Source organism: Acomys minous, assembly GCF_964271855.1.
Source record: "Acomys minous genome assembly, chromosome: 14".
Lineage (NCBI taxonomy): Eukaryota > Metazoa > Chordata > Mammalia > Rodentia > Muridae > Acomys > Acomys minous.
Window position 1 is genome coordinate 26,269,614 of NC_140496.1, and position 144,179 is coordinate 26,413,792.

Consider the following 144,179-nt stretch of genomic DNA (forward strand, 5'->3'; position numbering starts at 1 on the left):
GCTTTCAGTTGTCTACAGAGGGCAGAATCAGGCGTCAGATCTCCTAGAGTTTGAGAATAGGGACCGTTGAGCTGCCTTGTGCAGGTTCTGGTCCTCTGACACAACAGCACAGGCTCTTTGCCACATAGAACTTGCTCTAACTCCATGATGTAGTCCAGGCTGGCATCAAATTTGTGATCACCCTGTTTCCATTTCTTCAGTAAATCCTACTGTGATCCTCAACCCCAACTTCCCAATTTAGAATTCTTTACCCATAAAAAAACATATACACACACACTATGTGACATTTTAATTGCTCTGCCTTGTTTACAGTTATTTTTGATTACATTGTTTCCACTGATTAAATGTTTACTGTGTAATTATGAGGTATATTAAGCCATCTGCAGTCTCACAAAATTGTGAAAATTGTGGTGTTTGGAACAATCAGCCATTACAGAGAGAGAGGGGGGGGCCCTAATATATGCATATGACTTAATAGGCTGGGTGTTTATATTTGTTATGTAAATGTGCATATAGTACTAGATATAATTCACAGTAATTTTTAGACCATGTTTTTGAGTGACTTAAGTGATTAAAAAGATGTGTGTGTGGTCAATTACAAGTTTTGTCATATAATGTTCTTTGTTTTATTGATTGAATTCAGCAGGAGTAAACACTGTATGATGCTGACATAGACCCAGACTGGTTGACCAATGAAACTGAATCAAAGACCCAAAAATAAACCCACACATCTAAGGACACTTTGTTTTTGACAAAGAAGCCAATGGGATAAAAACAGCATCTTCAAAAAGTGGTACTGGTCTAACTGGATGTCTACAATTAGAAAAATGCAAATAGATCGATATTTATCACCCTGAATAAAACTCAAGTCCAAGTGGATCAAAGGCCCTACATAAAACCAGACACACCAAATCCATTAGAACAGAAAGTGGGGAAGAGCCTTGAACTCAGTGGTACAGGAGACAACTTTCTGAACAGAACACTAACCATTCATGCACTAAGATCAATATTTAATAAATAGGCCTTCTTGAAACTAAAAAGCTTCTGTTAAGCAAAGGACACTGCGAATAGAATGAAACTACAGTACACAGATTAGAAAAAGATCTTCATCAAAGGACTAATATGCAACATATGTAAAGAATACAAAAAGATAGCATCTCAATTATTCTTAAAAAGAAAAGATATTTTACAATTTTAGGGCTGACAGCTACTAAGCAAGGCAGCTCTCCTGGGAAATAACTTTTCTCCCATTCCTAGTATTCCATGGATGTTTGTAGTTCTATGTCTAGGTCTAGAATCCAATGAGATTTCCCTCTGCCATGCTAACAGGTCTATTGTTGTTTTCCTATTGCTGGCCTTGTTTAAGCAGCCATATTTCATGAGGCTTCATGAGTATAGCTTTCCTGAAATTTTTAAGAAATGCAATCTTAGAGTAGATTTCCTATTCCTCTGGCTTTTACAATCCTTTGCCCTCTCTCTCCTATTTCCTCTTATGATGTTCCCTGTTCCTATAACATTATATGGATTTAACTGACTTTATCTGTATATATATATATAGGAGTGTGTGTGTATGCGTGTGTGTGTGTGTGTGTGTGTGTGTGTGTGTGTGTGTGTGTGTGAAAATAAAGGAAAAGAGTACAGAGGCCATAAATTTGAGAGAAAGCAAGAAGGAGGTGATAAATAAGAGAGGCTAGGAGGTTAAGAAAAATAATAATATAATTATATTTTAATTTTGAAAAACCAAATATTTAATATATATGACAATTCTATGTGTTCTGAGAGAGATTAATTTGCTAGAAGTTGGGCACTCAGGAGGCCTGCTGAGGTGCCTTGTAATGTCAATTGGTCACGTGAGATATCTGTGATGAAGTGATTATGTTTCCACTGTTCTTAAGGTAAATGCTCAAATTCTTTTCATATCTGCAAAGTTAACCTTCTTCAAACTTATTACTGTTTCTTTTATACACAAATATATATATATAATAAATGTAATAAAAACTCCTTTCTTTTAAAAATATTCATTGCAATTTTCTTTAAGTGTCTTATCTCACTGATGAGGAGCAGACTCATCTCACTCACACTTATGATCTTTGTGCCTCAGCCATCTGAATGCTAGGATAAGATATGTATGCCAGGGTACCCAGCTTGGTACTCTGTTAATTGTTACTTTTATTTGATGAACCTTGCACAGCTCCTGATTAGGAACTGGACTAATCGGTACTTACCTATAAATCACAGTGCTAGACATATATTGAATTCTCAGGAAGCAACTGTAGAATTAGAGATGAATTCACGAAGAAAATAGACGAGTCTTCATATCTTATTTTCCTTCCTGGATATTTTATATTGAGACATATGGAAAAATCTGTAAATTTTGCTTAGGTGGAGGATTCTCACTATGATGTAGGAGCTTAGGAGCTTTGGTATTTACTACATAAAAGAAAAGGAATATGAGAAAAAAAAGTGGTTTCACAAGGTCATATAAGCCTTTATAAGAATACCAAAGGATAAATTGATGTGGACAATTGTCCCTAACACCTGTAGAAAATAAAGATATGAATTTCCTTCCTCCAGTGTCAAATTGCTGACCATATTTTTGCTGGGCCACCACCCTGTTGTTTGTTGAGACATGAGGGAACTACATGTCATTCCACTTTGTATTTTGGACTTTTTCTCCACAGACATCAACTCTCTTTATCTATCTCTTTTCTGAAGAGAATTGTCTGTAAGTCCCCACTGTTCTATAACAAAAAAATAAAGTTATTTTTCCATTCACTCCTCCCATGTATTCTCCACCCTCACCCTGATTTTAAGTATTTAATTTTGCATTGTACTCATTACTATTTTAAAGCATGCTGCTTATTTATTAGTTTGCCTTACATTCTTAATGTTTTCAAAAATGTCACCATGAGACTTAATGGCTTCCCTGTTGTTTCTGGCACAGTTTCCATGACACAGCCAGGAGTGTCAAGGACTTAGAAAACACACTGATAAACTTTGACTGAATATGTGAATGGAGAATCAATGATTTAACATCAGAGAAGAATAAAGGTTCTATCTATAGCCTGTATTTCAGTTTTATCTTACAAGCTTAAAAAAGTTTCTCATTCTCAAAGTGGAAGCAGGAAGCAGCATAAGCAGTGTCACTGAAGCATAAGGTAATGGCTGTGTATGGGTTGGAGCCAAGTCAATAGAAGTAGAAATGTGAAGGTTGAGAGAATTATGAAAGGATGAAGGACATCAAAACTAATGAATTGATGGTCTTTTCCTGAGCAGTAGGAAGCACAGAAATCATTTACATCAGTGAATAAAATGATGTATTTTGTATCTTAGGGGAATCAGTTCAGTAGTTGGAAGTGAATTGGAAGAGAAAAATGGCTGCTGGCCAAGAATCCAGATAGAATATTGGTGCCCAAGTCTATGGAGCATTTCTGAAATATTCACTGAAAGAAAGTTTTGTTTCCTTCAAAATATGGACCTTGCAGTATTTAGTGCTACAAACAGACTTAAAGAAATTGATTTCTCTTGTATAAGTTTACCCATTTAAAATGTTAAAATGGTCCTAGAACATTTGTTTATATTTACAATTTATTATTTTTCAAAACTGTGCATTGTAAAGTAATATTATATTTTATTTCAAGTTTATAGATATGAAGAAATAAAAAAATAAAGAAACTACTAAATATAGTAAAAATTTGTTTCTATTTAATATACAGGTTAACAAATGTCAAGCTAACTATCTGCATTTGTACATAAGTGGATAAAAATAAGACCAATGAAATATGCATAGAAAAAGTAAGAGCAAAGGATAAGAAGCCTAACAGAAGGTCAGTATTATCATAGAAGATCTGAGTAGGGATTATAGGATACTATATATAAAAAAAAAAAACAGAAATTAAAATTCTAAGAAATGCCAGAGTGGCAAATAGGATCATGAGAGCAAAGGCATTGGTGTACACACAGCAGCAGACTTGAGCCAGAGGACTTTGTGCTGGGTGGAATCAGCTAAACATGGAAAGACAAACACTGCATGATCTCTCTTCTGATTAAAAAAAAAAACTCACAAAATAAAATGCCAAGCAAGCGCATAACTTAAAGAGTAGATAGTAAGTAATACCATTAAATGCCAAAGGAAAATTGAGGAACTAGTGATCAAATGTACAAATTTGCAGTGTATAAGCTGTACAAGTCCTAGAGGGCAAGCCTATGCACCACATTTTGGTTATTAATATTGTAAAACTGTTTTTGCTGAAACTTAAATTTTCTGCTCTCCTCTGTCTCTCTGTCTCTTCTCTCTTCTCTCTTCTCTCTTCTCTCTTCTCTCTTCTCTCTTCTCTCTTCTCTCTTCTCTCTTCTCTCTTCTCTCTCTCTCTCTCTCTCTCTCTCTCTCTCTCTCTCTCTCTCTCTCTCACACACACACACACACACACACACACACACACCACACGGAGTATATAGATCAAATGAAGATTGTGTCAGTTAACATGATCATATTAATATTTTCTCTGTGAACACCTGAATGATGTACACTCAATAATATATCAGTATAAAGCCACTTTGTATATTTAAAAATATTTTTGTTTAATTTTATATGTGTATGTATATGAGTGCACATACACATGTACCATGGGTCACATATGGAAGTCAGAAGGCAACTGTTGAGAGTTGGCTCTCTGCTTTAATTGTGGATTATGCTACTTAAATTTAGGTGTCAGATTTGTACAATAAATTGTTTTATCCCCCATTGAGCAGTTGCTGTAGCCCTTAAGTAAAACTGGGGAAAGTAATCATAATGAACCAAGGTGTCAGCTTGACCCAGCCCCCATGTACTTATGTTCCTCACAGACAGAATGGTACTGTGTTAGATTTTACTTCCCACTTAGAATCGGCTATTATATCCTTAAAGAAGCCATTGATCTCCATCTGAAACTAAAAGCAGAGATCAGTCGCTTCTTAAAGTACTTCAAAGAAGTGATGAGTGTATTAAAATGTCTTCAGTGTTGCTGAATTCACAAAAGCATTCTACATTTTGTTGAAGGAAACACTACAGCAGGTATCCACAAGGACACTCTTCTGGCTTCTGTAAATAGGGTCCATTGTAGTAATTTTGCATTGTAAATGGCTCCTTTTTGTGATCATGTATTCTACTTATAACAATGGAGACAACATGCTGCTTTGAGTTGATTTATTTTGATAACAACAGTTGGCCAAACACATTCCAAGGAGTAAACAGATATAAACAAAATGATGCCTTAGAAACAGGCTCCGACTTTGGTTCCAAATGATTATTGATCACTCAGCTCCTCTGTTTGTGTCCTCCTTGGAATTTTAAAGATCAAAAGATATGCAAGTCCATTTCTTATTTGATAGCCTGAAGTAGCACCTGTCAGATTCTTCTGGCAAATGAAAGTAAAGGATTAATGTCACTCTATGTTCATTTTTGTGAAAAGACAAAAATAACCCTTGGGATGGTTTTCTCACCAATTCCAAGAGGGTTTACTAATGATGATGAGACACTGGCAGTGGGATAACTCTTACACTGAGTTCTAATATGCCTTTGCAGCTAAGCTGTTGACTATATATGAGAAAAATAGTCTATTTCTGAAACTTCTCTTTTTCTGCAGAGACAAAAGCAGGAACCAGGAATGCTTTCTCATCCTGGTTACTAATCAAGAAACACCATACTCATTTCCATAGAAAAAAATTTAGAGTATGAAGTAATGTTAGTCTTCAGAGAGGAAACATTTACATGTTTAGCTAGGACTGTAAACGACAGATAAGGCAGAATGTGAGAAATAATGATCAGGCTTCAAAAATAACTGATGATGCAAAAAGGCAGTCTGGTATTACATATAGTGAACAAATTCAGATTGTACTTTAATGAAATGGTTTTGGCTTATTCCTTCTCTATGTATAATTGTTCTTTATGCCTTTTTCTCGTTTACAAGGGTCCGAATGTGGAGGATAAACTGTTAATCTACTCTAACTGAGCTAGGAAACATCCAGTAACACAATTATAGTGAACTTTCTGCTACGCATCTATCTGAGGCCATCTTCCCTTAGCTTGTGATGATCATCATGGTATCCATGGCCCTGTTTTCCCTGATAGGATTCTCATTTTTCAAGCATGAGGATTGGATTTGTTCTACCTACACATAGGGAAAAAGAATTCTACCCTTTGGGTCTCTTCATTATTCCAAATACATAATCTTTGACCAATTACCATTATACTTGCTAGAATTCGGTATTAAATCTACTTATTTGAACTCAACAAATTCTTTCTAATGGAAAGAGAAACCAAACTTTGATATCAATTCAGATACTGATTTATTTCACAGATGGCTATCTATACTGGCAATTCTAAGTAGCTTTTCCATTTTGTCCACTTATAAAAGGAAATGGTGAGATGCAATTTTGTTGAGAGGGAGAGAGGGAGGGAGAGACAGAGAGAGAGAGAGAGAGAGAATAAACAATAAACAAAGCCAATAGCTCTCTGTATGACATTGACTATATGCTATGTAGTAGATATTGGCTAAATGTTAGTTTTCATCTTCTTTAGTAAAACGTGTAAAATAATGAATAATATACAGTGAGCTGGTATGTGACTGTTTTGAGAATTTGACCTCCTCTACTTAAATATGTGTTTGAATGAAAATTCCAGCTATTAAATGATCCCTTTGGCCTCAATATTTTGAATAGCATAGTGTCAAAAAAAAAAAAAAAACACAAATGTTACTTATTTGAGAGGCTTGGATTATAAATAAAAGCCCATACCTTCTTCCATCGTCATTTGTTGCTTTGTCTATTGGTTAAAAATAAAAGTTTTAATGGGTCACTAGTGACAAAGCACTTGTAGGAAATAACAATTTTCATTTTACTTCCTTTATTTAAAAAGACACTTTTATTAAGAATGAGTACGATTGGGCCAGGTGTGGGGTACATGCCTTGAAGCCCAGCACTCTAGAGGTAGAGGCAGGCAGATTGCTGTGAGTGAGAGGCCAGCCTGGTCTCAAAGTGAGTCTAGGACAGCCAGGCTACACAGAGAAACCCTGTCTCGAACCCACTCCCTCAAAAAAGTGTACTCTTGTGATTTATAAATGAAAACAAGATTGTGCATGTGCCAACTTTCAGTGCTCTTTGACTCTGGAAAGCATCATTAGACATGAAATAAAATATCTATTTTAAAGAAAGTATACAGTAATTTTAAATGGAGATTGTCCACAAAAGGAAGTTGTGATCTAACAGCAAGTGCAAGCCTTTTGTGTATGTGTAGGTACTTCGAAAGCCATGTGGAGTTCAGAGGTCAACATCAAGATCATTCTCCAATTCTTTCTCTATCTTATTTTTGAGACATATTGTATCAACATGGAAATCAAGAATTTGGCTATCATGTCTGGTGAACAAATCCTTGAACTAGGATGACTGTTGCCTGCCAGTATGCCAGCTGCAGGGTGCTAGGTGCAGGATGCTGGGTATCTTAGCTGAGTTTCTCTTGCTTTCATATAAAGCACTTTATCCATTTCACATATCTATACTCTTCAAAGATTTTTGGAAACAAGAAGGCAAAATCAATCACAGGAATTGACACAATTCTCTACCATGCCCCACAACAGCCCTGCCCAAGTGGCCATGTTCCTGCCCCCTGCTCAAGTGCAGGCAACACCATACAGTAGAACAGGTAAATGAACTCAGACAGACATCCTGCTGGACCAGAGACCATCCCAGTTACCAAACTTGACAGAGGCCTCCTCTGCTCTCTCAGTGACTACCCCCATTATTTCCAGTTCTCCCTCTCCTTCCCCTTGCCATGCCCCATGACAGCCACACCAAGTTTGGCAAATAACTCATTTTTAACCAAAGGCCACAAAGGCAGAAGACCACAGAGGAAACAAAAAAATCAAGAGGGAAAAAGTGCTCATCAAATAAAGACAATTCAGAAAACGTCATCTAGACTTATAAGCACCCCAAACATGGATTCCTAGATACCACTGGAATAACACAACCAACACAGCCAGAGCCCAGAAATCCTACTACAGCAAACATTGAACATTCTGAAGATACTGAAGATGCAATATGTACATCTATCAAAGAAAGTGATAACCTAAAAGTTTGTCACATAAGACTGCCATAAACTTTGATACTCTGTGAAAAGTCCAAATGTAAAAATAATAAAAATAGAAGAAGAATAAGAAGCCCAGATCAAAGGTCCAAAAAGTATCTTTCTTGTAGTTGACAATGTTTTTATTGTGATTATTTTATAACATATACATTTATATTATTACACATGAGTAAAGTAAACTATATAGAGCAGGAAGAACCATGAGACAATCAGGAATTATATTAATGTTACATTCAGAGTGATTTGGCTATTTGTATTTGGCAAACTTGAAGTAAGCATCTTTCCTATCTTGTTGGGTCTAAATTTCTGAATGGAGATGAATATCTATCACATCTCATCTCTATTAACTTAAAATATCTATCTTTACCTAAAAATATCTGAACCTCTAACGCAGTAAACTTAATTTAAAGACTACACTACTGGGTCTTCAAACCAATCAGAGACTTGAGAAGTGATAAAACTTAAATACCTGAGCTTCCAAAATGAAAAAATGACCGAGACAGTTTACTACCTGAACAGTCACCCCAAACTCTCTATAACATTGGAGCATCATATTCAGCCTTCTGGTCAAATATATCTGACAGACATATTTGCGAGGCAGGAACTATTGAGGACTTGCTTACCTTGTCAGCTTTAAATGCTCTGTACATCATGCACACCTCATACCACCACAATGTTAATGTGTAATGTGTAATGCTTGTGAGAAATTATGTTTTCAAAACAAAAGAACTGGACACTGATGCTGGATCAGACCTAACAGGATTCATTCCTCTCAGCAAGCTGGATGCTGACATCCTGCATCCTCCATGTTCCAGCCCCAGGTGCCTCAGTTGCTGTTACCCATCAGAACAGGACAGTCTCCAGGACAGCATTATAGAAAGCTTCTGATCCCGATTGGTCCACCAGTTCAGACTGTCCCACATAGGACTCCTATTAAGCTTAGAATTTCATAACTTTTGAAAATTTGATCACAAATGCTATTCCTGGCTTAGTTGACCATTTTCCCAAGGGGGGGGGGAGGAGTAGCCCTTCAAAGGAATTACTTGCCCTAAATCAACCTGAAGAAATCTTAAGAGAATGATGTCCCTTTCCTCTAAGGGGCGTTGGATAGGTTTCTCTTTACTCTCTTGGTCTCCAGATGCTTATTTTCATTCGGAGTTGGTTTTAAATATTATTGGTATTGGTATTTAAGTATTTTACAGAGAGGAAACTAGGTTTGACTGAGGGACATATCTCTTTTCTGAAAAATATCTTAATGAAAATCATGGAAGAAAATTTTCATAACCTAAAGAAGGACATGCCTATAATTAATTGTACAAGAAGAATACAGAACACAAAATAGGTTAGACAAGAAAAGAAATGTCTGCTCACCATATAATAATAAAAACACTAAACATACAGAACAAACAAACAGCACACTAAAAGCTGCAAGAATAAAAGGTCAAGTAACATATAAAGTCAGATCTATGGTCCACAGATTCAATTAAGTAGGGCTCCTAAAGGCTCAGAGACTGAAGCGGCAATCACAGAGCCTATATGTGTCTGAGCTAAGTCCTCGGCATTCATATATGTTATGACTGTGTAGCTTAGTGTTTTGTGGAATTCCAGTGGTGGGGGAGGGAGATTTGTTTGGGACTTTTTTTCCTGCTCTTGGGACCTTTTCCTCCTACTGGACTTCCTTGTTCAGCTTTGATATGAAGCTTTGTTTCTAGTCTTATTGTACCCTGTTATGCTATGTTCAGTTGATACCCCTGGGAGGCTTGCTCTTTTCTGAGTTCCGGAAACAAGGGAAGAGTGGATCTGGGGGAGAGGGGAGAGAGGAGGAGGGCTGGGAAGCTTCAGTGAGGATGTAGTGTAACAGAGAATAACAATAATAAAGTAATACTAAAAGCAAACAAATTCAAAAAGTAAGAATGAAATCATAATAAATTACTTCTTATCTGGAAAAAGAAATCTCAACACAAGCCATCCACAATCTTACTGTAATTTCTTGTTACCTACTCCAAATACAAATCGGATATTCCAGTTGGTTTTACTCCCGTATTTCAGTTTTTCTGAAGTCACAAACTGATAGATGAACATCTCAAAGCCTCATACGGTGTTTATATCTCCACTTAGTGTCTAAGAAACCACTGATGTACTGTTATTGAAGACAACAAAGAATTTACAAACTTACATCAAGAAGATTTTTACTGAGCTGGGGAACAGAAGCACAACTGTTTCTAAAACAATGTTTTGCTCTGAATACCTTTCTATTTTACTGTGTGTGCTATATATCATGTATGCATGCATGTGCACATAAGTGTGTGGGTACACATATCCCGAACTGCATGGGCAAAAGTTAAAGAAGCATATCTTGTATCTTCTTCTACCAATCACCACTTTGCTTCTCTCTGAGAAAGTCTCTCAGTAAACCTGAATGAAGCTGGCCATTGCAGGTAGTGTGGCTGGCCATTAAAGCTACCATAATTTATTATTCTCAACACTGGCCTTGTAGAGACAAAAGGTCATGCCAGCTTCATTTGAATATTGGAGATTCAAACTCAGGTCCTCAAGCTTTCACAGTGAATGTTCTTAGTCATTGTGTCATGTCTCCATGCTTTCCTGACTATGACATAAATCGTATCTTATATATACATACTCTATGCTTAATAATGCAATACTACATGTTATCCAATGTCTAATCTTCTATAATCATTAATTGCAGTGTGAATTCATTCTCCTTACATCGGCCTTCTGAGTTTCTTACCTATGTATTAATAAAACAAGACAAGAGACACAATATGGCACCACAAAATTGAGACATATTACAAAAATGTGTATGTGGGTCTATGTCAATGGCAAACAAGTACTCTTTGAAGGATAGGCTATGATCAAAGAATAAATATTCTCTCCTCTCCATAGATAAAATTGAGGGAAAGAACAAATCAATGATGCTAAAAGACCAACTTCATTATGCAGTCTTAAGTTACACATACATACATACACACACACACACACACACACACACACACAGTTTTGTCTCTCATTAGAATTTGAGCACTTCAGTGTCTCAGTGATATTTGAGTGTGTCTGGTCCTTTGTTCATATCCTACTGAGACTATACAAACAACACCTCATTAGATTGGGATTGAATCATATCACCAAGTATTGATAATGTCACTATGATCTTTGACTATTACGTTCTAAATAGTTTAGTTTGAGAACTAAAACAACTGGTTTTTAAAATAAGTTTAATGAAGTTATGTAGTATAATTTTTGTTATTTTCATTTGGTAATTTTGGGGTTCTCTATTAGTGAGTTTTGGGGAACCTAATCTATATCTGAAAAAAAAAACATCAAAGTATACACACAATAGTACTGTTTCTATCTCTCAAGCACATTACCACATAAAGAACTTATAAGGTAAATTTCTTTGAAAATGTATAGCTTTTAAATCAATAAAATTCTCTCTGGAGTGATTGTATACATGCCTAAGCGTATAATTTCATCTCTTTATTATAAGCCATAAGGTTTTCACAGGGAATTGACAGGCTGGTGGAAATGCTCTGGTCTTACCTCCATCCTTCCTCTCACCAGAATTCTCTCAGACTCCCATAATTCTGTTCACTTTGTTACCACTCTTTCTGACATTTCTGCCCTTGTATCCTCTGTGGCTCTATAAGTGTGCTGCTTCTTTCAGTTATGTAACTCAAATTCTAAACATATTGCTCCTACATTGGCTTAACAGATCTCTAAAATTAACCCAACTGTCCACCTATGGAAGATGGTGGACTGGTGCACTTTACATAAATAGCATAATGTAAAACAAATCCCTCATTATTTCCTCTTTCCTATTTCAGGACTGTCTCTCTATAGCTTTTTATGTTTTCTCAATAGAAAAATTTAAGCATATGCACATTAGAGATTTTTTAATCAAATTAAATTGTCCAATTTGTTTCTCTGTATATCCTTTTTTACTTAAGGACACATACTGGATATTGTCCATACCACACAGTATTTTACCAGTCAATTATATTTCTCTCAAAACACTCATGTTATTGCTTATATATTTGCTTTGTACCAGGCAATTTCTTTTCTTTGAATACAGAGATTAACATATGTAACTATGTAAATGGAATGTAAAGAAGGGTGGCTGACAGAGGAATACCCAACTTTCAGTTATTGAATAAATGCAGTGGATTTCATTTTGACTTGTTAATGTGTGGTTATCTCATTAAAATGCTTATAACATTCACACCAATATTCCTATTCGTAATTTTTAAGCTTTATATGAAACACATCATTCACAATAGACTGTGAGACAAAGTATATTTTACACACTATAGAGAACCTTGAGCACTGCAACATTAAGGGAGAAGGAAAATGAGAAAGCCATCTCTAACATCCTGTTGCAGAGGACTCACATGCATGACACCAGCTTTGCCCTTTTGAAAATTTCTAGCTGACCTTTAGAGAGGATGAGCTTCTGGAGCCCAGCAGGAAGAAAAGAAAGTCTTTCCAATACCGTGACCAATTTTGAACAAAGGAAAACTCATCTAACACTAAAAAATATGTCCTTGGCTTGCTTAACAACTGTTAATTTTAAGCTTATGAATAGGAATGACATTTTAAAAACTACTTATTCAAATGAATGTGTGTAATCACTTTAGCTGTCTCAATCTGCTATTTAGTAGTTATAGTTTGATCAAGCCTCTGTTTTCTTGTCTGTAATCTGACCGTAGTCTTAGGGAGCCACGTAGCACAGAATCAATGCCAGGATGGAATAGAGAATGAAATAGAAAAGTTAACAAGTACACACTCTGCCAGATAGTACAGCGCAAGGGGAGGCACTAGCTGCATAATCCAGGGGCAGGAGTTTGGCTGGCTGCTGCTGACACCTCCTTTTTTTTTTTTATCAGTTGCTCTCTTATTTACAAATGGGATGTGAGGAATGATGCTTGCAGAAGCTTCGTTTCTTCAGGTTTCTGAAGTTCTTGGCAGCAACCCCACCATGGTTTAGACCCTCTTAACCTCTTGGCTGTATGATGCCTCTTTGAACTTCATTGCAACTTTTCATAGCACATTCCCTACTATGACATGCACAGTTTTTCAACAACTAATCAAAAATTCCATTCCTCTCAAAATAGAAATTTCTTAACAACAACTAAGACAACGATGGAGCGTCTGGCAAGAAAGCCAACGCTATAAAGATAAGAGGTGAGTTACGAGATGGCAGGAACACTGTGGTCCAGGCAGAGAGAAACAAAGAAAAGCAGTATAAGTAAAAGCAGGGAACTGAAGAATTTAAATTGTTAAATCAAATGGAAGCCTTCAGCACAGAACGAATTACTAATAACATGTCTGACTTTTTAATATAAGATAAAGTATGTTAAGAAGGATTTTAAAGGATTTATGATAGATTAGACCGTACTATGTTGCTGTAATAGATTACCTGAAAGTAATTATGAAAAGATGTTCATATTTGTTTCTTTATAGAGAGTAGGAAGTCTGAACAAGGCACAACAATCTACTGAGATCTTAGTAAAGACTGTGTGTTGCTTGAACATAGGGTAAATAGCAGACAGACAGGCAAGGATCTGAATGAAGAAGAGAAAGATCATGTTATTTGTATTGACTGTATAATGAGCTACTTTTCTTCTCGGAGAACCAAAACCCACTCACAGTAGCTTCTACACTGACTCAGCCTGTGGGTGGCAAACCCTTTGGTGGTTGGGTGACCCTCCTACAGGGGTCCCCATCAGAAAACCATCATAAAATGCATATATTTACATTGTGATCAACAATGTCATTTTTGTAGAAAAAATTAATAATTTTATGGGTGTGGATCACGGCAAACTCTTTGGTGGTTGAATGGCCCTACTACAGGGGTCCCCATCAGAAAACCATCATAATAACAGTAGCAAAATTACAGTTATTTTGTAGAAAAAAAGTAATAATTTTATGGGTGTGGATCAGGATAGCATGAGGAACTGTATTGAATTGTCACAGCCATAGAAAGGTTAAGAGGCACTGTTGGGCTACCAAGAAGAGACTTGATACCCTATGAGCATATAAAGGGGGAGGAAGTCCCCCTCAGGCACCATCATAGGAGAGGGGAGTAAGGGGAAAATGGGAGGGAGGGAAGAATGGGAGGATACAAGGGATGGGATAACCATTGAGATGTAACAAGAATAAATTAATTTATAAAATATATAAAAAAAAAAAGAGGCACTGCTGTAGAAGGACATAGATCTATTCCTGAGGTCTGTTCCCATGATCCTTGAATCTCTAAGTGAACTCCAATTTTCAGCCCTAACATCTTAGGGACTGACTTCTGCCATGGTATTGGTGTCATGTTCAAACTATGACATATTATGAATTATTTAGAGTGTACTAAGAAAATAAAAGCAAGACATTACAAATAAGCTGATGTTAGAGCTCATTATGCAAGTTTAACTAGGGAAATGACACAATCAGCTTCGAGTTTCTTTTGAACGCCACCTTTCGAGAGTTTCAGTGCATAAAGAGTTTTGTTGAGTTGAACTTCTCCTGAGGAGGTGTAGCATAGCAGTAATGTAGAGTGGATCTAAGCATTGACTCATGACTAAGAAGCAAAGTCAGGTCATGAGAAGGCTAGGGTTCTAAAAGGCACCCAAGATGAACACTTCCAACAACTCAAAGATCTTCTGTCTGGTCCCACTTCTTAAAAGCTTTATTCTCTCCCGTGTTTACGCAGAAGGTAAACCATTCAACATCTAGGCCTTTGATTGACAGTAAGGGTCCAAATGACAGGAAAGCAAACAAAAGCACAAACCGTCCTTCTAAATGAGGCTTAAACCACAATGCATTTCTTCCCCCCCACACCCCCACTTTCTCCCTTTGAAGCATGGAAACACCTTTTTAAGGTCTGAGAGAATAACAACAGCAGAAGCAGACTGGAAATCACAGCTGCTGATGAGGAAGAGAATTGCAAAGAAAAATAGAGAAAGACAAACATTGCACTTTGCTCTGGGAGTCCACCGGCAGCCACACCCTAGAAACTGAGATAGGAGAGGAGAGACAAGTTTGTTTGTTTGTTTGTTTGTTTTTAAATGATAAAACCTGGTATCTAGGAAAGCATATCCCAAAGAAAACGAGAAATAAAGAAACAGAGAGACTTGTGCTTTTGTGATGAGGAACTCAGAAAGCAAAATAGGTCCCACAGTGTTGTCTGATGGAAGCACTGGCTGTGGAGGTGCTTTTAGTTAAGACAAGGTCATTCATTATTTCTTAAAGGGATATTTAGACTTCCAACTTCCTTAGCATATTTTCAAGAGACTCAGGTTTCTTCAGGGTGGTCCCTGGACAGTTAAGTTACAAGGTTCTTATAAGGAGGGGACAATAGTAATACTCTAATCTTCAGGACAGATCAGAGTGATACATCTACATCCAGAGTCAGAAGTAGAACTTAGAGTATTCTCTCTCTCTCCTCTCTCCTCTCCTCTCTCTCTCTCTCTCTCTCTCTCTCTCTCTCTCTCTCTCTCTCTCTCTCTCTCTCTCTCTCTCTCTCCCCCCTCTCTCTTCTCTCCTCTCTCCTCTCTCCTCTCTCCTCTCTCCCTCTCTCTCTCCCTCTCCCTCCCTCTCTCTCTCTCTCTCTCTCTGTTTTTACTTATGCAGTTCTCATCCATGCATGCAAGGATTCTTTATCATGCCCACCCATCACTTCTACCACCCATGAATCCACAGGAAGCCCCTTTAAATCTCCTACCCAACTTCATGCCACCTTATTTATTACTCAGTTATGTATCTCTCTTAGTCTGGTTAGTGCTGACCATATGTACATGCATGGGAAATTGACTGGGTTATGGTGAATCTACCACCAGCCACCTTCTTCAGGAAAAGCACTCCCCCTACCCTTGTAGCAGCCAACTACCAATAGCTCTTTCAAATATTAATATCAACTATCAATAGTCTTTCAAAAGGGACTCAATAGCACCTCTTCCCTCAATGACAGAACTTTGCACAGGTGTATATTTTTTCTTCTGCAGGTAATCACAGCAGCTGTGGTTTCATGTATGCACCAGCCAGTAGGGCATGATTTCAGAAAGTTTCTCCGCATACTCCAGACTGTATTACTTCTGCCTCCTCTTCCATGGGATTACCTAGGCCTGAGGTCAAGAACTTATCAATACAATTTAAATTCTAAATATGATTACTCTACATGTCACCTAGGTGCACAGAACTACTTATCAAACAAAAAGCTAAGTGAATTCAGGTATCTTTTTCTTATTCCCAAATGGCAACAGCTGAATTGTTTCTTTTAGAATGAACAGAAAGAGTTAGGACACAGGCCTGTAGATTATGAACATTTTGTTACTAAACACATTTGTGCTAATCAGTGATACTTTTGTTATTAAGTATTTATGATGTACCTGCTTAAGAACACAGGGAAAATTCCTAATGAATGACACATATCGAATGATATTTCAGTAGCACTTGTTAGTGGTGATACTAGATATATTGTTATAGGTGATTCTTATAGACAAGGGGAAATTATTATTATTATAGTATAAAGGAAGAAAGAGAAGGCTTGGGCATAATGACATTAAGCAATGGTCATGAGAAGGACCTGGCTTGAATTCCAGTTGCCTCTGAGGATCTATCTGAATGGTTACTACCTCTTGCTTCCTCCAGATCTAAGATACAGTATTGCTTGCCTATTCTTGCCTATTCTACAACTCAGTCAAGACACTGGATCACATAGACACCAGCACTGTACTAGTTGTCAGCATAATCTGTGGTGAAGAATACACATTTTTTGAACTTCTGGTCACTTAATATGGTGGCAAGATCCTGGTAGTATAAAAAAAAAAGTTCAAGGGAAATAAAACCAAGAAGAATAGTTGTAGTGATTCCATTGTAGCAAAATGGATTTGCTGTCCATTGGGAAAAATAAAAATAATTAAAAGTAATGTGAATTAAACTGACCTGAAAAGTAATGAGATAATAATTTTTCTAGCTGTGTGTTTGAACACTGGGTTTGTAATTTTATCCTCCAATGCTTCTGAGTATTCACTCACATTTATCGATTGCTGGCAACAGTCATCATTAACAACAACAACAAAAATAATCTGGAAGCTAGAAAACTTAGTACTTCTGGAAAAAAGAGGGAATTATATAGCCAGGCCCTTTCTGTTTTCATCATAGATAAATCTCATTTTCTATATTTTTAGTACTTACTGTACAAATAATTAATGTAAGATAGTATGATGATGTGCTTTCTATTGACTATAAGCATATTTAGAACTTCATAATATGCCCTTATTTTTGTCCAATGTGATAGACAACTTTTACTGGACATGATGTTGTCTTTGAATATTAACATGTAGAGATCTACATAAGTTGACTATAACCTACTTTTGTTAATTCAAATCTTCTAAATGACACTATTTATTCACCCATGCATGGATGGCTGCATACATCGGTTCAGATATTTGATAAATGCTTTCCAGGTTTCTGACCCATTTCTGACCTGGTTCTATGCCCAAAGGATATAGAAATGCCAAGCACAGTCCACAACATCTCTATGAGGAGACAGAACACAAAAGCATGGTTTCAATTCAACATGACAGATTGGGTAAGTAAACAGGAGGAAGTTGCCACGTTGAGACTGGAAAAAACTCAGTTCAGGCTGTAGCCACAGATCCCCTGTAAGCCAGCTTTTGCTGGACTCTCTTTTTTATGGTGAAGGACAGAAAGAAGGTTGATGTGATCCTACGTATCCTTGCTCATACCTCAACACATCCATATGTGCCAGAATGCCAACATGAGTGGTGACACTAAAACATTTAAGAACTATAAAATTACTAGATCACTATTAATTTGAAGCACATGCTTTCTGGTGAGTTATCTCACCACATGTGACATGAGACAGAGGTGAGGGTCAAAGTGAGAAATGAGCAAAAATCAAACCATGATTTTGCACCAATACACCCTCTACAAGGTAGCAACTCCCAAATTGGTATCAATTGTCATCATGGGTACAATGACATATTATACTCTGAAATGTGTATATATATATAAATACTCTGAGTTATGGAAAAGGAACATGAAATAATGGGAAGACCATTTTTTCTTTTTAGCTCTGGCAAAATTTTTTTATTTGAAAAGGAGAACAAATAAGACATTAAATGAGAATACGAGAACATATGAGACATATTTTGGCTCGGCTTGCCCTCAATTTAGAATATTATATCTTCTCAAATACAGCTTATTACCTTACAGACTCTTGCTGTTAATTTTGTAGCAGGGACTGAAGAATTAGGAATATGTCACTTCAATATATTTAAGTCAAAGGAAACCTGTGCTCTTTGTTTCAACAGCTGTTAAAGAGTAAAAATTTTATGTAAGGAGGATTACACACTTAGAGTGCAGAAGAAAATACCATTTCAGAGGTCTGGAGTATTTTTAACTTAAGCAAATTTCAACACATCTTCAAATATTTATGACAAGAGGCTAGTATTTTTATTCTCCTAAGACAAAGAGAAAAGGTGTTGATTTTTTCTTTTCTTTTCTTTCTTTCTTTGTTTTTTTTTTTTTTTAATTTATTTTTGCCTTACTGTGTATTTTCTCTTGACAAAAGTTTCTTTTCATTGGCTTAATAAGCTGAACAAATGGTGCTTTCAATCTTGGGTAATTTAGTCTAAGTATCTGTCATTTCCTAGGATTAGTGCCAGATGGACCCTTGGAACGTCAGTAGGAATTCACTTCTGTAAGAGACGGTACAAATCCAGGCTTGGTCACAGGTGGAAGAAACCTGGTGGATAAGAGAGGCTCCTGCTCAGCAAGAGTCCGACTGGCGTGGCTTTCTTCTGAGCATACAGGATCAGAGCTGTCCTCTCTAATCAAGTGCAGCAAGACAGGAGCCAGATGCTGGTCTGTGTCTCCAGTAGAGTGACTGCACCATACCATGAGTGAGCTCTGACTGTCCCTAGTGCTGTCCCTAATTAGATCCTTCACAAGAAGGCTCCTTATGCATGACCATTTTGAAGATGAAGGAAGGGCTCTAAAGGCAATGAACCGAGATAGCCACCTTTTAAAAAGTAGAAACATTAAATTTAATCCAAATCCCTCTGAGGTCGAACCAGTGCAGCCTCCCCTGAATTTAGGAGATGACAATAATTTACAAATTTAGGGCTTTACCTTTCACAAAAAAAATTTTTTTGAGACAAGGTCTCTCTGTGTTAGTCTTGGCCATCCCGGACTCCTCAAACTCATAGCTATCTGCCTGCCTTTGCCTCCTGATGGCACAAGCAGATGGTCATTGAAGCTGCCTAAGTCACTGTGCTGCACTTGCATATGGAAATTTCTGAGACACAGCCATTAGAATTTTACTACCATCACCTTGCTCATTTTATCACCAGTGCTTAGAACTGATATGCAGACCGCCCCCCCCCGCCACCACTCTCCAGTGCCTAAAGAATAAATCAAGGAATATCTCATAATTTGCCATCTGATTCTCCAGCCCAATTTGTTTCCGCAGCCTGGAAGCAATAGTGAATAACATTAAGAGTGCAGTGTCTAAATCCTATGGAGTATTGTCTTCTTATACCCTAAGTTAAAGTAAATTTCCTGCTTGATGTTCTGTGCTATTGATTTGACCACCTGTGGAAAGCCCAGCTATAGGTCAAGACCTATTCTCAGGTTCAACTTAACAGAGAAGTCTTATCTTATTTTCCAATCGAAACTGTCCTCACACAACACTGCAGATTCCTCTCCTCGCGTCTTGCTTCAGTTTTTTGGGACAGGCTTTCTTTGTGTAGGCTTGGCTGTCCTGAGCTGGTTTTATAGAGCAGGCTGGCCTTGAACTCACAGTGATCTGCCCACCTCTGCCCCCCTGAGTGCTGGGATTACAGGCCCGTGACACTGCATCCGGAGACATTGCACATCCTTATTCTTTCCTTTTCTTTTTCCCCTTTCTTTATTTCTTCCTTCATTTCTCTCTTTCTTATTTTCCTTATTTGTTTGTTTGTGTGTTTTCATGAAGTCTAGCTTTGTTTCCTGAGATGCTATCAAACTCATGGGCCCAAGTAATTCACATGCATTGGATATACTAGTTGTGGGTTTGAAGTTCTGTTCCAGTGCCATTCCTGGTGTCTATGTATATTTTGATTTTGCCATTCAGTTAATAAAATCATATTCTGATTAGTTTCAACATGTTTTCTTTCTGCATGCATCAGCAATACCTTGAGAACAGTATTCTCGTTGTCTTCTTCATGTTCCTCTATGATTTTATGTACCAGTAACACAGCATATGTTTAGCAGATATTCGACATGTCAGTTTTCCTGGAGTACAAGGCAGCAGAGATTACTCTACCCTCACTGCGCATCTGCCTTCTATCCTTTTAGAGGTCTGTTTTATCATCTCAGATCCACCTTTCCACACACAAGGTTTTCAATTCTATGATTTACAAGGCTTGGTAATCACGTTGTTATTTTCTTTTACATAACTCTGAAACACATAGTAAAGTCACAGACCAGCAACCCTATGACAGTTTATGAAGACTGCAAAGGAAGAGGAAGAAAATATCTAATCCAAAAATTCACAATAGAAGCAGTTTAAAGTTTTTAATTAAAAATATTATTTTATATTATGTCAGAAATCTACAAATTTATATAAAAAACTTTTGCCTGTATTTTTGACTTTCACTTAACAGATCATTTTACATGCTTGAAGAAATTTGTTTCAATAAAATGTTTAAATGTTTGAAAAGGGCCAAAGGATTACATTTTCTATGAATATAAATAAATAGTGAGACACGCAGTGTAATTAAGAACTATGAGAAACAACATGACTGACATAACTAAAATCATATTACTAATCAGCTATGTTCTGCGTGGCAGAGACATGAGGAGTGCATGTGTCTAATATGGACAGTTGCAATGAACACAGTACAGGTGGGTTCTAAACACAAATGAATGCTCTGAATTTCTTATACTCCCATGTGAAAATAATTTTTAAAAAGTTTCCTATTTTAAAAAAGAGCTCTGGGAGTTTTGTGGAAGAGTGGGAGGAAGGAGAGAGGGAGTTGGGGGGGGTCAAGGACACCACAAGAATGCCTACAGAGTAAACTAAGTTGGGCACATGGGGGCTCACATAGACTGAGCCACCAACCAAAGAGCATGCTTGGGCCAGACCTAGACCAAATGCTATAATCACAGGTTTGTGCCACAATATCTGAATAGATACTTATAATATTAGCAGGAGTTATTTATGTGTGGGGCTCAATGTGAGCATGCTCTCTGTTAGGACTACTAAATGTTGAGACTTGGTGACGACGTGTGAATACTTGATTTGATGGCACCTGCAGATGGTGGAGGTTGTTGACAGAAATGCCACAGCCTCATCCATTGGTGTTGCCCTGGTGACCGGAACCGGCCACACGGCATGTGCTTGACTGTATAGGCCAAGGGCAATAGCCAGCTCACCTAACCAACAGGGGTCAGTGTTTAGGCTTGGCTGGAACATGCCAAGTACTACTGAGGCCTCAGGAGGGCCTGGGATTGGTGGCATGAACAACCGTGGCAGGAGCGACTGATGTGAAGGTTCAAGTAGCCCTGTATTTTAGCTGAGACGATTGGTGGATTAGTAGGTGCATCTGGACCTGGATGCTGACATGTTTCCACTCAGAGGTGTCTCTAGGAAAATTTAAAAGAAAAAAAAAGAAGGAAAAGAAGAAAAAATGGAGAGGGAGAAAGGGGGATGGGGAGAGAGAGGGAGAGGGAGGGAAGAAAAACTGTAGGCAATCAAGCAATACACACCGGGTTCGCTGACTGCTCTTTTCTTACTGTTAGAAGTGGCTGTAGTAGCCCTACCCCAAACACTGTGGCATCCTCAGTGATGATACCTGAAGATGATGCCCGTTGACCATCAGAGCTTCTGTAGCCCTCCTGGTAGACAACGCAGGGAATGACATTCTGCCCCCATGTGACTCACACTGACAGTTCTCACCACTGCCTCTGAGACTAGCCATATCCAGATGTCACAGCTATGAGAGCATCCCTGACAATCTATGTGCCATAAATGTAAACTAGATGCTTAGGGTTCTTGTGTAGTTCCCCAAAATATGGTGAGCGGGGGGCAGGAGGTACTAGCTTACCTCCTGATTGTCTCAATTGGCAGAGAACTTGCATGATTGGCTTCCCCGTAAACTCGGAACAGAGTCAGCCTGGCTGAAGGAAGGTGGTTCTCATGTGAGACTGCCCTTGTAGGATATTCTGTATTATTCTTCTTTCTTAGCTGTCTGTTCTCTCCACAGCATTACTAAATATCTAAAGTGGACTCTGAGTTCTCCGGAAACTCTTCCCTTTATGATTAGCAGTCTGTGATGGCTTCTGACTACCCTCAAGTAAAAGCTTTTCTTTTGCAGCAAAGAAGGCTGGGATATCCTCCCTGCTATCTTAAAAATGTCTTACTGCTTATTTTATGATACTTTTTATTTTAAAAGTCAATAAAATCCTCAGTAGCTGGTTTTTATGGATGAGTTGATGGTTCTTTTTGCTACCTGTGAAATATTTTCCTTTTCTCTTTTTTCTTGCTTGCTTGCTTCCTTTGTTCCTTCCATCATTCCTTCCTTCCTTCCTTTTTTTTCCCTTCCTTTATAAAAATCAGTATACTGTGGCCTGAACCCAGGTTCTCATCCATGCAAGCCAAGAGCTGTACACCAAACCGTATCTTCAGCCCTACCTGACCTATGTTTTGTGAAAAAGTCTAAGTTCCTAAATTGTCCTGATACTGGTAAGCCTCCTGTCTCAGCTTTGCAAGTAATTTGGGTCATATGTCTGGGATACTAGGCTTGTTTATATACACGTTTTTCTTTTTGAGTCTAGGTAACTTCACAACAATCACGAAACAGATACCTAAGTCCGCAATGGTTTATATTCTATAAAGATAACACAAATAAAAATAGGTCTATAATTATGTCTATAACAGACATAAAAACAAACAAACATAGAACTAGAGTAAAATTTTGAAGTGGGTTTACTGATCTATCAACAAAATCTCACAATCTGCAAACTTTATAAGAATTGGTTAGTGACAACCCAAAAACTATCCAGCCATTGGAAAGAGCAAGCAATGATACATTATATCATAATTACATATATGACTATGGCAATGAGATGGTAGGGCAGTTATCTGTCTGGGTATGTCAATGAAGGTGTTTTCACATGTGGATAACTGTTAGGAGAGACTAAAATAAAGGTGTTATCCTAAAACCTCGGGACAGCCTTCATCAAGTACTTGGAAGTTCTTAGAAGAAGAATTGTATCCGAAGGGAGAAACCCTTTTACCTCCACAATTCTCCAGCTTCACGACTCAGTGTTAGTTCTTCACTGAGTTTCCAGCCTGACAGCCTTCTTGGCCAGGGAAAGATCCATATGTATTAGAGCTAATTTCCTGAAGTTGTTCTTTCTTATATGTACATCATATATAATTCTTTGTGGTGTAGAAGGGTATCTATAGATAGATAACACATATACTTTTGGTTTTCTCTTTTAGATTATCATTATCCTTCTAGAGAAAAAATTTTTAAAGAATTTTAGAAATGGAAAATAGAAACTATTGTTTTGATGTATTAACTCTGTTGTACAACCTTCAGCTTATTCTATTTTGATTATTATACTTACGCAAACGGAGACAGTTTGTATGTGCGCATATATGTGCAGGTGTATACACACATGTATGTATGTTTTAATTTTAGAATTTTATTTCAAATTTATAGAAGCAATCCTTTGTTTTAAAAACAACAAACAACTAAAAAAAATCCAATTCCTTCATGATGCACTGTCAGTGGCCATCAGCAATCAATTTTCAGATAATCTGCTTAAGGATTAGAAGGATTAGTCAGTCCTTCTTATTAATCACCCCTTCAGCTTTAAATCACTTAAATGTAAAATGTAGTTCAGTAAAAATCTGCTCTAGTGGACTAGAGATGGGTTTTTTGTATCATTTTAAAAAATAAGCAAGAAAGCATTTTAAATTGAAGTCGGATTTTGATTTGTGTCTGTAACTGTTATTACTTATGATTGCATTTTAAAAATTGAATTGTACTTGGCACAAATGTTAATACAAATTTGATCTGATTTTAAAAGGTTGATCATATTGTAACATTCAGTGACTTTTTGGGTTGTGACTTATATTGCTGCAATAAATTATTTCTAAGAAAAGGTTACTGTATTTTAACACTTCCTCTCTCTTCCTACAGTCACGACAAAAGTTTATTATTCCTGTTCCAAAGACCACACTAAGGAGTGGTTTTCCTTTCAGGGAACAGCTATGTAGAGTCTATCACTCACAGACTGTTGCAAATGGCCTGCTTTCAAATTCTTGATGCTAACTCGACATTTCCAAAGGGAAAAAAGAGATGTTTCTGAGTACATGATCACATGTCAGTCAGTGGTCTGTACACCTAAGCTCTGGCCTTCACATTGCTCATGACACAAGCAGGAGCATCTGCCACACAGGGAAGCAGTGTCTCAGGAAAAGGGCTAGGGCAAAGTATATGGCACTTTATTCTAGCCGTCTCTCCTATGACACGGAAGCACAACATTCCCACAAAGAGCTAAGAGAAGCACTGTAGTAATTTTCTCTTGGGAAAGAGGTTTCTGATGCACCAGAAATGTACATGTTGCCACTCAAGTGGCAATCACACAGTAGAACAGACAATAACTAATTGCATAATAATCATCTCATTAACAATTTAGGAGATTGAGCAACCTTTCTGATTAAAGCATCGACTTTGATAGATGAACTTTCAGAAAACTGTGCAATTAAATATAAGCAGAATATGAAGCATAGTGATAGTATTTTCTAAGTCCCCACCTCTTCCACTGTGAGGAAGCATAAGTCATTCAGAGTGGTTGAAGGTTGAAATGAGAGACCAAATCCTTGGAGCTGAGACTTTACTGCTTTGAAGCACTGACTGACTCTCTCCAAAGAAGGCACAGAGCAAATGCGGGAGCAAGGACAAGAAAGCTCCTCTGCACACGGAACTCTATGCTCCGAAGATAACAACCTCTTTCTCTCTCAACAACACGTTCATGCTTATCAGACAAAGACACAGACTGCATGGGTGGTAGGATTATGTCTCTGAACTTTCACGCATATTTTTTACTGGAGCTAAATAAACTCCCCAAAGATGCAAAGAATTCATTTTATAAATTGATGCTAAACAAACACAGGAGAAGTTCACAATGATCACAGAACCCAATGGGTCTGAGTAAAGGCAGGAAAAAGTTTACCGATTCTGTTTTGCTCTGCAACTTCCTTTACCTCATTTAACTTTTCAGGAAAAAAAAACTTTAAAATTATACTATCTTTATTATGTAAATAAAACTGATAAATCTTTGAGACTTGAAATATTCTGCTTCTAATTACAAAATACGTCCAAAATTCAAATCACTGCCTATTTTATCTAATATCCCTGATACTTCCCATGCATAATAAGGACTTTCTGTATAATCACCAATTAATCATATGATACAAATAGAAGGATGATATTTCCCTAACCTTCTCACAGTGGTTGTTTCTCTGTATCTATAATTATTTCAACAAAATGTACAAGATGCCTTGACCTACAGCTTGCAGAACATAGAATGCAATTCTCAATACTTGATTTTGGCTTTCTCTTTTATGCCACTGTGAATCAGACAGCATTCTCAAGGGATTATAGCATGGCATAGCATGAATGAATGACTATATATATATATATATATGTATATATACACACACATACATACACACACACACACACACTGAGGTTATATATGTACACGGATAAGAAAAAGAAAAAGAAATTCAATTGAATTAAAACACAAAGTTGCTTGATACTGTCACTGCAATAGTAATTAACTAATGTCAATATAAAATTAATAGTTACATTTATCAAAAATTTGGAGGCTCGCAAAATATACAAGTTCATTAAACATCACAGAAAAGTAAATTCATCATGCATAAGTGATGTTTAATATTCATTATTTAATTCCATTTTTTTTAAAACCTGATTTTATTATCTTATTTGAGGAGAAGAGGGTGTGCGGATTCATGGACTGTGGGGTAAAAAGCTATCAGATGACTGAGTATGTATGTATATTTCTAAGTTTCAGTTCTGTTTTTTTTCCTTGTCCCTGGCAACCTCAGTTTTCAGTGCCAAATCTAATAACTGTGTTTCAGATCTAAATGGACACCTTTTTCCAGCTTCTCAACTGCATTTGATGCTATTGATGCTGCCTTTCTTAAAGGTCTACATTCCTTTGACTTCAATGATACCATTTTTCTTTACTTGCCCTTTCATCTTTCTGTGCCTCATTCATAGACTGGGCTTCCCCTGTCTATTCCATAAATAGTCACAGCTATAAGGGCTTTCAGGTAATTTCTTTCCTATTTCAAACATCTCCAAATGGATGATCTCATCCACTTCCTTAGTTGTAACTGTCACTTAAATGCAAATGACTCAAATTTATAGACATGTAAAAACTCATTCTAAAAATCAAAACTTTGTGTCTATAGCACAGAGGTCCCAAGAATAGCAAGAGGATGCACAACAATCATATTGAAAATGCATCATGTTTCTTCCTATTCATAAATTGCATGGTTCCCTGTATTCCAGATAAATCTCAGTATCATTTGCCTAGTCACTTAATCCAGAAACTTGGGTATCTACTCATTCCTCGTCTTCATTAAAACAAAACAAAGAAACATCAATATTTGTCGATTACAAACAGACATTTCTTTTGCCTGCCTACAATCCAGAGGAGATTGTGTTCAATTTTCCTTTCCTTGCTGATTTCAAATTAATTTATGTAAAGACTGTAACTAGGCATTTTTCCTGCCCAAATCAGCCACATCTTCCTTTGACTTACATGGGTAGCATAGTGCTACCACTATTACGCATTTTAAGAAAATTTAATGAAGTATAATTTCTACATAATAAAGTGTGTGTTTTAATATGCAGATATTGATACCCCTAAAACATAGTCTTTCCTGTTTTAGGCATCTCAGGATGCCTTAGCCAACTATTGATGATCCTGTGACTAGCCAACAGAAGTGTATTTTCCCATATTCACACGTAATGGAAGGGGAGAGAGAGATGGATGGAACATGGATGGTAGATAGATGGTAGATAGATAGATAGATAGATAGATAGATAGATAGATAGATAGAAAGATAGATAGACAGACAGACACACAGACTGTTGGTAATGATGAGATGGTGGAGATGGATAGTTTTCATGCATCCTGTATCTCTTTTTACATAAACACCAATTTTATAAGACCAGGGTCCAAATCTTGTGATACCATTGAAATGTTCAAATATTAGAGATATTATATCCAAATTCAATCCATTTGTTTTCAGTAAGCTCACTACCCTGAATAGCATTCTCTTAACCAAGATGCACAATAGTGTTTTTCCTTGATGTCCACAGATTCACATGTGAATCACAGAAGAAGCAATCCACCAAGACACTCAACTACAGATGTGTTCTCTACACTCCTAGTATTTTGCTCTACCCGCAGTTCCACAGACCTGGGTTATAAGTATTTTTGTTGTTCTTGTGGTTTGTTTTATTTTTTCTATGTTGCAGCAAGTTTCCAACATTTGACCAATTTGTCTTTCGTGTCATTCTTTTATACTTTGAAAATGTAATTTGGTATAATATCTGAGAATATCATGAAGTGAAGATATCTATGTATTTTATTATATAAGTGTTGCCATTTCAACTTTTTCCAAATCTCTCATCTAAAATGTATCCTTTCAAATTTAAGATCTTTCATATTATTGTCTTTGTTTGAGGGGGGGATTTTTGTTCTGTTTTGTTTTAATTTACTGAATCCAGTTAACACTTCAGTGTTTTCACATTTGGAGTACCATCCAAGAGAACACGAGCCACCTACAAAGAGCCACATTTAATGCACATAATTGTAGGTATTCAGAGAGTAGAAGAATCTAGAGCTCTCTCTCTCTCTCCTCCCTCTCTCTCTCTCTCTCTTTAATCGCTGAGTTGTGTTTTGAAAAATGATGTAACATTATTTGTTTATCCAGGCACCTCTTGCAAGATGTTTCAGCTTTGTATAATTAAACACACAGCATCTACAAACACTTATATGCAAGCCTTTGATTATGCATTTGTTTTGGTTTATTTAGGAAACACACCTGGGAATGAAATTATGTGTTTGTTTATTGTCTGGTTGTTTTTAATATTTTATTAGTAAGAATCAGTTGGAAGTCCAAGGTTTTTCAGAACTCCCTTCCTTTTAAAGATTAGAACATCACTAAATCTTTTCTGGGAAAAAAATATCAATATCCAGCTTCAGATTTTCTTTGCCAGGAAACTATGCCTTCCATGTGTGCATAGTCTTGCCCCTTTATCCCCTAAATAGTAAGATGTCTGAGACAAAATTATAAGGAAAATTACCCATTACAGAAGAATTGGTGTTTCAAGTCCTCTTCCCATTATTACTTTTAAAGCATGATTTTATGTCTGGCATTTCTATTTTAATCGCAGGAGGTGGTTAGTGTCTGGTACTTACGGGTACTCTAATTCCTCACATGTACATTCTGTCCCTCATCTTTTGAGACACCATATAGGAAATTTGGTATTTTTCTGTGATGTTGTACTTCTTTGGCCAGTAGACTCCTATCAAAATTGTCATAGTATGGTGACTTTTAAAGAGCAGAAATCATCTTCATAGGTCTATAGGCCACAAATCCCCAGGTCACAGCATCAACATATCAGGATAACTAGAAAGGCATGATCTCCAGGTTATGCAAGACAACCCATGGAGCCCCATGTGGCTGGTGAAACAAGGCTTTACTTGTGCTTCAGTAGTTTGATCAAAGTTAAAGAGACTATGGGATGAGAAAGCTTGTCATAATGAAAAGGAATTGTGCGCATGATGTTTGGGTGGCAAGTCTATTCTTTAACAAGTGTACCATCTTTCCAGACAAGGGGGAATGACATAACATGGCTTCATAAGCTTTTGGTATAATAATAATAACATTTGGCAACTCACTAAAACATAATAACAAATCTCATTTGTGTAAAGATTTTCCTTCAAGTCATTTTAGAATTTATGTGGTTTATACCTTTGATCTATACTGAACAAATCATAGACTCAACTATTTGTATGTATAGAAAACTTTGGATTTTGTTAGTATAGTTGATGTTGTCAGTCTTCCATGTATATAGCTTTAGAAGCTAGTGTGTGTGTGTGTGTGTGTGTGTGTGTGTGTGTGTGTGTGTCTGATTTTTCTACTGTAAAAACTTCTAACACTTATCTGTTGTGTTTTTCTTGCTGCAGGAGCAGATTCCCTCTATAGGACAGGAGAGGACAGTCTCCAGTGCTGTCCATGCCCTCTGATATGCTCCAGCTTTTGCACTGAACATCACTTTCTGGTACATAATATTAATATTTTCAGTGTCTCATACATCTCAGGCGAGACAGACCTCTTCACACACACACACACACACACACACACACACACACACACACACACACGGATTGTTTCTCTTTCACTTATAGCTTTTTCTTTCTTTTCCTATTCTTTCTGGAGTTACCTCCAAAATAAAAAACAAAAACAAAACTAATCAATTCATTACCATAAGCTGTCACAAATTCAGCTACTGAAGAAAACACTTACAAAGGAAAATGAACCCCTGAAATTCACCAGCACATAATGGATTAATAGCTTTAAAATATATCCATTTTAAACACAAACAGTGGAATCCTTAGCCTTAAGAACTGAATTGAAAAAAAGAGTACTATCACGGAATTTTCCTATTCACCCACCCATCTTCTTACCAAATGGCTCGTCATTCATCAAATAATACATTTTTTGAGTCCACTTACTTTGATTCAGTTTAGTTATATTCCCTATTAATATATCTTGTTAAATCATTTTAATTAAACATTTATTAATTGTGCATATGTTTTGTATGTGAGTGTGTCAGGGGGTAGGTAGGTAGAGGATCACCTCTGTGAAGTGTCAATGGACAACTTCCGAGAGCTGTTTCTCACCCCTCTCCTACTGTGTAATTCTTAGGGATGGAAACCAAGTCTTCATGGTTGGCCCGCAGCACTTACAAACACCGAGATAACTTACAGGCTATAAGGTAACTTTTTATGAGAGGTATGAAAATTCACTGAAATTAGAGTGGTTTGCTCCATAGAGAATCTGTTTCTAGCTCATTTTCAACCTCTTTCTTGATGGCTAACTCACATTTCAGTCACGTTTTAAAAACGTAAATACAAATTTAGAACATTAAGATTTAGGACACTGTCTTACAAAGCAAAAATAATCTTAATACATAATAGTAACATCCTAACAATAATATCTTAGTCATAAACTGTGTATGATTGAGGCAACAATACACACAATACGTAAACATGTAAAAATGTCTTTGTTCCCACTGAATATGTGACACCTTTTGTTGTGACAATGATTTCTTCTTTGAGGCTAATAATTTATCATGTCTGTCTAAATCAGTGGCAAATGAACACTTAGATAAAACTCAGCTACTAGAATTACTGGTCACACTGAGAGCATAGACAAACTTGAGAGTCATATAATAGATTCTATTTCAAATATTTTGATGCATAGGTAAAGAAACCCTTTCAGCAGTAATACCTCCACAGGGTTTTGTATATATGGCTGTAAAACTTCATTTTACAGGCCAAAGATACTTCAAGAGTAAATAACCCTATCTATTTCTACCAGGTGGTTCTCTTCCAATATTCTCTGTGGCCCTAGGTGACAACATATGAAAAGTGAGCTTATCTACAAAGTGCCAAATTAGTTTTGTTTACAAAAAAAAAAAAAAAAAAAAAAAAAACAGAATGCTCCTGTGATATTGTTGAGGCAGGATTGTTTGTTCTTAAGAATCCATAATGTGCTTCCAAAATGGCCAAGGCTTATAACCTATGGCAAAGCCAGGAAGATAGTTCTCATGTAGTGGGTGAATTTAAACTGCCAGGTCTTTTTAAATATATATTTTCAGTGTTGTTATAGTATGAATTTTAAAAAGTGACCTTGTTTGCTTTCCTTTCAAGTTCAAGCTGCCAGTGTTTCACATCAAACATTGTTTTAATATAATTCTGTGCTGTGTATAAAATGTGGGTAGATGGAGTATCTGGGAGGAGTTAGTGAAAGAGAAATTGTAATCAGAATATATTTTGTGAAAAAAATACTTTGTAAAAAATAGTATGGAAAGAATTCTTACTTGATTCTGAGATATATTGAAAAATAATTGAATTTTGTTCTGCTAATACAAAACATATTTTTAGTTTGCAATGCCTGACTAGTTAGTATTCTCCTAACTGCTTTATGTGCACAAACTCTACCTTCTCATAGTAAAGGAGCAACCTAAGTGAACAATGTAAGTATTAGCACACTGAGCAAAATAAAACGTAGAAATTGAAGATGTTATCTATTTCACTGCAAGGTCTATATAGCCTGTACAAGAAACATTTGACCCCAGGAAAACTTGCAGCACAGCCACTCTTGGGTGTTAAACCACCTCTTTAAAATGTAATGTGAGTTTATTGGAAGGCAGAAGCAGTAAGGGGAAGGCAGAAATTGGCTTCCAAAGGAAAGGAGCGTCTTGTGCTACTACCAGAGGAGTATCAACCATAAGTGGGGTTGCTTCTGAACCATGTTCTCTTTTGCACTGAGTTAATATGACGAAGGTGGATGAAATGAGTACTTTAAAGGAACTATCCAGTACAGTAAGTTTGTATTGTACATGAAAGCACAATTTGGTTCAGGAGAGATAACACTATCGCTAGAAATCTTGCAGTATACAAGTGTTTTTATTATGTAAGGATATAAAATCATAAAACCAAGCAAAAACTGTATTCCAAAATGGCTACCTTATGCCACCAGAAAACTGATTAAATACAAGTCCCCTTAATCTACAGATGGATTTGTTTCTCAACCTAAGTCTTGGTATCACATACTTAATTTCTTGGTTCCTCTCCCTCTACCCTACCATGAACTGTTTATAAATAAACAGAGCTGTCAAAATACACATTTTAATTTAGCATTTATATGTTCATAGTAGGTTGCTGTCTCTAAGATGCTATTATCTACAACCTGAAAACAAAATTGTAATTTTCCATTACTTGAATTCTGACACTGCATGATAAACTTACCCCGTCTTGACTTCACTGCAATCATAATCTGAAGTACTATCTCTCATCTTATCACCTGTTGTGCATATTTTAGACTTCATGACCCATACTTTTGATTTTACTCAAGTATTTATACCTATGAAATATTTTTCTCAAATTTTAATAGTTTAAACTAAGGCACCAGCCAAGGACAATACAGGCTGTAAACTTTAAACCCCTACCCAGATCTAGCCAATGTTCAGAACATTCTCCACAGTAGAGTGGAAAGTTGGATATGAATTTCTCACGTACTCTGGTGCCTCACATTTGACCATATCCCCTGGAGGGGGAGATCTGGTGGCACTCAGAGGAAGGACAGCAGGTTACCAAGAAGAGACTTGATACCCTATGTGCATATACAAGGGGAGGAAATCCCCCTCAGGAACAGTCATAGGGGAGGGGAATAAGGGGAAAAGAGGAGGGAGGGAAGAATGGGAGGAGACAAGGGATGGGATAACCATTGAGATGTAACAAGAACAAATGAATAAAATAATATATATCTTGGGAAAAAAATAAAAAATAAAAAATCACATTTATTTTTCCTATATCTCATAATTTACAGTTTTATAGAAGAAAATTTCAATAACAGTTCTTAAGATCAGTATGTCATACATACATAAATATAACATAAATGTATGTATATGCATATATTCAGGTATATATAACTACGCACTTGCCATTTATTATGTTGATATATTTTGATTTGAAATAATATATTGTTAAAATAATCATACTGATTATTAGTGATAGTGAAATCAAGTGTAGTACATGTATGCTTATACAAAAATCAAGTATGTGTGTATGCTTACACAAAATTCAAGTACATGTATGAACACTTCCATTCTATAATACTGCATAGAATACCTACATATGTTATGTGAAATGCATAATATATTCTATAAATATTTCTTTCTAACAATTATTTTAAAATATTATTCAAAAAACCAACAAATATTATTCAAATGTACACTTTGTCACATGCAAGATTTGGTACATAAATGTTGCAACAGTAAGTAGGAAAACACTGTATGTAAAGACTGCACACTAAAATTGTAAAATTGACATATAGGTGGTGACTGACAATTAGATCATACTGTAAAGGGATAAAAATGTTATCTGTTATCTCACACACATCATAATTACTTAGTGGATACTTAAATTGTTTGCTCATGAATGGCGGCTCTATTACACAGTAGAATCCTACTTTCTCATTTCCTAATTCATGTCTGCTCCTTGTTTGGTGTCATCACTGAAGGATTTGGCACTATGATCTTCGTCATAGACTTGTGCTCTGTACGTCAATCTCATGACATTTATAGTAACTAAATGCTTAATGAAAATGGAAAACGATTTAGAAATACCCATAGTGCATTTTGGAGGGATAGTCACCTAGCTCATGTCATTTTAGGAAATTAAGTGTATGTGTAGTTCTACATTTGACTACAGCATGAAAGTCAAGAAGCAGCGAGTACAGTTCTATGCAACAAATATTTCAATATCTGTACAGAATTTGGTAGCTAGCATCAAGCCTTTTTTTTTCCATGGAGATATTCACACACTAGTGTACAGAGCTTTTAGATGACTTTTGTCTGACATAAAAAAAAATTGACAGCTTAGGTCATTGTTAGGTCATGAATTAGGATACGGGAAGATTATGCTGGATAGAATCCTTATTTACCTGGGGAGGTGATGGGCGATAGTCAAAGCACATGAATTCTGAATTTTGGAAAACTTATTCATGCTGAGAGATGGGGGTATAAAAACAAAAGAACGGTCAACGACTGCTATGCCACTAACATGAAGAACAGCAATACCGAGAGGTGATAATTTGAAGACGTTCTCCAAAATTTATGTTTAGATTCTTAATCCCCAGAACAACAATGAAGATAGGACCTAGTGAACGGGATTGGGACTGGGGAACTTTTACCACATGGACAGACTAATGACGTCATGGATCCTAGACAGCAAGGTTAATTCTCAGGAGTTAGGGGGGTAGCCTAGCAGTTAGGAGAATGTACTGGTTTTAAAGAGGACCAGAGTTCATTCCCAACATCCATCTCAAGATCCTTACATCCAATGTCTCTGTGGTTTTCAAAGGTTCCTGAACTCATATGCACATACCCAGTATAATATGCACTGCATGCATAATTTAAAATAATGAGTCCTTTTTTTAAAGAAAATAGTGCATTCTAATCCTCCCATTTTGCTAGCCATGATTCAGAAAATAGATCCATTTTAATACAGCCTTTAAAAGTGGGATATTGCAGAGTCTAGAACCAAGACCTCTGGTAATATTGATAATTATAATAAGTCACCCTGTACCAGATTTTCTTGATAGCAGCAGTAGATAGGAACTAAGGAATATGAGTCATCTCTACAAACAGAATAGCCATGGAAGAGACTTTCCCATGAGCGGCTAATGCTAAGAGATAAAGAAAAACTAACAGAGGCTTGTTTAGCACTTTGATTTTAGCCCTAATAAAACTTATGTCTAACTTGTGATCTAAATAACTGTGCTGTAATAAATATATCCTGTTTCAAGCCACTAAGCTTTCAATAATTTGTTATGGCAGCAATGGAAAACTCATCTGCTAGGCATGGGATAAGGGTCACAGAAGGACACACACGCATACCAGACAAAGACTTATGAGCTTCCACTACTCCCCGTAACAGCTCTATGGCACTGAATTGTGTCAGGAGGTCATGTTTTCTTTAGAAGGCTCTCCCTTGTGCATCGAGGACAAATGACACAGCAGTGCACATCATAATTCCTGTAGCTGACATAACAATAGCTTTACGGAGTAACAATATAATATCACGCCATCAGATCTTATGGAAGGTAACCATAAGAAACATCGTTTAAAAAAGTATGTCCGGTTTGGTTTTTTTTAAACTTGTGCTTGAATTTTTTTTTTTTTTTTGTCTCTGAGCCAAGCATACTGGCTCACGGCCTGTAATTCCAGCACGTGGGATGCTGAGGCAGGAGACTGTATTGTCAAGGTCAATGAATTCTGAGTTAGCCCCAGTGAGTGGCTTTTATACTCATGTGGTGCAAAGAAATTCTAATTATATTTATTGGGCATAAAATAAGAAGAAGACGCAAGAGTAAGGGCAACTCTTTGAGAAGAAGTGTTTCAGTGGAAGAGGAAGGGGACGAAGGCCCAAACTCCATAGCATAACCTGAAATTATCAAATAATATAAAACTTTTAAGATATTGAAGAGAATAATATTTTGGGCCTCATGGTTGTCATGTCAGTCATATTTGGTCCTTATTGACAAGTATCATACTGGTGCTTATTAACAGAACACATGAAGTCAATGAAATAAATATTATAACAGTCAATCTATAATTTAATGTTTTCTACACATTTTCATCTGTTTCCAGAAACAAAGAGTATCACTCTTAATGTAACAAAGTAAATCAGATGAAATCTGATAAGTCAATCTTCTTCTAAAAGGTTGAGCAAATTCACAACAGTGTTGTGTATTAGTGGCTTTGCTCTGTTTTACATGCCTTGTTTTCCTTGTGTCTCTCTTAGTATAAGACATGTTATCCCTTCTTTTAATATTGACAGTTTTCATATAATTCTATTATATACATTGTAGCAAAATGATAGCATGCAATAATTAATTGTAGTATTCTTAATGAGAATCAATAACAAATATGCTGTTGAAAATTCAGTTCATCCAGTGTTTATCCCCTGAGTCTTTGCCTTCTCTCCATCGCCTTATGTATGTTCTTACTTAGCTTCTACAATGAACCATACAGTGGATACTGCAGAGCATTTAGGTTTTATTTAGTGGTAACTCTCTGTATTAAGTATCAGGTTTCTCATATGCTTTACTTGGTTGGATTCAGAATTTTCTTATGAGTACCAAGGAAAAGTGGGTTAAAAATGAGCAAGGCGAATTATAGTGTGAGGAAGTTTCTGGAATTACTTCTCCTTTACCAGCTCTAAACATGCACAACATGTGACACATATATGTAATGATTGTGATTCACATACAGGGAGATAAAGTATCTATTCAGATTGCTTTGTATGGGGTGGTCTCAGCTAAGGTGTAAATTCAGTTTTACAACTGACTTTAGGAATTATGAGTGAGGGACTACAAAGGGTATTAGATGGTGGTCAGTGTAAGGGTATATTACCAAAACGATCATAGCTTCGGTTTTTGAAGTCTCAGCGCACCTTAAGGGATCCTTGGACATAGGGATTACTTATCTCTTGGGCTTCTGTACCCTTTTGGTGAAAGGTTTGACCGTGGACTGCTAATTTATGCTGGCTCTTTCAGTGTAATACTATGTGTAAAAACAAGCACTTTCACAAGTCTACTACAATGGCTTCAGCACTTAGACAGAGAAAGGAAATGTGTCTCAGCACGGCAAGCTGTTCCGAATGCCTAGCTGAACAGCAGGCTATGGCTTCAGTGATTGACACAAAGGTGACATGGATTCCGTGGTAGAAACGTGTAGAATAAGTAGCAGGACCTCTTGAATACGCATTCACATGCAGGACCTGTCTATCTCCAAAGAAGATCTGTCAGCTCTCCAAATTTGCATTTTCATTCATTCCTAAAAAAAATGATTCTTGATGTTTTACTATGAGGAAAACAAAGAATGTAGGCAACATGTTAATTTAAAATATGCAGTTATATCCACATTATCTAGTTTCTTCTTGGTATAATAAAATAAAGAAGGCATATAGATAAATTAATAGTAACTAAAGATTCACAAACAGGATCAGCACTTCCAATTATTTTATCAGGAGTCTGTAAAAAGATAATGAGGCTTTAATGCTCTGGGATCACTATTGTAGTAGCTTATCACTCTATTGCAGGACAAAGGATTCTACAGCCAACTATAAGCATATGCTCCATATATACAAGTAGACAACAAATTTTCTTCTTTTGTTTAAATAGTTGAAGAAAAAATTCTATGCAATATGTGACGAGAAAATATCACATAGTTAAGTCTTCCTAAATTTGATAAGTTTGAAAAAAAACAATATAAAAAATCATCAGATCATGTGAAAACAATGTATGTCACTTAAACACAGAATGGTGGCCACACATTGTACTGGTCCCACCAAAATGCTGGGGTCTCAACTACAGCTCGGCTGTACTTGCACCTGCTTTGGCCTCTCACATACTGTAAACAGCCTCAGCTGCTCCCCATCACTTATTTACACCTTCAAAATAAGCACCACGCAGGAAATTCTTAGACCTTACAGAGTTTGGGTGCCAGCACACAGCATGGCCGTAGACCTCTCTGGACCATGACATCTGTGTATGAACCTGAAGAAATTTTCCCTAAAGGTTTACCTCAATGATGCTGGTCTCTATGTAATTGCAGCTGATTTATCAGCTCTTGTTAACCAGTATCAAATGTTCCAGCAAAGCAAAGTAGTCCTGGTCTCTTGCTAATCACATCTGATTCTTCAGACCCAGCTTAAATGAAGCACATACACTTAATTCATACTATTAAATAAATAGTTCTAATAGACTCTTTGCTTTCCTCTGTAAGATCACATGCTAGGTCTTCATCATCTACATTGACCTCATTATAATTATTTTCCAAACTCCAACAGAATAGCCCTCTAAGGTCTGAGCACTCATTGGCTTTTCCAGCCTAATATTCCAAACTTTTCCCCCCCAGTTCTCCAAAATGCATCATATCAGATCTACCACAGCAATATCCCACAAACCTAGTACCAATTTCTGTCTTAGTTAGGAATTCTATTGTTGTGATAAAAAACACCATGATCAAAAGCAACTTGGGAAGGAAATGGCTTATTTTGCATTTCTAGATAACTGTCCATGCCTGAGAGAAGTCTGGGCAAGACCTGAAATGGGATAGCTACATGGAGGCAGGAGGGAAGCAGAGGCCTGGAGGAGTGACATTTACTGGCTTGTTCCCATGCCTGCATCAGTCGTCGTTCCTACATACCCCTGGACCACCACGTACTAATTAAGAAAATGATCCATGGGCTTCCTCTGGGCCAATCTTGTGGAGACATTTTCTCAGTCATGGTCCCCTCTTCTGAGGTAACTCAAGGTTGTGTCAAGTTGGCAAATAGAAAAGAACAAAAAGCCACCATAACCACTATATAAATTATACTCACTCCCTCCCAAATACTTGTTCTTTCCCAGTCAGTTAGCTTGCACACAGTTACCCTGGTCACCAGTAATGACCATTGTACCCTTAGGATCTGCATACAGCTGCAGCTGTTAAGACTCGTTACTTATGAACACACAGCTGTGTGAGAGTAAATCAGATAGTGGCTCATGTCAGAGGTTAGTTGAAAACAGAATCTATATGGAGGAAAATTGGTGCAGGGATTTAAGAACCCATCCATATACCAGGAAGTGATTTCTGAACTCTGCTAAGCTATGAAGTTTTATTCTGTGTCAGACTGGTGTTTGCTCTTTTAGCATCTAATTACCGCTACAAAACTTTCCAGCTCTTCAGCACAGCTGATTTCATGATATAGAATTTGCTTTGAGAATTTTCCAAACCGACATCTTGAGCAAGTAATTTATTTTGACACTTAAGCCCATAATATTTCCCCTCCTCAAAGATAGTGCCTAATGGACCTACTTCTGCAAGAGATAGGTAACTACATGATTCACTCTGAATGAGCTCACATTTACTGGAAAGGCTTTTTCCCAGGAATACATCACTAAAGAATGGGGAGACCTTGTCAAGCTGTTCAATAGAGTCAGCTTAGTGGGGCAGGCTCCGCTTCTCTTAGAGCAGATTTTGCTTCCACGTCGTGGAGTGAGAATTCACAATTGCAACATTCACTTACAAAGGATCAATAAGCTCCATTCTAAAAACTCCTCTATCATCAGCAGGTAGGGTAATCCCTGCAGTGGCTGACTTTCTTGGCTGCGGTTAGGCAGTGCCTACTGCTGCAGGGAGTAGTGTAAGCCCCTGTCAGAAGTGAGTGGAATTCAGCGTGAAATCATTCTCCTAGCAAAAGCACTTCCTTGGAAAGTTATCTCCAAGATCACTTGAGGTTTACTGAGGGCCTCCAAGGAGGATGTTGATATCATACCTGGCAGAGAGATACAGACTTGTGAACTGGAGGAAAGAACAGTTCTCATCTTAATTTATTTAACTGTGTAAAGTATTTCTGTGGAAACTTATGGGCAGTTTCATCATAACTACATCATCTTTTAGTTACTCAAGCAATGTGTTGGTTGCTGTCTGGCAGTAACTGTTCAGTCATCCAGCCAAAATTAACAGGCTCTCATCTAGGCACAGGTCACACATTTAGAGTTAGAATTAACATAATAAATATGTTGTCTGTTCTATTCACAAGGATATTATATTCTAGTTGGTTGAACCATGTAGAAGTAGAATATAAAACACCTTATTATTTTATATTAGAACCATTACCTTATTTCATATACAACTCCCTATAGAGATATTTTGCCCCAAGCCAATTGCCCAGTAATAAAGAAGAGGCGATGGTCATAGTAAATTCTAAATTTTAAGATCAAAAGTTGCTTAAAACCCCTTCTCATTACCTGTTTTTCCTGAGTTATTCTGTTAACATCGGGTTTTCTCTCTTACCACTAATTTTGGTGTTTAATCAAACATCTGTAACTATTATTGTCTCAGCTCCAGGGTTTCGGATATGTGCTCACTGTATGAATACATTTCATGGTGCCAAGCTTTGTGCTGTTTTAAGCAGTTTTCAAAGTATGAATTCCAGAACTGATACCCAAACTTCCCAGAGGACAAACAGTATCACACAATGCCCTTTACTACGACAATCATTCTAAGCAATCTCCAACTCTACCCAAATGTATTTGGATACCCACCGACGTAGTTCAAAGAAAAAGCCCTATGCTAACCCATTAAATATAGTGATCAACATAGAAAACGCAACCACTAGAACCAAGATGCGCACTCATCAGGGTATAGAGATAGAGAGTGCAGGAAAGATATTTTTTGAAAAAGTAGCTTGTGGCTGGAGACGTAGATCAGTTGATAGCATGCTTGGCTAGCATGTAGAAAACCCTGGATTCCCATACCAGTACCACATAAAAATGAAGATGGAAATAGAGTGGTAAAGACCTAGCACTGGAGGTTAGAGTGGAAGGTAATTCAAAAAAAATTGAGTGTAGTCTAGGTCACATGAGATGCTTTCAAAAAAAGGGTGGGCAGGAGAGAGAGAAAAAAGAAAGAAAGTAGAAAAAAAGGATAGAAGAAAAACATATAGCTTGGATCCAGCTACACACAGATTTCACAACTAGGAGAAATTGCAATTTGAAAAACTTTTTTGAAGATCTTCATGAGAATGATAAACAAAGTCAGTCTCAGGGCATAGGCTGAGTAATGAAATTATAAGAGAAGAGAATTTGGGTAGGCAAAAATACAATCTGGATGTTATGATAACCAGTCAATATATTCTTTACAACAGATGTATAATTGGGCCTATTTACTTTGGGCTTTACAATAGTTAGCCACTATCTTCTAGTAAACTGAAGATTGAATGAAAGAAAGACAGTTTGTGAGAAAAAGGGAGAGAAAGCAAAGTAGGAAGGGAAGGAGGGAGACAGGGAACGACAGAGGAAGGGGTGGGGAGAATATTGAAGCATAGAGAGAAGGAAAATGCAAATAGAGAGAGATAGAAACAGAAAGAGAAAAAGATACAATAGATGCTCACATTAAAATTCACTTATGTAAATGAGCACTTATTTCACTTTGTTGGCAGTGTGCCAGACAACTTAGAGTTAGCAGTAGAACATATAGAATCTCATGAAATTGTCTCATTTCCTATTAGTGCATTCTTTTGTGGTGTGATTTCATATGTCAAACCATAATTTTAATCTCTGCTGTATAGTTTTTGCATACAAGTTCATTTAAGGACAAAGAACTTCATGGTGAACTATTAAACAACAATTCTGATTGTGTAACAAATAATATGACAGAAACACATAAACATGAATTACTTCTTCAGTGGCGGGATTCCAGGGCAAAATAATTTTTACAATTAAAACTTACTCTAGCCACGCATGGTAGCATACGCCTTTAATCCCAGCACTCAGGAAGCAGAAGCAGGTGGATCACTGTGAGTTCGAGGCCAGCCTGGTCTTCAAAGCAAGTCCAGGATAGCCAGAGACACACAGAGAAACCCTGTCTTGAAAAACAACAATAACAAATTATTCTATCCTGATAGGTAATGCCCTCCTTGAGATACATCTAAAACAATTTAAAACTAAATGTGAACTTTATTTGTGTCACCCTTTTGTCATCACTTTAGGCCCCACACCGAAACGGTCTTGTGACTCTTAGTCTTCATTATCAACTGGTTAGATCTAATCAAAAAGGGGAACGCCTCTGGATGGAAGTCTAGGGCAGTTCCAAGAATTATTAACTTTGAGTAAAGAACCCTACCCAGACAGACACATTCTCACAATAGCAGAGAAATAAGGAGGTCTCCTGGAAAAGCAGCAGGGCTGCCTTTCCTGCCTTCAATGATTCTTAGTGAGCGCGTTTATCCGGTAGCTGTTGCTACTGCCTGCATCCTTCCATGACAACATTTCCCAGGTGATTTGCCTTTCTGTTGTAGACTGAGACTCAGTGGCTCTTTGAGAACTCTTCCAACCTTCAACACCAGATTAGGCAAGCTGAGTCATCCACTCTCTTTGACTGAGCAGCTACAGGGTTCTCCACCTCTCAAGGAAGGAGATCTCTATTGTTGAACTAGCCACACAGCATGTATCTGTGAAGCAATCTTGAAAAATCTGCTTTTATAACAAATATTTTTCACTTGGTTATATTCTGTAGAGAACTCCAACTAAAACAAACCTGTAGTGCATTCTATAAAGAAATAACGCCCTCTTAATTAATACAGTATATACACCTTAAACACAAGCTATATAGGGTATTTCCAGTTGTTTCTCTTATCACAAAGCTGCCAATTTCACCCTTCAGCACCTCAATTTCTATTTTGAAGATTGATGTCTTGTATAATAGAAGAAAAAAGAGGAATAAGAAAAATATTTCCTAACTACTTTTGCTCAAATGGAAATTGTTAGCAGCTGCAGTTAGCTAAGCTTCTGACATTAGTTAAGGAATATGGTGCAGTAGGGCTTATTGAAATATACATTAAATAGATAAAGAAACGCAGCTTGCAAAGTTGTAAGAGATTTATCTGATCTGATGGACCAACCCAACTTATCAGTGAACCAAAGTACTCTGTCATCGAGAAATCAGGTAATACTTTTGAGGAGAGCCAAGGAGAAGGCAAAAATCTAAATGGTTTAAATGTAAAAAAAAAATAATAATTCAAGAAGATAGATAGTTGAGACCGAAATCAATGTCAGGTAAGAGGAACCACAATATAAGTAAATGGCTTGCAATGTTCAAAATATGTATTTTGCTTCTGTTTATGCAGTTTTATTTTGGTGGTATTGTTTTTGCTTAATATTCCATATGTATATTCTGGATAGGCCATCAAACAGACAGAAAGAGCATGATTATTATATTACTTTTGCTACTATAATGAAATACCTGACTATATTCACTTTGTAATGAAAATAGATTAATGATGTTTAAGAAGAGTCCTCGAAGTCTGAGATCCAGTGAACACAACGTATGATGTTGTCATTGTTACTGTCTTTAAACAACACTGGCTATCATGTAGGTGGCGAGAGACAAAGAGTTCAAGTGTGTGTGTGTGTGTGTGTGTGTGTGTGTGTGTGTGTGTGTGTGTGTGTGTGTGTGTTGCTTCTACTCATGAAGCTGCCATTAGTGGGCTCTCCTCTAATGACTATCTGTCATTCTAATGAGCTTTCTAAGTACTCCTGGTACCTCACAATGGAAACTAAACTTCAAAACAAGAAGCTCTGAGCTTCTTTGCTGAAAAATTGCCTAGTCCAAAGAGACAACTTGGATAATGTTTCTATATGCTACCTTTGTGAATAGCCTACTGCAAATTATTTAAGAATAATTTTGTAATTATAGAATAAAATTTAACTTCTACTCTTTTATATTTGATTAGTAACCTTGAGTTTTATCTAAATGCATGGCTAAGAACGCACTATCAACTAAGAATTTTGGAAATAAAAACCATTTTTTTTCACTCGGGTCTCAAATACGTCTATTTCTTTTTCCTTCTCCCTTTCTTTCCTCTGCTTGCATCACCTCTGTTTTCTTCCTTCTCTTCCTTTTTTTTTTCTTCTTCTTTATGTCTCTCAATATCAGTTTCACCTCAGTCTCTCAGCTTTTGTTATTTCTCTCCTATGCAAGATGTGACAACAATAATCAAATAGGCTTTAGGGCATAATTTATAAAATGATAGAATTTAATATTAATCATAAGATGCTCCTAACTCACATTTGTCACTAAACAAAGCATTTCTCAATAGGATTATACAAAACCAGCACTTAAGGAACTTTTCGAGATGCATCTGCATGTGAACATGCCTTTCTAATCATCATATTACCATTGACTGTCACTGTTGTTATTATTTTTTACTTTACATTTTCATGTAGTAGATTGACAAACCTAAATTCCGCATTGTGTGACACATTGGAAGTTGTATTTCTGAACCTCAGTTTGCAGTCCTATTATTAATTTGAATGTGTGAATAGCACATATATCATATTGAATTTAAAATTATAGCTTTTGGAAAGTCATGTTTAGTTCATTACTATATGTATATGTACCTAAGTTTTTATTTATAAATATATAAAAATGTGTAAATTAATATTTATATGAATACAAATATTTGTAAATAGATTTATTGATAAATTTCCCATCACTTTATCAATGGAGTAATTGTTGTTCAAGAAAATAGGATAAGAACAAAAATTGTATAACAATAGAAAGTCCTTATTTCATTTTTACCTTTAACTTATTTAAGTAATATTTGGTTAAACCAAATGCTGAGCATATGTACTTAATAGATGTCTCCGTTTATGAGAAAAATCTACAGAACCATTGGATATATGCTGCACATTTTCTAGAAAATAATGTTATCAACACCTTTCTCACAAGAAGATATTAGTATCTTCTGTGTGATAATAACTGTACAGAATTCAATGTGTATGTCCACTGTGTATATGGATGGTTTTGAGCATATGTGTAAATATACTTTTCAAAACATACTGTGAAGTTTTAATTTATTACATATCATATGATGACATGAAACTATATTTTATATTATGTATAATTGGGGTAATAAAGAAAGATCATACCATTGTCTCTTGTTTCCTTTCTAGTTAATATTTTTCTCCGTAAAAATATTTACTTTCATTATTAGTTTTTAAACTTTATTTTTAATTTATTCACTTTACATCCCAATTGTAGGCCCTCCTTCTTCTTGCTCCACCCTCCATCTCTCTTGCCCCCTCATTGCTTCCCCTAGTCCTCAGACAGGAGGATCCTGCCTCTCCTACCATCTGGTCTTGCCAGGCTACAGAGGAAGAGGATGCATGCAGTCCAGATGAGACTTGAATAGGCTGGGATAAAAATATTTCTTAAAATCCACATTTCAAGGAAACACTTCAAAACAGATGCTGAGACTCACAGCCAAACAATTGGGCTAGACATAGGGAGCCTGTAGAAAAGTGTGGGTTGGGGGCAGAAAATGACCTAGAGGTGACAAGATCTTCACAAGAAGAACAATAGAGGCAATTAACCAGAGGCACCTTCTGAGCCTGAAGCACCAACCAAGGATCTTGCATGGACTAGACTTATCTACAGCTGACGGGCAACTCTGGCTTCATGTGGATACCCTAGTAAGGGGAGGGGGGGGCTCTCTCTGACAAGGACTCTCTTGCCAGCTTTTCAAATACATCCTTCTGCCAGGACTGCCTTGCCAGGCCACAAAGCAAGAGGACACACTCAGCCCCAATAAGACTTGATGAGCTGGGGTGGATGGGAAGGGATATTCCCTTTCTCTGAGGAATAGGGGAGCATGAAGGAGTAGGACTGGGAGACAAGGAGGGATGGGGCCACGACCATTATGTAATGTTAATTAATTAAAAATAAGTGGTGGTTTGTTTAGAGAAAATACAACCAAGCAACATGTCTAGTTTTGTGTGTTCTATCTCCTTGCTATTTCTATTCCCATTTTCTCACTCTCTGTTATAACTGCTTTCTTTTTATCACTGCACATCTTGTACGTAGGGTGAAATTTGAGTCAAGACTTTTATAGTGGATTGATGTCCCCCTCTCTCTACTAGAAGACATGTCAAACTAGAGGGTGTCCTCTTCAGTCTCTATAACCTCTGCTACTAGGGGTCTTTGCTAGAGTCCTTCTCATAGCTCCCTGGGACGCTGCTCTGACTTAGATCTCCAGCCTGTCACAGAAATGGCTGGTTTTAATGTCAACTTGCCACAAATTAGAATGCCCATGTAATTTTCCTGACCAGCTAATTTAATTCACATGGAAAGACCCTACAGCAAATGTGCGCAGCAGCACTGTGCCAGGTTGAAGCGGACAGGGCAAAAGGCTAGTTATCCACCTATTGCTTGCTTAGCCTTCCCTCTTGCCAGTGATGGGATTTAATCGGTTACTGCTTCTACTGATATTTTGAGGCCATCGAAGCAGCTATTCTTGAGTGCCATCATTAACTGAGGACAGTAGTTCTTCGGGTACTCTGCAAGTTTTCAGCGCCAGATTAAGACTGCTGGGGCACCCGGCTTCCTGGACTGAGCAACTATTAGGTTGTGTTCTTAGCCTTTCCACTGTGAGACAGTTGTTACTATTTCAGTGTAATGTGCCTTAGTATGTGTGTATGTCATCCATACTCCCAAGTCTTCATCTAAAGAACACTGAATAATACAATCTGTCTGTTATATGCAGTAGCAAGGACAACTATGTAGACAACAGCAATGGAGTCTGGTGAAGGCTGGCAAATGGGAAATCAGTGTGAAAAACAGCAAGGAACATGGGATGAAAGAGTATTTTTTAGTTTGTTCCATGAGGAAATTTTGCTATGCTGAGTTCACGGAGGTAACATTAAATTCAGTCAATTTATCCCTCTTGACTTTTGATTCTCTTACCATTCACCTGCTCTACTTTATTTGCGTTCATCTATAACCTCACTAGCACCACCCATTGTTAGTTTTTCTGTTCCCTTTCTACACAATGTAAATGATTCAGTAAATGACCCCCCAATCTAAGAGTTCTTAGATCTTCAGTAAAACAAACATAGGATGCTAAATTATGGAAAACACGTGGGGGCTTTAGAGAAGACTGAATCTGAAATTTAATTCAGACAATTTTAAATGGTGTTGCTCGAGTGCCCTCATGGCTTTCCTATTTGGACAGTAATTGAGCGAATGAAAGTAATACCCCATACTGCAGTGTGAGGAACATCACAGCTACTCAGTAACACCAAGAAGATATGAATGATTTTATGTTGTGCAATGCACTATTCTCAGACTCTACTATGTATATAGAACAACTAGAACTCTAATTAAAGTAATGGAGTTGTTTCAGGAGACATGGGGTGGGTTGTGTGATTCTGCATTTCTGGTGCACATGCAAACCTTACCCACATCACCATTTCTTTATTTTAAGTGAATGGTCATTTTTGTATTAACATATTAATGTGGCTTTATTCATTAATGTAAGGAGTTAGTACTGTGCAAATTCAGTGTTTCAAAATCTTATTTCATCACTAAACAATATCCTAATTTATACTGTGGTCTTCTGATGCTATTTATTCAGTTTATACTCTATGTAATTTTATTAAATATTTTATGAAATGAACATGTTTAGTTATTGCCAACAACATTATAATTTAAGCCACTATGGAGATGAAAAAAAGAATTCTCAGGGAAGTTGGAAAAGTTTTTCAAGCCTGTAGGACCAGGACGTAGAACAACCTCAGGGCACTGGATTTGTGCAAATTTCAAACTTTTAGGAAAGGAGAGAAGAGCATCTAGCCGTGCGCCTCTTGGAAGCATTCAGTATCCCTTCCAGAAAGGATAATGTGTGATGTGGTCATTCCCATGGCATCACTTGATCAAAAGAACATTTTCATAGGGAACAATGCTTTGCTGATGCCATATATTTAAAGGAATCTGTCTCTCCCTCCCCCAGCCCCAGCTCTCTCTCATCATGTGTGTGATTGTGTGTGTGTGTGTGTGTGTGTGTATGTGTGTGTGTGTGTGTGTGTGTGTGTGTGTGTGTGTGTGTGTGTGTAAATGAGGAATGATGGAGCGGATCATTCCTTTTTGTCTACTTTAATTTCTCTGTAACTATAAAGCAGCTCTGGTCCAGAACTGTGGCTGGCATCAATGCTGTTATCTCTATCTATATAGAATAAAGGAACCTGTTTGCAGAGCATTATCTGTCTCTACTCTTTCCAATGCTCAGTCAGGGGTTTGGTAGGCAACGCCAGCTGGAGCTCAGCACAAAGTATTTATACAGTATAAATAAACTTTTTTGCAGGCATTCACTTTATGTGCCACAAAGTACTTGTGCTTTAGTGGCTAAAATGAAATGAAGGGTGGGTTGTGTGTGACTCCCATTTCTTTTTTTTTTATATTTTATTAATTTATTCATATTACATCTCAATTGTTAGCCCACCCCTTGTATCGTCCCATTTCTCCCTCCCTCCCGCTTTCTCCCTACTCCCGTCCCCCATGACTGTGACTAAGGGGGACTTCCCTCCTCTGTATATGTTCATAGGGTATCAAGTCTCTTCTTGGTGACCTGTTATCCTTCCTCTGAGTGCCACCAGGCCTCCCCATGAAGGGGACGTGGTAAAAAATGGGGCACCAGAGTTCACATGAAAGTCATAAGGCACTGGAAAAATTTGAGAAAAGTACAAACAACCAGATGACTTTCATTTTGTATTAAAAAAAAAAGTAAAGTTTGTATCCATTCTTCAAAACTGTGATGTCGCTACATTCGCTGTAATGTCACACCAGTCTGAATCTATTTTCATTGAAATTCTAGTTGATTCTTTTCAGTCACATGAAGTATGCTTTGCCAGTATCTAATGATAGAAATAAATGATTTGCCCTTATAAAGCAGGTTAATAACAGGACAAAGAAAGTATATGAAAGCTACATGAAAAGGTTAAACATGGGATGATGAGCTGAAACTGACATGCCAAGGCCTGGTCTACCTCATCAAGCTACTCAGCCTTTTTACACCTTAAGGTCTTAACTAACTAAGAAGGGGCAGAACAGAATAAGAAGTGTTCTAACGTGGAAGTGTGCACTGCAAAAACAGACCATTTGTCCATGTTTCAAAGAAATACTACAAGACAGTAATTAAAGTACTCCAAAATAAGAAACTACTTGACTTAATTTTTCCTATATTTACTTGATTATATGTGTGTATATGTGTGTGTATGTGTGTTTGTGTGTGTGTTATATGTGTACAAAGCTTAAGTCACTTCAGACTTACATATGTATACATGTTGACAAGCGTTACAGATCAAGAGGTCAGATGACATTTTGCAGGAACCACTTCCTTGCTCTCACAGTGATGATCCTGGAGACTGAGCTTGGTTCACAATACTTGCGAGAGCAACCATCTTTACATTATCACCTGCTGAGTCATCTCACTTACCCCAATTTAACACTGCTTTTGCTCTAATTTTTTGTTAGTTGTTGGTTTCATTTTCCTACCTTATCTTTTGATTCTTCTATTATTTTATTGTCTTAAAATAGTTTTTAAGACAAGTTTGTTTGTGAGTATATATAATAATATAATATTAATCTCCTGATTTTTATTTACTCTAAGCTTGGAGAAACATTTTATCCAATATATAAGAACTGCAGCCCTATCATATTGTATAAACTTATATATGGTCTATTTTTTTTAGTGAAATTTATTTATTTAATTTGAGCAGCATGAAAATCTCCACCCACCCCACTGTGTGTGTGTGTGTGTGTGTGTGTGTGTGTGTGTGTGTTTAAACAAAAAAGCCTGTAGGAGTCTGTTTTCCTATCTACTGTGTTAGTTGTAGAGCATTGAGTGGTCAGGTTTAGCAGCAAGCACCTGGTAAGACTGGTAAGACTATTTGTTGCCCTAATGAAGACAATGACTTCTCCTGTTCATATCTCTAAATGTCTACCAATTGAGTGTCACATTTTATCTACCTCTAATAACTTTGAAAATCTTTCATACCATTGCATGTCAGGAACGCTCTAACAGTCAGCCTTATGCACAGGCTGGCTTAGCATTGCTTCTCTGAATTCTACTGAAGGTGTCAGCATAGGATACCCTTTTTAAAGACTTTGGACAACTTTTGCACTAGCAATTCCATTCTTAAAGTTCTCCTCGCTTGAAACACATGTGAAGAAACGCCAAAGAGCTAGTCAGTAGTCCTCCGTGCAAAGAGGCCTTCAGAGTGGGAACAAATGGGCCTACTTTGGTTGTGGGAGTTATTGTAGTCTTGCAATCATTAAAGTAACCCATTGAATCACTCCCGCTCAGTGTTGATTAGAGCAGGATGATGCAAAGGACCCTTTCGACAAGCGTGACCTTGTTTCTAACTCACCATGTGTCTTTAGACAGAAACACAAACCTTGAACAAAATCATTCTATCATGGATAGCCAGCTCCTTGCACAGGGCTTCTAACTTGTAAAACCCAATAAATGCTTGCTAAATTGATGAAATTGGCAACTCACTCACTTTATTCTAATTAAATTTTCTCTTTCTAGCTGGAAAACAGCTTTTCATTGAGCACATTTCAGGTAAAAAAAAAATAGCTTAAATAAGGAAAATGTAGCCACAAAATGAACCCAGATCTTGCTTGGTTTGATGAGGACATTTTATTATCTACAGTTTGCTAGCAATTCGATGCAAAATAAAAATCTGAGTTTCGTAAACACAAGGGAGATTAAAGTAGGACAAACTCACAAACTCCATGAGGGGCTTCCCTGTTTTGTCACGCGATTCAGATGAACTGCTTTGGTGGTGGTCTGGTTTTATTGTAAGAAGGTTCCAGGGCATATCCTTGTCCCAGGGGAATTTTGTAAGAGTGGTATTTGAAGGCTTAATAAAATATCCTATGAACATATTAATAAACTCTCATTTATCCAGAGAGGATAACCCACCTCAATCATCTTGCCTAAAGATCATTGTATCAGCTTAGTTCCTGCATATTAGAAGCTCATACATGTTTTGTCACAGCTGTGTATGAAATATTATGTAATTAAATTTTATATTACATCAGGCCAACTGCACAATAAAATGTCATCTGGTTAATTTTGGTTTCCAAATGTGTTTTATAGCTAACTCCAAGAAAATACTACATGTGATTCATACCACAAATTGTTATGTAGGCATATACCAGCATATTTATGGTATTATGCGGAATGCCAAATGATGCACTAAATTCAAAGATGAACATGCTAATTTACCTTGTGTTGACAATATGAAGTTCTAAGTATTATTCTTTAATCAGAATACAACCAGTTTTCTAAAGTCATGCATTACCCTTCAAATTTTGCTTGTATTTTTTCAATTTTTTCTAATAATGAGCTCATTAGTTTTTTTTTAAAATATCAGTAGACAATGGCAAGAAATGAAAGATTTTAAGACAGCTATATAAAAGTATGACCCAAGTTCATTTCTCAATTCCACTAGTGACATATATGCAAGCGTTCTGGAACAAATACTACATACCAGAGTGTATGTATCTTTGGTAGTCTTTAATGGCAAAGCAATTAGAAAATTGGCCCAATCGGGGGGCTAGAGAGATGGCTCACAGGTTAAGAGCCCTGTCTGCTCTTCCAGAGGTACTGAGTTCAATTCCCAGCAACCACATGATGGCTCACAACCATCTACAATGAGATATGGTGCCCTCTTCTGGCCTGCAGACGTTACATTCAGACCAAACACTGTATACATAATAAATAAATATATCTTTAAAAAAGAAAAAAAAAAAAGAAAGAAAGAAAACTGGCCCAAGTGAACAAATGACTTAGGTAAAAGTAGGTACTGTAGTGTAAATGGTATTTTAGGGAAAATATTAACCTAGAAAAGGTGCAACTGTTAAAGAGCTGCTTCATCTCATAATGAAAACCAGACATTCTTACAGCCATATGTCCTCAGTGGTAGAGCATATGCTTAGCATACTCAAGGTCTTAGTGTTAAACAACAGAAGGAAAGGACATAAAAAGAAAGTCAAATGCTTTTCATTTATTGTTCCATTGGAATTTTAAAATGATCTGGAAGAGAATAATGGTTTAATCATGTTTTTATTAGGTTGTAGGCATTGAGTTATTTGCTTTATAAATATTTTCTAATTTTAATCTCACCAAATGCATTGTGTCTTGCTATTTTTATATTTCTGTGTTACTGTTTTTTTTTCTTTTTCATTTATTTCTTGTTTCTGTCATTAAATAGGAATTCACAGCAGATATCTACATCATAACATAGATGTGTAACTACTGGGCACGTTTGAAGATAATATATAAATACAAATTAAGTGAACAAAGTCTCAAGGTATCTGAATTAAATATGAGTTATTAGGTGAAAATATTTTCTCATTTATTCATTTAACAAGTATTATCTTGTTAAATTATCTTACATTATCTTACATACTGAAAGCAGTATGTAACATACTACCTGTGGGTAGTAACAGGCAATTCTGTGGGAGATACTTGAAAAGTATGCAAGAAAATCCTTGTCAGCGACAACCTCAGATCCCCTTACTAGGGCACCCACATGAAGACCAAGCTGTTCATTGAGCACATATGTGTAAGAGGCCTAGGTCCAGACCAAACATGGTTCTTAGTAGGTGCTTTAGTCTCCAAAAGGCCCTACTGGGCCCAGGTTGGTTGTCTTTGTTGGTCTTCTTATGGAGCAGGTCCTTCTACCCTTCCTCTCACTCTTCCACAAGACTCTCTGTGCTCTGCCCAATGTTTGGCTGTGAATCTCAGGGAGGGGACAGTATTGGAGAGAGAGTGCTGAGGGGAATGAGGGTGGAGAGGTGGGGAGTATGGAGACAAGGCTGGGCAGGAGGACAGAGAGCTTGCAAAGAGAAAAGAAACCTAGAAACTATGGCCTGGGGCATTTCTGAGACAGGCTGGAGACCCAAGAGTGGGTAGGCTCCTGGGGAGACATGGGGGTGACTCTATCTGAGACCCATACTGACAGCAGACATGAAGACTGAAGAAGCCACCCTCTAACCGGACGGGACTCCTAGTACGGAGAGGGACTACCAATGCACGCACAATAACTCTGACCCAAAATGTACCCTGCCTATAAGAGGTGCATAGATAAAGCAAGCAGAGATGGGGGGAATGTCCAACAAATGCCTGGCCACACCATGCAAGAGACCTAAACCAGGACACTATTAAGGACACTCTGCTATACTTGCAGGTAGGGGCCTAGTATAGCTGTCCTCTGAGAGGTCCCACCCTGCAAAGGGTGGGAACAGATGTGGGTGTGGCTTCTAATATGCCCGTCTCTCCAGCAGTTCAAAGCATCCAGGATAGCGAACCAATCATCAAAACTACTTAATCTAAGTAGAAGCCACAACTTGGAATACATAAAATATAAGGATAAAATATCTATAATATATATTGATCAATTCAGGGGGTGGTCTATAATTTTTTTAGATTTTCAAAGTTTAAATGAAGAAAGGAACATCTAACCTTGTCTTAAAATAGTAGTCCAGGAAATAAAACCAATATTGCAACCGCAAGTAACCAATATGAATTTCAAATATCGTAAAAAACTCAACCTTCAATGCAAGCTATACACACACACACACACACACACACACACACACACACATGCAAACACACACTCACACGGGTGGGGGGACAGGCTCACAAAACATCTCTACAAGTAACAGCAGTAATGTTTTTCCCATTAAATAGTCAATATTCATCTATTTAAGCTCAGAACTTGATAATTTTTCAATGATCCTTTAATGATTTCATTTACTCCCAAACAATTATTGTTTGTCAGTATATTGTTCACCTAGTAGGCATTGCTTAATCAATCAATCAATCAATCAATCAATCAATAATAAAAATGTCCCTGGCATAATCTTAGTCTTTTTGATTGCCAAAACTATGTATGTATATATATATATATTTTCTTTTTTTAAGATAGCACTTTTTACCTTTTCGGAGTGTGTTAAGACAAAGTGAACATTGAAAATGGATATGTTTGTGTACACCTGCTAAGCTATCACAAGGAAGGCTGGGGTTAACAGTAAAAGCTTTGAACACTATGCCTCACATTAATTTCGAGGTTATTCAAATAGAACTAAAGGAATATTCCAGAGAAATATGCTTTCAATATTCAAGTTTGGGCTTTGAGTAACACAAATTCATTCACATATGAAAAGATATCTTTAACAGTCCAATTAAAGCAATTGAATTGGTATATGGTAGCAATTTACACTGCATTGCTATTTTTAATGAAGTCATTACCTACTAAGCATCACCATGCAAATTATTTGATACTATGAACCAGTAATTGTCTTATATTTTTATTTGAGCAAGTTTAAAGAAATCAAGCAACTGTAAAAGGACAGAATAATTTGAGACTTTGCACAGCAGATGAGAAAGCACATGAAGTATCTCCTGACTATATGGCCTCATTTGCGATGCCCAATGAATATGGATTAACAATTAACCATAGTGACACTCGAAGCGAAGACAAATTACCGGAATAAATTTAGAATGGACAGTGTGGTGTGCAGTCAGTATTGATCAGCATGTAGAAAAGTACCTAGAAGATATTTTCAACTTGTTATGGTGAGAGAATTCTTAAACTAATACTTTGTCCAATTATACAATGAGCTGTCATTAGACCTGTTGGAAAATTGCAATTAGGCCTGGGACAGTTTCCAGAAAAGTCATATGCATTTGGAAACTGGAAGAAAATAAAAATCCATCTCTCAGGATTCACAATCTCACAAGATTAAATGTTTATTAATAGTTCAATACCCATACTTTTGGGTTACTCATCAATAACTTCCCTTCTTGGCTAGGGACATTTAAAAGAAATCTGCTATGTTTTACCTCTACACACTCATTCCAGCACATAGCAAGGTGATGTTAAATTGAATAAGGGATTCAGAATGTTTCCAGAATTGTGAAAAAAAAAACCTATAATAATAATAATAATATCATTCGCTCATTTTGTCAATATTATTATGGACTAAAATTTAGTGGATGAGGATGGGCTGAAAATAGGGCTCAGTGGTTAAGAGCACTGACTGCTCTTTTAGAAGATCTGGATTCAAATCCCAGCACCAACACGGCCCCTCACACCTGCCTGTAATTCCATTCCCATGCCTCATGCAGCCACATATGCAGGTAAAACATAAGTGTACATAAAATGAAAATAAACACTGCAAAAATTTAGGTGAGGAAAATTATCTGTATGGCAATTTCTAAGATATAATGTCAAGAATAAGAGATAATTTCTCATATTTTCTACTAGATTATGGGCATCTAGTAACTTTTTCTGAATTGATTGCCAACTAGAAAAACGAATCTGGCCTGAATTTTTGAAAGCAATCTCTGAATGCTTGAGAGCCAAGAGGACCAATGTTTGGGGACAGAAAATGGTGTGTCTTTTCCCATCTCATAATGATAGCAAATTCATTCCTTCATTGTTTTTTTTTTTTTTTGTTGTTGTAATACTCAATTCCTCACAAGATTAGATGACATCTACTCACATTATTTTATGGACATTTTCACTGGGATCTAAGTTGCATCATCTTTCAGGAGACTATCAGATTTTGCAAGCATTATCCAGTAACAATTGTTTACTATTTGGATATCACTAGCTTACTTGCAGTGACATATAAACTAAGGACCATCATAGCCTGTCTTATTATTATTACTATTACTATTATTATTATTATTATTATCATCATCATCATCATCATCATCATCATTATTAGGTACTAGAGTAACACATTGTTTAGGATGGAATTAGAATTATATTTAAACAAATTAATTGACCCATGGCACTATTGCCTTTAAGTAATAATTTCAATGTTTGGATGTAAACTAATAATTAAATCATTTATCAAATCAAGAAGGCTTTGTAAAAATTAGGAATCTCCAAAATAAAAATTTGACATAATTATCAATACTCTAAATATACTGTTTTTCTGTATAAACTTTGAACTTTAAAGTAACCCTAAAATTCGGTTTCTCGATCATTAAAAGTACCCTCTCTACATGATCAATTTTCAAACCTTTTGTCCTACACATCTTACACTGATTTCACTGTTTTGCTCTATTCTTGGGTCTTTAAAGATAAACCTATCCAACGGTTTTGTGAACCAATCTTCATCAAAGTTGTATTCTGTTTATTAACAATACATCAATTACTTCTCATTGTCTGATTGCAGATCATTGGCCAGCCTATGCTCCTACATTCTTATTCATAGGAAACTACATTATGAGGTCAGGAATGATCTTTGTTTTACTAATTACCATGTATCAATTGCCTCCGAGAGTATTTAGCATATCTTAAACTTTAACAAACACTGCTTGGCTTAATGATTAAGAGAACCAATAAATCATTGTCTCATCTATTTAGAAAATACACTGTTAGAAAGATGCCTTAGGGATGGTATGGATCCAGTTCAAGACATGCACAATTACATGTCACTGACAGAAGCATGAAAGCGAGAGTGCATCACCTAACTATCAACCATGTTTTGTTCTTTTACCCAGAGACGGAGCTGGATAACCAAATAAATGTGCATGATTCACAAAAGATAAAGTGTCATTTAATATTCATCTCTCTAGTCCTAATGTAAAGTATTATAATTCTGCTCTGAAAGGAAGAAAGCACTCACTGTATTTGCTTTTATAATTTCTTCCTATGAATGTATGTTACATGCCCTGTGCTCAGACGCATTTATATTAATTGTTGATAAAATAAAGCTATCTCTCCTCAGTTATGCTAAAGTTACTTTATACTCCATTACTGATTGTTGTTTATTCTCTGTGTGTAACATGGCTCCAAGAAATCAGATGCATGCTATTTGTTTGGGGGAAACTGCTTAAGGCAAAGAAATCCTCCTCAAGGGGTTCTCTGAGAACCCATAAAAAATAACCACAAGAGAAACAAGTTTTACAAATGATGAAGGAGCTTTTGGCTAGATACTGAAAGTCCTTCATCATTTCAACAGGAATGAAGAAGAAAAATATGTGTACACCTGTGCCCCAATGTTGAATGCAAGCTAATGTCTGGCACTATTGGTGGAAGAGCGTTAGATTTGAAGAAACCTTGGAAAGAACTATTTCCAAAAACCTCATTTTCTAAAATACTGAGAATGATAAATGACTCAAGGTCTTCGAAGCAAAATAAACACACAGGACTCACATTTAATAAATATTTACTGAATGAATATATCTATATGACCATTTTCACCAAGGTAGTATACTATTTGGTAACCAATCAGCCATTCATCTTTCCACCTACTCTTTTTATATACTAATTAGACCATGTGATATTCATTTGGAAAGCAAGTTTCATCAATGAATTCAACATTATCTTTACTCTTATTAGTAATTTTCTGCTTCCTACTTCCAAGCAACTTATATTTCCTAATAATTTATATTATAAAATACTATATATTAAAATGTGATCAATGAGGCCACGCCAGCCAGGAAAGAAGTTAGGCTTACCACAGGTTTTCACCTCTTCCTTTGCTTCCCCAAATCCAACCCCCTAGTCTGAAACCTTGCTCTGGCACAATCTGCTGCATCCCGCCTCCAGTCTTTCTGTCCCCATCTCAGTGGAGCACATACATCTTCTTCTACAACCTTCTTGGACCTCACTCAATTTCTTTAGCCCACCCAGCAACTCCAGCAGACATTACCTCGAATCTACAAGCTGGGCTGACCAAGGAAGCAGAACTTCATGCAGATTTTCACCTACCCTCCCCCGCTCTCCAAATCCAATCCCCCAGGCGTATTCCAAATCAGACTATCTGCAGCCCTTCTCTTCTCTGGCTCTCGTGGCTCTACTTGATCACTTAGCTCTTCCCTTCCAAATTTCCTCCTGCCATTAGTCTCTCCCAGCCCACAACTCCAGCAGGTATTTTAAAGAAATAAACTACTCAAGCCTGCCAAACAAGCAAATAGCCAGAGAAGCAGGTAGGCAACCTTCAGATCTTCACTCTCCTTCCACCACTTGATGTTCAATCCCCCAGTCTCATCCCCAGCTTTGTAGTAAACTACTTGTTGTGGCTTCTCTTCAAATTCTGCTCCCATTCTAGGAGACTAAGCAGAACCTGGTGGAACACCATGCTTCCCACCCTCCTGTAGGCTTCTGGAGCCCTGCCCATCAAACCTAGGCATGCCCATAGCTAAGTGTCAGCTCCCAACACCTAGAAATGTTTTACCTGAAAGCCCCAGTGGGCACAGCAAGCAAATGTCTTACTACACAACACACACTCTGCTACTAACCAAAGAGGTCAACAGAAATCAAGGAACAAAACACTCATCCAACAAAGACAAGATCTATAGTTATAACCTTCCCAAACCCCGAGGCCTAAATACCAGCATAAAAACCTAACTGATAACATCCAGAAAAATCCATCTCCACTAGAGCCCAGGAAAACTTTCATTCTAGGCTCTGAGTATTGCAGCAACTAAAATGCATGAGAAAGACATTAAATAACCTACATGAGTATGAGAGATGTTGTTAAAGAGGAAACTAGTAAGTTCATTAAAGAAATCTATGTAATACAAACAGTGGAAATAAATGAATGAAGTCAGTCAAGCCATGAAAGAAGAAATAGAGTCAATAAACAAAGTTCAAACTGAGGGAAATCTGAAAATGAAAAATTTAGGAACTGGAACAGGAACCTCAGAGGCAAGCCTCACCAAGTGAATACAGGACAGGAAAGAATGTCAAAATTTAAAGACACAATAGAGGAAATGTATGTATCAGTCAAAATATGTTAAATTAAAATAATTCGAGCACGAGGCAGCCATGAAATTAATGATATTGTGAAAAGATGAATCTAAGGATAATAGGAATAGAGGAATGAGAACAAGCCTAGGTCACAGGTCCAGAACATATTCTCAATAGAATCATAATGGAAAATTTTACTTACCTAAAGAGGGAGATAACTATCAAGGTTCAAGAAGCACATGGAACACCGAAGAGACTAGAATGAAAAAAAAAAAAAAGAGAAACACTTGGTACATAATAATCAAAACATTAAATATACAGAACAAATAAAAATATTAAAAGCTGCAGAAAAAAGACCAAGTAACATACAAAGGCATACATATTACTATTACACGTAAGTTCACAATGGAGACTCTAAAAGACAAATGAGCCTGGACAGTTCTACAGACTCCAGGAGACTACGCCTGGCATCCCAGGTTACTATAAACTTCCATTCAAAATATTGCAATAAAATAAGAAATTCTATAATAAAATCAAATTTAAGCAACATTTATGCAAGAATACAGTCCTACAGCATGTGATAGAAGAAAAACTCAACATAAAGAGCTTATCTATACCCATGAAACACATGAATAAATATTCCCAGAGCAGCAAATCAAAAGAAGAGAAACATTCTCCACCCCCACACACACACTTCACCACCACCACCATAACAAAAGATCAGGAATCAAACACTCTTCATTGATATCTCAACATCAATGGTGTAAGGTCTGCGATAAACAGAAAAAAACTAACAGGTGGATGGAAAAATAGGATCTAGGATCTATCTACAGCATCCAAGAATCACACCATCAAGGATATACATAACCTCATGACATAAGAATGTAAAAATATATTCTATGTAAATGCTGGTACAGCAAATTCAATATTAGACAAGATAGACTTCAAATCATACCTAATCAGTAGAGATAGAGAAGAACAATAAATACTCATTAAAGGAAAAAATTGACCGTGAATATGTTGCCATTCTTAACTTATATGACTGCCGTGAAGAAAAGTTTAACCAAGCTTGTAAAAGAACTACTACTAGACTTGAAATCACATATTGGCCATCACACATTGACGTGGAGAGATGTCGGTACTCCATTCTCACTAATAGCAGGTCCTCTATAAAAAATCTAAACAGAGAAATGCGGGAGAAAACTGAAATTGTAAATCAAGTGACATAAATGTTATTGACAGGACATTTATCCAAATACAAAACTATATGTCCTTTTCTCAGCACCTTATAAAATTTTCTTCAAATATGACCACATACTGGGGTGCAAAGCAAGCTTCAATTGATTTAAATCACATTATATTAAAACTAGATGGCAACAAAAACAGAAAACACCATAAAGCATACAAACTCATGGAAATTGAACAACTCATTACTAAATGAAAAATGGGCCAAGGCAGAATTAAAAGAAACTAAAGTCTTCCCAGAATTCAATGAAAATGAATGCACAACATACCTAAGCTTACAGGAAGCAACGAAAGCAGTTCTAAGAGAGGCAAGTTCACAAACTAAGAGCTTACATTTTTTAAAAAAAAAATGAAGAGATCTAATGCTAGTAACTTGACTGCACACATGAAAGGTCAAAGACAAAAGGAATAGAACACAAAATGTAATCAGACTCAGGAACAAAACAAAATAGAAGCAAGCACAAAAACAGTACCAAAAAGTCAATGAAACAAAGAATTGATTCAAGATGGTGGCGAGTAGCGTGGACCGTGTTTAGAAGCTCCTGTAAACGATTCAGGGAATTGCACGGAATTCTGAACCAGGAACACCAAGCTCCCGACCCCACTACAGCAGGAGTACTCCACAGTTTGAAAGGACCAAAATACAGAAAACCTGCCTACCCTTGCACATGGGAGGAACATGGATTTTCTTGGACCAAAGCGGCAGCTGTGGTGGCTGAGGTTTGCAGCTGGGAAGCCTCTGGCAGAGGCGATTGGCGTGGTGACCGGTGGGAAAGATAGGGAAGGAAGTCCCCTCAATTCTGAGGACCAGAGGAAGTGGGAAGGGAAGAGGGAGGGAGGTTAGGGCCATGAGGAGATGAGGGAAGGGGCTACAATCAGTATGTAAAGTGAATAATTAGAATGGGAGGATACAAGGGATGGGATAACCATTGAGATGTAACAAGAATAAATTAATAAAGGAGGAAAAATAAAAATAAAAATAAATAAAAATAAAAAGAGAATATTAGATGATAACTAACAAACTGAAAATATAATGCTTTATAATACAAAAAATAAAAATAAAAATAAAAATAAACAAACTGCTGAAGGACAGCAGGTTACCAAGAAGAGACTTGATACCCTATGAGCATATACAGGGGGAGGTAATCCCCCTCAGGAACAGTCATAGGGGAGGGGAACAAGGGGAAAATGGGATGGAGGGAAGAATGGGAGGATACAAGGGATGGGATAACCATTGAGATGTAACAAGAATAAATTAATAAAGCAAAAAAATAAAAATAAATAAATAAAAATAAACAAACTTAATGAAAAAAATAGTATCGTCCCTATACAGTTTGGCATACTCATTGACATCATCCTTGTTCAGCTCACATCGAGCTCATGTTGTTGAGACTTTATAGGTCTATTTTCTGATATATTTATTAGACACAATCTCACAGTAAACATTGATCCTGAAACTTTCTGCCTCATCCTCCATGAACTTCCCTGAACATGACATATGGGAATGATTTGTACGAGTATCTATTGCTATTGTGCTCCACAACTCTGCATTTTTTATCTGTGTGTGTGTGTGTGTGTGTGTGTGTGTGTGTGTTTTTAATCATGCTCTTCATCTGGTGGAATAAGAAGTTGTCAGGATGAGGTGTTAACAGTATATTTATGTCTGTGTATATGAAGAGATGCTTATAAATTATTGCTGGGAATATGCTGGATTAGTAAATAATTAGTAAATTTGTAGTTGTAGATAACCACGACTTTATAAATTAGTAGTTTTCTAGGGTTTCAGTACTAGATGTTTTCCCTATTGATGAGCCAGTTTTAAGTCCAGTTAGAGAGCTGTTGTTTACTGTCAAATTATGTGTGCCACTAGTGCACCTCTGGAACTATCATCTCATGCTATCTGTTCATGTGGTACATAGGCATCATAGCTGTGTAGGACTGTTGGCTGCCTGCCTCTTTTGGAAGCATCCCTGGTACCATGAAAGATAACCTTCGGTTAGGAGGTATTCAGGTCAGTTATTTCTCAGTGGTCTCTGGTCCCTGTTTATAATGTGGATACATCTGCAAAATACACCCAACACCTAGTGTCTCCCATATCATTTACTGAGCTGTGTCTAAGGTTTGGCTGTGGTTTTCTGCATCGATTTCCATCAGCTGCTGGGTGCCTCTCAGAGAAGTCAAGCTAGGCTACTGTCTACAAGCAGAGCAGAGTAGTACTAATGTCAGGGATTGGTTTTTTTCCATAGTATGGGTCTCAATCAGGGGAAGTCTTTAGTTCCCCTTCGATCTTTGCCCCATCTTTGTCCCTGTACATCTTGTAGGCAGGACAAATCTTGGGTCAAAGGTTTTGTGAGCAGGCTGATGCCCTTATCCCTCCACCGATGTCCTGCCTAGCTACAGGAGGTGGGCACTTGAGGCTCCTTAGCCCATGTTGCTAGGAGTCTCAGCTAGGGTGACCATAGACTTCTGGGGGCCTCCCCTTCCGAGATCTCTGGCATTTCCCAGAGATGACCAACCACTGATGTTCATTCTCTCACCCAGCCCTGCCTCCCTACATTCTCTGTCCTCTCTGGACTCCTAACTCCTAACTCCTAACTCTGGACTCCTAACCCTGCTTGCTTCCCCATTCTCCCTCCAACCTATTTCCCTCCCTCTATTCACCACCAAAACCTATTTTATTTTCCTTTCTGAGTGACATTCAAGCATCCTCTTATAAAATAAAAGAACTTATGGAGGCATCACCATCTCTGATTTCAAGCTGCATTACAGAAAAGTAGAAATAAAAAGTGCATAGTATTTATAGAAACAGACAGATTGATCAATGGAATCAAATCAAAGACCCAGAAAGAAATCCACAATACCCACACACAATTTTTGACAAAGAAGCCAAAATCATATAATGGGAAAAAAGAAAGAATCTTCAACAAATGGGGCTGGTATAACTGGATGTGTGAATGTAGAAGAATGCAAATAAATCCATATTTAACACCGAGCACAAAACTCAAGTCATCAAGTAACCAAAGACCTTACTACAAAACCAAATACATTATACCTAAGAGAAAAGAAAGTGAGGTATCACCTTGAACTCATTGACACACAGGAGACAACTTCCTTGAACAAAACGCCAACATCTCAGGCACTAAGATCAACAATTAATAAATAGAACCTCACAAAACTGAATGGCTTCTGTAAGGCAGAAAAACAGTGTCAATAGGACAAAAATGCAGCCTACAAATTGGGAAAAGAACTTCACCAACCCTACATCCCACAGATGATTATATTAGTAATTTAAAAATATATTTTAAAAGCTCAAGAAATTAGACACCAATAAACCAAATAATCCAATTTTAAAAAAGGGTACAGAGATAAAAAGAGAACTCTCAACAGAGGAATATAGAATGGCCAAGAAACAGTTAAAGAAATGTTCAGGCTCCTTAGTCATCAGGGAAATGCAAATTAAAAACAACTCTGAGATTCCATCTTACACCTGTCAGGACGGCTATGATCAAAACTCAAGTGACAGCCGGCATGTATTGAGGAGGTTGTAAAGAAAGGGCAACACTCCTGCATTGCTGGTGGGAGTGAAAACATGTACAAACACTGTGGAAATTAATCTAGTGGTTTCTCAGGAAATTGGGAATAGTTCTACCTCAGGACCCAGCTATAACATTCCTGGGTCTATAACCAAATGATGTTCCACCATACAACAAGCACATCTGCTCAACTATATTCACAGCAGCCTTATTTATAAAAGCCAGACTCTGGAAAAAAAAAAAACCTAAATGTCTCTCAACTGAAGAATGGATAAAGAAACTGTGGAACATCTGCACAATGGAATACTATTCAACTACTAAAAAGGAGACCATGTTGAGTGAGATGACACAAGGCCAGAAAGTTATACATGGTATGTATTCACTCAGCCATCAAGTCCAGGATAACCAATCTACAATCAACAGACCCAAAAAACCTAAGTAACAAGGACATCACGAGGGAGCATGTATGAATGATCATCAGAATAGTCTTGACTTGTATGTTCTCTTGTGTTTGTATTATAAGATATTCAGACTCACTACTTTTTGCATATATTATTTTATTAACATATCATAGTTTTATTATCTCTTACAATTTTTATTTGATCTGTTTTTTTCTGATATTGTAGTTGAAACACCTTCTTTTTTATCTTCCTTTTGCTTTGTAGAGTATCTTCCATCCTTGACTCAGACTATGTGTGTCTTTAACATTGTGTTATATCCTTTCTAGAGAGAAAAAAAGAGGTGTAGATTTGATATGCTGGGGAAATTGTGATGATCTGGAAAGTGTTTGGGGAAAAACATAGTAATAATATTTCATATTGAAAATACATTTTCAATCAAAAAGGAAGAACAAGCAACTTCCCCCAAAAGAAGAGTGAATTTTGTTTCTTATATTCAACAGCCAGTTTGATCTTTCAATCCAGTCATTTACTATGCATTTCAACAAAGCAGAGCCATGACTATTTACCTTTAATGTTATTATTAAGAGGTATTTATTAATTCATGTAATTATGAGCATGGTTGTCTAACAGTTTGTTCATTCTTTTCTTTCATAAATGTATTAGGGGTTACCCTGGTTTATATTTTGTATGTGAGGACTCCCTTCCAATCTTTCTGTTTATTTGTCTCAAGATATTTATGTTTCATATGTTCGTGAGATTATCTCTATTCTTCCTGTGTGTATAGCATTTTACAGGTAACCCTTGCAGTATTGGCCTGTTGGTTATAAACTTACTTAGTTTATACTTTTATTGAAATGTTATTATTCCTCTGTCGACTTTAAAAGACCGCCTTGCAGTACATGGCCATCTCACTTGGTAGTTATTTACATTCAAGACCTTAACTACATCATGCCTTAATTTCCTGGTGTCTAGGTTCCTGATAAAGATTTGATGTTATTTTAATGTGTTTGCATTTGTGGATAACTTCAAATTTTCACCTTACAGTTTTTAATATGCTTCTTTGGTTTGTATTTTTAATATCAGGACTATACATGCCATGGAGAAGTTCTGCTCTGGTCATGACTCTGAGATTATAAATGCCTCTTGTACTTGTACTTCTTTTTCTGTAGGCTTTGGGGCTTTTGTCAGATATAATTTCTTTCATAAAATCTGTCATTTTCTAGTCTTTATCTTAGTTCCTTACTCTACTCATTAATTCTTAGCTTTTGTCTCTTGAGCATATCCCAGACTTCTCAGATGTTCTGTTCATGATAATTTCTTTTCATAATTGATGGTTGAATGTAGTGCTTCATCAAATGTGCTTTTCTTCCTTTATATTATTTCTAGTATTTACTGAATCTATTTATGATACTTTTCACCACCTTTTAATTTGAGTTATTTAAATTTTAATTTCTAATACTTCTATTATTTTTTTATAATTTCCAATTCTTTATATAATGGATCTACCAGGTTGCTGACATTTTCATTCATGTGACTAATATTCTCATACAATTTGCTGATTTTTTCTTCTGTGTTGCTGATATCCTAAGTTCATCCTAATTCAGAATTTCTTAGCTCCGTAGCAGTGAGTAGAAAACAGGTATGTTCATGAGTTGGAACCAAACTAGATTCTGTTTCTCTTCCCCATCCTAAGGAGATGGTTGGTGGAAGCTTACTTGCTTCTTATTAGTAGCTCAGCTCTCTTTTTCTTTATACTTTTCAGATGTCTCTTCCTTTACTTTTGTGGGTTTCTGAAACTTTTCATCTTTTTGAGAGAGTCTAATTTTACTTATTACTATTCTTTGTCATATCACATGGAGACTGTCATATAATATATATAAGTGCCCTAGCTATGAAAAGATGAATTAAAATTAATACAAAATAAAGATTGAGAAATACGAACATTCAATTTATGTAATAATAATAATAATAATAATAATAATAATAATAATAATAATGAATAATAATAAACAAGGAAGGAAATTCTGGGTGATAACTTACTTATTGTTTAACTGCACACCAGAAAAAAACATAAAAAGCTTTACAGGTTTAAAAAATCAACAGACAACAAAGACCAAACTGCCTGCATGCCTCCTGTGATACTTAATGCATGTTACATGCTGTCTTCTTCAGCACTTCAATTCCCATACACAGTTACTGTCAACTCTTGTCATTTCTTGTACAATCAATTCCCCAAACACCAGTAAACTGATAAAGATGTTAATCTCTTTTGTACCCAGCTGGTAGATAAATTGATTGAATCAAAAGGGACAAGGCCATAAAAAAAAAAAAAAAAGCCAGAGTTTCACTCTTGGTTACAGAAGCAAATCTAAAGATATTACAACTCACAAATATTCTGAGGGTTGTAACTATGTCAAAACCCATACTATCTTCCATTAAGTCAAATGAGTTGACATCTGATATCTCCTTAATAATATACTTTGTGATTCATGCAATATTCATACTTGCCTCCTATTTTTTATTTCATCCTCCTTTAAGTTAATACCCACAGTGGCAGGAAAATCATTAAAGGGTGGACTCACAACTTTTAAAGATTAAAACTTAAGATCCAGCATAAAGCGAACAATGTAAATACTTTGAAACTTAACAAATGATTTAATGCAAATAGTCATTTGTAAGAACAATATAGATTTATACAGAAATCCTTCCTAGGGTATTTATTGACTAGGAATTTTTCCAGTTCCATGCCAGACAATATTCACAACTGAGATTAAGGTTAGATGAAGTCCAGACAACTGTGGTTTTCATGGAGCGAAGAATAATACTAGTTCTAAGTTCACTGTGTGCTAGCAAAGGATGCTCAGAATATCTCGTGACCATAAGATACAGATGTCAAAAATGAAGTAGCCTGTCCCATTTATGTGTCTGTGGTCCATACTGCTGACCAGGTTATGACAAAGCCTGAGATCCGAGTGGACCTCTATGGTCTGTGCTGCTCAATGAAGCATCTGTGATGTCCTCGGGCTTTGATGTCTAGGGATCATGCTGATTTGAGTAGCCTGTGTTGAAGCCAGTGCTGAGGCAACATGATCTGTGCTACTGTTGAGGACCATGAGCAGATCAGTTGTCCTGATTTGGTGGGGGGGATCATACTGCTATCTGAAGACAATGTGGATGTCTGTGAAAGGTGCTGCCACAAAAAAAAAAAAAAAGAAAACATGTTGAAGCCCATGACCCATGCTCCTCTGACTGTAAAGAGCAAGGAAGCTACTTTGAAAGTGATAACGAAGACTGCAGATGCACAGTGAGTAAGAGAAACATGAAAGGCTTCTGTGACAACTCCTCCGCCCTAACCTTCACAACGTAACTGCCTAAAAAGGAACCCATGGAAAGAACCCTTAAAAAGTATAAGAAGCTGAAGTGTAGCTCTTCATGATTGATGGCTTCCAGCAGATATACTGAAAAAGATGGCTGCAGTTCTATTAAAGTGGCAAGTCACCAAGACTTTGACCATGCATCAGGGAGACTATCAATAGCACAAATTGGTTTTCCTGTTTTGTTTTGCCTTTGTTCTTTTGTTTGTTTGTGTGGTTGGTTGGTTGGCTGTTTTTTGTTGTTGTTGTTGGTGGTGGTTTTTTTTTTGGGGGGGGTGGGGTCACAGGGGCGGGAGGGTGGACATGAAAGAAACAGAAACAGGAAGTAGGTATGATCAGGTTGTATGACATGAAACCAATAATAATATTGTGCTTAAAAACATTCAAACTGATAAATGTATGAAGGGGAAAATTAGTGAATGAAATCAAAATAACAAACTAAGATCAAAACTGTTTAAATATAGCCCTTACCCATAATTTCTGTTTCTACACCAATTCCACTCATGGGTTTTAATATTTTTTTCCTGGAAATATGTCTGTTCTCCAAATAGATGTGACTCCTGTGCAATGATTTCCTTTTCTACTTGTTTTAGAGATGAACTCTCTATAAAGTGCTTAAAGCTCTATTCAAGCAAGTTCCCACTTGCTTGTTCCCACAAGCAAGTTCTCCAAATATACACATCACAGTAAAAGTTACTGACTTTCTATAGAGATTAATAATGCACGTAATTGTCAGCATTTAGAATGCTTCCTAACCCCAATGCTAACCATAGCCCTTAAACTAACCCTAACCCTAGCCACCCCTAATCCTAGCTCAACTTAGTCCCCCAAAATGTCATCATCCTAAATCACCAGTTTTTTCCTTGTTTTGTAATGTCTAGTTGATTAAACAAAATTAGTTCTCCAGACTCACTTGAAGTTTCGGCTAAGTGACTCAAGAGGAACAAATTAAACTGTTGGACATGATCACAATCTGCTCAGAGTTGATTACGCAAAACTGGTGGCATATGGTGTTGCTCACATCTTCAGGCTAAGCGCTTTGCTTTGGTGTTCAGACTCAGGAGGTGTTGAGATTCCAGAAAGGGAACTCTCAAGTTGCTCAAAAGTTCAGTTCAGATTCTGTCAATATGGGGCAGAGACTCTTTTGAGCATATGAAATGTGAAAAGACAGTTAACACTCCTCAATAAATCCTCATATTTCAAAGCTGTCATTTAAAAGGCTGACAAGCACTTGACAATTATTTTTTTCTTCTAAGGATGGTCAGTAATAATATACATACAATGTATATCTATTTTTTAGGGATTTGTAACTATTGTTTGTTTAAAGCTGTGGGTAAATTATTGTATATAGCTTTTAAAAGACAAAGTGAAATAAACTTTAATTATTGAATATTTTTCAAAAATCATGTAAAGACCATTCTAAAAACTACATCTTTTTTCATGAAATGTTTAAAGTAATTTTTATAATTTTAATTTATTTGGTCTTGTTTCAAGATGTCTGGGTTATACCATGTTTTTAATAGGACTCACTGTTATAATATGGTATAGTTGGAAAACTTGGCTTGTCTTTTGAGAATATTGGCTTAAGTATTTATTTAAAATAACATGTGATTTTTAAAAAAAAGTCTGTGAATTATTAAATTATTACACATTTCCAAGTAGTGGTCGAATTGTGGCAGACTCTATGATAGGACTCTTTTGGTCCAGGTATATGTTTTTAAGAAACCATTAACTGTGCTCATCAGAAACTGGTATGATGATCTGTCACCTGCAGTTGGGACATATTTCAGTCACAAATGTTCCAATGAAAAGTCACCAAAAAAAAAAAAAAGCAACCATCACTTTATTCATCACCAAAGAAGATAACGTCTTTTAAATACAACTTCCTCCCTGATATTAAGAAGGGAAGGCAGGTGAACGGCACGGGTGGATGCACAGGAGCAAGGGAAAGCCGAGTACAGGCCTGCCAGCCTAGCTTACACGGCCTCTTCATGCCTGTCAGTTCTAATAGTGTTCTGAGCCTACCGTCAGCACCCAGTGGTAGTGACATAACACTGCTGTTTGCATCACAGGAGGACACCAAGGTACTTATAGCTCAGCCTCACTGCCATTGTCTAGGCAGACGATTTAGAATGCCTCTTGGTGAACAAAGGATTGAAGACAGGATTTCTTCTTAGTCCTGCTAAAGCCAAAGGGTTAGAGAATGAGTTGTCCTGCTGTCAGTTTCTAAAGGGAGATGTGAGAAAGGGTCAGAGACAACTCCCATCTGGACCCAGGGAAAGAATAGGAAAGTGTTTTCTTCCTATTAATTTTCGACCACTCTTTTCCTAAATCTATGCCTATAAGATAAAAAAAAATTTATGTAAAATAATATATGTATATATGCATAGATATATAACTTGCTACGTGCATGCTGGTGGCTCAGTCAGAGTTTACTACTAGTTCCTAAATACAGGGTATGTAGCTAAACATCCACACGCAATCTAAAACCGAGGAAAACCCCTGGACATTTTGTGGTGATGTGCCAAGGCTTCCGCAATCATTAGATGTCTGATATCTTCCACCTTACAGAGTCTCGGTCTACTTATCGGCTCTGTTACTTACATTCCAATTCAGATTTAAGACAGAAAGCCTTGGACAGGGGGATTTATTCCACGTTGAAGTTGAACTTACAGTTTTAGAAAATGTTGCTTAAAATTACTTGTGAAATTATAATGTTAAAAATGACTGTCATTTTTCCTGTATTTGTTCAGCTCCCCAAATATTTTCTGAGCTAGATTGCTGAACTATTTAGGCACACTTTCCACAGTTAACCAACGTGGTAGTCCTTAGATAAAAAAAAAAAACCTATGTATCATCTGATACCCCATCCCATGTCCTTCTGTTTGATGCAATAGTGCCTGATTTTAACAGAAGCGTGGATTAGCTCCCAGGAGCTTCCAAAGACCCTTCTGTCTAGTGGTTGGAAAAGCAAGAGGGATTTCTAGTATCCAAGTTTTCCCACTTTCGTCTCAACTACAGAATAAGAAATACCTATTCTATTTGCACGGCTTCCAAACTGCCTCACAAGAGAATTCATGATGATTGCTCTGTTTACCATCTGATACCAGTAGAAACTATTAGGCTGCAGAAAATGTCTACAGCCAAATTGATTACCATTCATAATATTCACCTAGGTACACATTAAGAACACCATCTACAGTCATAACTCCTTCCTATTCATTTTAAACCCATGCAGGTAAAATTTTACATGAAAACCTCTTACTCCTGTGCTTGATATATATGAGACCCTTAATTGCTAGCTCCTTTTCCAGATAAATAGATTCTGCAGAGGAAGCAGGGAGAGAGTAAACAGTTCTCTTCCTAATTGAATTAGGCTTAACCTGTCAAAGTCTGTTGAACTAGGATAAATCAGGATTTCAAATACATGACTAAATCTATCTGCCCTCTGTTTCCACTTAGAAAGAAGATGTGAGCCTTTAGACAGGAACAGAAATCCAGGTCTCCAACCCTGTACCCTCTAAACAGGATGTAGGCAATCCCTACATCATACTGAAGAGTGTCTTTGCTTGCTTTCTTTGCTTGCTTTCCAGACAACTACCTCCAGTCTAGTTCTTCACAAACATTTCTGCTCCTCTTTAGCCTTTTAAGGAAAAGAAATGAAGAGAAAGTGTGTTTTCAGGTGAAAGAGGTGTTTATCTAGGCTTTCTCCACCTGCTCTTGTTGAGATAAACTTTAGGAATTCCAGCATATCGGAGAAATGAATGCACAAGATGATCTGTAAGCACCCTGTTTTCCACGGTTTTAAAAGCATAGGACACATTAGAGAAGTTATGGTTCTCACTATCTCCCATTTAAAGCAGCCCGATTTGCACTTGGCGATAAGCAGGTGGGTTTTTCTATACGCTGCTTACTGATTGTATGGCACTTTTTAGTACAATCAAAGAAGAGAATGACAGCTATTGTTTCAAGTCTTTGTTTCCCATTTCATTAGACACTATCAAAATGTAGTTATCTTCATCATAAAGAGCCGCAGCTGAAGAAGCATTATTTGTAAAGAATTATCACTATGGATTTTCCGAAGCATGCTGGAGGTGACTGCTCAAACAAAATGGTGATGGCCCCTGAGGGGAATGTGCAGGCCCCTTTTAGAGGCCAGAAAGGGGAGTGAGCTCCAAGGTGGGTTGGAGACTTTTAGCATGACTGGAACATTCAAACTGAAAAAGCAGGGGCTGGCTGAAAAGGTGCTGGCAGCCTTACTTAGAGGTCATAAGCTAGTCATAAGACAAGAGATTTCTAGACCTGCAGGACACTAACCTTGAGCAACCTGATCTTCCTCAGGCCAGATGTCCTGACTGACCCTGACTGGCTGTTTGCTGATTAGAGTAATGCTTGACCATGATCAGAAGTGAGTTAGTTAAATCACCTTCTTGTGCTTTTTGAATCTAGAGTCCATATCCAGGCCACTTTTCCTTAAAAATGGAGTTTCCCTTTCAGAAACGGGGTTGCACAGGCTGCACAACATGTAAAAAATGGAGTACTACTTATTCATTTCAAAAAATGTTATCAAGAAATCCATAGGAAAATGATGGAAACAGTAAAAAAAAAAAAAAAAAAAAAAAAAAAAAAAAAAAAAAACAACCAAGTGGGGCATCCCACTCCTAGAAGTATGATACACATTGACTTACATGTGAATAACAACTGGTAAAGTGCATGATAAGCAAGAGTGGAACTAGGAGGTAACAGTTAGAGATCCCAGGAAAGGGAAATAAAATAGATAGTTATGGATGGATTGGTGGATTAGAAGGACTAAAGCAGGAGGATCAAGCGCAGGGACAGAAGGAAGTGACTGGAGAAGGAATCCAGGGAGAAAGAGCTACAGCTAAGGCACATTTGAGGCAGACTGTGGAAACCTAACACAGTAGAAGCTCCCTAAAATATTTACATATATAAAGTAGACATAAATGAATTTGCCAAATACTAGAGTGAGACAAGTGATCGTCTCTTGTCACCAAATGAAACTTCCAGTACTGTTATTGGGTGACATGTAAATGACTTGTTGGCCTAACGGGTCCCAGAAGAACTCCTAAATAACTCAGGCGGTTGCCAAGACTATAGGTTGCTCATTAGAAGCCTACGTTAAGACCGTATTGGCAATTAAACATGGAGCTACATGGCTGGAGCCCACATAAGCCTCTACCCTGATGTTCCAGTGTCTTTCGTATAGGAAAATAGTCTGCATATTATCAAAGGAAACACATAAACACCAACTCAGCTGCAAATCCCTTGTTATTACTGTGCTGTCCAGACTGCAAGATATGCTAGTGCAACAGGCAACAAAGTTTGTGAGAGGAAGCAAACCATATCTGATTTGACTTAAAACCCACTCCTGATATTCTTTGGGTGACTAAGAACCTGAGATTAGAGTGCCCAGAGACCTTGGGTATAAGCAAACACTACTGTTCTTAAAATTAAATGGATAAATATATAGATACAAAATTAATCCTAACGCAATCTGCTGTCCTCATAGAGCAGTGTCTTGCTCTGTGATCTTCAGAGAAGGTTCCTTCTGCATCAGATGGGAAGGATTACTGAAGCCCACAGCTAGACGTTATGGAAGAGTGAGAATCTTTGGAACCCTTGACCCTAAATGGCATGTTTCCACCATGTCCCTCCCCTCCAAGTTCATGCAATCCTGTGGAAGAGGAGGCAGAGTGAGTGCAGGAGCTAGAAGGGATTCAAGACACAAAGGAATAAAGTCCCTTAAACCAGCAAGATCAGTGCACAGATGAACAAACTGGGACTGAGACAGCATGCGCAGAATCTGCAGGGTTCTGAAGCAGATCAGGTCCTAGGGTTGTCTTTTTTTTTTAATCACAATTTATTCATATTACACACTGATTGTTATCACCTCGCTTGTATCTTCCTGTTTCCACACTCCCTCTCTCTTCTGCCCTATCCTCCTCTCCTAGCTCTCTGTTTTGGGGTGCTGCTCCTCCACCACTGTCTGACCACAGCCTACCAAGTCTCATCCTGATAGGCTGCTTTCCCTTCCTCTGTTTGCATGCATGGTCTCCCTGCCAAGGGGAGGTGAGCAAATTGGGAGCATCTGAGTTCCTCACCTCTATCTCTACTGGGATCTGATGCCCTTTTCTGGCATGCAGGTCTTTTCTTTTTTAATAGGCTTTAGCCAATAGCATGGAATGGGGACACAACAACAAAGACTTGAACAAAGGTGCCTATTTCCTCTCAAGAGAAATCAGCCAGCACCAATATTTATCAGTTAAATGAAAGATTTCCTCAGTGGTGTCCTCAGATTAGGGTAGTTTCTTTTCAGAGTCCTTTGATCTCTTCAGTTTTGTTACTCCTTTGCATGTGAAACAAAGTCACTTGCAGCAGCTAGATTTGAGTTTAGGGCCTTTCTGCACTTTGTGAAAATGGAGTTTTCCTAAGACCCTCTCAAAAGCCTTTAATTCCTGGGTTCAATCTTAGTTATTGTTCTGTGGCTCTCCTAGAGTTTCCTGACAAACGCATCGTCAGGGAGAAAGGACGTGTTTTAACCTACAGTTCCAAAGATGATGAAGTATGTTGTTGTGGGTAAAACATGCATGGCCTCTCAGGATGCTGTGGCACTCATGAAGCTGAGAGAGACAGAAAGTGACCTGGGCTATAAAAGCTCAAAGCCACCTGTTAGTGACATATTTCTTCCAATAAGTCTCCGCCTTCCAAAGGTTAAAAGAGGGACATTAAGTTTAAACACACTTCAGAGACAACCCTTGTTCACTTTACTAGGGAACCCACATGGAGACTGAGATGCCTGTCAGCTACATCTGAGCAAGGGGAAAGAAAAGAGACCACAAAGTCACTTCCCCCTAGTGGGCCAGCCTTGGCAGGCCGTAGAGGAAGAGGATGCAGGCAGTCCTAATGAGACTTGAAAGGCTGGGGTCACTTGGTAGTGACCACCCCTCACCCCATCCCGGTATCTAAGGACTAGGAGAGGGGCATGGGGGGAAGAGGGAAGGAGGGTGGGAACAGAAGGAGACAAGAGAAGGGCTTACAATCTGGATGTAAAGTGAATAAATTATAAACATATATATATATATATAAATGTTTAAAAAGTTTAAACACATTAACCAATGGGGATTCTTCACATTTAAAGAACAGTGCCTGTTTCTTGAAAGGACACTAACATAGATTTAAAATAAAGAATTTTATTATTTCAATACTCACAGGAACTTCTTGTAAATAAATATAAATATTTTATAACAGAATTCATACATATTTTCTACAATAATATACAGGCTCCAATATGGCGGCATGGAGAATTGGTATAAATCCTACAGTTTCATTTAGTAATGGAGCAAGGGTTACCCTAGCTCACAGGACATACTGTAAGGGTGACTTTGCAGTTTCTATGGTGGCTGCTGCTTTTTCTACTATAACTTCATTGTCTGGATATAATTGCTCATGTTTGCACAATTCAGATTCCCATATTTTACTCATGAAACTGTGTCACTGTACTCACTCTATAATCTTTCACAGAAATGTGCTGTATTGAAAAGCACATGAAATCCTTTTTGTTTCAGAACTATTTAATACAGTGTGAGATTGAAGTAAATACTCCCACTTAAAATGTCATTTTTAAAATTACTGTATGTTTGTTCCACTGTGGAAAAATTTAAGTCAGAGCAACAATGGGTTGACTGCAAAGAATATCCAATTTGACAGGTATAAACTCTGAAGCATGAATATATCTTGAGTTTTTTTTAGACATGCCCTGATTCTCTTGAGTGACCAAATGGATTGTCCTTGATAAATTCATCTAGTCAGGTATAAAACGAGTCCAGACTCCTACGATTTTATTTTACTTCAAGTTACAGAGCTGAGCAGGTGTGAACCATCTTTACAGACTGATACAATTGAAATGATACTTACTCATGTGAGTTTGAAAAAAATAGCACTATAAATTATAAAAACATATATATTTGTATAGCTTCCTTTGCTAGTATTTCACAACATTTTATCTATTTCATGCTTTAAAAATCTGCTTTACAAATTTTTATACCTGTGGCAGAGACACTCAGAAATGATGCTATTTGATGCTTGATGTAGGCATTGGACACTGTGTTCTTAGTTGCACCTTGAGTGCTTCCATTTTCTTACGTATTCTTACATGCTCTTCACTGTTCGGGCCTGTGCTATGTGAAGTGAGTCTTAATTACCAGTATTATGACAACAGAACTCTAAATTGAGACCATCCTAACGTACACTGTAGAGAAAGAACATGACAGAGTTCATTATCACCATAACCACATAATTACAATGAAATTAAGTTTTCAATCTTCTTTACTATTGGACAATATCTTTAAAAGCCTGAAATGTGCTCCTGTCTTTATCCATGTATTGTTATCTTTTTTGTGTCCCATAATTTGCTTTTAACATTATGTTAACTGCCCTTATTATGATTAGAATTTTTCTCTCTATCGTTATTTTTAATGTCCCATTTTAAGCAATATTCAATTAACTTAATTCTGTGGATGTTGTTTTGTCAGTTAATGTAGGAAAATGTTTTCCTTTAGCTATTCATTCAGGAAAATGTCCCTTCCTTGCTGTAATTGCTTCATCTTGATGCTGGCTTAACTCACAATGCACTTTGTAACACATTAGAGCAGAGTCTTGCTCTAAGTGCTGTCCAGCTTGAAGGACACATTCCTTATTCAATACCAGCTGTAGGAACAGACTTAGCAGCATTTAACCTGTGATTATCTACTTGTAATTTGCCACATGTGAGAGCTCGTTTCACAATTTCACAATAATAATGATCAGATTTCTGTCTTACATGTGTCTGTGTGTGCATATGCACGCGCGTGCACATGTGTTAGTAGAATGATGTTTTATCCTGTTATGCTATAGTTGAGTGTTTTAGCAGCATTGATGTCATTTCAAAGATGAAAGTCATGTTGTTAAGTAATCTATAACTAACAAGCCTTCAATGTTGAGGTGAATTTCTAAGAACATCCTGGCTACCTTTCTGTACCCGATTTTTTGTTTCAGTTCTGATTTGCGTTTTCCTCAGTTCAAGAGTCCACAATTTAGAAAGAAAGATGATACTTAATCTACTTGACCGCTTAGTTTGCCACTTTTAGCAGGTCTCAGAATCCTCTGAATGCCAAGTTAAATTAACCCCCCATGCACAGATAGACCATCATTCTTTCATTTATGCTACCTTTAGATATCATTCCTTTTCAGAATGAATAACATAATAAAAACAGTATTTTTAAAGGGCAAACATGATATTCTATGTGAATATATGGGCTAACTTCTTCCTAGAACATACTGTGCTGCAACGCTTTGCTTTGCTCCCCTTAGTACTGCTAGAGGATATACTTTCCTTCTCTAAGAGAAGAGAAACAGTAGTGATGCACTACACCATCATGTAATTGTGACCTGAGAATCATTTACATGAAGAAATCGCCATGCCTTATATCATGAGAAGGACTTTGTTCCTTCTTCCAAACCACTCTAGCTCAGAACATCCTGTGTTCTTTTCATAAACAAGCCTTCTGTTAATATTAACAAAGTCAAAAATTAGTTACCTTCTCATTTTAATTTGCATAGGTTTCTAGTAGCATAAAGGATCTGATCTGATTTTCAATACTTGATTTCTCATACCCGTGGAAGTTTTCCTACTTCGTGTTCTCTGAGTTTTGGGTTAGTTGTCCTTATGTTTTGTCCTGCCATCTCCATCTCTACTCTAAAAGGAATTCTAAATGCTGAGTTATTTTAAATTTGGTCCTTTCTAAGGATGTCATAAATGAGAAGGCAACTTATCAGAAATATGCATTATCTTTAATATGTACTAACATGCCAGAGAGAGTGATTTTTCTGAATAATACACTGGAATTAATTCCATGTGAACTTATGATACAACAGCCATCAGATATTAATGTGTAGTCTACGACTACACATTCTGGTTGTTCTAAAAGGTGTTACGAGATCCCACACTGCAAAGACCACTAATCCGGACAATGTTTCTCTCCAGGCCATTGCATATGGAAGGACTTTCCTGAAACAGAAGCCCAGGACTAACAGGATGTGGCAGTAGACTGAGAAACACTGTTGTATGATTTTATATCTTCAAATTGTAAAGGAAGCAATGTGCAGTTAATATTTAGTTGTGTTATCTTGTATCATATGATTCAAAGACACAATAATCACAATGTATTCACTCAACACTTTATTAATTATTTTTGTCAACTAATAATCATAGAACAGAATGAATCTTCTATTTCTTTGATTGATTTCAGATGCATCACCTACTTAAATTGAAATAAATGTGCATAAAATGCAGGAGACAAAACTATTATCCATGAAGAAGTTTGGAATTGGGAATTTCAAGAAACGTAAGGCAAAGTTCAAGGTCTTGTTCTATAAGTGAATATAAGGCTCATATAGCAAATTAGCAAGTGATGTGTTCAATAATCTTTGCTTAGAAAACATGGGCTTCAGAGATATTCAATGCTGAGCCATTGCCAAGATCGAAACTCTTATCTTGACAAACTCAGTCTGATTTTAGTAGTTTATGACACATCATTTCTGTTTGAAGTTGATATAATTTTCTTCTTGAATGAAAGTTTAGAAATCTATTTGGCAGAATTTTGGATATAAAAGGAGGTTAGACTGTGTCTTTACTGCTCTATTGATTAATATCATGACAAATTATTAGATGAGCCGAGATGAAGGTGCTTATCTTTGAAAGTCTGAGCTCTCTATAAGACCAGCAGCAAGACTCAGTAACGTATAAGAAGATTGTTTGAATTTTCACTCAGTATCTGTTAAATAAGTAGACTGTCTGTGACACAGCAGAAGAAATGGAAAACTTAGGAGAAGTTTTGGTGATTAGACCAGAGTGCACTGAAGTCAAGGGTTAATAGAATGATGGTTTTGCTTCCACCCACATATTTAAAAATAGCAAACAAACAAATAAAAACCTTGCTAGATCATCAGCAAACAGCAGACAGTTGCTGTAATAATTTTTTGTAAACTCAATAGCCCTACAAAAGTAACCAGGGAGATATTGCTTTGCAGATTTTTCAATTATTTTTTGAGATATAGTCTCTCTATCCAATTTGCCATCGAAGTCACTCTTGTAGTCTAAGCTGACCTCACACTACTGCCTCAGTTGAGATGGCACAGGTCTGCTTCTCCAGATCTGGAAAAAAAAACTTCCAGGATAAAATTTTTCTGACTTTGATGAATAAATAAGCATATGTTCATATGTGTCTACATATATGTACATGTGTAAGAATAAGTCGGAAGATTAAGCAGATGACAGATACATGCTATCACACATAAATCTTCAGACAAAGATTTGCATTTTTATTATCATAAGTTTCTGTCTGGATTGTGAAGTGCTCCCATGCTTTTTGCAATATTCATTCTAACAACATTTTGTTAACCCTGCTTTAAATTAGACCCTAAGGGAATCACTGAAAATATGCAAAGATGAGTAATACCTTGCCTGTTGCAATAGTAAAGGATATATTATATTGTTGCACATATAACTATGTTTTTAAGACATGACACAAAAGAAAGAGATGGCTTAGTTGGGGATCAGTGACCATAATTGATTGCTCTTTATTTTCATGGCTTCCAGCAAGTAGCATGATAAATGACATATATTTGATTTTTATCAGCCTGAAATCTTGTTTTTGTTGTCAAGATTAGTAGAGACAAATCAGAAGTCAAACAGAACTGACATGGAAGTCGCTCTGTGTTGTACAGACCTTTAAATTAAATGTTCCATGACGGATAGGCAAATAACTCCAGGGCACAATACAAATTTGCCTATCTTTCATTTCTACTGTTAGAGAAAGAGAAATGCATTTACAAACTGAATATTATGTAATATTTTTATTTTGCTTATAAAGCTAGGAATGCAAGTGTTTCAATACATATAGGTAGATGTCATTAATCTTATAAATCATTCAGAGAGGACTGATTTCCCTTTGACATGGTAGTGATGGTGTTGTCACAAGCCATATTTATTTTCTAACCTAATATAAAACAAGCAAGAAGCATAATAGAAAACAGAAATGTGTAACATACACACAAATACACACAATCACACACACCCTAATACCACCACCACCACCACAGCCACTAACAACCATACGGTTCTTTACCGTAAACTGACAGGAAACAAGAATTGTGCCTGACCACCCTTGTATAATCACAAAGTGCAATCAGAAGCTCTTAGCAAAGAGGGACACTGTTTTCAAGACATAATTCACTGACAGAAATAAATACAGATGCTCTTCGAAAAAAGGAAAACTTAGTATAAATACACTGATTTCTATGCTGTCAAATCCTTGAATTACACGGGGATAAAGATCTGTTGGGTCATGGTTCAAGGTGGCCTGATAGTAAAGTCTTAATGTTTTCTTTCTTTCCTTTCGGTAGCTCTAGACTGAAGCAGCAAGCCTTATTTTCAGAGTAGTTAGTAACCTATGCCCCTAAGGAAAAAGAGTTAAATGTATTGTTTAAAAGCCAAACAACTTACTGCTCCTATTGGCTCGATTTGGACATAGTTCATTTCAATACAAGACCAAAAAAAGTAATTCTGACACTACCATGAACTTAAGAGACTAGAATCCTGCGGCATGATTTAACGTAAGTTTCCCTTTTTATAAGTATGTTGCCTAAAGCAAGTGGCTTAAACTTTTTTCCCAACTCCCATATGGAGATTGTGAAAAGTAACACTTATCTCCATCATATTTTTATATTGGCTAGCAAGCCTATGCATCAAGGTCACAAAGAAAGCACATAGGGTTGCTATCAAGTTCAAATCTGACTTACGCAAGCTGAATAGAAGATAGATATGCAAAATGAAATCCAATTATTACTATGTTTTTCATCTGTTTCTGGATATCTGTCTGTCTGTGTCTGTGTCTGTGTCTGTGTCTGTGTCTGTGTCTGTGTGTGTCTGTCTGTCTGTCTGTCTGTCTGTCTCTCTCTCTCTCTCTCTCTCTCTCTCTCTCTCTCTCTCTCTCTCTCTCTCTCTCTCTCTGTGTGTGTGTGTGTGTGTGTGTGTGTGTATGTGCATGCACACACACACACGCACATACACACAGGCACATGTGAGGCAGAGTTCACATGTGGAAGTCAGAATATAATCTCTAGTATTGGTGCTCTCTCACCACAGGAAGTCACCTGTTTGCTCTCTATTTTGCCATAGAAGCACCCAGGATTACAGCAACACCATATTCTGCTTAGCTACCACGTGGTCATAGGGACTTCCGCTCTGCTCCTAGCCTTTGTGCTTTAACATGGAACTATCTTCTTGGCACAAGTTACTAGTTTCCTACGTGGTAGATATTCAGTCATACTAAAGTACTATTGCAGCAGTAATTAGATGTACCTTCTTTTTCTATACTTTATACATATTTTTCAAAGTGACATTTTCTAAATTGAGTCAGTACTCAAAATCTGAGAGGGCATAAGGAGAATACACAGATTGAAAAGCCCTACAGACCTCCCACCTTGTCTGGTCTCCTGGCTCTCTCTGTATCTGCATTCCTTTCTATTACTTGAAAAGCACTTGTCTCTTTTACTTGCCATCAGTTTTGTTTTCATGCAAATAGTTGAAGAATAGCTTAGCAGGCTTTTTTAAGCCTTTAACAGAAATATTCCAAATTGAAAGTTGTCAACACACTTGGGATTTCAACAGTAAATATTGACTGGTTGTATCTTGAGAGTTTAATCAACTGAACATCAGCAAACATTTGCATGGATAACCCAAAACTTTCCATGACTTAATATTGATTTTTCTTCCCAGGAGGTCATTAATGAGCTTCCTGAAGGACAGCATGACATTAGTGAGGAAGGATATATGACAAGGGTAACCATCAGAGAAAATAATTGCTTGACAAATGAGCTTTCTACTCTGTCTTCTTATCGCTTTAAATAATCAGGTGATAAACTCTCATTTGGTCCTAGAACATTATAAGTACACTGAGCAGTTTCCATGTATTTCCAGGACGGTGCAATGACTCATTAAACTATCCTGAAGAGAGTGAGGATAATGACTCTAGGCCCTCATCTCCTGGCTCTGTCTTCTTCCTCAGCATAGGTCCTGGACACATGATTCTGACATTATCTGTTTAATTCTTATTTACTATATTACACACAATGCTATGAAGGATCAAGAAAACCATGTGCCTTCTATAATCATGGTCATTAGTAACTAACACAATTAGAAAAACAAAATAAATGCTCAGTATTAATTTTCTATTCATTAATGGACAGAAATTTCATTAAAATCTTGAAATATTTACATTTACAACATTTGTTGGAGAAGCCTTTTTAAAACATCCAGTTCAGCTAATTGGTCATTAGCTTTAACCTCTACATAATTAATGCCAACAAATTAAACTGTAGTATCACAATGTTTATACTTTTATTGTATAGTAAGTCAAACTCACTCTCTTTGAGAACAGGCTCAGTTTTCTTCTTGATAAATTTTGTGGTCCTAGCATGTGACCATGGAGAAGGTATCGTTATGTGCTAAATAGACTTCTTTGGATTTCATGCTTCAGATTTGTGATTTAAATCATTCGGCAAAATTTTGACATCTGTAAAATATTTGAGCATAAAGTAGGGTAATTGTCTGGCTTGTCCTTTTCTTGTTTTGTTCTAATTAAAACAAGAGGCTGAGATTATTAAACTTTATTATATAATTCATTATCTTGAGTAAAATGAAAAAAAAGAACTCAACTGAGATAAAAAAGTATCTTATTTTTAGTGAGAAAATTATTTGTATCAATATAATTTCAAATTAGCTATTTCTTGAATGTCAAGTCTCTATTCCTGCAAACAAGTTATGTAGTTCTATGATTGAAAATAACATTGTAAAATTACGTAAATGAACACATATACTGCATATATGTATATATAAATGTAAAGTGTATCTAGTGATTTGAATATGAAGAGACTATTAGAGAATGACCAAATATGTTCAGACAGCTTACCTAGGAGTATAATCTTGATTCATCTCAATTTTGTCTTTTGGTACATTTGTTTTGACCAAAATATCACTCTGGGAAATAAAGTTTAGATTTTTCTTTCAAAGACATTAAAGGAGGTGTTTCAACATAAATTGTTCAAGAATTATCTGGGTCACATCACAGCTTTTAACTGGCACAGTGTAAGCCTCCCTTTTCTTCCCGGATGACAGGCTTTATGGAAGTGTGTAGGAAGATGAAAAAGGGATCATGGCTTCCTGGGCTCATTCTCACATTTTGCTTGGTCCCAGAGGTGGGTTTTCAGTTTTTCAGATACTCGAGCTTAATTTCACTTGTTTACAATGTGAGAGGCTCTCCCATGCTGAATCGATTCATGCTGCTCCAAGTCACAAGAGGCTGCTAGAGAAGCTAACCAGGCAGAGGCACTCATTTATATATTTTTTAAAGTACCTAATGGAAGGAACCTTGCTTTCTGATCACCAGAAACACCTGCCCTTAGAGTACAGGAGTCACAGGAATCTATCACTGTGTTGCTCCTCCACTGAACACCGCGTAGTAGGAAGTGCATCTATGGTGCATTTTGACTTTACAGGAGACCCTACGTTCAGAACCAACATTTTGTAATCAGCTTTGCATCACAATTTCCCACTAAATAGTTTCTTTGCCAGCTCACCAAGTTAAATAAAACCTCAGAGTATCAATCCTTGTCTAAAATCACTGTGACTTGACTCTTTGAAATTACCTCTGCTGCAGTTATTAGAGCAAATCAGAATACATTAAGTACATAAGGTTTGCTATCTTGTGTGGATCATAAAGGGCTTTGTTATGATAAACAGGATCCCATAATCCGGTTAACTCAATGGGTACCTTATGGACCTTTTATGACAAATCACTTAGATGCAACAGCTTTAGTTGTGCTCCTATGAATAGAAAGTATATGTTTTGGGATATATTAAAGACAATGAGTAATATAGATCACTGAAATTGATATTCAAGGTACAAAATATTTATTTCTTTGTTGCCAAATACTCTTATCTAGAGTATTTAGATAAACAGAATAGAAGCCCCATGTGTAAAACATTGAAGTTACGATATCATAGCAGTCTTGATTTCTTCTCTTGAACTCCAATAATGAGCATATTTTTTTATTTTGAAACAAATACAATGACTTTGGATCTCTTTTGACTCACATAGGCTCCAGGTGTTTTGTTTGTTTGTTTTTGGTTCATTTTATTGGACCTATTCAAACATTTCCATGGTTCCTGAGATTAACCACTTCATAGAGATCACAAAAGAATAATGATTTCTATGTGTCTTAGGAAAAATATGTAGCTTTCAAACAAAACAAGTTAACTAAAATCATATTAGACACCATCTATATATATGTATGTACATATACACACGTATGTACTTATATACACATATACATATATATGCACATGCATATTACATACAATCAGCAATGTGGAAAAACTTTGTGGCATATGATTGTGTTAAGGGAAGAAACTAAGATTATTGTAAGTAGATTATTGCTTATCTGTAAGCATGTGGCAGACAGTAGATCAAAGAGATCAAGTATGTGGAATGTGAAGATACTAGGTTCAGCACACAGGGCTTCTGAAATATTATTCAAACATGAACTATACAGAAGAATTTAAATAATTCTACACCAAGGCTAAACCTAGGAGACATATCTCTTGACTGGAGATAGTCACATTAGGTCACACATTAAATATTATTACGTAAATGAAATGTTCTGTTTTTATGGACAAACTAAAACCTGAATGTGGGCAGATGAAGGGTATTGTTTCTTTGAAAAGTCTGGTGGTTTGAATAAGAATGGCCAGAACAGGCTCACAGATTTAAATGCTTAGTCAGCAGTAAGTGGCCCTAGCTGGGTGGGCTTTGAAGGTTCAAACAGCCATGCCAGGCCCAGGGTCTTTGTAGGCCAGCAGAACAGGATGCTGCTCTCAGCTGCTTCTCCATCACCATTTCTGCCTGCATGCCACCAAGTTCCTGCCATGACAATAATAGACTAATCCTCTGAAGCTGTAAGCCAATTCTCAATTAAATGCCTTCTCTGATAAGAACTTCCTCGGTCATGGTGTCTCTTCACAGTAATAGAAAACTGGTGAGGAACTATGATGGTGGCCAAAAAATGAAGATTCCATTAAGGGATAACAAAGATACTCTAAACTACATGTCAATGACCCTGTTAAAGAAATGAAATCTAACATTTTCTAGGTGGTAGAATGGTTGATTTACTTAACTATACAATTAATAATGTCAACCCAATTATTGGCAACATATACAAAACCAAGGAGCCAACCCCACTTTTATGTCAAAGCTAGAAAGAGAATTAGATACCAATGCCCAGAATTTCTTAATATAGGTCCCCAGATCTTCTTTACTTGTAAGTGATAGTCACACTATGTCATAAATTTCTTGGTGTAAAAATTACAATGCCTAAATAAATGTTTTTTTTATACTGGTTGTTATTATTGTTGTTGTTGTTAAATGGAAATTCAGTACTAGTTTTAGTTATTGTTTAACTGGTTTGATTTGAGACCATTCCTGCTGCCATTAATTTAACTAATGTAAAAGAATTAACATTGTCTAGAAAAGCTACCAGTGTCTTTATTATAAAACTTCTTATGCAGTCAGATTAAAAACATGTTCTCGGGAATGTTGATCTGGCTACCACAAGGGAAACTCTAAGTATAACCATAAGAAATGAAAGATTTGTGCTACGTTATGCTGCAGTTCATTATGGGAAAAAATCAGGGCAAAAGACAGCTATATTCTAGGTAGAATTCGGATTCTGGGGCATTCCAACTCAGAGCAGTTCCACTAGGAACAGGAGCTTTGCTGGTGTTCTACAATGCATAAAGATGTCTCAGATAGTTTGCAAACTGCCTACCATTTCTGTAAGACACAAATGTCTTGTATACTCTTAACTTAGGCATTACTGTTCAATGTATTTGTGTTTCTGTGAAAGCTGATAAGAATATTGAGCCATATATAAGATTTATAATTCATATTAATAATCACACCCCTAATATTGGACAAAAACATGAATGTACATAAACTGGACCTTGTTCGTAGAATTTTAAAGCAAGTAAGATGTATTTCTATAATACCAATTAAGAGAATTGTGTGGGGAAATATCTTTATAATATGTTCCAGTCACCAGTATTCTGTTAAAATAGGCACTATCATCTGGCATTTGCAGGGATAAAGTTGCCACTAAACTTAACTATATGAGGTTCAAAGAGAATCTGGCTATTTGTTTGAACAGTATTATTACTATTCAAAGGTATATTTATTTACTTAGGCAGTTAGTTAGCATCAACTACTGGCTGCCAAGTTGTGGCTTCTGGCTATAGAAACACAAAGACCAAATCAGGATTATATCATACAACCTCAAGAATATAAATTAAGAGAAAAACACACTAATTCAAGTGCTCATAAAGCAATACTCAATGGCAAAATATTTCATAATTAAAATGCTAATGAATATTGAGTTATTTCTATGTGTAGCATTATGATAACGTCATTAAAATTAACAATGAAGTGCTCTGATTTGTAAGGGCTGGATAAGAATATACTACACAGTGAGAAGTTTTGACACCACATACAATATCCCATAGTTATGATCTTAAAGTTGTAAGGTCAGGGTACTGCTGCTTTGGGTTTTTCTGCGCCCTCCATTCATACATTAAGGATTGCTAACTACTAAATATGATGTTTCATGCCTGATCGGTGTTTATGTGTTTGCTAATTTCTTCATAGAAGGCCATCCTTTACAGTGAAACTTGGAGCAACCCAAATGTTCATGTTAACCTAACTATCTCTTCAAATATGTTCCCTCCAAGGACTTGCTCAGGTCCTGGAATTGAGGCCTTCAGTGGGAGAGCATTGAAGGAACACCATTTACTCTACAATAGTCAGGTTTTGGTCCACTGTCTTTTCTCACCTCTCATAAAACCAAATCAGTGTTCATGTGTTAAAATGTTCCATTTAATAACATTATTCAATTTGAATACATTTGTATGTTTAGGAGTTTGGAAGAAAACTAAAAGTATCTACTTGAAAGAATTAACACCATGGTAAGTATATAAAGATCCTCAGTGTTGGGAGAATACAATACAAATGGGATGTATTTTAGTCTTAATGGCTACATAAAAATATTGTGTTAATATGAAATACTATAAGTAAGTATATAGTGGAACTAGTCTAAACATTTATTATATATGCATATGTATGTATTTAAAATGTGTTAATTATTATATTGTATTTGCATATATAAACACACAGTATATAAATGTATATTAAAATATATAATTTCTCTCATTAAAATGTTTTGAGGATTTAATATTTTAAGGCCTTTCTTCTATCCTCCGAAGATCTGTTCATTTATCATAGGAAGGGACCAGAATCCTCAGAAAAATTCAAAACATCCCTACTAAAGGTAGTTCAGCCTTCTGTAATTTGAAGAAAAGGGGAAAAGTCAAGACAGATGCAGCCCCCTCCATCTAATAGGCAAAGATATAAATGAGCAGGTCACTCAAAGGAAAAGCGCACACTCGAATTTCTGAATTTTCACACTGCCAGGTTGTATCAAGAGTGAGAGCTTCCATCTGGCTGGGGAGGAAGAAATGTGTGACCTCCAGACGAGTAGGAGAGGACTGCTTTAAAGATGAGAAATGAAAATGTCACCAAAATTTTGAGGGAATACTGCTTCCCATGAGCAGATTAATGAGGCGGAAGCCAAGCTCCCACTGTCAGCAGCTGAATTATTAGCAGGAGAAGCAGAACCTGAGGACAGGTGTGGGCTTGTCCAAGAATGGAAGGATCTTACAGCACACCTCCGAGTGAATCACAAAACGCCCCATCTCACTTTCATCTGAACATTTTAATGCCTCATTTGCTGGAGACGTTAACACTTTTAATAGTTCATATTTGTTACATACATCTGTATCCTTCTCCTTCCACAGAGGAATAGTCATAAATTGGAAGTGGGTAAAAACGGGAAAAGAAAGCCGGCTGATATTACCACTTGGTACTCAGCTTAGACCTATTTCCATTTAAACATCGCAAATGTTAAGAGCTGCTTTGAACCCTTTCTTAGCAAGTGAAGCAAAATAGCCGGTTTAATATCTGCGCCTTTGGTCAACGGCACAAAGTTTAAAAACTTGGCTTTGTGAAAATATGTCATGTGCAACCTGGGCAAGCTTATATATAATCTCTAACTAATGTCTCATTTGGAAATAAATCCTGACTCAAGTTTGTTTTGAGCATTAGATAAAATAGAATACTCAGAATAGAGCTGGTTCTTTTTGCTTATTCCAGCACCTCAGATTCTGCTTTATTCTGATTTTCCTTCTCCAAGCTATCTGAGATATGATGTGCTGGTATCTTATAACCAGGAAAAATTTTCATTGAGATCCATGCTTAAGAAGGAACTCAAACAGACAGACATCTGTTGACACCCTTAACTGTAAAACGGAAATAACTTTTATCTCTGAACATAAACTTAGGGACATTCAGAATAAATTGTATTTATTTTCATTTAGTAACTTAAAAATGTCTATATTGGACCAAAAATTTTTTTTACCTAATTTAAAGATCTAAAATAAATTCAATGTATAGAAGCTTTTTTAAGGTGACAAGACAGCTCATGGCTATTAATAATTACCAAATTAATAAATACCCTGTGAATATTGTCACAGATGAAGTGAAATATTTCTTTCTCTCCTGTGACCCTCAAACAGGTATTTGTAACCAAAGGGAACACAAAGGTACAGACCCTGTCATGGCTTGCATGTATCTCCAGAAAGTACATTCTAGGTTGGGGAATAACGCCTAGAAGGGGGCAGCTGTGCCACAGGATGGAGCCTTAATGCATCAGTTATGGCTTTGCTCTCATGAGCTGCAAAAGCTTGTTCTGAATAACTGGATTTGTTACCATGAAAGCAGGTTCCTACAATGCTGGGTGTCTTAATGCTTGCTGTCTCGTGCATGGAATACTTGATCTTTCTCTTAGTATAATGAGCAAAACACCAGAAGAGTCTCACCAAACACCAAGAATAATAAACTAGGACACATTTTTTTTGAGGTTCCACAGACTCAAGTATTGTGTTACAGTAACCATGAGGCTCCTTGAGTCTGAACCTACATGCAACTCGTCCATGTGGTCAACCTATTATCCGAAATCCATTTTTAAGAACAATGGTATTAAAAGATCTTTCATGGTTTCATCTACTTCTAAAGATTGGTTTTTCAAGAAATAACACTTGAACAAAGGCCAAGGTGAAATTTTTGCCAAAAGATAGAAATAAACAACAGAAGCATTATATATTATTGATTTTAGGGAGATAAAGAAAAACTTATAGTGACACCATTTAATCAAGTAGAGAGGAGACTTCCATTTTATGTAGATCACATTATTCAACTGTGCTAGTATTGGAGACTATGCGCATAACCACTCTGTCCTTGTTCGACTCCGTTGTGTTTGTATATATGCAGTAAGTCATTTAAATATTCTCATATCTATGCTTATAAATAACTGAGTGCCTGTCTGGTACTAACACCAAACTTAATATGTAGACAGCAACTAAATGACAACTTTAATTAATTAGATAGACTATGAAAATTACAATTATTAATAGTTATATTACTTTCAGAGCTGAGGATCAACATTTAGTTTTGTAAACAATGCATTTTTCTACTTTCTTTTATTGTATAGAGTGATTATATCCCTCTAAAATAATAGCTTCCCCCCCCTTTCACACAAAAATACCCCACCTACAATGTCTAAATTTGTCATAGAACTAGTATAAGAATGTGTATATTTTCACTTGCTAATCCATATGCCTGTGTTTTAATTTATTTTTTATTATTTAGTTTTATATCAATGTGTGTGTCTGTATGTGTCAGTGTGTGTGTGTGTGTGTGTGTGTGTGTGTGTGTGTGTCCAATAACGGTAGAAGATATTGGATCCCTTGAGTGCTGGGAAAAACCTCCATCTTCTACAAGAGTAACAAGTACTCTTAACCACTGAGTAATCTCTTCAGCTCCCAGAAGCATCTTGAGTAGATATTCCTTACTCCAACCCCCAAAATGGATCACTGTTAAATTTGTTTAATTCAGAACTTATAATACTGGCTACATATAAAGAATACTAACAAGCAGTCAAGCATATAGTAGATAGGAATTCATATTCCTGTACTAAAATCCTTCTTTTTGGTACCTATGTTTCTTAATAGAGAGGGTGGTTTGCACCAGGTCATCTGTCCACCTACCTCATTTATGTTCATCTTCCCACTCTATCCTCTGGTTGTATCATTTTCTGTATTATAACTATTGACTCTGGCTAGCCCTAGGGTATTTTGTTTCTGCTTTCTGGTTTCCCTATAATGTCTTATGTGCATATCTTGATAAACAGTCACTTCATTAAACTTTGTGCAAATTAGTAAGCTTGAATGCTCTATCTCACTCTTCCCTGCTACTATATTAACTATTCCTAGAGATTTTGCCTGGGGATTAAAAATGTGATTATATTAGCAAAATTCTTTTTTCATCTATACTTTTTCATAATCAGTTTTCTTCCTCATATGCAATATGAAAATAAATGACCAGAGCTGCTTTCAATGTGAAATCACTATAAACTTTATCCACAAATAAATATTCAGCTATAGTTAAATGTCTGAAATGAGCAAATACATAACATATTGCTTTGAAAAGGAGGCGCTACAGTACAAAAATTATTTTATTTTTAAGTAGTCCTCATACTGATTACTCTATTGGAAGAAAATAGATGTTCACATTTTGGTTAACTTAAGGAGGTAAGTTATCATATTTTATCACATGATAAAATAAAAAGGAATTGCATACATATTGGTTCCATATTATAATTTTCCCATAAGTTCCTTTTATATAAACTATTGCAAGCAACCAATTAAACATCAAATGAACAATAAGAGGAAGATTTTAAACAAATCAGAACACTTGATGAAATATGTGCTCATTGCAGGTGGAAAATATCTAGATGTACAATTTAAAACATCATTAGTATTTTTTATTACATAACAGTAGAGTCAATTCTTCCTTAAAATATTTAAACTTCCAGATTATTCCTAAATAAGCATTAAATAAAAGAACAAAAAATTACATTGTTATCTAATATAAAAATTGATTATGAAGTTTTTCATGCTTTTTGTGTATGTTTGTATGAATATACGATATAAGTATATGAATTTATATATTAGCACAGACATAAATAAATGGTGAGAGGAAGATTTTGGATGTCTTTCTCTGTCACTCCCTACCTGCCTAGAGACAAGGTCTCCTTGTACTGGAAGCTCACCATTTTCACTAGCCTGACTGAATGCCAGGTTCTTAGGGATCTGTCTGTATCTATCTTTCAATGCTAAGTTTACTGGTCTGCACGCAGAATTAAAACCCATTATTCAGTCATCTCTCCTCTCCTCTGTTTCATGGCAAATTTTTTCTCCCAACCCTAATGACTCCCAGAATAATGACTCTTGAGACTCAAAATATTATTTTATAAATACCTAGGCCATGTAGCTAGGCTCTCTCTGACTAGTTCATAACTTCAAATAATACATTTGACGAATCTTCATTTTGCCACATGGCTGGTTACCTGTGCTGAGGGACAATGCCTCTATATTCCCCACATCTTGCTGGGTGAATCTTATGTACCTGGCTCTATCCTAGAGTCCTTTCTATCTGCTGGATGCCGCACCTCCTATATCCTGCCTAATCTATACGCCATCAGATTAATTATGGCCACGTGAAGTCACCATAAAAGCATAAGATATTCTCTCAACACTCCCCTTATGTTTTAATTTATTTATTAAAGCATATATCCCTGGAATGAGTTCCTTCTAGGGATATATCTAAATTACTTTGGCTATTTAATTTTGAAGAAAAAGGTAAACTTTCTAAACTTACAATATTTTATATTAAAGACTCAAATAACCAACAATTGTTTTATGAAAATACAAGGACAACTTAATTCCTCCAAAATATACTTAATTAAAGCATGAAACTTGCTACTCTCCCTTAGAACTGAACTTTTTTTAAATAAGATTTCACACCAGATCAATATATATTTTTTAAATACAAAGGGTGTATTACTGTAACAAAACAGGAGATTTTAGAACAAAATCACCTTAATTCTCTGGAATTTAACTCAGAGTCCTTTTTGTCTTTGTGTGATGTATTTTCATTTCAGTAGTGAGGAAAATATGTACTCTACCTGCTATTAATGGGACTAACATTTAATAAACACCACTCATAACTGCATGGGAGTGGGAAATAGACACACCACTTTCTCAAGGAACATCACAATTCATCCCTGAGCAACTTCTATGCCCCACTCCCCCCACCACTTTGTGTGTGCGTGTGCATGCGTGTGTGCGTGTGTGTACGCGCGTGCACGTGTGGGCGTGTGTGTGTGTGCGCGCGCCCATGTGGATGTGTACGTGCACTTGTAACTGTGCTTGCACATGAAGAAGTAAAAAACCAATCTGTTTGTGTCTCCATCACTCTATCATAGCAGCAACAATTATACTATCCCATATGTCTTACTGCATATGTTTGGAGGTCTAAACTCAGGATCCACGTTTGCATAGAATGCACTTTACTCACCCAGCCATCTTCCTAGTCCCTCCAAATGCCTTCCATTATCTAGATCTTAGAATACTAATTATATATTTGGCTCATGAAATAAATTTAAGGTAGTATAAATTTTTAAGCCCTCAAGAGTGTGTATCTGTATACCTGTATTTATTTTTCAGTGTTGTCTGTCTTTCCTCAAGCAGCCTACTTAGACTGTGACACTAGAGAAAGCCTAATTGCTCAGAATGATGGTGTCCAACGCAGTAGATTGTAATTCCCTCCTCACAAATTGACTTTGAAGCTTGCAGCACCTACAATCTCCAGATTAGTAAATATTAACTATACATTAATTCTTATTAGTCTGTATAACAAAATGTTTGCCTGGACTTTGCCCTCCGCTACTGTGGGATTTGAGTTGACAACTCGTCGGCGGAAGGTCCAGATGTCTTTGTGCTCCATGTCACGCAGTTCTCATGAACAGAGAACAGGAGAGTTATGAGACCGTGTGGATCTCTAGATGAAAGGGGAATGAAGAGGTCACTGGCTATCATGCAGTGGCATTCCTAATGGGAATCCTGGGAAACTTCCAATTTATCTATAAGTGATTAATTACAACAGGAGCTGGGTGCTAAAATAGTACAGCTGGAAATGCTAAAATGTTTGGATTTTGATCATAGGAAACATAAAATATATGTTAGAGATGATATAAGTCAGATCAATCATGTTGAATGCTGAACACAGAGATTGTATAATCAGAATAGAGTCAATGAAGTAGAAAATGAAGCAAGTAAATTATAAATGAGGAATACTCCAAATTTGGATTGAAACACCATGTACAGATGTATTCATTTATTGTGAATGATGAAATACTTACTACAAACTAGAGATATTTATTAGTTACTAACTTAATTTGGAGTAGCGAAAATTTCTCATTAGAGCAACAAGAAAAATACAATTTCTAATTTTTTATTTAAGTTTCACATATATTTTTCGAAGTAATATCAACAAATTTTGTTGTATTTTTAACTTTATATTGGTTCCTGCCCAGGTGAGGTACAGGGCTGACTTTCTTGAGTGCTACAGCAGGTGAGGGGATGGAAAATTTTTTTTCAATGATAGTTTGGAGATACTGGTCTCACAATCAGTCCTTTCAAGTCATTTGATTTTAAAATTCCATAATTTTCTAAGAAGGAAAGTAGGTGGAAGAGAACTAGAGCACATTTACTAAGCAAAACCTTAGCCTTCTAGCTGGACAAGAAGCAGAATTGTATCCCCCAGAGACATATACACAGGAGGATCAGGAAGAGCCAGGCCCTGTCCATTCAAGCATCAAGAAACAAACAGGCTCCTGGTTGAAGACAAACTGCGTAACATCAAAATTTAGAGTGAAATCGATAGACGTATCAAAGAAATACTATCATTTTCCTTGGGTCTTCTCCACGTGTAAAGCTGAAGAAACAGTGAAAATGGAAGCCAAATAGATAGGGATTTAGAGGCCTTGCTAATAAAAATCATCACACAGAAAGACTAACATGCCTCTCCTCAAAACTCTAAGCAGACACACGGTTAAGTGGAACGACAGAAATATCTACCAATCAAGTGTCTAATTACAGATGCCTAAAATTCTCTAGGCCCTACCTTTGTGCTTCCCTAAGACTGTGCCTTTATTTAGCAGGAGAATCTCAATCAGGTAGGGCAATGGTGAAGACTCAAGGGAGGTTTCTGTTAGGTCTTCTTCATAGCCACATTGTAAAAAGCATTTTTAATTCTTCCAGTATGCTGTTTGAAGTATGAATCTACAAGCAGTCTAATTAGATCTCATGCTCTCCCTCGTTTGTCATATCACATGGTACAATTACCTCAGTCTAACGCTGGCATGCTTTTTTGTTGTTGTCGTTGTTACTTAATCCCTAGACAATTAATGTAAAATGGCTAGTTTTAAGGAAGTATTCTTATATTTTGTGGCTTGCTCATTATCTTTATTTCTCTAAGAGAAGGAGATTAGAACGCTTCTGTGTGTACTTTTCATGGATCAGTGGGAGTCCTAAATTATCCATGCAAGTAAGACTAACAAGAATATTGAGGAAATCAGGAGTTAGGTTATGTGAACTAAGGATGAAGGTTGCATATTTTAAAAAAAAAGGTGTCTGTGATATCCATGGCCTATGTGCTACACTTTGCCAAAATTACATAACATGACTATATTAGTTAGAACGCATTCTTTTCTCTTTTTCTTTTGGACGTATGTAGATGTGTTAACATGAATGGAACATTAATCTAGAGAGACAGACTGTCTGACCCATCCTGGAGAATAATGGGGCAACTGATGTCATATCAGTCTACTTACACTCAGGAAATTAAATAACAACATGAATAGCTAAAGTAGTGAAGGAGGCTCTTGGGACAAAGATTAAAATGACTTTGTCTACTCTCATCCCTGTCATTCTCTTGGCAATGCACTAGACCATTTCAGAGAAATGACGGATGTGGGAATAAACTAATAGCAAAACCAATAGACAAATACATTTAGGGCCATGGGGCAGAACACATAAATGAAAAGATCAGAAATCCGACATCTCTCCAGCTGTGAAATTACCTGAGATACCCAGTCAGAAGGCAGTCAGATACAATAAGACCTAGGGATGAAATATTTGATCCTAACTACTCATTACCGATGTTCTGGCAGAAGGTTAAAAGCACAGATATGTATCACCTTGCAAAAAAAGAGAGTTACTAGTCCAGTGTGGAAAGGGAGAGGGGAATTCAGGACTACCAGAAGAAACTTCTGCCAGGCTTCCCAGGCCAAAGAAACAGGCCCCAGATGGAGTTCTGTGGACTTCTGCCATCTCCTTGGCTCAGCTGAACTCCTGCCACTTGCCTACATCTGCCAGTCGCACAAGGCAGATTCTCGTGCCTTCCACCCTCCTACTTCTACCTCCACCATCATCCCAGCGATTCAAAATATAGTTCATTTCACCGTCTCATTACTTATTGGAGACAAGCCTTGAAGCTCCTCTTTCCAGCAAAGCGGCCCACTTCCTGGTGCATGGATACTTACATTCTGCCTGGAGCAGGTGTTATTGTTTAAAAATACTAAAGGTCCTTTAGCTGCTATGAAAAGCAGAGATTTAGAGAGTTTATATGATTGTCAGAGCAAATGGCATTAAGAAATTTGATCTTGCACCTGCCTACTCTTCGAATTTGCATAAATGTTCATTGCTTAGGAATGAAGCTCATTTGGTTGTATTTCACTCAAGAGAGGAGCCCTGTCCATCTGTAGGACATCTTCCCAAAGTGTTCTGTATCCCTGTTTTGCTCAAGCACAGGAAAGAATAAGGAAGATTTCCAAATTTCACACTAAAATTCACAATGCACAAAATAGAACTGACAGAAGCTTATCCAAAGATCTACACACACACACAGACACATACACACACACACAATTTCTTATAACTGTAAATTCAGGATGCCCAATTTTGAAAAAAAAATGGCATTTTTCTCTCTGAATGTGACTTATTTGGATTAATATACTGATTTGGATTAATATACTGATCAACAGTGGTATTCGTTTTCCTACAAAATAGTGGTTGTTGTGAACAGTCCTGAAGCAAATATATGCAAATAGATACATGGTATGTTATTTTAAGTACTTTTGGTGTCTTCCAAATGCACTATATCTGGGTTACATGATACTCCTGTCTTTAAATCCTTTTTCTTTTTTCTTTTTTTTTTTCTTTTTTTTTTTGTTTTTCTTTTCGTATTTGAAATTCCAGTGATTTCTATAGTGGCTATTCTAATTTGTATCCCAGCAGCAATGTATATGTGTTTTCTTTTTCTTTAATCCCTCACATCTTTACCAACATTTGTTGTTTGGTTCTTTATACAAACTATTTTAAGTAAGATGGAGTCCTTATGTAGATTGTATATATGTATTTGTGTGTATTCTATTTTAAATGATTAGAAAATATAGAATCATTGCTTAAAAGTAAAAACTCTAACATTCATAGAAATAAGAAGCAATCATATATATCAAGAAATTGGAATTTTAATACATTTTGGCAGGCACAGGATACTAAGAGGTTGGTGGTAGTCATGTCACAGGAATCTGGAATGTCAAGCAAAACCTCAGAAACTTGCAGTGGACATTGCTGTGGCAATGTTCCAGACAAGAAAAAAGGGGATGAAGGATTTACTTCATCTTAAATATAGATCAAAGAAATGTAATCCATTGTAGTATGACCTCAAGAAATAGATAACTATCCATATGGTCTCATTTAGGAAACAGAGAAGTGAACACTGGCGTTTAACTCACATTCTCCATAATCAACCCCATGGAGGACTAGCCCCTCATCTAGGGTAGGTCTTCCAACCTCAGAATTCCAAATCTGGAAACTCCTTCACCAATGTCAGGGTATTAAAGCGCTCCAAGGCACCAGACTAAAGCTCCCCTGAAATTAACTTCATTTAAAACACTTTATTATTTTTCCATTTGTTTGTATGAGCACTCTCTCTCCTCTCCTTTCTCCCCTTTCCTCCCCCCCCCTCTCTCTCTCTCTCTGTGTGTGTGTGTGTGTGTGTGTGTGTGTGTGTGTGTGTGTGTGTGTGTATTTATGACAACATAAGGGTTGACCTCAAAAGACAACTTCACAGACCCAGTTCTTCCCTTCCAACTGGGTTCCAGGGATTGAACTTTGGTCACCAGGCTTGCACAGCCAGGGCGTTTATACTCTGAACCAGCTTCCTGGCCCAAGAACTCTTTTAAATACTACCCTGGCATATTCTTTTTGTTTTGGGTTTTTATTTTTTATTTTCTTTGCTGTTTGCTTTGAGACAGAAACTAAATATCCTATAGTCCTGGCTCTCCAGGGGCTTTGTAGTCCAGGCTGGCCTGGAAGTCACAGAGATCTGACTCTGCTTCCCACATGATAGGATTAAAGGTGTATATCTGGATTTATGATGTGTATCACACACTGGATGCCTGCTCTTTATTTGGATGTGTTTTATCAGTCACATTTTTATTTAACATGGACAGTCTTGTAGCTCCTTATATGGAGTTCTTAAATTATTTACACCAATTTTCATAAAGGGTGAGAGACTGGAATAAACTTTTTTTTTTACATGTAATATTGGGCTCTTTTCTCCAAGGTAAATTCTTGGTATTTTTGTTAAAAATAAAATGGTTTTGGAAGCCTGGGTTTATCTGTTTCTTCTACTCTGTTATCTCACTTTCAATAACTATTTTGGCAATTTCATCATTTTGATTTCTATGTTTTTGAAGTATAACTTGAAATCAGCTATGGTGACATAGCCAGCTGTGTCCATATTTCTCAGAAAAGAAATCAGAAAAAAAAAAAAAAACAGCATACCCTGTAATCATCCCCACCAATAAAATAAGATAAAATAAAATAAAATAATAAATACCTTGGAATTAACCTAAACATGCATTTAACTTTTATAAAGAAACCTTTAAGCTGAGCATGGTGGCACACACCTTTGATCCCAGCACTTGCAAGGCAGAAGCAGGTGGATTGTTCTGAGATCGAGGCCAGCCCGGTCTACAAAGTGAGTCCAGGACAACCAAGGCTACACAGAGAAACCCTGTCTCGGAAAACAAAACAAACAACAACAACAACAAAAATGAAAATAAGAAACAAAAGAAACCTTTAAAACACTCTGATCTACCCAATGGACAGGACATTCACCACAGTCATGTGGAGAGCAGGGACTGACTTTGACATGAGCTCTGGTGCTTCACATTTGACCACCTCCCCTTAGTGGGGAGGCCTGGTGGCACTCAAAGAAAGAATAAGCAGGCTACCAAGACGAGACTTGATAGCCTATGACCATATAGTGGGGGAGGAGGTCCCCCTCGGTCATAGACCTAGGGGAGGAGAATAGAGTGAAAGGGGGAGGAAGGGAGGAATGGGAGGATACAAGTGATGGGATAACAATTGAGTTGTAATCTGAATAAATTAATAAAATTAAAATAAAAAACACGGAACAAAGAGATTAAAGAAAAGCTTTCAAGAGGGAAAAATCTCCCATGTTCAAACATTAGCATAATTAATAATGTAAACTGATATATCACTAAAATCAGTGTACAGATTCAATAAAATGCCCCATTAAATCTCCACTACCAATCTTCTATGAAACAGAATAAAGAATTATGTATTTCATACAGAACCACAAACGACCAAAAGTAGCCAAAGTAGATATAAAATATTTCAAAGAATATTAAGAAAAATAGGTCATAGAAATTTTTTTTCTTCAAGACAGGTTTTCTCTGGGTAGCACTGGAAGTCCTAGACTGCTCAATAGATCAGACTAGCCTTGAACTCACAGAGATACCCTTGCCTCTGTATCCTCCACCAGCTAATGTAATTTTGATGTGAGTTATATTTTTGCTCTATGAAGACATACTTGTTTATATGTTGATTAAATGTCTTTCATATCATTTCATACCTTTGAGCCAGCTTGTATTTTTTTCCTAAGGGCTAAAATGTGCATTTTGTCATGTCTTCCCAGTTGGACTTTTCTTTATAGTCCTTTTAATGCTTCCAAATTGCCAGAATTTTAATAATTACATTCAACATCTAACTGTTAGCACAAAACTTAATATCACTGCCTTTCGTTCTTTAGTGTACATACTTACTTTGAGAAATAAATTTTAAAAATTACTTCTCTCTTTAAATCTACATAATTTCCTCCCAGTCATCCACTGGAGGTTGTTTTGGGTTTTTACTTCAGTTCCAACTTCACTGTTGGTTCATCTTTATCAACCTCTCTTAAGTCTCTTCTGAGATCTTTAGATGATTACAGTTTTGTGATTGGGTAGAGGAGCTGACCCGTCCAGTGTAAAGTGTTTTGCAGCCTCTATGTTTTGTTTGTTTATGGTGGGTTTTTGTTGTTGTTGTTGTTGTTGTTGTTGTTTGGATTTTTTGTTTGTTTGTTTGGGGTTTTTGCTTTTTTTTTCCTCAACCTATTTTGGTAACATTATTCCACAACTGTTTTTCAACATTTCCCTAGACCAAAAAAAAAAAAAAAAAAAGTCATCTGAGCTTTGTCTTTGTAGCACTTCTATAGATAAAAATATGAAAAACTACATACAAACTGACTTCTGTCCACCCTACATATTCCTCCTCATTTATCCTAATCAAATTTATTTGTTTTTACTATATTTTCAAACATCCTTCCAATGGCTAATTTTTGTGTATGTGTGTCCCACACTCAACATTTTCCACTTTTATCACGTGTTAAAGTGTTAATGGGATCAACTTCATTCAGATGTCCCATAAATCTCTGAGTTCATCAAGTGTAGAAATTATATTTAGGTAGACTTTTACTTGTCTTCATTTCTATTATAAAAAGCAATTATAAAGGAATGAAAACTTATTTTTAAAATTTAAAGGGCCAGTTCAGTATTCAAATGAGTACTGAAATGACTAGATTTTTTTGTGTGTGTGTGTGTGTGAGACAATGCAGGTAGAACCTGTTCAATAAGTATTTATTCATAGGTGGGGAGAATACACTTAATGTGTCATCAGTCAACAGTAGGATCTTAAGATGGCATTCTAGCAATGAATCACATAGCTTCCTGGGCCATTTATGCCAAACTTACACCATATTAATTTTTGATGTTCTAAATAAAACGGATCCCTCTTCAATTTCATGTTATCCGATAACCTTTAGTAACTTACAGCTGGAAACTTAAGAGGCCCTGTACACTCACCAGCCTATGCACCTCATTCACCCCCCCTTCCCACTCTTTCCTCATAGATCCGTCCTATAGTCCTTTGACTCTTTCACGTATAATGAAGCCCGCGTGGCGTATTTGCACCTGGAAGAGTTATCAGCTGAAATATGGCAAGAGGAGCTTTCAGCATGAACTCATGTCATGCATATTAAATTCAGAAATGAGAAGAGGAATAAGCGATAGACATATATGCAAACTGCTGCTTTCTGACATGTTCTGTAAGAAGAGTAAGGCCAAAGTTACTGGCTAGAACCTTAAGTAGCATGTAATTGGTAAACTATGAGGAAAGGCTAATGGTTTTATAGCGTCATCTTTCCACAATCTTGCTCTTGTGACAGGTTTTATCCCCCTCCCCGCATGTCTGCCATGATGTAGACACACAGTTTTCCAAGGTGACTACTTGGAAAACCTTGGAACTTTTCTGTTAATAAGAAAGGAGTAGATTTGAAAGATTACTTTAATTTTTAATTCTGTGTACATGTGTAGCTTACTCACCTGCATGAGGTTTGTAGAGGCCAGGGCTGAGCAATGCCATAAACTGCAGTTACAGTTTATCATGAGCCTCGTGACAGTGATGTTGGGAACTGAACTTGCGCTCTCTGCAAGGGCATTTTTCCAAACTTAATCCCTGAGACTTATCTCTAGCTTCTGTACGTTTCTTTTTACTTTTTTTTAAACACTGAGTGACTTGAACACAATTTGTTCCCTCAGTCGATTGATGTAACATGAACATATAGTGACACTGAAAACAGAAGTAAAGAGATTGGCAAGGCACGTAAAGAGAGACATTTTTAGGTAATTGTTTTACTCAGAGCAGACAACATTGGTGTTTGAATGGGACGGAAGCTAGATGAAAATGCTCCTTGTCTCTGGTATTCTAAAGTTTCTTTTAGGAAGCACTAAGACACCTTGGCAGATAAGCTGGGATGCAGGTGAGGGAAAGCCTAAAGACATGGACTGAAATCTGACCTCCTCAGTAATGGCACTGGCCTTTTAGCTCAATGTCTTATGTTTAATATGTCACTTGACTCCTATGGTGCTTTTATAAGTAAGATTTGGAAATAAAAGTCTTAACAGGTTAACGTAGATTTTGTTTTACTTAGAATTATAAAGATGTAATGCCTTATGTGTACTTGAAGGTTAATTGTGTATCTCCATGCAGATATATAAAACTCTTCTGCAAAGAAAATAAAAAAATGACAGGAAAGATTTTTCCCTATACTCATTTTCCATGATATTTTTCTTGATGATCAAATTTATTTTACTGCATCGTATCATATAAACATTATTCTTTCAAAGATAAAAATGCATTCGTTGGCTTGGGCCTAAATATATCAAATATTACACAGAAAATACTATCAATATAGTAAAGCAATGTATATTTCTGTAAGGAATTAGGTTTTTCTGTTTATATTCATCACTGAAAAAACAATCACAAAATGTTATTTTATTCAAAATGACTTCCTGCGAAGGCAACATGATCAACATTTCACCAAATGCAAAAATCCCTTGCTCCAGTATGAGGTGGACGGCAGATGAGAAGAGAGCAAAATGCGGCACAAGGAAAGGTGATGGGCCCAGACATACCTAGACAAATAAGGCATTTATAGAAATTCAATCACTTTCAGGCTTTGGGCTAGGAGTTAGTTTAGGATACTTTAAACAAACCATAGTTGGCTAATATATCATAGTATCATGGACTTAATTAATTATCTTCTTAACGGGTATCTTGTATATCACAGAGGCAGAGATTTTTCCCAGAGTTAGCTCTGTGGAAAGAAGCTGCCATTTGCAGTTCCTAGAACGTAGTAAGATTCAACAAAAATGTTCAGTTTTTGAAGAAATAAGACTTGGTTTCACGGAATATGTAGAATCACAAGGACTTTAAGAGACATGTCCCACAATATGTCCCCTGCTTCATTACGTTTAATCTTATATCAATATCTGAAGGATGTTCAAGAAAAAAAACTTGCTGAGGCAATGGTGCCGAAGCACCATTCCAATATTTAACCCCTAATGGTTCTTGATACATGTCAGTTAAATAAATTTTGAAAGTTTTTCATGTGCCCACAGAATATGTTTCATTGAGGAAAGAAACTGACAAGTGAGAAAATAGGGAACGGATATGGTATGATGATAATCTAATGAACCGAAGGCCTCATTTTTTTTTAATTTCCATTGAATGAGCACTAGAAATACTCTAATCACACTTTCATTCTAAACATTCATATTTCTTTGATTTAAGATTTTCTTTTCTTCGCTGGAAAAGCAAAATGAAGGGTTTTATTTGAAACAGATGTTAGGGTGGCACTACTTGTTCAGCATCACTTGAGGTAATTTAATAATTTATATTTCCTTCATGTATGTTCAAAAAGTATACTCTGCTACAGTCAACAGTTGCTGAAGTCACTCTCATAAAAACTTGACTTTTCATTCCATCTTCTGTGAAGTGAACTACCTGAATCAGGAATTACCACGTCTTAGAGACTCTGGCTGTATAGGTATTAGGTAAAACACATTTGAAAAATCAGCATTTTATACTGATTACTGGATTCAATATCATTAGGTAATGTTACCTGACTCTCATCGTAAATTGATACTATGGATCAGAGATTAAATTCTCTGTATTCTTCCCTTTAGTTTGCGAAAAACATTGCTAGGACAATGAGCCACAAGTATGAAAAAGCATTAATGGTGATTAAACGTGATTTCATATATTAATGAGAATATTATGAAGCCAGAGCTGAAGTCATAAGATCTCAAAGTGAATATTCATATTATTCTTTGCAAGGAACTACTGGGCTTCTTGCATTACAAGAAAAAACCTAGAGTAGAATGGAAAAAAAATCTCAGCAATTATTGTACAAGCTCCATATTTTTATTGCATTCTTTTTTTAAAAAAAAATACTAAAGTGAAATTTTACTTCAATATCAAATTTGATCTTATCCTACTCTAGCAATATGCAGCTTGATCTCTGAACATCCTTGGCAGGGAAGGTGATTACAGAAGACACAAACAGGTCCCTCACATATAATGTACAGCTGAGTTAGGGGGTTTGATGAATTGAATCCATTAAAGGTTCTTTTGATTTATGGTCTTGTCAACTTGCCTTGGGTACAACTGAATGTAACTCTATTCTGTGGAGTCAAGAAACCCAGGTCCCAGGAGTTTTCTCAATTTTCCAATCACAAATGTAAATCAGTAATTTCAGGATATACTGCCTCCAAAAATTACTATAAATCACCACTTTCTTGACTGGCTTTAAAGTCCACTCTAAAACAGGTAACTACTGGCTAGGGAACTGTTAACTAAACTAAATTTCTAAGTCTGGCCAGTCCCTAGGACCTAGGGAGAACGTAAACTACTATTATTATTCAAAGTAGACATAATAATAAACTTATCACAAATACCACCCAATACATAGAAATGAAGAAAAAAATTTGCCTAATGTTTACAGCAGGATTTTGATCAAGTAAAATAAAAATAATTATTTACAAGTAATGCTTATGTTAAATACTGATAGACCATTGTTACAAAGATTTAAAATTTATTAAAATGAATCTTCTGACAGCTAACCCTTTTGGCCAGTGGCTTAATTCCCCTAATTCCTATGCAACAGTCTGAATTCTATCATTTAATCCCTCTATAATTTAACTTCACACTTTCTTTTTTTATATTTTTTATTTCTCTTTTATTAGCTCCTACTTTGATGAAAACAAAAGCCAGTCTTGAGCTCATTTCGGTTTTAGATTCATGAACCTAGAGTAGCACTGACTAATAGGAAGACATAAACATATTTCATGATAAAAGAAAATTTAAGCAAATTCTGTTAATTATTCCAGCTCTACAGAAGAGTCTAGAAGGCAGTCTTTATCCACAGTAGAAGACGAACTACACTGGAATGTAGGAACAAATAAGCCCTTCCCCAAAAAAGCAAGGCTTAATTTATTGACTATATCAGAAAACCAAAAAGAAAAAAAAGTTATCAGCATATCTATGAAAATTTTTGATTAAAGAAAACAAATATCTTTCTGTGTCTGAGTCATTTTGCTGAGGATGATCATTACTAGCTCCATCCAGCTGCCTAAAAATTTCAAGATTTCCTTGTTTTTAACAGATGACTAGCTATCACAGTTTCTTTATCTATTCTTTGGTTGAGAGACATCTAGGTTGCTTCCAGATTCTGGCTATTATGAATAAAGCTGCTGTGGGCATAGTTGAGCAAATGCCCTTGTTTTATTTTAGAGCACATTTCAGGTATATGCCTAGGAGTGGTATAACTAGGTCTTGAGGTAGCACTATTCCCAATTTTCTGAGAAAGAACCAGATTGATTTTCAAAGTGGTTGTACAAGTTTGCAGTCCCACCAGCAATGGAGGAGTGTTCCCTTTTCTCCACATCCCTGCCAGCCACTTGGACTTGCTGCTGGACTCTTGGGCAAAACGCTAAGAGTGGGATGGAAGAATGGGGCTGTGGGCACAGAGGTTTCAGGAGCCCCACAAGGAGACCATGAACGCTGTCAATCTGGACCCAGGGAGACTGCACAAACTGTTTAATCAACAAAGGACAATGCATGTTGTAAACCTAGACCCCCCTGCTCAGATACAGGCAATGGACACTCATTCTCCACAGTTGTGGGGGAAATAGGTACTGCTCTGGCATGAATCTGGTACCCCCCAATTTGATCATGTCTGCTTGTTGGGGAGGCCAGACAAGCACACAAAGGAAGGGGAAGCGAGCCATCAGGAGGAGACCTGATAAGCTGTAGTCATATGGTGGAGGAGGAAGTCCCATTTTGTCAGAGGTCTAAGTATAGGTGAATAGGGCGGAAGAGGGAGAGAACTTCGGGATTGGAAGATACAAGTAAGGGGATAACAATCAAGATGTAATCTGATTAAATTATGATGAATTAAAATTAAAAAACAAATCTAAGACATGTTGAGTGATTTGTGATCAACAGCAATTAAATAAATGTGAATATAACTGCCTATACTGGATTGTTTTTAAAAAGAAAATAAGGGGTCCCACTCAAACTAAGGCACCAGCCAAGGACAATACAGGCGGTGAACTTTAAACCCCTACCCAGATCTAGCCAATGGACAGAACATTCTCCACAGTTGAGTGGAGAGTGGGAACTGACTTTCACATGAACTCTCGTGCCCCATATTTGACCACGTCCCCTGGATGGGGAGGCCTGGTGGCACTCAGAGGAAGGATAGCAGGCTACCAAGAAGAGACTTGATACCCTATGAGCATATACAGGGGGAGGAAATCTCCCTCAGGAACAGTCATAGGGGAGGGGAGTAAAGGGAAAATGGGAGAGAGAGAAGAATGGGAGGATACAAGGGATGGGATAACCATTGAGATGTAACAAGAATAAATTAATAAAATATTTTAAAAATAAAAAAATTTAAAAAAATAAAAAATAAAAAATAAAGAAAAAATACCTTTGAAGCCCAGAATCAGCTATCCTGTGGACCAGGGGTCAGTCTAATTAAGCAATTCTTCATGGAATGTCAAATGGCCTATTGTTTTGAACCATAAGGAAAACAATGTTACTAGCAGTTTAGATGTAAATTTGTATTTTGTTGCCTTTGAAGATATTCATCCAAAGCCATTTTTTTAAGTGTCAACCATAAAAATAGCAAATTCAAAAGCAATCAATAAAGCATATTTGGGCTATATAACAGCAAGCAGGCAGAAAGTTTATGGGATATTTCAATAGCAAAGTTGGAGGCCACACTTAATATTTACATGATAAAAACAATGTAATACATTATTTCTATCCATTATTTCCAGTTTGTCCAGAGAAAAACAGATTTATCATGAAAAAATGGTACAGTTACCCTCAAGTACCTTCTTAAATAAATTTTCTTTGTAAATTTGTTTTGACCTCATTGTTTTGGGGATTAAACTGTGAGTTTTAAAAATTATGTCTCTATTTTGTGGGATAGTTTGAGGAGTATTGGTACTAACTCTTCTTTGAAAGTCTGGTAGAAGTCTTTGCTAAAACCAAAGGCTTTTAATGACTGCTTTTATTTCCTTAGGGCTTTTAGGACTATTTAAATAATTTGCATGATCTTGATTTAACTTTGTTAAGTGGTATTTGTCTGTAAATTCATCTGTTTCATGTAGATTTTCCAATTTTGTGGAGTACAGGTTTTTCAAGTAAACACCTAATGATCCTGATGGAAAGGGATGCAGAGACCCACCATCCAAACAATAGGCTGAGCTCAAGGAGTCTTGTGGAGGAGTGGGAAGAAAGACTGAAGGAACCAGAAACATCAAGGACACCAAAAAAAATTTATATAGTAAACTGAACTGGGCCAATGGGGTCTTAGAGAGACAGAACCACCACCAGTGTCCTTGCATGGGCCAGACCCAGACCCCCTGCACATATGTAACATGTGGGTCAAATAACAATTTGATTAGGAGCTGCCTCTGACACTGCTCCCTGCCTTTGGGTCCCTTTCCCACTAAGACTTGATGCATCAGATTGGGTTGGTACCCATGGCAGCCTCCCCTTCTGTGAGAAAGGGAGAAAGGTGTGGGATAATGGGGAGAGGGGGCTTGAGGGTGGGAGTGGGAGGAGTAGGAGGAGGGGCCTGAGACCAGGCTATAAAATTTTAAAAGAAAAAGAAAACAGAGATGAAAGAAAAAAATACGTCCTTTTTCTTTGGAACCACATCAAAAACATTTTAAAGATGTGACAAATTTGTTTCAATTTCAGCATATACAAGAGTGTACAAATAAGGGACACAAATCTGCAACGCTAGAGAGAGAGGAGAACAGTGTAGACATGGATCCCATTCTGTTTTCTCAGCCTGTGCCAAGAATTGCAATGTCCTTTCCAATTAATCGCCATTTATACAAAGAGCTTTGAAGTTAAGAAGAAAAGGATACTGGTTGCAATTAACGCAAGCAACACGTAAGGCACGCATTAAAATTACTCCCGCAGTATTTTGTAAAATACATTATTCTAAACAGGAAATGGCTATAGGCACATACCCCACACTTTCTGATGCATTTAATCAAACTTTAATCTTTAGATTTGCAACTGGGTATATAAGCTGAAATGAAAAACCCTAAATACTAATTGATTGATTCAATGATTACCAATGCTGTTTTGTGCTTCTTAGTGAGAGAGAGCTACCAGCATCATTTACTACCACATTTTGGGGTGACTACAGAAGGAATTTTAAAAATTACAATATAATTAGAAGCTGGAACATGGACAGTAAATAAACATTCAGAGAAGCTTTCCAAGGGTGATAAAGAAAGGTTATTGCTGTTTGACTTCATTAATTATAAATGTACAGATTATAAAAAAGGACACTGGTAATTTCAAGATAGTGGTTTTAAAACATATTAAAATAATCCCTTGCCTCAGATTGGCTAAACTTCTAAAATATAGCTGAATAAAGGATACATTAAGTTTATAAATAAATGAAACAGATGGCCCCAGAATAACAACATGTCCACTAAAATACACATCAACAAATGAAGACTCAGCAAACAGAAAACAGAACATGTTCTGAAGAAAGAAATACAGCTCCGGATACTCAAGAGATCAGTGTTTAAGAAAGTAGTCCTGCTAGCAACTCCAGATTTTATATGTATCATCTTTCTATCTCTTCATCCATCTCCCTATCTATCTATCTATCGCCTCTCTAGCTACCTATCACTTAACTCTTAATCCATCTATCTTTTATCTATTTATTATCCACCATAAATGTACCCACATCATATGTCACTAACTTACATGTCATCTATCTAAATAACATCTCTCTATTATTTATGGGCATCTATCTGTGTCTTCCTCTCTATCTCTAACTACCTATTTCTCTATACCTCTATCTATCGATCGATCTATCTATCCTCTTATCAATCATCTATCTCTCTGGCTTCACTTCCTAAACCACTGAAAAAGGTTTTAGGCAAGGAAATTTACAGGTACTTAACGACTGCACAAAAAAATCAACTAAGTGAAGTAGTTTTCTAAATTATCTACTTACTATTAGACTTTGGAGTTGAAGCATATAGTGGCTCGCTTGTGAATATTGTGATCTATCAGACAGAATTATTAACATGGAACACAGTAGCCATTAACTGTTCATTTTTGATTGCCAATCAAATTCTCCAGGTGAAACGTATACTACCAGTTAGTAGATGATCTTTTTAGCAGAGGATAATGAAAATTCTGAGGTCACGTTTTAGCTCAAAGCTATCATCATAAATGATATTTCTTCTTTACATAATTCTAGGTCATATAGAGTTCTAGGTTTTGATCCTTCTTAGTAAAAGCTTAGTCCTAATCCTCAGGAAATCCACTATTTAAAAAAAAGGAACTAACATAGTAACTTTAAGAAGAGACTTGATACCCTATGAGCATATACAGGGGGAGGTAATCCCCCTCAGGAACAGTCATAGGGGAGGGGAATAAGGGGAAAATGGGAGGGAGGGAAGAATGGGAGGATACAAGGGATGGGATAACCATTGAGATGTAACAAGAATAAATTAATAAAGGAAAAAAAGTAGTAAAAAAAAAAAAAAAGAAAAATTTTGTCATTTTGAATCCTAGGCTGTCTTTGCAAGTGCCTTATCTTATCAACATGGTATCATGTTCTGTTATTGTGGAGACCAGGCTGGTCTAGACCTCACTGAGATCCATCTAGCTTTGTCTCCATTGTGTTGGGATTAATAGAGTGTGCCACCACTGCCCTATTCAAATATTTCATCTCAATTCCCGTCAAAATCTTCAAAATTCTCAGGCAAAAAATTAAGCAAGGAAACAAAAAAAGTCCAAGCCTTGGGTCAGCTGTGCCAATTTCGGCTTAAGTAAGAAAATCCCTGCCCGTCATTCCTTAGAATTTGGTTGTGGCTAAATCCTGTAGGTGGACTCTTTCAAGGAAGAGCTGACAAACACCTAACAGCTAAGGAGCTCTGAATTCTGGCTTCTATCAACTCTATCGAAAAGAGTACTGTTCCTCCCTCCTTACTGCTGGTAACTTAGCCTGGCATCTCTCAGCTTTCTACCTTTCTCCCTGAACTTTCTTGGAGTATGGAGGAGCCTGATTACCACTAAGTACATTGCAAACAATTTCATATAAGTGAGTATATACCATTTGAGTCTTTCTGCTTCTGGGTTAACTCACTCATTATGATCATTTCTAGCTCAATCCATTTATCCACAAATTTCGGGAAGTCCTTGTTTTTAATAGCTGAATAGTATTCCATAGTGTATATGTACCACAGTTTCTTTATCCATTCTTCTATTGAGGGACATTTCGGCTGTTTCAATGTTCTGGCTATTATGAATAAGGCTGCTATGAACATGGTTGAGCAAATTTTCTTGTTGTGTGCTGGAGCATCTTCTGGATATATTCCAAGGAGTGGAATAGCTGGGTCTTGAGGAAGCCCTATTCCCATTTTTCTGAGATAGCACCAGATAGATTTCCAAAGGGGCATGTCCCACGAAAGCCTTCACTTACCAGGAAACTGAGACAGAGGAGAGGACATTCTAGTGGGATTCTAGATGAGAGAATCATGGGGGAAAGGCAAAGTAGAAGGACCCAGAGGGTCCTAGAAGCCTACAAGTAGAACATTATGATAGGCAGATTTGGGCATAGGGGTCCCGCTCAAACTAAGGCACCAGCCAAGGACAATACAGGCGGTAAACCTTAAACCCCTACCCAGATCTAGCCAATGGACGGAACACTCTCCACAGTAGAGTGGAGAGTGGGATATTACTTTCTCACATACTCTGGTGCCTCACCTTTGACCATGTCCCCTGGAGGGGGAGACCTGATGGCACTCAGAGGAAGGTCAGCAGGTTACCAAGAAGAGACTTGATACCCTATGAACATATAGAGGGGGAGGTAATCCCCCTCAGGAACAGTCATAGGGGTGGGGAGTAAGGGGAAAATGGGAGGGAGGGAAGAACGGGAGGATACAAGGGAAGGGATAACCATTGAGATGTAACAAGAATAAATTAATAAAAAAAAATAAAATTAAAAAAAAAAAAAAAAAAAACAATTTCATAACAAGAGCCAACACAAAGCCAAAAAGATCCAGGAACCTTCTGCCATGGTGACTTGAGAGGGACCATAGCAGTCTATAGAGCAGAGCCCTCAGGCAGCTAGGAGCAGCGCCCGTGAACTGCTCTGGCCCGTGGACGCGCGTATTAAACTAGCGGGCGTGTCTTTCGAACAAAGAACAACAAAAATAAAACCACCATTGCTTAAAAAAAAAAAAAAAAAAAAAAAAACTCTGCTCCATTCTGCGTTTTCAATAGGTAGGGTTTGGGAAACAGCTTCTGTTTCCCCGGACAGGTTGCCCATAACTACAGAACATGTACGAACAAGTTTGAGGAAATGGCCGAAACAAAAATGAAAAGATGTGTGTAGACCTCAGAGTCTTGTGCTTACTAGGGGATTTCTGTGATATGTTAGGCCATGGCCATATACTCACGCCTGCACGGGGAAGGAGACCACATTCGGTGCCAAATGTTGCTGGGACCCATGCTCAGGACTACTGAGGGCCGGGGGTGAGCTGGCACGGAGTCAAGAACACCGACTCCTGGAGTCTGGCTTGAGGCAGACGCTGCCGCTTTGGTTGCCGAAATACGATACGCCTTTATACACTCCTACCAGCGTCCAATTGGCTCCCAAACTGTGAGCTGCTGCTGTGGCTTCTTCTGATTGGTATACATTGTGATGTCAGCAGTCTCTGGGCCGTCAATCCCTGGGCATGCCCAGGTGTGTCCATGCAGGACTCCCGCAGACGCTAAGCAAAGGCCTCCTTCTGCGCATGTGTGTTGCCAGGTGGTCCTTGTTCCTGATCCAGGCAAGCATCGTTCCTCCTACACTTGTCAGCAAAGTTCAGTGATGATTGCAGTTGTGTATATCCTCTTTAGGGAAGATCACAATAAAAAAGACTTGAAGAAAGAAGAGATTTAAAAAATTAGATTCTAGATTGGGGTTGGTCATATAATAGATGTTGAAAAAGAAATGTCTTTGAATCAAAATAGGGAACCGTCACAGGAATTTTATCTGGAACTTAGCATAACCCCCAAAGGGGTAGTTCCAGGTGAAAGCAACGCACAATGACTTCAGGAAATTATAAAATGCAGACCATTAAGATACTGGATACAAAGGCTTCAGCTATAGGCCAACAGGTTCAGACTAAAAATTATATATATATATATATATGTAGATAGATAGATAGATAGATAGATAGATAGATAGATAGTCAAGTTACAACTAAATGAAGATCTATATACTAAATTAAAAATGCAGACTCTCTTTGGTGTTGCCTTGCTGCAAGGTCATACAAGACCAGATAGTTAAGTTTCACAAGTAAGACTGAATGCTTTAGGACTTATTAGTTTGTCAAAGTAAGTTATGATAGAAAATGATTTAGGTACAGAACTATGGACTCATCAAGACAGAATAGATAATAGAATACTTTCTCTATAGTTGTCAAATACAGGTGGGCTAGACATTGTGAATGTATATCATACCTTATAGTTTTCATGATTGTTATGATTGTATTCAATTTATTGTTTAAAGAAATGGAGCCTTTTCTTGGGCTAAAAGTGAGGATTGTAGAGAGAATGTCTTGGTTTTTTTGTTGTTGTTGTTGTTTTTGTTTTATTATTTTTATTTTATTTTTTCTTCCATAGCTGAGTACCAAACCCAGGGCTTAGTGCTTGCAAGGGCTCAACCACTGAGCTAAATTCCCAACCCCTTATTTTGTCTTTTTTGTTTCCCCCCAGAGCTGGAGGATATCTTGTATACTGTATGGATGAACTGTCTGTCAATTTTTTTTTTTAAAAAAAGCTATGGCCTATATGGAAGGGTAGAACAGAATATGGGATATCTGGCAGACAGAAATTATTTGCAGATAAAGTCAGGCTTGGGAGATTCCTCCAGAAAGATGTGAGGGGGTTAGATGCAGGGTATCTGAGCAGAGGTAAACAGCTACGTGGCAGTATGTAGATTAGTATAAATGGGTTATTTTGAGATATGAACTAGTCAGAGAATAGTCTACCTAAGGGTCCTAGGTATTTATAACTATATTTTGAGTGTCATGAATCATTATTCCAGGAGTTTGTGGCTGGGAGTAAAAATACTCACCATACTGCAACATTCTAAATCTGGAAATTAAAGTAATATATGTATTTCTTTATTCACATAACAAAATAACATAAGTAAAAAGTTACAATTTTAACAGTAATTGTAAGCTTCAATTATTTTGAGCATACTTATCAAACTGCATGAAAAAAAATTAATGTGTATTTTCAGTGCTGAGATCAGAGCTAAACACTATGTGTCCACACATCTGTATACTTTCTGTTATTTTGTAACTTCTGAGTCTGTGTACAATACTTGTATCTTGATTTCTTGGCATTTTTCATAGACAAGTGTTTTGTCAATTACCAACTGCTACTGAAGTAAAAATGTTGGTTGTAGAACAGAGAAATATAGGTTTCTTCAAGTTACCAACCTCAACAACTACTTCTGCATTATGATATTAATAAAAATTAATTTCTGAATCTGAAATGCAGAAGGTTTTGACAAAACATATATTGCATATGCTTTATCGTCACTTTAAAATTTTGTCATTGAAAACATATAAGGTGCCTGAGGTTATAGCTTAGTAGCAAAGCACTCACTTATTATGCATACCATACTAGGTTTAATCCTCACTACCACAAAACATAATAATTAACCATGTACGTCTTAGAGTATGTCTTCTATTTTCAAAGGAATGATACAAGGGGACAAAATTGGGACCAGAGTAGTTGTTTTAACAACCGTGATGATAACACGCCACTAAAACATTGATTGGAGTTTAATTAAATAAAACATATATACTAATCCTAGACATGAGGTACATAAAGTTTTAGAAAAATGATATCCTAAGGAAGTAGGTATTGCCTGAATCTTGCAAAAATGTTAGGATTTTGACTTGCACCAAAAACACTCAGTGCCGAACCAGTGTCTTAGTGGAAGTGAACAAACAGATGGTTATTTCCTCCACGTAAAGAGCTAGAATCTGGATCCATAGCTCAGTACCTATTGTGCCCTCTAAAACATAAACACACTCCAAAGGTCACTGTGATGGGAGACAGATAGTAAATATTCGAATAGGAATGTGGATATGGTGCCATAAAAGCAAAGGGATTGCAACAAATGATCTTCCCTTGAGGATGATTTAATACATTGAAGCAGCATTTATGATGAGCCTTGAAGGATGAGTTTTGTTTATCTGGTGGAAGAAGATGAGGGTTTATTTCCTTGGCAAATGCACAGTCTGGGCAAAGATATGGAGGCATGAAATTACACAGGGTTTGCAATCATGCATTTAGTGTAAGAGACAGTGCTTACTAGGAAACTTTCTCCTTAGGTTTAAATGAATAGTAATATTTACAAGACAATCACAGGTTGCCTAATTCCAGTTACTCAGAAGAATTCACATATGAATGCAAAGCCTATGAGATGCTCAGTATGGCCCTGCAGGGTCTATACAGCTGTTCACACCCTTAACCATGGACAGACTTTTGAAGATTCCTTTACCTCCATCTACTGAAAATTCAAGCAATGGAAGGGTACTCAAAATTTCCAAGTATATTAAATATTCATAATGTCAGGCCAAAGTTGACTTTATGCATAAAATAGAAAATGGAAGGCTGCTATATCTGAGTGTTGAGTCTTTGAAGACACAGCTTGAGTTACTTGGTGTCATGAAAATCACAAGCAATGTAGAACTAAAAAGAGTGGAGACGTTGTAGAAGACAGTTTACCCCTCTTTATCTGGTAGAGATATATACAGTTATTTTGCTATTTTGCTAGACAATATAGACAGAATTGTTAAAATGGTAGGTGTATTTTGTTTATAATTTAAATTTTTCACTTTAAAGCAATGGAGAATTTTGTATGAGGCAGCAAACTAATGACTTGTCTTTTCCCCCCGCCCCCTCCCCCTTGAGGGATGGTTTCTTTGTCTTTTTTAAAATATAATGTCCTCGCTATTTGGATATATGGAGATTGAGACTGGTCAAGAGAAAAAAAATTAACAATGATGTCGTATGGAACAAGAAGTTAAGGACATATAGGGTTTCGCTGTGGCACTGGTGAAGCTCATCAAACAGTTATGATTTTGGTTACCTGGCATTGGGGAAAAGGACACATAAAGAAAGATAAATTATGCCACAATGTTACCTTGGTTTAAGGAAGGTATGGTTCTCCAAGAAGATATATAAAGATGATTTTTAACATATCTTCTGTGGTCTCTATAGTAGATAGCTTTCAAATACAATAAAACTTTGTAATAGTGGTAAAATTGAAATTTCAATTGGTACATGAATAATCTGTAAGACTCCAAAGCAACTCATCCCATTACTAGTGAGAAGCTGGTGGAGCAGAGCAGAAGCTCAAAACACTGTATGAAGCTCTAGAACACGCTAAAACTATGAGCATGGTCCTTTTAATCTTCAATATTTGAAACATTAAAATATCATAAATGAGGAATTAGGCTTCTTATTGACACATTGTAGAGACATACAAATTCTTCAGAAATATTATAAGTGATGAATCAGGCTTTTGTGAATATATTTAGAGACATATAAGTCCCTCAGAAAAGGAGTTGTTGGAGGATTTAGGGAGAACAATTGGTTTTTAAGATCTGGTAAAATGATGAGATTACTAATTATATCTTATCATCAGCTAAAAACAGGAAGCAAATTGTGTCCCAACAACCATTTGATGTTTTTCTGGGCAGTTCTAATTTCATAATCTAGCATATTCATTCCAAAGTAATGAGTGTGGCTCCACTATTTGTTTAGTGAATCTGGAAACAATGGATGCCAAGGGATTAATTAACATACCTATCTAGCACAGATAATTGGAGAAAACTAGATCCACAAACAATATCAATTATTCATAACACCTACATTCATGTATTTTGATATAAAACACCTCCAGTTCATATTTCATTTGACAGTATCTAGAGTCAATGATTTATTTCTTTTTAAGTCTTCTCAAAGATAGAGTGGGTAAGCCTCTTCAGGTTTCATGTCTGAGATGATATACTCTCCCTTTTGTTCTCTTAACTACAATAGTCCACTCTGGAATCCCAGATGATGAACTCACTCCTATGAAATTGACTCATCTTTTCCATGAGAGGGAACCTTTTCTCTGCCTCTTTGTCTCTGCTCCAATTATTTCTGCTTTGGAGCTCTCCCCCTTTCCATTCATCTCTTGGATCAATGTTCTTTCTCTTGTACAGAGTGAAGATCATGAATTAGAAGCACTCATGTCCGGATGCCAAATTACCAGTTTCCAATTAAGGAAGCTCATTCACAAACAGACATAATCATTCAATTATGTGAAAGTCAAAAGAGTCATCTTTCCCTAATGCTAGCCTCCAAAGCCACATCAAAGTGCCTGAAATTTATTTCATATCATTTTACCTTGATGACTGCTCAGTTTGACCATGGTCCCATTCTGTGAGGCAAACAAAGGGAGCCTTTGTTTGCATTTCAGGGCCGTTTATCATTTCTGCCTTTCAAAATTCACAGCTGAGATCAAAGGGAGAAGGTAGCAGTGATGCTTAGCAGCCAAAGGCTGTGAGAATAGTCTAGACCCAGTTCATTGTTTCCTAATTATTTAGAATCATCTCAGATGGCTTAGTATTTCAGAATAACCCAATATTGAAAGCACTGAGGTTAATAATTCCCATTATGCATCATGGCCAAAATGAGCCTTCAAATATTGAATGCAGCTCTGAATTCCAAGAAAAATGACCCCAGGAAGAGCTGGCTTTTTTGCTCTGCAGTTGGGCAGGTAGTTTCCCTCATTGTGCCTAAGTTCTCACCCATGTAAAATGAGGTAATAGGAAGTTGTTTACTTTTGACACTTTCATTAGCACATTAAAGCATTAGATTTCTCTTCAAGTAATTCATCTTATAGATCTGTCATGATTTTTTAAAATTCCATCAGTAAAATGTATAAGTAAGTGTATGTCATGGAGATGGACACAAGAAATTTTTCACAATGAATACATATGTGTAATGACTATTTATATATAATACCACTGCTGGTTGCATTTTATCAACTTAACACAAAACTATACATATCTCGGAAGAGGGAATCTCAACTGAGAAAATGCCTCCATAAAATTGTCTGTGGGATACTGTCTTTGATTAGTGATTGATGTGGTCATCTTGAATTCTATAGTGAAGCAAACCGAACAAGATAAGATAAGAAAGTCAACAATTAGCATTTCCTTTGGACATCTGGACTAGTTCCTGCCCCTAGGCTCCTCCTGTGTCTTCTCTCTGCTACTGACTTCTAACAGATAAGGTGAAGTAAACTTGTTCTCCAACTTGCTTTTGACCATGGTGTTTTATCACAGTAATAAGACCTTCAACTAAGACAATGTTTGATCATATCATGCTTATAGGAGAGATTTCTTGAAGTATAGTCAGACGTTGTTTGGTGGCTACTATTGTTTAATACTAAATTGTATAAATAATGGATATCGAAAGCCTCAATCCCCCCAAACACCCTGTTTCTCTCCAAAGATAAGCACATTCAATAGCTTAGCATATATCCCTTTGTGTTCCATTCTACATAAGCATATATTTATACTTGAGTATGAACAGTGACCCAGAGCCATACTCATATATGTCTACATTTTCATTTTGTAAGAATTGGATTGCATTTTGAACATCATAGTAGGACATATGTTTCTAATAATCTATAAGCCTCATAGACATTACTGCATCAGCCCATATAAAATCTCCAACTTTTTTTGATAGGTTTTGTTGATATTTTTGCATCTTTTGATGTACATTTAGCTATTGATTATATAACTTCTAGAAAGATTATTTCAATTATTTTTGTTTTTTATTGTACTTATCTATTAATTTTAAGAATATATATAGTGTGATAACCCAATATTTATTTAATTTTAAATTTATAAAAATGTAATGTTATAGTATTTTAACAATGAACTTATATTTATAGTGGTAGAAATTAGTATTTTGACCGATGATGCTTACCTATAACTATAATACTAGATAGGCCAAGAGGCAGTATCATTCTTGGATGCGAGAAAGGGCAAGGGGTTTCAAAATTAAACCACAATGATTTATTTTTCTACAAATGGCTGAGACTTCTTTCTCTCAAATGTCCTGTCTGTCTCATTAAAGTTGAAGAGATGCTTGGCATAGTGGAGCACACCTTTAATCCCAGCACTCCGGAGGCAGAGGCAGGTGGATCACTGTGACTTTGAGGCAAACCTGGTCTACAAAGTAAGTCCAGGACAGCCAAGGCTACACAGAGAAACCCTATCTCAAAAAACAACAACAACAACAACAAACCAAAGAGACTATAAATCTAGCAAAACACAGGTAGTAAAAGCAAACAAGAAGACTTTCAAGAAATGTCCAATTATATCCCCACCTGTGATTATTTTATTATTTATTTATTTTCTTACTCATCTTTTCTTCAATGAGATGGTTACTAAACAATGGTCGTATTATATAAACTTCAGTGTAGGAAATAACCAAAGTTACTACTTGTCACCAAGGATTCTGGAAGTTAAAAATAAAATTCAAAAAAAAAAAAAGAAGAAGAAGAAGAATGTTATTTACAGAGCACTCACTGTGTTTTATGTTAATCTTGTAAGTTTCTGGTTGAAGTGGCCAAAGATTGTGCTTTTATTTAAGTTATATAGATACATAAAGTTTCAGAGAATGACTTCTTCCAATGAATAAAATGTGAAGTTTAATGTCAGGTAAAACTGGTTCTAAATCCAACCTAACCAACAACATGGAGTGTGTCTTTCTTTAGCTGTTTCCCTTGATTATTTTCACAGGCAATGCCACCTGGTTATGCTGTGTTGTGTTTAAGACAAAACCAAGCATGCTGTATAATATGCAGTTATGACTTCTTAGTGTTTGTGTCATTGTACTCTACATTGTGAACTTGTACGAGTTGAGAGCGATAAAGATGGACTCAGAAACTGCCTGATCAGTTCTGCCTTGTGTCTGGATGAAGATGAACACTAGTACTTTATTTTGTTCTGAGTCAATGCCAAGGATGGAATACAGTAACACATGCATGCTACTCAAGTGTCCTACCACTGAGCTATATACACACTCTTAGTTTAATGTTTTACATTATGATGAGTCAGAGTGCAAAAGAAAATCCTGCTTAACAAGAGGTAGAGACAGGCAGTACTATAAAATGTACAAGCTATTTGAGGAGAAAAGGACTGTTTACACTGAAAAAGAGACTTTATAGTAGACGCCTACAACTAGGTGGAACGAAATGCCCTAAAATATATTGAGTTTGCTTTAATAATGCTATCCTTAAACTGAGGTTACTTTAAGACTCCAATGGACATATTATAACCAATCTTTAATGGTCTATAAAGGTAGAAAATCAGATTTCTAGGAAAATGTTAGCATATGTACGTACTTTATGGCTATTATGGCTACTTTGACTTCTGATAGACTGTGTAGTGGGTGACAGCCATATATAGATGCTTTTAACGAGTTTACCAAGTACCTATGACATTCATAAGAGTAGAAAATAAAATGTAATGTCACAAGTTAGTGGGAATGTTGGACATTGGATTTATAAAACCAGAGAATAAACATTTTTATTCACTGACTGCAGAGAAATCAGTTATCACAGGAGCAACCCAATTCTGCTGTTTCAATAGAGCGTATATGAGGGATACACAAGACCAAAGCCAATACTTTAAACAGTCTCTAACAGTAACTCTAGGCTTCTTTTTTTTTTTAAAATAAGGTCATTGTTAATTTACTTGATTTTATAACTAGAATTATTGAGATATAGTTACTTTAGTACTTATCCTAGCAGGCTAATTAGGAAATGATCTTGCAAAATGAAGACAAATATATCTGAAGAGGTGGAGGGAACTGAGGAGAGCATAAGAAAAGAATGAAATATTCTTTTGAGATTATTAGAACTGTAGAGAAGTGTGTGAGGGAGGCAAGGTCTTGTCTCTTACCGCTCTCTATATGTGGCTAAGTCATTCTTGTCAACATGAGTCATTTCCTTTTGGGATGCACTAACAAAATATTTAAGAATCTGGGTCAGTCCTCTTCCTCTGCTTCTCTTTGTCATATTTTTCCATCCAAATGCTTTTAAAGTGGGTTGTAACAATCCTTTTCTCCTCTGTCTATCTTCAGGATTATTACAAGGTGAGTTTTGTCTGGATATCTTGTTTCTGACAATAACTCTGGTGCATACCAGACACCTAATAATCATGAAACCCTTAATGGAATTGGGGACAATACAGAGCTTTACCTTGAAATGGGTTTCTCTACTTTTTTTTCTTTATACACTGGATATCTCTTAATATTAATTAACACATTCATTATGTGTGTTTTTGCATGGATATCTGTTAAGGTAGCTACAGGTCCAGAAGACAGCATCGGAACACACACACACACACACACACACACAGAGAGAGAGAGAGAGAGAGAGAGAGAGAGAGAGAGAGAGAGAGAGAGAGAGAGAGAGAGAGAGCATATACAACTTTGAGAAACACAGTTTCCTGCATTCAGTTCTCTCCTTCTACCTGAGGCTGGGGTTTGCAGTTGCTCTGCTACCTGCTACTCTGGCCCCAGGCAGTTGGTTTCAATTCAGTGTAAACTTCCTCTTATCACTTCCCTTCATGCAGTAGGAGTAGAGAGACTACAAATGGGCCCCATCTCAATTCTCTTTTTCTGTGGGCAGCAGGAATGGAGATCAGGTTATTGAGGTTGGTGACCATCCCCTTTAGCCACTGAATCATCTCCAGGGCCACTGTTGGAAAATTAATTTTATTTTCCACTTTTTTACTCTTTGAATATATTTATATTTATAATTTTTATTTCCCATTCTCCCTTATTTTCTTCCTTCCCCACTGACACCTTTCTTCTCAAGAGAACATCCCCAATGCAAACATCCATATGATGTGTTTGTGTCTGTTCTACAGAGTTTATTAAAACTTAGTTGATTACAGTGAGGTACGCCACTCAATAAGATACACCTCCTGTGAGCATTAATTGCTCACTGTGTCTCTTGAGGAAGGAGATCTCATAAAACATCCCATGATCCCAGATGGAATGTTGATGGGTTCAATTAGGTACACATTTTGAGGACATAAACATGAGGCTGCAGGAAATTCTTGACTGCAATGGCTCTGCTTTGTCCAGGAACATTATTATTTTTAAAATATTCCCCTTTCTCCCTCTATTCATGTAGGGTGCCTACATGACGGAAAATGCTACTTGAAACTAGAAATAATGGAAGTTGTTACTTGCCAAGTGTGTTGCTTGGCACTGAGTTCTTGACCTCTGTAAGAGCAACAAGCACCTTTAAAATTCAAGCCATTTCTCCAACTCCCAGAACACATTATTTCTGTTGCTGTTGGTGCACATGTTCCATTCTTGGTTGTTTCCACTTCTTTGATGATGTTTTATGAGCCTCGATATGGACAGTAGAGCTTTTGTAGTTGGGATGTGTGCTCGTCACAATTCCTACTCATAAGGATAAAGGAGCGTAGACAGACAGTCAGATTGAGACTGGCAGAAAGAGCATTTATATGCACCTGCTTTTGAGGTCAACCAATGTGAATATCTTCTCAAGCTCTCTAAAAGTGACCAAACATGACAATCTTGGGAATAGTATGACTATTCTAATTCATTATTTTTACCATAGAGGCCACTTATCTAGAAGTAGGATTTAATGCATAGTTTGGGAGGAGGACTGGACAAAATGGAGGAGCTAGAATGAAGTGAAAATAGATAAATTGACATTTAAAGAAATAAACTCAGATTTTTTTCTCTGAATACTACTCAAAAGAGCAGATGGACAAAAAAAAAAAAAAAAAAAAAAAGATGATAGAATTTGGCCTTTACCAAATAATCCAATTGAGAAATAGGGCTCAGAATTAAACAGAGAATTCTCAACAGAGGAATATCGGATGGCTGAGAAACACTTAGAGAAATGCTCAACATCTTTAGTCTCAGAGAAATGAAAATGAAAACAAGTCTGAGATTCCATCTTACACACATCAGAATGGCTAAGATCAAAAATTCAAATGACACCGCATGCGAGGATGTGGAGAAAGAGGAACACTCCTTCATTGCTGGTGGGAATGCAGGTTAGTACAGCCACTTTGAAAATCTGTCTGGTGCTATCTCAGAAAACTGGGAATAGGGCTTCCTCAAGGCCCAGCTGTTCCACTCCTGGAATGCACCCAGAAGATGATCCAGCACACAACAGGGACATTGAGTTGCGCTTTTATGCCCATAACTATGATCTTAAACTCCTCATCATCCTATTTCTATGTTCAGGCGAAAGGACAGCGGGCCTGTGCCATCTATGCTGAGATGCCCACGTTAAATATGTTCTCCTAACTTCCAGAAATTTCTTCCCATAACCAAAATAGTATTCTTTTCTTTTTTCTTTCAGGTAACATTTTTTATTAATTCTCTGGGAGTTTTACATCATGCATCTGATCCAATCCCTTCCCAAGTCCTTCCATGTCTGTCATGCTTTGTCACTCCTCCAGACAAAAAAAAAAAAAAAGAAGTGAAATAAGAAGAAAGTTAAAAAAAAAAAAAAAAGGAAGAAATCTAAGCCATTCTGTGTTAGCCACACACTCACTGATGGGGATGCTGATGACTAGCTCACCACAGTTGACTGTATGGGTGGGGAAGGAGTCAGTTCTATTTGGAGGGCAGGCCAGTGAGAGCTTGAAACAAATAGTAGTACGGTTAAACACTTCATAGTTTTTGTAAAGCATTCCTTTAACCCGCCTCAGCCAAGGCAGTTGGCTGAGTCTAGGAACATTCTGAAAACTACAGTTTATCAATCTCAATTACACTCTCAGGTATATCTATAATTCTCCAGCATAAAAAAAACTGCAGCTGGCCCCAATCTCATTTTTAGCCTTCACCAATCAACACAGACATGCAGATCCATAGGCACAGGAAGAAATACACATAAGTCTTAGTTGGGTAAGAATTGGAAAGAAAAATGATGTCTACTCTAGAGATGAAGAAAACAAACATTAAACAAACATCAAACCTCATCTAATGTCACCCCATCGGTCTAACATTCCATTATCTGAGAAGAACTTTTCACCTGAAGCTATTCTTCACTTGTTGTTGCCTTTCCACAGATCTTGGATGAATTTGACAACAAAGAGCGATGTAGTTGAGAATACAGCATGTTTTAGGTAAGTTAGTTGCTTCCTGTCTCCTAAAAAGATAGTAGTTACAACAAACACAAATAAACTGAAAAATTCAAATGGTCCTCACTTAAAGGTGGCCTTTCACATATAACATATCTTTAAAATAAAATGATGTTAGAGGCAGGAGAAAGGTCACTGATGTTCAAAATAAGGGAATGTCATTGTTGTTGACTAAAGGAAAATTTCTTTTCAAAACCTGTATAGATATATACACAGGATAGTCTAAAATAACCTTGTGTGAACTGTAGTAAGAAAGAAACACTGTTTTCCATGCTTAAAACAGCAATCACCAGAAAAATGTTCAAGAATGAAAATGGGACATTTACCTAATTGCTCAAGAGAAAATTCAGTTGGAAGATAGGTGAAGCCCCCAGGTGATGTGAAAATGTCAAGTAGAGAATCTGCACACTCAGCCCTCCCCCAGGGCTTGTCAATAAACAGGTCTACTCTAAATATTTATTCAGTTGTACAAATAGACATTTCATAATTTCTGTGTTAACTTTCTCTCATAACCTGTATAAGTGCACAGGGATTTCCTACAGTAAATTTCTATAAACCTTGTAGTTTAAAACAGCATGGTTTAAACAACATATATTTAAAAGACACACACACACACAAAAAATCATGTGTTGGGTGCAGGGTACAGTCCAGAAGCAAGATTTTATCCACCCCTGTAATGACAGGTTTAGTGAGGGTCATATGCTCTCTGGAGTCTCTGAAGCAAGACTCCATCCTTGTTCCAGCTCCCTGTATCTGATGTTATTTCTTTGCTTGTAGTCATTGCCTATTCCATCTCTGCATCCAAATTCATGTGACCTTCTCCTCATCTCTGAGTATAAAGCTTTTCTCTGTGTTTTCCAAACCCAGCTAAACCTATCTGAGGGTACCTTTCACATAATTAGTGATCTTTTCATCTCCCATAACTTATATATTTCAGATAGCAAAACTTGATTCTGCTGAGTGGTCATCATTCACCCTGCAGAATATATCATTATACTGATATTTATTTAATAAGAGAAAAAGATCTTGATCCAGAATTCTTACTAATAATTCTGTAAAATGCTAACTTTTTTTCCTCTTGTAAATGAAAGAACAGAAACTCTCTTACACTCTCATTATAAGGTTTTGAAGAAAATCCATGTAAAACACTTGGAATAGTGCCTTCCACAGGGCATGAGCTCAGGAGACTTGAACGTATGATACACTGTTACTATTTTCCACCCATTTAAATGGACTTTATAAACTGCCTGTGTTGAATGGTCTTGTCTACCAAAGGCACTACATGCATTCAGTAATTTTTAATTTGATTCCTAATGTTTTATTAATCAAAGACATTTACTGAGGCCATTCAAAGCTGATTCAGCAAAAGATAAGCAGTGTGTCCACATAGTGTTGATATTATGCCAGCAAAGACAGGCATTTAATATTTCATTAAGCAGTGTGTTTTTATTGAGCCAATGTTTAAGCTATGAGAACAATTGATAAAATAGTGAAAACAATTCTTACCTATACTAAGGATTCCAAATATTCCATCTTCTTCTTTGTAAATCCTTTTAAATCATATTTTATCATTCATTCTTTAATTCTAAATTCTAGCCCATCAATATTTTAAGACCACAGAAGAACAAAGCTAGAACTCACTAAGGAATCTGACCTTGGGCAACTTGTTAGTTTTAGGCAATTCCAGTTCCATTATTGAAATAGCAATCCTGCATTGGCCACCTTTGGAGAATGTGTAGGAAGGAGAGGCCATCACATAAAAGCTGCTGTATTATCCATCTTATCATTAACCTTTTAAATAAGCCCACATGCTGTGTGTGGTTGCTCACACCAATAATCTCAGCATTAAGAGGGTTTAGGTAACATGGTTGAACACTTGAAGCCAGTATGGACTATATAGTAACATTATACCTCAAACAATAACAGTAAAAAAGAATTGCAACTTAATTTAAAAATAAGCCTATCAGGAAGACAATTTAAGGCAATTGAGTTCTCCCTTCCGTGGATAATGGCAGGAATGAAGCAAAGGCAGTAGTGGCCCACACATTACAGAAAAAAGAGAGAGAATAGTTTTCTCTTACATATTGGAAGCTAGAATTCTTTGAACTGCCAAGTTTATAAAGGTCCATCTACAGTCTCTTTCTTGAGTTCTGAGGGAGGGATTCCCCAACATGTTTTACAGTTTGTTCACAATTGCTATGTCTCTGAAAGCCTTGCAAAAATAAATGACAACCTTTTAGGTAAAGTCATTCAGTGAACAAAAAAAGCAACACTGCATTTTGAACCTAGAATTCAGCCTTCAGAAAATCTTTTGTGTTATCTTCTGATGTGCCAGCGTAACAGCGTGGTTTGTTGTTGTTGTTGTTGTTTATTGTTTGAATTCCTCTTTTTTGGTGTCGATTCTCTAATAATACAGGAACACTTCTAAGATAATGGTTCTTGCTTTGACACTGAATACCTGCTTCCTTCCTTATTCCCCAAATGTTACACTTATAATCAACTCTGCAAGATAAAGGTGAGAGTCCCAAGACTTACACTGACACCCTCCCTCATAATACTAAGCCCAGACAATCTCACTGTGAAGACTGTGGTACAAGACAGCATACACTATTCTGTTACCAAAGAGACCTTCGATGCATCCTTGTGTTATAGGGCATATCAGTGTGCTTCATTTCATCCATTTATTCTGCAAGTATACAGAACTATGCTATAAAACAGATTAAGGAATATAGAAGGAAGATGTTGAACCAGATGGAAGATGCTGCTATTGGACTGCAGCAACCTGGCTTCAGTATCCCATCAGTACAATAGCAAGGATGACATGCATTGTACGTTTTTAAATGAATCAGAGGAGAAAGCATTTGTAAGCAGGAATAATAGAATCAGGAAGATAGCAAATATTCAATAACTTCTAGATATTTTTTAAAAATAATTTGTTTCTATTTATACATATTTATTTTTTAACAATACTTACTTAACATTTAAAAATATTAATATACTCTGTCTCATTTTCCATCTTCATGTCCTATTCTGGTGCTAGTACATGGCAGATGCTTCATATGCCACAGTAAAATTGAATATCTGAGAGATGTTTATACTTCAAATGAATCCATGAAAAATTCTTTCAGGCCAGGTATTCCCCCTTTACATAAAATTAATTCCTTTGAAATTGCAGAGGAATATAAGAAGAAGAAAGATATGCATATAGAAAAGCAATGAGGGAAAACAGATGAGCCATGGAGATCTGTATCTAAACAGCCTGCCAGGGAAGAGTGGCAGGCGGTGGAGCCTCTCCTGCCAAGACAGAAGTGAGGATGAATGCTTTCCAGCGCAGACCAGAGCTAGGCTTCTTAACCTTGTTTTAATGTAGGAGGAAAGATGGAGGAAATCATAAAAGGATACAGTCTCTGCCTCCTTCAGCACTTCCTCTGTCTGTCTGTTGTGGTAGCAACTGAGAGGTGAGGGTGCATGCAGTGGAAAGAAGCAGTTAAATTGTGACCACGCTGTTTGCTGTGGCTCTGTAACTGTGGATGTTTTGTTTTGTTTTGTTTTGTTTGTCTTCTGGGCATGGTCTTTATTCATTTGCAAAAAACAAGGAAAACTTCCACCTCAGAACGCTACTCTCTTGACTAAATAATACAAACTCCATTAAAAATATTAACATAGGATACTGGTTGGAAATACTAGTGGTGGTCACCTTCTGTGTGGGTCACATGCTTATGCAGGCTTCAAATGAACATTTTGGGTATGTGCATCTATAATCAGATTTGTTGAAAACTGACTCTGAGTTGAAGCACTTTAATGGTGTTTGCCCTATGATCTTGTCTTTCTGGCTTGATTTCTTTCAGGATTTTTATTTTAATTTATTATAATTTATCCAGATTACATCCTGTTTGTTATCCTCATGTTTTTATCTTCCCATTCCAACCGTCCCTCCCTCTTCCACCCTCTTCCCCTCCCCTAGACCTTTGACTGAAGGGAACCTCCTCCCCCACCATCTGACCTCAGCCTATCAGGTCTCATCAGTCTCTTCCCAATAGCCTGATTTCCCTTCCTCTGTGTGCCGCAGGCAGAGCTTCCCCACCAAGGGGAAATGATCAAATTGGGTACACCATTTTTACATACTATAGTAGAGTTATTTATCTAAAGTAGCCAATTCACACTTTTTTTTTCCTTCGTGGATTGTACATTTGGTGTCTGTCAGTGTGCATGTGATTGTGTGTGTGTGTGTGTGCGTGTGTGTATGAGTTGGAAAGGTACATTTTTCTGGGAGCCATAGGCAAAATACATCCATTTAATAAGAATCCCACTCTCATTCTCTTCTCCTGGAAAATCCTGTTTACATTAACTGATGAGGAAATTACTTGCTATAGAGTAATCAAACTAATGCAGGTGTGCTTAAATTACACCACAACAGGCCATTAAGTTAAAAGAGAAAAGGGGAAAATGGGGGGGGGGGAAGAGAGGGAAAGGAGGGGAAAACACAGAGGGAGAGGAAGGAGGATGAGAGAGAAAGAGAGAGAGAGAGAGAGAGAGAGAGAGAGAGAGAGAGAGAGAGAGAGAGAGAGAGAGAGAGAGGAATATTTTATTATGCCATTTGGGTTTCAGGCATTCCTTATTAGATACCGTTTGACAATATAGAATGTTAACCACTCCGTATGCCAGTTTCTTTTTCTCTAATATTTATGCTATAGTACTAATAAGTAAAACAAAATAATACTGTGAGTCTCAGCATCTGCTTGGATCCCCTGCTGTGTGGAGCCTTTCAGAGGACCTCGAAAGTAGGTTCCTATCCTTTTCCTTCTCATCAACTGCTTCAGCTCTCTAGTCTATTTTCCCTTCTAAATCAGAGTTACGCATTCTCCCTAGGGTCCTCCTTGTTATTTAGCTTCTTTAGGTCTGTGTAGTGTGGTTATCCCACATTATGTGGCTAATGTCCTATTGCAAGTGAATATATACCATGTGTGTTTTTCTGGGTCTGGGTTACCTCACTCAGGACGATGTTTTTTTCTACTTCACATTTCCTTGCTTTTAATAGCTGAGTAGTATTCCATTGTATAAATGTACCACAAGGAGTCTTATGGACGTGTTGGAGCATAAAAGCACGTGTAGAGGACAGGAGCTCCACAAGGAGACCAATGGAGCTGACAAATCCGGGGAGCAGGGGAGATGCTGCAGAGACAGATGTACCAACCAAGAACCATGCATGGTGAGGACATAGACCCTCTGCTCAGATGTAGTAGGCACCACAGTCTCCTTGAGGCTCCCGTAATACCAGGAGTAGAGGCTACTGCTGACATGGACTCTGGTGTCCACTCATTGGTCGCTTCCCACTGGCAGGTCGGCCTGGCCAAGCCACAGAGGAAGAGAACATAGGCAGTCCAGATGCGAATTGATGGGCTGAGCTCAGATGATAAGGGGAGGACTCCCCCTTTCTGAGGCGCGGAGAGAGGGGCTATGGTCTAGGAGGGATGAGCCTGGGAGGTGATGAGGGAGGAGGCTACAATTTGGATGTAAAGTGAACAAACTAAAAATAAAACAAATAATTTTTTTAAAATTAAAAATTAAAAAAATTAAATGAAATAATACATATAGTTGGAGCTTCCCAGATGTTCTGATATGACATGTAAATAGTAGCTATGATTATTAATATGACCGCCATTACAGCTGTTTCTCTGCAATGGATTACGGTTCAAAGGACTCAATTCAAACTTTTTTTGGAAGGAGATGTATTTTCAATATTAACTATTTACAATGTTTTTCCCTACTTTACACTCAAGCCAGAGTTAGAACTCTCCAAGTCAGCAGTTAAAATGGAAATACCAGTGCAAACACTTGAAAGAGACTGGTTGTCATGGTGATACTTTTGCCAAAGTCATGAAGAGGTAAGCAAAATGGCAAGGGATACTGTAACAATGTTTCTTGAATTTTTTTTTTAAACTGCATTGAGTGTGATCACCAGCAGGGCAATTCTAAATTGTACTTAGCAGCCATGTCTTCTGTCTTTAAAAATCTTTCTTTACAATGAACTTAGTTTTCCCGATAACAATAATTACCCAACGCTGGTGAATGTGCTTCAGAAAAAAAAATTAATGTTCACTTGTTCATTTACAGTTTAAAGTTAGTCACCACAGGTTGAAATCATAGGTCTTCACAATGTTTCCAATGTTCATTCACCTAAGGCATAGAGTGATTACATACAATGTATAAGGAAGTACACATATTGATCTGGATATTGCATTAGGTGACTCATGGAAGTGCCAAATAGCCTGAGCAATTAATGGACATTAAAAACCTGTTAGTTGTTGTCGTTAAATTAGCATCATGACTGTTGTCATTGTGAACATCATCATTATGCTCATTATTTTAGAAGTAGTGGAATTTGGACAATATTAAAGAATTGCTTAGATTTTCTTTTCATCTTGAAGAGTATACATACCAGACAATAGGCTTGGTAATCGTAGAAATCAGCTGACTCTGGCCTGAGAACATCATGGTCTTAATGCTATTTGAATTATAGATTAAGAAAGTAAACGTGTATGCTTACTTCACATACCACCAAATCCAAGCAAAGCAACATATTTACTATGGCACATAGCACACGTTAGGCATGCAATATGTCTGGATCAAGTTAGCTAGTGTATAGAATGGGGCTGAATTAGTAGAATGGGGCAGCCAGGGTGGGGTTAGGATTCCCGATAGATGTACAGGCCAGTGACAGGATCTAACCTAGCCTAGGAACTGATATCAAGGAGAGGACATGATTTTCACTGATCACTTCTGCCAAGTTTGAACAAGTTATCCTGGTATCCTTTTTTTTTTTTAACATTTAGTTCATTACACATGTATAAAACAAATTACATACAGAAGGAAGAAACCATGTGACAATCATGGGTTCTATAAATGTTACATTCGTAGTGGCTTGGCTATTTGCATTTGTCCAGCTTGAAGTGGATCAAGAGAGGATGAGGGAGGGGGCTACAACTGACATGCAAAGAATCCAAACTGCAGGACAAGCAGGAAACTTCTATTCCTAAACCCCACTACATGGGAGTAGCTCTGAGACTGGCACAGATATGAATATAAGTGCATAGAGAGGCCTCATGTTGGCCACAGATTTTCTGTGACTTATTAGAGGCCACTCTTAGTACAGCACGAAGGAATGTTTGCAGATGCCTTATGTCGCCTCATACAATGAACAGGAAACTTGATTTAATTGTTCTGTGCAGCCCACACACCTCATACGATTATAAGGTTAGAACTGTATAATGCTTGTGAAAAATTATGTTTTCAGAACAAAATAACCAGATACTGATGCTGGGTCAGACCTGACAAGATTCATTCCTCTCAGCATGATGGACGCCTGACATCCTGCATCCTCCTAGCTTCAGACCATGATATCTTTTATGTGCAGCAGAAAGCATGGTATCAAGGGGAGTTTAAAATGCATTATGTTTGTTTTGAATCTGAGATGGTCTGTTTTTCAAGGCTCTTTACCCATTACATACATGATTCTCCTTTCAAATTTATTACTAGTGCTATCAGTTATTTATGTCTGCTTGGGCTTCTTGACACATGACACTGAATATTCTACTTAGAGGCAAATAAATACTTCCTTAACATATGTCTTAACTACTGCGAGAACAACTCTCCCCCACCCCATCCCCCCAAAATACTCTGCTTTATATCAGGTTTCAGACAAGTTCATCTGATACATAATCTGTCTGATTACTGAAAAGATGCAAATATTAGCTTAATTAGCCAATTTTCAAAGGGAAAAATTATCCTATAGTGGATGGATAAAACCTTAGTTTCTGCTAAAAAGGATGTAACACATATACAAGTGTGGGCACATATATTTGTTTCTGCCACTGGATGTAATATTGAGATGGAGAGAAAATTCCAAACTGTCCATAACAGACACGTCTTTTGTCTTTTAAAATCTCTTTTTTTATTAAAGTTTTATTAAAACCTGAAAACTCTGAAAAGTTTTTCAATAATTAGGCACAAATGAGACACAGATATTGTAACTATTAATTTGAAGATGTCATTATGACATTGTCTTGCTTACTGAACCATTCAACGAACTTGATCTTGAGATTCATCGGTATTTTCTCCTATGTCTTTGTGTTGCTCTATGCTCATGTGACTCCATCTGCTCATTGTATCGATAGGGAGTTTGCAAGGGCAAGCTTTGAACCAAGAGCTCTGCCTTACATGCCAAACAATGACCCGAAACTTAAGTTATATGTGTCAGTCCATAGGCTCCCCTCTATTTACAGACCACAATTCACCATAGTCACGGAGCACAACTTCATCTTGAACACTCGCTCTGTGATTAATTAGACCCATTATTTGCTAGGCAGAGCCTCGCATTAATCTCTGAAATAGATCTCCAGTTTCTAAGTGGAGATAATTTGCATCATCATTTCCCTGCTATTCCTTCAACCGAAAGGACAATAAGACAATAGGGTTTCATTTTTTAAAAATCTGACTATCTTACCCTACTAGCAAGATGGATTTTCATGTCCACATTACAAATGAGAAATATTATATGGAAGATTAAGTTGTGTAATATTAACATACGAGTGTATTATTACTGGCTGGATAGTATGTATATACAGACAATATAGATATAAATTGTTGCATCTAGTGTCAAAACATTCTAGAAGCAAAGACTTCAGTAATCCACCAACTGCACCACTCTGTGAAACTGTGAGATCAGACATCTTAATTTTTTTTTAAAAAAAAGTTTTTCTATGCCCTAAATTCCTAAAAAAGAAAATCGATGTTATGAATGCTGCAGTTTGGTCCCCCCCCCCCCTCTGAATGTACACTTTGAAACCAACTTGTGAAGGCAGGGCCATCTGTACTTCACTATTGCTTGTTAACCTCATAACACAATGGTCAATGGCCAGTCAGCCCCTCTTCCCTCTTGTGATCATAGACGTGAAAAGGAAAAGATTAAGCTGAAAAGATGGGTCTCTATGAAGCATTACACCACCTCTCACTTGTGACAAGTTCACCGTTACTTGAAATGCGAGACACCAGTCTCCAGAAGTGCACAGAATATGTTTAATTTGATATTCTTCCCAAAGGAAACAACACAACAGGCCACTGAACAATGAGGAACATAGCTTCCAGGGTAAGCAGAGGAAGTTCACATCCAGCCCTGACACATCACTGTGGTGGCTTTTGTCAAGTCAACGGCTCGCTTAGTATTCTTGTTAGAATACAACTTCTTCTGAAAGATGACCAGATATGCCGGTTGTTTTACATAGTATAAAGCTTATAATTAGTTTTCTATAACTACTATTTATCATTATTCAGTATAATTTTGCTTTGATTAAAAACTGCCAGTAAATATGAACGCATAACTGACTAATAGAGAAGGCACTTGGTGGCCTCAAAGCAAAGTGTTGATTTGATGGACAGTTCTTTACTGAATGTTTAATCTGGAGGAGTTTCCTGCTTTCTTAATGGGAGATTAATCCTTGTCAAGGATTTGGAAACTGATTCAGTGAAGTTATCATTATACCTAAGGAAGGTATTTCCTCTGCCCTGATTTCCTGTTAAACTGTCTTTTATGGATAATAATATCCATGCAATATTTAACTACTGTGAACATTTGATTACCTTTGGTTGAAACCAACGTTTTCTTAGTGAATACACAAGACAGACAGTGCTTTTGTCTTCTTATACTGAGGCTATTCAACCACTAATAAATCAAAGAAGGAAATGACGCCTGCTTATCATTTTGTACGGAACACAGTATTTCTATGTATTTCACGTCAAATTCCAAATATTCTTCATAAATATTCTAAGTCACCCTCTATAATTTTCAAAGAGTGATATTGATTACAGTAGGTAGACATTTAAGAATATCTCAAGCCTATGATCATTTTGATTTCAAAACATTTCTCCATAAACTACAACCTTACATATAATATGAACATGTGAGCCTCTGCATGCCTAAATATATGCATAAGTACTTGTACTAATGCGTGTGCTGGTTTTAGCTACAGACATTGCTCTGTGCTTGAAATTGAATTGAATTACAAATTAAACTTATGAAGAGTCTCATTTCTATTCTGCAGTACTTAAGTTCTTAAAATCAAGTGATTTTAGGATTAATTTAAAAATTTCTAGAAAAAAAAAAGACCTCGTACTATGTGATAATTAAAACTGAAATACCTAAATTTTGTAGGAATTTAATTTACCAAAACTGTCCTTCCAGCACAGCCAATAAAAACTCAAGCATCTACAGTCAGAAAAATAGTGGTAATCAATAGAAATGGTATTACGCTTATACAATGTTTTCTTGTCATACAGACATAAGTTCCTAAACAGTACCATGAAACAAAGAGATTAATTATTATTCTCATTTAAAGCACAAGAAATCCAGGATCAGATTAATAAGAATATTGCCCAAGCTACTATACAGTAAATTGAATAAAATGTATGTATGAATATATGTTTATGTACATGTGTTTGTGCACACATATAGAAAGCAAATGAACACACTGAGTATTATTTATTCGAAGCTATCTATCTTTTATTTTGAGACAGGGTCTCTGATTAAACTTAAATTCCTCAAGTAGAGTAGGCCGGTGGGTCCCAATGTGTCACCTTCAATGATGTTTCTTTGGTGCCTTTTCCTTTCCCAACTTGTACTCCTCATCTCCATCAGTCTCTTTCTTTCCCGTCTTTCTCTTCCTCTCATTCTCCTACTTGCTGAAGCAAGCACTGGACCAGCTGAACAGTCTCCCCAAGAAGCAAATATAGAATGTATTTATAACTGCTTAGCCCCCTACTGCAAATTGCAAAAGGGTATTAAAGGCAGTCAACCTTTCCAAAATTATATAACAATGACTAATTAAATGCTATACGACACTTGTATTCAGGCACTCTAATACTTGTTAATTAATCTCTAAAATCCAGCATGGCTGCACTCATTATAGTCAGTGATACAGCAGTTATGCATAGCAGTCAGTGAAAATTCCATTGTGAAAACCATGGCCGATGCTTTAATACAATGAATCATCATACACAATTACTGGCACATTACTTATTCCCTTTCAGCATAGAAGACAGGCAGACATATATGGCCCCCTTAATAAGAGACTAGTGTCATGGCATTTGTGTGCAGATCCTTATCTCAGCATCACTAGACCTGCATGTTTTCTCAATAACCATGGTTCCTCAATAGAATTCCATGAAACAAGTATTTGGGGATGATTTCCATTCCATCATTGCCTGTAGTAAAATTGACAATTTGGACTGTGAAATTAGCTTCTTTACACCTTCCATCACTTATGTATGAACTGTAGATAACCACAGCATTTGTTTTGTTGGGGGTAAATATGAAGCATTAGGATAGTGGTGCCCTAAAAGTTAAATTAATAAATACCTCTCAAACTTTCCCATCCTTTATCAAATTTAACCGGGAAAAGGCACAAATATTTAAATTTATCATCATCAACATCATCATTGTCATCAGTTTGAGGTGGGGCTACCTGAAAGTTCAAGCATAGATCTGCCTGCCTCTGCATTTATAGCACGAGGGTTATTCGTGTGCACCAGTCTCAAGTCAGGATTCAAATTTATTTCACAGGTTCCCGCATGCTGTGTAAGACAATCTGCAACTTATAGATGGATCTCTGACACGCTGTTATGAAGAAGATATCAAAAATAATTCTTTGGTGAATATACTCAGATGAAATAAAAAGTACTTAAGCTTTTGGGATATTGACAGGGTAAGTAGACAGGGGAAGTAGAAATCATACAAAGAGAGTATAGGGCCTGCTTATTTGAAAAACTTTAGAAATATATTTAATATTTTGAGATTATAAAATAGTTACATCATTCCCCTCACTCCAGACCGTCCCAAGTACTCCCCTTGCCTATTTTTTGTTTAAATATATACTTATGCATTCTGTGTGCATTGCATATGCATACAATTTCAGGGTTGACCGTTTTGTACTGCATAACCAATTGGTGTGTTCTTCACTCAGGAAATTCCTCCTGCTCTCAGAATTCCTTAGTTGCCCCTAGTTCATCGTGTATGTCAAACGCCTTGAGACATTTATTTATTTATTTATTTTTTAGCAGGGATGGTGTTGTGGTGTTTGTTTATTCATTTTTACATCCCAGTCATAGCCCCTTTCCTCCTCTTCTACAAGTCCCACCCTTCCCTCTCCCTTTCTCTCTCTCTCCGCTACTCTTCACAAAAGAAGAGCCTTCCACCACACCAACCCCAGCTCATCAAGTCACATGAGGACTGAGTTCTTCCTCTCCTCCTGTGGCCTGCCAAAGCAGACCCATCATGGATAAATTATCAAGAAGCAAACAGCAGAGTCCATGACAGGCAACCCTTGCTCCCCTTACTAGAGGACCCCAATAAAGTCTGAGTTTCCCATTGGCTAAATCTATGTAGAAGACTTAGGTCCAGTCCATGCATGTTTCTTGGTTGGTGCTTCAGACTCCACAAGACTCACTGGGCCCTGGTTTCTTGGCTCTGTTGGTCTTCTTCTGGAGCTCCTGTCACCTCTAGGTCCTTCTTGCTTTCCCCCCACTTCCCCACAAGACACTCTATGCTTTGCCCAACATTTGGCTGTGAGTCTCAGTATCTGTTTAGAACTGCTGCTTGGTGGAGCCACTCAGAGAACAACTCTGATAGTTTCCTGTCTGCAAGAATAGCAGAGTATCCTTAATAATATCAATGGCTGGCTCTTCTACATGGGAAAAGTCTTGATGTGAGAAATATTTTGTTTCTTAGGAGCAAAGGGAAATGAGAAGGACATTGAATATATAGTGGGTAAACTGTATAACATATATTTTTTATTCTATTGATGATGATAAAATGAGCAGTGAGATTGCACTCAGTCATGAAAATGTTTGCTTGTTACTGGGTGTGTAATTGGGGCACTTTGTGATAAATACACTTTAAAGAAAAGAAAGGAACTCAGAGTAAATTAAATAAAAAAGTGTCATTCTTTCAAGTGGCTGTAATTTCTCACATTAAATAGATAAAATGTATTTTCTTATTATTCCTGTTAAAATGAGTACACACAGAGACATAAATAGATGCACACACACACACACACACACACACACACACACACACACACACTAGTTGATAGTTATTTGAGATAGGTGCAGTGTTATGGAAATTGAACTCACTTGTATTGGAAATGAGGAGCCCCTTGGCCTATTCTGATTTTCATTCTCTTTTAGTTTCTCTTTCCTTCTTAAACTTTTCAATTCTTGTAAATTCAAATCAAGATTCCCATCTTGCATTCTCTAAGCTATTGATATTGCCAAGCTGGGTGATACTCTGCTTTTAAAATTCAAACAACATCCACAAGTGATTGAATTTATATGAGCACAGCTGAAATGAAGTTATATTGCTTTTTGAAGAGGGAAGTTCATCAAGGGTGTAAGGGCATTATCTCTTGACCCACCCAACTCATTCAAACTCCTGCTTTATGATTACATGGTCAAATGAAATATTTTTCTTCTATAATAAAAATATAATATTTTCCAATCAATATTCATTAAGCAACAGAATATTTTACCCTACAGCAAAAACCTTTTTTTAGAGTTTCATAGAATAAATAAATGGACTAGTTCCAGAGGCCTGTAAATATTTGAAGCAGTACGTTACATATAGTTTGTTTTTCTTTTCCTTTCTGTCCATTGTACAGTTTCAAATTACATACAAATCAACCACACAAGAAGTGTCTATCTTGCTCATTCTAGCCATCTTATTCCTATGCTATGGTAAGTATTCACTTTATACATTTTTGCCCAATATGATTCTCCCTCAAGGAATGATCCCTTGCCTCTTTAATTCCCATCTAACCACCGGACTGCTTATGTTATTCCTCACCCTTTGTAAAGTAGGCAGAAAGAGGGGGAAATACACATTACTTTTGTGTTATGGATTTTATATGCTATTCCCAAACACATAAAAATAAACAGTGTGTTTTAAACAAGGAATATAGAAATATTTCATTTACAATATTAATTAGTTGCATCTACTTATTGCCCTCAAGAACATATGTAAATAAATGATAAATCAAAAGGGAAACAAAATGACTTTGGCAATATGCTAAATCGTTGTTTTCCTTGAAAGTACAAACATTTACAGCAAAATTAACCTCTTTTTTAGAGTAAAATTCTACTTATTTTCAATCAATTAACAATGTGAAATGAGATGTCCATCACTTAGGTCTCTACTTGCTTCTGTGAAGTTGTTAAACTAAATAATAATGCTTTCTTCATGATATGTTTCTTTTCCCTATTGGAAAAATACTACCATTATACAGTGAAAGAAACAGCTGAGAAAATGAGAAGCCCTGGAATTATTATTCCAGGATGGATGGATATATATATATATATATATATATATATATATATATATATATATATATATATATATCTATGATATACATGATATCTACCAAATTTTATAAATGAAAACTCTAAGAAATATTGACACAGAGGTATTGACTATTCATTTTTCCATACATAAGTATCAGTAGAAATACTATTAACATAGTATATCTTTACTCAACCTCCAATTTCTGTTATTGTTAAAAATTAATGATGAGGGAAAATAAATACAGAATATATTTTAATCAAATATGAGCTAAAAACATTGGATAGATTTAATTTTACTTGAGAAGAATTGTTTTATGCAGCCCAATAAAGTTAAATGTAATGAGTTAAAAGGAGAATGGGGAAATAGAAGGATCAAGAGGGTCCTAGAAACCTACAAAAAGAACTATCATGACAGGTGGATCTGGGCCCAGGGGTATCTGCTCAAACTACTGCACCAACCAAGGACAATGAAAGCAGTAAACATTGAATTCCTACTCTGATTTAGCCAATGGACAGGACATTCTCCACAGTTGTGCAGAGAGCAGGTACTGACTGTGACAAGAACTCTCGTGTCCCATATTTAATCACTTCCTCTTGTGGGGAGAGCTGGTGGCTCTCAGAGAAAGAATAAGCAGACTACCAAGATGAGACTTGATAGCCTATGACCATATAGTTGGGGAGGAGGACCCCCTAGGTCATAAACCTAGGGGAGTGGAATAGGATGAAAACAGGAGGGACTGAAGAACAGGAGGATGCAAGTGATGGGATAACAATTAAGATGTAATCTGGATAAATTAATTAAGAAGTACAGTATATGAATTCAACCAAAAAATACATTTCATGGCCCTACAAATTTATAGACATTAACACATTTTGGAAAGAACCTTGAATATAAAAATTGGAAATGCCGCATCAAAATTCTTCCTCTTGGTTTTTAAGTGCTAAGCGTCTAATATTAATCTAATGAGTACAATTAAAGTACAGCACACCTCATAAAGTAGGGTATCTTACCGAGTTTGATCATGAGTGTGGCAGTAGTGTATTGGTGGATAACTAACCCAGCCTGCCTAGGTATGCATCCAGGCACAACCCTAAGCCAGGGTCCTACCCTCAAAAGCAATCTGTTCAGTATATATACCACATGTGATACTGTTCCACTAATGCATAGGTCAATGTTTATGATCTAGAGTCTATTTCTTTATGACATGCATGAAATGCCTTCCATCTCATTTCCCTGAAATTGACCAAAGTGTCTTCTCATTATAAGGTGGGTGTTTCTATTTCATGGAGCCTTTCCTCTATGTTTTTCAATACCTTTCTATGTATAATGTTTGTTCAGTCAATTCAGTGTTATTAGTCAATATGTTTAGCTCAGTTTGGAGGCTAATTCCTTCTTCTTTTCAGTTATCAACAAAGATGGCAGCAAGTTTTTTAAAAAAAAAAGTGCCTCCAATTATCAAATGTACAATATCAAAATATTATAGCCTGGAACTGGAATTTTGCAACGTGGTCTGACTATGTGGTTCAAGCTAGACTTAAATTTACTGAGCCCCTCTGGACCCTGAGTGTTAGGATTACAATTGTGTCTCAAAATACCTTGCTTAAAGTGGGTAGTACTGGCTAGCTAGCCAACTACCAAGGGTTGCTGAATTCATGGATCTTGGAGGAGAACCTACAATTGCCACTCTGGTAAACCAACACATACTCTATCTTCATTACAAATATTTGTCCTTATAACCATAGATAAGTGGAATCCTCACCACTCTTGAAGGAAAGTTCTCTTCACAATAGATGAAAACTGTGGGACCCTACTCTTAAGGTCAAAGTCAGGAGTTGCCAGACAGCCTCTGAGCCTTGTATAAGATAATGGAGTCCCTTTCCCCACCAGATTCCCTTTCCATCTGATCTGGGAACCTCAGGAAGCATCACCTAGCCCACAGGGAGATTATAAGCACCACCATTTTCTAATTAGAAACCCATTTAGCAAGCACCTGGGGATTCTTGGAAACACCCACCCTATGCTAATAAGGTGCATTGTTGTCTTTACTTTCAACCCAAGACCTTTAACCTTACCTGGGTTTCTTCAACCACCCCTAGTATAATTAAGTACTGTGTTTTCCCTCTTAGGAAAGGGTTGTGTTGCTACTGTCCCCTGCAAATCAGACAATTTCACCCTCAAAACCTCTTCACTGCCCATGGTTTATAAGTACTTGTTTCCCAAGAAATAAATGGGCCAGTATCATCTATTTCACCACAACAAGTCAGGACTGGCCATTAATTCTGGGCAAGGATGAGCTCTCTTCCTTCCTCAAGAATTGCTGCTGAACCCCTGGGGCTTGGCTACTGGGCCATTCAGCCACTTGATGCTGGTTTTTGCAAGCTTCTGCCATTCACTGTCCAGTCAGCATGGAGCAAGGGGCTGGATGTTTTTCAAGCAAGCCTCTTTTACCAGGTGCTCAGGAAGCAGTCACAGCTTTGCCCAGGATGGGTCTTCCTAGCTGCGTGGCTGGGGTTTGAGAGCCCAGTGCTCCTTTGATTCTACACTTCACCTTTTACCTCTGAGAGCTTGCACTTCAGGTTTAGTGCTTAACAGGGTTTAGCTTCCCAGGAGAGTACACGACAAAGCCCAAGCTCCCTGCTACCTTGGAAAGACAGGAAACCATCACAGTAATCCACAACCATAATCTCCTGAGAGGATATGTGGGTGACTCTAGCTGAGACCCATACAAGCAGCAGACAAGGAGACTGAAGAGGCCACCCTCTAGCCGGACAGGATTCCTAGTAGAGGAAAAGGATCACCAACACACCAACAAAAACCTTTGACCCAAAATCTACCCTGCCTTTAAGATGTGCAGAGATAAAGAAAGGGCAGAGATTGAGGGAATGTCCTAGCAATGCCTGGCCACACCATGCAAGAGAGCCAACTCTTGACACTATTACCTACACTCTGCTATGCTTGTAGATGGGAACCTAGCATAGTGGTCCTCTGAGAGGCCCCACCCAGCAAATGATCCGAACAAATGCTTTGACTCACAGGCAAACATTGGGCCAAGATCTGAAAGCCTTGTGGGAGGGAGGGAGGAAAGATAGAAGGACCTGGAGGTAACAGGAGCTCCACAAAAAGACCAACAGAGTCAACTAAGCTGGGCCTACAGTAGTGATGAGGATCTTTAAGAGACTGAAATACCAACCAAGGACCAAGTATGGACCTGCTGGGCAGTTGGGTCTTCATGTGAATCCTCTATAAGGGGAGCAGGGACTATTTCTGACAAGGATTTTCTTGAATGCTTTTGGATCACTTCCCCCTAGCAGGGCTCTCTTGCCACTGTGGTAGACGATGATGCACTCAGTCCTGATGCTACTTGATTTACTGGGATAGGTAATGGGGGGCTCCCCTTTTCTTATATGGGGAAGAGGGAGAGAGGGTGAGACCTAGAGGAGAGGACACATGGGGCTACGATTGGCATGTAAAGTGAATAATAAATAAATAAGTATTTAAAAAACAAGAGGAAGAAAAGAAGAAAGAAAGGAAAAAGAAAGAAAGAAAGAAAAGAAGAAAGCCACAACCAGTCGTATTATAGATTTGTGTAGCCTAGTCTCAACGTATACACAACTCCTTTATTTAAGGCTCTGGCATCATGGCTTAAGAGGAGGCTGGAAGATTATAGTGGCCAGAGGAACAAAGGGTGTTGTAAGATTGTGTCTCCTGGGAATGTAAGAAGAGACACACATACAGTCCCATCAACATGAATATTTAAACATAAGCTGAATAATGATAAAAGTAACATGCCTAAGTGGACAGTGAAAGGCCCAGGAGGATTCAACTGGACAAAAGAACTACAGACAACTAAGTAATGATGAGAGCTAGAAAAACCATGTTCCCCGTGAATGACCACACCAATCAGTTATTCAATGTCCAAATGGTCAGTCCTGAAACCACTTACATAAGAATAAGTTGATATAGACTTAGAAGAATTTATTTATGTAATTAGAATAGATATACATGCATCTCATATATGTATATAACAACTAAACAGAGGCCATGAGTTTGGAAGAGAGAAAGGAGTATATGGGAGAGTGTAGAGAGAAGAAAGAGAAAATGAAAATGATATATTATATCTAAAAAGTTAAAATAAGTAAAATTTCTTCTCCAGTACATATTCATCAACTTACTATATAACAAGCCATTAGGTTCCATCCACCCTGATGTGCCATAACCATATAATATTAATTTTGTCTTTAGTATATTTTACAGAAAATACAATATTCTCTTTGTAGTTCACAGTCATATATACATTCATAAGCCATATAGGAAATGAATTCTTAAATAAAGCAAAAAAATATTATACAAACTTTGATTTCCAACTGAACATGAATCTAGATTAAGTAATGCATGCAGTGTGAAGCTAAAATGCAATGGCAGTGATATTTGCATGCACAGCCACTTCAGAAAAAAGGAATTCCATCAGGAACCTAATAACAAAGTTAAATTGGAAGGAAGTTCAAGAATTAATTCCTTATGTAAAGTGAATGACTTCAGAAAAACTATATATTGCATCTATATTTAATACTTCACAGACCTAAGTATTCTATTTGTATGTGATATTACTAAAACGGAATCATTTGATGAAATTCTTCCCTCAAGATTTGGAAGGGTTTTTAAATTTTCATGTTACAGTGAATTTCTCAGGACAAATCAATGGAAGCAAGATAAAAGAAGCTATTTCATAATTATTGGTCATTCTGTTTAACGGCACACTTTTCTTATATCTCATGTAGTGAGTAGAAGAACAATAGCAATTTTGAACCTATGGTTCACCTGAATGTTTCAAATATAGTCACTGAATATGCTGCAAAAATTAACTCCACCAATGGTAATTGACTTATAAAAGCGTAATGATATATTAGTTGCAGTTTTATATACTTATGTTTATTTTACTAAAAAAGTAATAGAATATTTATATGTGCTGATGATCTGTCTGTCCTCTACCAAGTTACCTGTTTGTTGTGGTAGATGTATAATCACTTAATTTTTGATAGATTTCATTTTATCTTACAAGGAACACATTACAATTAAGTGTGTGATAGTGTAATATTCATTGTAGAAACAATTGTTATTAATTAGATAGCACTGTGGAGAATTATGAGTTTAACTTTTATATAACAGCATCTATAGTACACTAAAGATTTTAATCCTCCAAATGCCCTGAGACATTACAAAAGTTAATCTTTAATACTGCTTTATGTGGTCAGATACTCAAATCTTCACTCAATAAAGTGATTTGAAAACTGATTAAAGTCAAGTGCTTTAAACAAACTTGATACAAATCTTTTTTAATATATGAAAACTATTGTCATTAAATTATGTTTTTCCTAGCTTTAGAAAAAAACTTTCCAATTGTGAGTATTAGCGCCTTCTCAGATCAGGACCTCACTCCTGAGTGGAAGCTTCATCACCGTGGCCTGATCTGCTGAACGCAAGCCTCATCACTGTGGTCTGAAGACTACCACTTGAAACTAAGAACTCTGTGATTTCTCCGAACCCTGTAATCACCTTTTCATGAGCCATTTCAAGGGTATAGCTATTACAGAAGATACTATTGTAATTTCTATGTAAAATTATTTTGTTCTGTATCTTTTCTCCTAATAATACATTCTTTTTTTTTTTTTGTTCAGTTGTGGGGTTCTGTCCTTCAGTTGATTCGTTTCTTTTAGAGAGGACAATTAGGGCATGCTTATGTATATTATGATAAATAATACTTAGAATAAGAACATATTTAATCTTGAAATCATTATATAATATGTAAATAATTATTTTCTTTTATGATATAATAAATTTGGGGCATTAATTTGCCAAACTTAACTTTACTTGTTAGGACTGTGGAAGCAATGTATCCAGTTTCCATCATCTGTGTTTTATAATGTTTCCCAACCTGAGAAGAATTCCTCTGGGTCTTCATGTACCTACACTGGACTGAGGATACAAAGGCTTACATCCTCTTAACCAAATGTCACACTATCCCACAGATTTCAAAATGACTGAACTATAATATGCTTGGAGAGGCTTTTCAATGCTCATCAGCTAACTGAGGAACAATGGTATTTTATATGATAATTGAGGATCATAGGAAATATTCCTAATTTTTCTTAGCTTGGTTAGCTGCCTCATTCTTCTGCCATCACGCCTTCTCTTTGTGAAGGCGTAAACCCTTCTATTGCAAGACAAAGTCACTTCTTTATCCTTTACATTGTTTCTAGTCCGTTATGGAATCACAGGAACAAAAAAATACAAAATAAAAAGACAAAACATATCCGAAGTTGAGGTGTTCATCCTTCAAATTCCTATGTTGGAATACAAGATGATGTGATACTATGACATTATTTAAGTGTGGAAACTTTGAAGGGACAATGGGGGTAAATGAAATCTTCACATTAAATTTAGTATATTCATAAGTACAGATAAAGAAAAAAAGAAATTCAGAGCAAGAAACCTTGAGGTTTACTATTACCAGTCTTAATATGCATACCCAACCAATCAGTTTCTCACTCATGGGTGAAAATTCCAAATAACACCAAAGAGTAGTTAAACTATGAGAACGTAAGCCACATGCTTTGGAATTATTTATCGAAAATGAAATGCTCAAAGTTAAATATTAGATTTAAATATAGATTGTGAAACAATAAAACAAAGAGATAGCAGCAAATCTCATGTAATATTTGTTTGGCCAGATACAACATCAAAGGTGACAACCGTGAAATAATGACTAAATTGAACATATATCAGTAAACAAATCAGCACCATCAAACAAAATGGGCCAGCAAAAGACAGAGATGGAAAGAGCAAAATGCTGTAGGCTGGGAAAATATTTGCAAACAATGAATCTAGCCACAGAAAATATACTTCAAACTTGGTTAGAGGAAAAAAAAAACCCTGCTTAGTAGCTAAATTTTCTAGATATTTATCTTCATATCCCAAACATGACAGATTGTACCTGGATATACTAAATTTGACATATGCCCTAAAATTAATGGTAGCGTATGAATGATACAGAAGAAAGATTCTCATTTTCTTCCCTACAATTAAAATGACTCATCTATAATTTATTCCCATTGCCAATGTAAATATTATATGTGCATTAGGCCTGAGTCTTTGCATCAGTGACATAAGGGTTTGTGTTACAAGACATGTGAGGCTACTGTCAGCTCCTCCTTGTGGCCCTGTAGTAATACTCAGTTTTGATATATATTTTTACTTTGGTCATTGATTCTTAGCATGGATAGCTGTAGAATAATATCCAAGAACATGAAACTACCCATAATAATACAAGACTCTTCAGCTTCAGAAAAGTATTAAGTTGTAGAGCTTATCGTTAGCCAAGTGATGAAACTCAGAAATTGCCCAGTCTCTCCCAAGAGCCTGTGTTCAGAACTGAGATGGAGAAATCATTACTAGTGTGGGTTACAGAAGAGACCTACACTAATCTTACGAGGGAGGTGTTAATGAAACCATGTTGGAGATAAGAATCTAAATTAAAGTAAACAACTTAAACGAATAAATTTTTAACTAAAATGGGAAAACATAAAAACTCTGCTTAATAAGTTGTGTGAAGTCTCATACACACACACACACACACACACACACACACACACACACACACATATAAATTCACAGTGAGTCTGCTTAATATAGAGGAATTTTAATCCAACATCATGGCTGTTCTGGCAAAGGATCAGATCCAAGCCTACTAGGTCTATGTGACCCACCTGGATTATAGACATACTTTGGATTATATTATGATTTGGTTGGAATACTGGCACGCCCTTAGTGCACACTTTGAATCCCAAGCAATGAAGGTATCGTTAGTTTATAAAAGGAAACACCTATGTTTGGATGTGACATCTGTTCGATAGAATGACTTACAGATAGGATATGCCCATCCCAAGTATCATAAGAATAGGACAAGAAATAGAGGCTACTTAAGAGCAGCACAGAGCCGGGCGTGGTGGCACAGGCTTTAATCCCAGCCCTCGGGAGGCAGAGGCAGGTGGAGTGCTGTGAGTTCGAGGCCAGCCTGGTCTACAAATTGAGTCCAGGACAGCCAAGGCTACACAGAGAAAAGCAAACAAACAAAATAGCAGCAGAGGGAGAGAGAGGACAGAGTTTTAACCAGAACTGATTACTGGGTCAGTTTTAATGAGACAGGTTGGAAAGAGAACAAGCTAGACACGGGTATAGACAGAATGTGCCCAAGAATGAGATTAAAACATTTTGCATGAATTAATTTGAAGCCAGGCAGAGCAATTCTGTCAGAAACCAAAAGAAGCCATTCTGAATCAGTCAGCTTGGAGAGGAGTTTAGGCCAGAATAGATGAGTT

The 144,179-nt window shown here is 36.8% G+C and overlaps 1 long non-coding RNA gene across 3 annotated transcripts; it reads right to left on the reverse strand.

Moving 5' to 3' along the window:
* Positions 1-5,211: 5,211 nt before the first annotated feature.
* On the reverse strand, positions 5,212-109,739 carry LOC311582622. 3 transcript variants are annotated; one of them, XR_014774174.1, is made up of 4 exons: positions 109,602-109,739; positions 81,194-81,343; positions 58,360-58,413; positions 5,212-5,396 (listed from the first exon to the last, which is right to left on the reverse strand). It is a non-coding gene; the product is annotated as an uncharacterized lncRNA (long non-coding RNA). The 3 variants fall into 3 exon arrangements; XR_014774175.1 differs by lacking the exon at positions 109,602-109,739 and adding an exon at positions 107,147-107,253; XR_014774173.1 differs by lacking the exon at positions 81,194-81,343.
* Between the last annotated feature and the right edge of the window lie 34,440 nt (positions 109,740-144,179).